The sequence below is a fragment of the Musca vetustissima genome, unplaced genomic scaffold, assembly GCF_032173495.1.
Source record: "Musca vetustissima isolate MV318-11 ecotype Yass unplaced genomic scaffold, APGP_CSIRO_Mvet_v1 utg13279, whole genome shotgun sequence".
In the NCBI taxonomy this organism is placed as follows: Eukaryota; Metazoa; Arthropoda; class Insecta; order Diptera; family Muscidae; genus Musca; species Musca vetustissima.
Window position 1 is genome coordinate 33358 of NW_026880990.1, and position 129247 is coordinate 162604.

At 33.6% G+C, this 129247-nt stretch overlaps 2 protein-coding genes across 2 annotated transcripts; both read left to right on the forward strand.

The window, feature by feature from the left end:
- The first annotated feature begins 49324 nt into the window (after positions 1 to 49324).
- On the forward strand, positions 49325 to 109434 carry LOC133327018 (homeotic protein labial-like). Its single transcript, XM_061535613.1, has 4 exons — positions 49325 to 49525; positions 49601 to 50714; positions 106469 to 106827; positions 109081 to 109434. The coding sequence occupies exons 1-4, from the start codon at positions 49325 to 49327 to the stop codon at positions 109432 to 109434; spliced, it is 2028 nt and encodes a 675-aa protein (XP_061391597.1).
- Positions 109435 to 116220: 6786 nt separating this feature from the next.
- LOC133327024 (dnaJ-like protein 60) lies at positions 116221 to 119618 on the forward strand. The gene is made up of 4 exons (XM_061535619.1): positions 116221 to 116334; positions 116402 to 116584; positions 119249 to 119397; positions 119462 to 119618. The coding sequence occupies exons 1-4, from the start codon at positions 116227 to 116229 to the stop codon at positions 119616 to 119618; spliced, it is 597 nt and encodes a 198-aa protein (XP_061391603.1). The 5' UTR covers positions 116221 to 116226.
- Positions 119619 to 129247: the final 9629 nt, after the last annotated feature.

Genomic DNA, 129247 nt, shown 5'->3' on the forward strand with positions numbered 1-129247 from the left:
AATAAATCGATTATGTTTTATCATCCAAACAAATGTAATAATTCGTTTGAATGAAAATTGTTTAATGGAATGGCTTAAAAGGGGAAAATCCAAAGGTGTAATAAACATTCCGGAATTAAGGGAACCCCACCCATTCTCGATTTTAATTTTTCAAGATTTTCAATGGGCTGGTAAATCAATACCAATGCTTGTTAAGCTTTGTAACTTTGCACATATATATTTGAAGATTTAAAAGAGAAGAAAAATAATTTACAAAAAATTTTTGTTATTGTTTTGTTGTTGTTTTTTGTAATTAAAGAAAAGTTTTTTGTAATTAAAGAAAAGTACGCGTTGAAAGTTTGAGAAGCCCTTCAGCCGTCACTTGATCCTGACACAATAAATCTGCTATATCTTCAAGAGTTCTTGAGATTTTCACGTGTTCTTCAGAGTTGTCCAATACACAATTGTGGTCACATAAATAAAAAATATAGATCTTGACTAGTTTGGATTATTTTTAAATATTTTGTATTTCGAATCTCTTTTATATGCTGTACTAAAGAGATTAAGTGTGCAGATAGAAATTATTGAAAGAATTTTGTTCGTACATAACGGTTTTTATGAAAATAAATTAAAATTTGAAGTTTACTCGTAATTAAAACATCTTGCGATTTTTTACTTTACCGTTGTTTCTGAGTCCATTCATGCATGTCCGTCCGTCCGTCTGTCCATGTTAAATTGTAAACAAAGTACAGGTCGCATGTATGATTCGAATTGGATGAAATTTGCACAGCTCATTTATTTGACCCAAGGACGAACCGCATCGAAATTGGGAGAAATCGGTTCAGATTGAAAATTTAAAATCGAGAATATGTAAGGTTCCCTTAAATTGATTTACATAAATCTGTCCCATTGTACGCAAACGACTCTGCCCGAATAAAATGAAATTTAGCATACGTTGCAGAAAGGCATGTGCATGAATTGATGTTAGTCGGTTCCCTTATAGATAAAGATAACATATTTAAGTCTGTTCATACATATGTAGAATATACTCATAGTGGTGAAGTGTTTGAATTGAGTTATTTTCATTATACCCTTCACCAAACTGTGTTACAGGGTATTATGTCTTTGTGCATATGTTTGTAACAGGCAAAACGAAACGAGATAGACACATGGTTCCTTTTGAGAATAAGCATAGAATCACTTTTTAAGTCTGTCCGTCCGTCCATGTATTTTTGTCAACAAAGTACAGGACGCATTTGTGATCGGATTTGGATGAAATTTGGCACAGTTCACTTATTTGGTCCAAGGACGAACCCTATTGAAATTGGGAAAAATCGGCTCAGATTCCCATATATATTTTCGTCCGATTTAATTTAAATGATGCACCAAAGCCCTATATGTCCTTCGATTTGCACGAAATTTGGCATAGTATTCTGAATTAAGCCTAGAACAATGTGTGGTAAATTTCCTGAAAATCGGTTCAGATTTAAATATAGCTCCCATATATATATCCTTCGATTTGCACGAAATTTGGCATAGCGTACTGAATTAAGTATAGAACGATGTGTGTAAAATTTCGTGAAAATTGGTTCAGATTTAGATATAGCTCCCATATATATTTTCGTCCGATTTTAGGTAAATAGTGCACCAAAGTCCCTATATATCCTTCGATTTGCACGAAATTTGGTACTAAATAGTATTCGTGAAAATGAGATAGATATAGCTCCCATAAATATTTTCGTCGGATTTTTTGTACATGGTGCACCAAAGTCCCTATATATCCTTCGATTTGCACGAAATTTGGTATAGCGCACTGAATTGAGTCTAGAACGATGTGTGTTAAATTTCGTGAAAATCGGTTCAGATTTAGATAAAGCCCCCATATATATATTTTCACCCGATTTTATTTATATCCTTCGATTTCCACGAATTATGGATTTATAAGTTAAAGAAGAACTCAAAATGTGGCGAATGCAAAAAACATACTGAAATAATTGTAACCTAACATGTGACAAGTTTAGATGAAATCGGTTTAGATTTCGATATTTTGCTTTAAATGTATTTACATAATTTTGTCCCATTGTAAGAAACAACCCTATATCTGACCAAAATTTAGTATAGGTTTCAGAATGACATGTTTAATTTCATGTTAATTGTCCTTCAAAAATGCGACGTCTGTTAGGATTCCATCTGTTGGATATACCCAAAGTGGTGAAGGGTATCATATAGTCGGCCCCGTCCGACTTTACTACTTTCCATACTGGTTTTAATTATAGCCGTCCCGACCGGGCCCCCGGTTTCTTGTATCGCATATTCAGATTTAGCAAAAGGCGTTTTTAGCAAAGTCGGCATCTTATTTTCAAATAGAGGAGAGTGCGGGAAAGGCAACCACCAAGTCCCACAAAAAAAGGAGTACCATAAAGATGCGATGATGAGGACTCAGAACTTTATATGGAGAATGAAAGATTTCTTCAAAACGTATAGATCATGTTACGGACAAACAAGCTTCAGATATATTGAAAGAACAACTTATACAGTTTACGTGACCATTGAGACAATTTTATTGTGTGAAAGGGAAGACATCGCCTTGAGGGGAAGAAAAGCCTCCTGACGTAAACATAGACAATGTTTGGAGAGTACACACAAAAATGGAACACACCCGAGTTCCAGAATACAGAACGAGTTGATAGAACTAATTGGAGAATACATCCAGAAGTGTATTGTTGAAGAAGTGAAAAGTGATGTATTCTTTTCGGTTTTAGCGGATGAAACTATATATCTATAAGATTTTTGACAAGGTACCTAAAAGGACAAAGATTGTTTCCTTTGCTACGTGGAATTAGAAGGATTAAGAGAAAAAGAATTTTCGACCGTCATAATAAACACAGTAATCAATTTGGGTTTGGGTTTGGATCCAAAATTTTTGTAAGGTCAAGTATATGACGGCGATTCTAACATGTCAGGCAATTATAATGAAGTGCAGACCATTATTAAATCAAAATTAATTTCTGCAGTATACAAACCAATGCTTGTTAAGGTTTGTAACTTTGCACATATATATTTGAAGATTTAAAAAAGAAGAAAAATAATTTACAAAAAATATTTGTTGTTGTTTTTTGTGATCAAAGAAAAGTCCTTATTTTTGATGGCGGGCATGATAACTCCTCACTGGAACATCGGAATCCGAATATTCCAACGGTGTTAGAAAGAGTACATGTCTGGCTCTCGTATGAACTAGGATTATTGACTTCGCTCTAAAATTAACAAAATGGCGGACCTTTGAAAATTTTTTTTTGGAAAATCACCGATTTTTTACCAAAAACCAAGTTAAAAAATAAGGATGATCTTCACCGATTGGCTTTATCCTAGTTCATACGATAGCTATACACTCACATAGAAACGTGTAAAAATTTGGAATCGATTGGGTTATTAGTTTTTAAGTTATCGTGCCCGCCATTGATAGAATGATATTTGCTAAGTTTCGTGAAAATCGGTTCAGATTTAGATATAGCACCTATATATATTTTGGTCCAACATTATGTAAATTGTTCACCAAACTCCTAATGTTTGTCCGATTGACACGAAATTTTTGCACAACGTATCAGTAGAATGACGTTATTGCGTTTTGTAAAAATTGGTGCAGATTCAGATAGCTGCCATATATATTTCGAAAGAATTTCAGATTGAGATAAAATATTGAACAGTGCTTTAAATCGATTTACATCAATTTGTCACATTATACGCAAACGACTCTAAATGTGTCCGAATGAAATTTAGCATAGGTTCCAGAAAGCCATGATTATGATATGATGTTAGTCGGTTCACTTATCGGTAATTTGAGGATTTTAAACAAGTTTTCCAAAGAAATGTCTATACTATATTAGGTAGGAATATTGGTCCACCGATTTTCGATATTTTAAGGATTACGGTCAAATTTTTAGCCGAATTGGCTATATGTTGATATGTCGGACTATTCTTAGGTAGCAAACTCCCCAAAATTTATTTTCATTGGGGGCTACCCATAATATACCTTTTTATATCCTGCTCAACTATATTATAAGGTATTATAGCTTTGTATGGCCCCAAGAGTTTTTAACGTCGCGAAATATTGATCCTGGACCGTATATAACTCACATATACAATATAGTGTCAAATCGAATGATCTTGGTGTCCAGTTGATATTGCTACGCGTTCAGAAAATGCATATTGCAATGAACTCAAAATCGCTCGAGTGGTGTGGCATGTGGCTATGTCTTGTTAAAACCAAGTCTTAATCTTCAATAACAGGTACAAAAGTCGATTATCGTTCCGAATTAGCGGTGACTGTCGTCCCATCTTCGTTTTCAAAAAAGTAATGTCCTTCGTACCAAAGAGCAGTGACTTTTCCCGGATGTAATGGCCTATTATTAATTACATCATCGTTTCATCGCCTGTTGTTTAAGCACGCATTCCACGTATCTACGACGTTGTTAATCATCAGCTGGTTTCAGTTTTTGTGTCAGCTGGACTTAATATGAATATAGACATAGTTCACATAGTTCACTGAAATTGGAAAAAATCGGTTCAGATTTAGATACAGCTCCCATATATAGTTTTGTCCGATTTTATGTAAATGGTGACCAAAGTCCCTATATACCTCTCGATTTGCACGAAATTTGGCATAGAGTACTGAATTAGGTCCACAATGATGTGTGCTAAGTTTCGAAAAAATCGATTCAGATTTAGATATAGCTCCCATATATAGTTTGTCCGATTTAATATAAATGGTGCACCAAAGTCCCTATATATCATTCGATTTGAACGAAATTTGACATAGCGTACTGAAATGAGTCTCGAATGATGTGTGTTATGTTATCCTGAACATCGGTTCAGATTTAACAAAAGTTCCCATATATATTTTCGACCAATTTAATGTAAATGGTGTACAAAATTCCCTATATATATTTCGATTTGCAAGATTTTTGGCATAGCGTACTAAGATAGGTCTAAAATGATGTGTGATAGGTTTGGTGAAAAACGGTTTAGATTTAGATATAGCTCATCCGATTTAATGTAAATGGTGCACCGAAGTCCCAATATATCTTTCGATTTGCACGAAATTTGGCACAGCGTACTGAATTGAGACTACAATGATGCATGTTAGGTTTCGTGAAAATCGGTTCTGATTTAGACATAGCTGCCACATATATATTTTCGTCCGATTTAATGTTAATGGTGTTCCAAAGTCCCTATGTATCCTTGAATTTGCACTAAATTTAGCAGAACATACTCAATTGACTCTAGAATGATGTGTGTTATGTTTTGTGAAAATCGGTTCGGATTTAGATATATCTCTAATATATATGTTCGTCCGATTTTATGTAAATTGTATACCAAAGCCTCTATATATCTTTCGATTTGCACGAAATTTGTCATGGCGTTCTGAACTAAGTCTAGAATGATGTGTGTAAAGTTTTGAAGTAAATCGGTTCAGATATTTATATAGCTCCCATATATATTTTCCTCCAATTTGAAGTAAATGAGGAACCAAGTATCCAAAATAAGGCCGTTATTGAAAACGTATTGAAATTAGTATAGCCTAACCTGTGACAAGTTTCGTTGAAATCGGTTCAGATTTGGATATTGCTTTTATTTATATTTTCGTCCGATTAAAAGTAAATGGTGCACTCAACTCCTCATGTTTGTCAGATTGACACGAAATTTGGCACAACGTACAAAATTGAGCAAATAATTAGACACTTGAGTTATATATATATATATTTTCGTCCGACTTGATTGGGCTCCAAATAGTCAACGGTATTCGTTTCATATTTGCTTTAAATCGAAGTACATAATTTTATCCCATTGCAACAAATGCCTCTATATCGGTCCAAATGAAAAAATTGTATAGGTTGAAGAATGACATGTTAATGTTAAGGTTAACAAGGTTAACATTAGAATATTTGAGTTCATGCACATTTATGCTAATGGTCCTTATGTTACATCTGTTGAATATACCCCAAGTGGTGAAGGGTATTATAAAGTCGGACCCGTCTGACTTTACTACTTTACTGGTTTTATTGTGAAATTTACCAATGACTCCTCTTGGATATACTATCAATTTATCGTGTCTATGCCCTTCAGAATTAAATATATATGTCAAAGAATACACATTTTGTAATTTTTCACACAAAAGTGTGGGTCCATTTGACCCGCTAAATATTGACCGATCTTTATCAAAGCATGCATGCTTATTCTTTGGCCCGATCCCCTTCTCCATGCAAAAATTGGCGATGTTTTGGCCATAATTGGGGCCTCTGGAGCGACCAGAAAATCAGACAAAAATAAAGTTTTTTGTCCATTTCATCACCAAAATATTAACAGATCTGTCTTCATTGGCCAGAACCCATCCTACATGCAAAATTTCGTAAAGATTGGTCCATAACTGTGGCCTGTATCGTGTTTACAAATTATAATGGACAGACGGTCGGACGGACACACATGCCTAGATCGATTCAGCTGTTCGAGATATGACGATCGGTATACTTAAAGGTGGGTCTAGGACTAATATTTCGCGGCGTTACAAACTCTTGGGGCTGCACAAAGCTATAATACCTTGACAACATAGTTGTGTAGGGTATAAACATTCTTTTTCATCTTTCAGATACCTAAACCAGTAAAGAAAGTAGTAAAGTCGGGCTGGGCCCACTATATGATGCCCATCACCACTTTGGGTATATTCTACATATGTATCCGAAAAGACTAGAATTAATTTAATACGGGACTTTGGTGCACCATTTACCTAAAATCAAGCGAAACTATATAATAAATCTGAACCGATTTTCACGAAACATAGCACACATCATTCTAGACTTAATTCAGTGGGCTATACCAAATTTCGTGCAAATCGAAAGACGAATCGGACGAAAATATATATGGGAGCTATATCAAAATCTGAACCGATTTTCACGAAACTTAGCACACATTATTCTAGACCTAATTCAGTAGACTATACCAAATTTCGTGCAAATCGAAAGATTTATAGAGACTTTGGTACATCATTTACCTAAAATCGAGCGATACTATATGTGGGAGCTATATCTAAATCTGAACCGATTTTCACAAAACTTGGCACAAGTCATTCTAGACCTAATTCAATACGCTATGCCAAAATTCGTGCAAATCAAATCATTTTCAATGACTTTGGTGCACCATTTACCTAAAATCGGCCGAAACTATATATGGGAGCTATATCTAAATCTGAACCGATTTTCACGAAACTTGGCATACATCATTCTAGACCTAATTCAGTAGGTTATACCGAAAGATATATAGGGACTTTGGTACACCATTTACCTTAAATCGGACGAAAATATATATGGGAGCTATATCTAATTCTGAACCGATTTTCTCCCCTTTCAATAGGGTTCATCCTTGGGCCAAATAAGTGATCTGTGCCAAATTTCATCCAAATCGGATCATAAATGCGACCTGTACTTTGTTTACAATTTAACATCAACAGACGGACGGACAGACATGCATAAATCGACTCAGAAAGTGATTCTATGCATATTCTCACAAGGAACCATGGGTCTATCTCGATTCCTTTTGTCTGTTACAAACATATGCACAAAGACATAATACCCTGTACCACAGTGTGGTGAAGGGTATAAAAAATAAGCTGCTGATTGGTAGTAATATTTATGTTGACTCCATTATTAACTCTCTTAATGGCCGTTAATAATACCCAAGACGTGTTTACAATAATGAGCGATAAATGGTAGCAATGTATATGGATTTCGTTACCAATAAATGCTTTACAGCGCTCCGAAAAAAACGATGTTTTCAGTTAAATGGAAGTAATTCCTTTATTTCGATGTAAGTGTTTAGTTTAAATAATTTGCAATCATTATTTAAATTAAAGGTGATGAACAACAACACGTTTCATAAAATATAGTTTAGATGCTATTTTACTTTTAATATAGATTAGAAAAAATGCTGAAATTGTCAATATATTAAATCCAGAGAAAAACGAAAATTGTATTTTCTTTAACATCTGTAAACTGCTTAAATACAGGTTACATTTTTTTATTATAAACTAAAAATTGCATTTTGAACCAAAATGTGCATAATTGCGTGGCCTGTGTATCAAGTTACCAGACAATGGTTGCACCAAACCTTTAAGTGATTAATTGAATCATTACATACCTGCTCTTTTTATGTTTTGTAAAATCGCATACAGACATCAAAATTATACGCTTATCAAATACAATTATACACAGACTGTAGTGAAGTACTTTAAAATGCATAATGCCTTAATTTTCTTTTGTATCCCATACTAATGTCCTTGATGATGATTTGGCATTAAAAAAAGCTGCAAATAAACCGCAACAGTTTTGTTGATATTTCAAGGATAACAAAAGGTAAAGTTTAAATTTCAATCATGAACATAAATAATAAAAAGTAAAATCCTTCCAATGTGTTCATTCCAAATTTCTTTAAAAAATCGGAACATTTATATGGAAACAATATCATTGTAAATTATTTATAATCGTAGAAAATTTAATACAATATTACAGCGTTTAGGATGGAAAACAAGGATGGGGAAATTAGCATGGTTAATTCAACACTATTTCTGGGGAGAAGTATTTTTATTATCATGAATGTTAAATTACCTCATAAAATATGAAAAAAGCATGGTCAAATTTGAGATAGTGTGGTATTTTGGCTACAGCCATGTCATGACTTGTTATATCTACCTACATATAAGTGTTTCCCTAAATGTAGACTTAAACCAGTGAGCGAGCAGAATAGTCGGACGGGGCCGACCATATGATACCCTACACAACTTCCATGAAAATCTAACTTTGTGTGGTTCTATATTCTGAGCTTGGGCAATTTTTCGCAATATTTTTACTCTTTTGACCGACTAGAGGTCAACAAATATTAGTAATATTCAGTACAGCACTTCTAATTACTTGTCCAGATTCCTTTCAGCGTGGGTTGTGTTGTGATGTTCGACTTTCAATGTGGCCTTTAGATCGACTCGAAAAAAACACAAAAAAATAATTTTTCGGTCCACTTCATCCCAAAATTATTATTTGATCATCAACGAAAATTATAGGCGTTGTACTTGACCATAACTGGAACCTCATGGAACATTTCAAAGCCATCAGCGCTATATTTCCGCCCTCTTGTGTGGTAATGACCAAACTCCTTGGTTTTGAAAAATATGTCATTTATTTTTGTTTTGAATCAAAAAATATTTGTATACATAAACAAATAATATATTATATATTAATTTGTAAGCACCTGCAAATATTTACGTGTAACTCCCACATCCGAGTACATACGACAATATAATTGGTATCAATTTAAAGGTCAACCACTCCTCTTGGATATACTATCAACTTCTCGGCTCTGTGTCCTTCAGGAGTAAATATATACGCTATAGAATACAATTTTTTTCATTTTTCACACAAAAGTCAGGGTCCATTTTACCCTCTAATTATTGACCGATCTTTATCAAAACAGACATGCTTATTCTTTGGCCCAATCCCCTTATCCATGTAAAAATTCGAGATGTTTGATCAATAATTGCGGCCTCTGGAGCGACCAGAAAAACCGACAAAAATTCAGTATTTGGTCCATTTCATCCCCTAAATATTAACCGATCTTTACCAAAAAAATAGGGGTCTTCATTGGGCCGAACCCTACATCCTACATGCAAAATTTCATGAAGATTGGTCTATAACTGTGGCCTGTGGTGTTTTCAAATTATAATGGACAGACGGGCGACACACATGTCTAGATCGACTCAGCTAGTCGAGGTATGACGATCGGTATACTAAAAGGTGGGTCTAGGACCAATATTTCTCGGCGTTACAAACTCTTGGGGCTGCACAAAGCTATAATACCCTGACAACATAGTTGTGTAGGGTATAAAAAAAATGTGCACAACCGAATTTGCTGTGATTTGATATTTTGGCATATTATTGGGTAACAAAGCTGTCAAACATTAATTTTTTTATATTTTGTCCCGGTCTCTTTTTCCACCGGTTTTTTCGGTGTAAGACCATATATATTTATCAAAGATACAAACTTTAAGTCCATCATATTTGTAAGTCACCATATCCCGACTATCCGAATCAATCTAGCTATGTGTGCCCGTGCTGTGATTCCAGTAGCTTTAAAGTCCACAAGTTTAAAACAGCATTTTAATGATGATCGATCAAAAAATAGTGGATCAAATGGACCAAGTATTTTGAGTAAAAAACTTCTAAATGTTCTTTATTTTATTTTCTTGGGGTTCTCATATTTCGCGAAAATTTGGCAAGATGCAGACATTAATTCTGCAGAAAATTAAAGTCCAGTGATAATTATTTATGGTATAATATGGTCACACCTGAGCGACTATATTGTTTTGCTTACTGCTTGACTCTATTTTGTAATGTTAGACCTACCCATATTAAAAAGTGATTAACTGAGATATGGAACAAGAGAAGAAAACCAACAAGTAGGGGAGACTGGGGCACCTTCGGCATCGGGGCACCTTCGGCAATCGCGTTTTCGATATGAAGCTCTCACCGTACATGACTAGTTTCGATACATAGGTATCGAATATCGAAATAAATAACTGACACAAAGTTTGAAATTTCTAGCTAATAAACTTATTTAGATATATGGGTTTTTGTATTTTTATAGATGTTTCTGTAATATTTCAATTACATTTCGTAAGTATTTCGTGTATAAAACTTTTTAAATTTTTAAGACAATATTATTATAGAAATATTTAAAAATATAATGATTTTACAAAACTGATCAAAAAAATAAAAAAAAACTATAAAAACTACATTCGTACATTCGGTACATTCGGCCATATACAGATTGTGCAATATTATTTCCTTAAAATGTTTTTGAGTTTGTCTTTAAAACTAATCCTTTAATATGGCTCGAAATTGCATATATAAGATCAAACGTGCTTGTATTGACGAAAGTGCGACAGAAAACCACTATTTCTGATGGTATGTGCGACCTTGAGATGTAAACATCCGCCGCTAGAAAATAAAGCCCTATAATTCAAACATTGTGTGGCGTATTAAAGCCATATAGAGCCTTTAGAGGATCAGAATTTTAACCAGACTGATAGCGATGACAATTACCCGGCTATGACTATGGTGCCGAATGTGCCCCATCAAATGCCGAAGCTACCCCGGGTTGGGGCATATTCGGCGAATTTGACTTTTTTTACAAAACTGTACAATTTTTTAACTAATACTATTTTTTTATATCTTTTTGGTACTATTTTTTATAATTAAGTGTCCGAGGACAATAATAAGCCATAAAGTTGTTATATATGTTGAATAAGTACTGAGATATAGAGCTCTAAAAAAAGTGCCGAAGGTGCCCCAGTCTCCCCTACAGGGTATTATGTCCTTGTGCGTATGTTTGTAATAGGAAAAAATGAATAGAGATATTTAAATGGACAACGAAAATGTTGGCAATGATATTAATTTTGTAAACAAAAAAGTTAAAAAAATCAATACTATAGAAAATAAAAAAAAAAAAACCCAAAAGCCTTTAAAATGTTGGATTTTTTAGTTTGGTTAACCGAACACTTTTTACTTTATTTTGTTTAGCAAAAATAATAAAAATTAAAATTACTTTAAGGTATCTAATTTTTAAAAATGTTTGTATCAATTTGTGACTTTTTGCAATTTTTGTCAAATTTCAAAATTTGGCAATTTTTATATCTTCCACCATATAATGGGGACTATATTAAATTTATCATTCCGGCAGTAATTTCATACTTTGGAATCTCTATGGAAAGCATATCACCCCACCAAAAATTATTAATATTGGTCCATGATTCGGGTTAGCTCCCAAATAACACTACCCTCCGTTATTCCATATTTTAGAGACATACACTTGTGGCCAAAATAATATTCTATGGAAAACTCAGTTGACCCAATTTTTGCTTCATCAAAACTAAACCAAATTTTTGGATTTTTTCTACAAATAACAATAACAATGATACGGCAGCACACCTACGAGGCATTGAATTAATAAAATGCTCAATTTGATCCTTGGGGATACTATTCCTTGCATTCTGAACCTGTGGGCAGAGGCTATGTCTGTTTGTTTGTGAAACTCTTTTGAGTTTGCTATCCATGATACTCCAAATATTTTTCTATAGGGCAAACATCTGATGATGATGTGTTGCACATTGGAAAACCCTGATTTTTGACTTCCACAAAAAAAATCATTGACATTTTTTTGGAATATGTTTGAAGGTTATTGTCAAGCTGAAACACACAAACAAGCGGAACATTCTTCAGCCAGGAGAACCAAGCGTTTTTCAACAGACTTGCATACACAATACGATCCATTACTTCATAAATATCGTAAATATATCGAACTCCAAAAAAAGAATAACAGCCCAATAACAGATCCTCCTCCATGTTTCCCAGTACCCTTGCAATACTGTGGCAGGAGCATTTCATTTTCGGACTTCCTCACAGTTTTCTTTATTTCTTTATGTATTTCTCCACCCAGTCGAATTCTAATTATAAAGAGCTTTAGGTCTCCAGGTATGGAGACCTGCTCCATAACTCGTCCACACTCTTGAGGTTATATCCAACCGTCTCAAAATTACGTTGAACTCTTTAATGGGTATTTTTTACTACAATAAGAATTTGTTGATTATTACGAACTGATGTTCTTTTGCAGCCTTCCTCTGTGCTGAACTGTCGCTACTGATATAGTTGCATAAATTCAACCTATAATTCGATAAATCACTGACTTATTCATGGAGTATTTCTCCGAAATAATTTTCACAATCACCGGTAATTAGCTGTTTTATCGGAGTACTGTATTTGTTTCTAGTCATGTTATTGTAATAAAATCGATTTAAAAATGGTCTATAAGAATCGGAATATGTGTAGGAACCAAACCATTGTAATTATAACTTTAAAAATATCTAAAATTTCAGAGCTCGTCTGTTCATACCCTTCACCACACTGTGATACAGGGTAATATGGCTTTGTGCATATGTTTGTAACAGCAAATAGAAACGAGATAGATCCATTGTTCCTTTTAAGAATATGCATAAAATCATTTTCTGAGTCCATTTAGCATGTCAGTCTGTCCATGTTAAATTGTAAACAACGTACAGGTTGCATTTATAATCCTAATTGGATGATATTTGGCACAGCTCAATTATTTGGCCCAGGGACGAACCCTATTGAAATTGGGAAAAATCGGTTCAGATTTAGATATAGCTCCCATATATATTTTCGTCCGATTTTATGTAAATGGTGCACCAAAGTCCTGTATATCTTTCGATTTGCACGAAATTTGGCTCAGCGTACTGAAAAAAGTCTAGAATGACGTGTGTCAAGTTTCTTGAAAATCGGTTCAGATTTGGATATAACTCCCATATATATTGTCGTCCGATTTAAGGTAAATGGTGTACCAAAGCCCCTAGAATGCGTGTGTTAAGTTTCGTGAAAATCGGTTCTGAGTTATATATATAGAGTTATATATATATATAGCTCACATATATATTTTTGTCCGATTTAATGTAAATGACATACCAAAGTCCCTACATACCTTTCGATTTGCACGAAATTTGGCATATCTAACTGAACTTAGTCTAGAACATAGTGTGTTAAATTTCGTGAAAATCGGTTCATATTTATATATAGCTCCCATATATATTTTCGTCCGATTTTATGTAATTAATGCACCAAAGTCCCTATATATCCTTCGATTTGCACGAAATTTGGCATAACGTGTTGAATTGAGTCCAGAATGATATATGGTAAGTTTCGGAAAAATTGGTTCAGATTTCGATGTAGCTCCCACATATATATTCGTCCGATTTTACCTAAATGGTGCACCAAACTCCCAATGTTTGTCCGATTAACATGAAATTTTGCGCATTTTCGACAGCACAGGAACGTTTTGTTTTATATATGTAATTTCCGACCATATTAAATGATTAAGGAAATAATCATTTTAAGGAAATAATATAGGACTATCTGTATACGACCGAATGTGCAACACTTTAAAATGCCGAATCTACCCTAAGGTACTTTCTGTAGTTGTTTTCCATTTTTTCTAGCAATCTTTAAAAAACATTATATTTTTATATATTGTATTATAATTTGAAAAGTTTTATACACGATTTACTTACTTATGGAAATGTTACTAAAACATCTCTAACCAGTAAGGAAAGTAGTAAAGTCGGACGGGGCCGACTATATGATACCCTTCACCACTATGGGTATATTAAACAGGACTATTTACATGAAATTGGATGAAATAAAATATGTGATATTTATCTAAATGTGAATCTACCATGTCATTCGTTAGTTACAATGGGACAAAGGTATGTAAATCGACTTCAAACAAATATAAATAGGTCATCCGTTGGGCTATGTCTGTACTTCTAGAAAACGCAACTACGTAATTCTATGCTCAATTTTGTACGTTGTGCAAAATTTGATGTCAATCTGACTAACATGAGGAGTTTGATGCCCAATTTACTTGAAATCGGTCGGAAATATATATGGAAGCTCTATCCAAATATTAAGCGGTTTCAAACAAACTTGTCACAGGTTAGGTTATACTAATTTCAGAACGTTTTGTTCCTATCAGCCTATTGGTTCCTTGGTGCGTCAATTACTTAAAATCAATCTATAATAAAAAGGGAGCTATATCTAAATCTGGACCGATTTTTACGAAACAAGGCAGGCATCACTTTAGGCTCAATTCAGTACGTTATGCCAAATTTCATGCAAATCGAAAGATATATAGCGACTTTGGTGCACCATTTAGATGAAATCGGACGAAACTATATATGGGAGCTATATAGAATCTGGAACAATTTTCTCGAAACTTGGCAGACATCACTCTAGGCTCAATTCAGTACGTTATGCCAAATTTCGTGCAAATCGAAGGATATATAGGGACTTTGGTGCACCATTTACATAAAATCGGACGAAACTATATATGGGAGCTATATCTAAATCAGGATCGATTTTCTCGAAACTTGGCAGACATCATTCTAGGCTCATTTCAGTACGTTATGCCAAATTTCGTGCAAATCGAATGATACATAGGGACTTTGGTGCACCATTTACATAAAATCTGACGAAACTATATATGGGAGCTATATCTAAATCAGGATCGATTTTCACGAAACTTGGCAGACATCATTCTAGGCTCAATTCAGTACGTTATGCCAAATTTCGTGCAAATCGAACGATATATAGGGACTTTGGGGCACCATTTACATGAAATCGGACGAAACTATATATGGGAGCTATATCTAAATCTGGACCGATTTTCTCGAAACTTGGCAGACATCACTCTAGGCTTAATTCAATATGTTATGCCAAATTTCGTGCAAATCGAAAGATATATAGGAACTTTGGTGCACCATTTACATGAAATCGGACGAAACTATATATGGGAGCTATATCTAAATCTGGACCGATTTTCACGAAACTTGGCAGACATCATTCTAGACCTAAATGATTAGCCTGTACCAAATTTCGTGCAAATCGAAAGATATATAGGAACCGTTGACATTAAATTGGTTAAATATATATATATGGCAGCTATATCTAAATCTGAACCGATTTTTCCCAATTTCAATAGGGTTCGTCCTTGGGCCGAATAAGTGACTTGTGCCAAATTTCATCCAAATCGGATCATAAATGCGACCTGTACTTTGTTTACAATTTAACATCTACAGACGGACGGACAGACGGACGGACGGACATGCATAAATCGACTCAGAAAGTGATTCTATGCATGTTCTCAAAAGGAACCATGTGTCTATCTCGTTTCCTTTTGCCTGTTACAAACATATGCACAAAGACAAAAATGCAGAAAACCATGTATTTCAATAAGCCTATTAGCTAGAGATTTCATACTTTGCGACAGTTATTTATTTTGATACTCGATATACATGTATCGAAGCTAGTGATGTTCAATGAGATTTTTCGAATTCGAAATCGACATTGCCGAATGTGCCTCGATGCCGAAGAATCTCCCGTCTCTCCTACCTCCCACATGTATTTCAAACACCCAAAGTTTTTTCCGATCGCGATATTTTGGAAATTGAACCTACAATGAATTTGTTTCTGTTTTTTTCAATCCGATTTCATGCATATTTTTTTTTTTTAATTAAAACAATGTTTTCGATTTTTGTAGGAATATTTTTATTGCATTCCTTTCACAACACAAAATTTGTACATAAATAACTGCGAATAGCGAAGGAATGTTGTTTATTATCACAATTAAACTTTAATACCTTTCACATTAATCCTTCTCATATGTTCGGCGCTTTATCAGTAACACAATCTAAAGGTGATTTGTTTAATAATCAGTAGCCAATATGAGGTCGTAACAGTCATTATGACTTTATGGTATGTTTATTCAATGTCCGATAAAAATATGGTAATAAATTGTCAAAATCCCCAAAAACAATAAACTTTAAATTCAATTCCAAAAATGTTTTTTTTTTTATTTATAGAGTCACAATTACATCAAAAAGTGCATGTATTTAATGATAATGAACATAAGAGACATGATGGTGAGGTGTTGCAATAGCGGGAGTATGATGATGTACCACAGCCGTAGCAGGAGCATGGTGGACCACAGCGGCACGAACAACGGCTGGAGCGTGATGATGGACTACAGCAGGGGTATGATGATGTGTTGTTGTAATAACAGTGGGAGTCGATTTAAGAACTGTGGTAGCTGGAGCCGCATGAACAATATGATGATGTGTTGATGGTGTCAAATGGACAACAGGAGCTGGGGCATGATATATTGCGGGTTGATGGACAACGGTGGTACGTAAATAGCCAGGGGTTTGCACCAAGGGTTTCTGTACCACGGGTTTCTGCACCAAAGGTTTGGCAGGGACCACAGGCTTTACAAGGTTTTCCTTAACTTCTGCTGCTGGTTTTTCAATCGATTGTTTGGTATAGGTTTCGGCATCATCCAAACGTTCACGACGTACGGTGGCTCTGAAACCACTGTCTCCATTTACCGAATAGTCCACAATACGTTTATAGCCATCAGCATCGTTGAGGGTATACTGGCCTTGTACACTATCACCATCACGATTTTCTAGTTGGGTCTTAACATCACCCGATTCTTTATCGTCAACACTGTAGGAGAATTCATAATTTGCATGAGGATCGTTTTGTTCGAAATTCTCCGGCAAAAGACCAGCAGAGACGAAGGCAATGCTGGCGAGCAAAATTACGAATTTGAACTGCATTTTTTTGGATTTGAAGAAAATTAAATTCTTAAACTTCGGGATAAGTTGTGTTGTTAACTGTGCAAATGTTGCAAGGAAACTGATGTCTTCTTCCTTATTTCGCAACTTATTTATATCAATGGATGATACAGCATATTTGCTACACGCATAAATATCCTCCACATACCAACCACATAGTAAATTTACACTCTCAAAAAATTGCACGACATGATAACCCTCAGCAGCATAAATTCGAATCGAATCTGTCGCACCATCAATGATCAATGACCCAGTGCCCCTGTTGACACTCAACGAGAGCACACACACGCACATCGTTCAGGAACAAAACAAACAGGTACTTCGGATTTTTTTATAAGACAAGGTCATGATATTCCCACTCAAGGGTTTACCGTAAATGCACCATGACAGGCACAAATCATTATCATTGCCCAAAAGAAGAGGAAGAAGCAACTTGACCGACCTTAAGAGCTGCATGCAATGCATTTTGTCTGACTAGCCGTCAATGGCCGTTCGGTCGTCTGAATGATTGTGGTGTTTACATCTGCCGGCCATGCGGCCAAATAACTGCAAATCTTCTTTATCGCCAAAATATTCCTTTGCTGGAAGACCAGTTTCTTTCACCGCTAATGAAATGCATAATGATGCTCTTGTTTCAATTTGAGGTTAACTCAATTAGAATTTGGCCCATGAAACTGCATTATCGTGGATTTTAAAGTGGAATATCGTGCTGATCATTGTTGCTGCTACATGGTAGTTGAATGTAAATTTATTACATTTATGATATGAAAATTTGTTGCATATTTTGGTTAGTTTCCATTCCACTGTTATATACGAAGTTGTTATACTTTGTGCCTAAAAGTATGCTACACTATTTCTCGTAAATTAAATAGAGCGTTGCCAATTGATGGAATGATTATTATACATACTTGTAGTACACTAAACAGAAATACCCAAAACTGTTATACTGATTTGACATATTTAATGATAGTCCATCATCTTAACATTTTCATAAGGAAGGGTACAAACATTTAATACCGGACTTTTTTGCTGGATCATTAAATTGGTGAACTGATCTAATGTAACTATGAACGTTATCTCTTAGTGGATGTTTTCGAATACAAATGATTTCATAATTCATAATGCCTCTCTCATAGAAGTCCTGCTCTCTATTTGCAAAAAAAAAAAAAAAAAACAAAAAAACTCTAGTAGTCCATTTTCACAATCCTCCCTAGATGCAAATTTGTATACCCTTCACCACACTGTGGTACAGGGTATTATGTCTTTGTGTATATGTTTGTAACAGGCAAAAATAATCCGTCCGTCTGTTGGTGTTAAATTGTAAACAAAGAACAGGTCGCATTTATGATCCGATTAGGTTGAAATTTGGCATAGGTCACGTATTTGGCCAAAGGACAAACCCTATTGAAATTGGGAAAAATCGGTTCAGATTTAGATATAGTTCCCATATATATTTTCGTCCGATTAAGGGTAAATGGTGCACCAAAGTCCCTATATATCTTTCGATTTGCACGAAATTTGGCACAGCGTAATGAATAAGGTCTAGAATGATTTGTGCGAAAATCGGTTCAGATTTAGATATAGCTCCCATATATATCTTCGTCCGATTTAAGGTGAATTGTGTACCAAAGTCCCTATATATCATTCGATTTGCACGAAATTGGGCACAGCGTACTAAATTAAGTCTAGAATGATGTGTGCAAAGTTTCGTGAAAATCGGTTCAGATTAAATATAGCTCCCATATATAGCTTCGCCCCATTTTAGATAAATAGTCTACTAAAGTCCATGGAAATCTTTTGATTTGCACGAATTTTGGCATAGCGTACTGAATTAAGTCTAGAATAATGTGTGCAAAGATTCGTGACAATATGTTCAGATTTAGATATAGCTATATATATTTTCGTCTGATTTTAGGTAAATGGTGCAGCGAAGACCCTATATATCTTTCATTTTGCCCGAAATTTGGCATAGCGTACTGAATTGCGTCTATAATAATGTGTGCTAAGTTTCATGAAAATCGGTTCAGATTTAGATATGGCTCCCATATATAGTTTCACCCGATTTTAGGTAATTGGTGCACCAAAGTCCCTGGAAATATTTTAATATATATAGTTTCATCCGATTTTAGGTAATTGGTGCACCCAGGAAATTTTTTAATTTGCACGAATTTTGGCATAGCGTACTGAACTAAGTCTAGAATGATGTGTGCAAAGTTTCGCGAAAATCGGTTCAGATTTAGATATAGCTCCCATATGTATTTTCATCCGATTTTAAGTAATTCGTGCTAGAATGACGTGTACTAAGTTTCGTGAAAATCGGTTCAGATTTAGATATAGCTCCCATATATATTTTCGTCCGATTTTATGTAATTGGTGCACCAAAGACCCTATATACCTATATAGATTATACACAAAGTGGTGAAGGCTATCATATAGTCCGCCCAGTCCGACTTTATTACTTTCCTTGCTGGTTTTATTAATAAAGAAATTTTGCAATTCAAGAAAAAGATTATAATCGCTTCGTGCCAAGTCCGGACTGTATGGCGGAAGCATTAAAACTTCCCAACCAAGCTCCCGAAGTTTCTGGCGAGTTACTGTAGATGTGCGGGGCCAATTCTGGCAGTTTCTGAACCCTTTGCTATGTTCAAAGGGTTCAGTTATTGACAGTAGAGATCAGAATTTAGCCTTTGGAATGGAAGCAACTTTGGAAGCAACTTATAATAAATAATCCCCTTCCAGTCCCACAAAAGTTTGAAAATACATTTAACACAAAACTTGTTTTATTTTGTTTTTCTTTCTCTTTTTGGTTTTTCTCCCCCTCATCGGTATCACGCCAACAAATGGTACACCAAAGAATCCTGAGTCTGCCCGTTTGATATGCAATTTTTCATTGATTTCAGAATTGTATGTGTATGGATTTTTTAATTTTTTCAGATATCTATGTAGATCACACATTTAATTTCCGTCGATTTCACCTCAATGGTCCTCCAAACATGCTGTGGATTTTCTATCTAAATGATATTGTATATATTAACATCTCTTTTACCCAAAGTGGTGAAGGGTATCATATAGTAGGCCCCGTCCAACTTTTGAACTTTCCTTACTGGTTCAAATATAAGTTATGTTCATAAAAATATGCAATTTTGACTTTAACTTCGTGTAAACCGTGCTCACAATATTATAAAATTTTATTGGTATAAAGCTCAAAGTCTGCAGATTTCAAATATGTATATAACGTTTCATCGGCTCCCATAGTGTGTCTGTATGAACTATCGATTTTTTTATAATTTAATGTTCACTACATAAAGACCGCAAACTTGACAAACGAAATGTGGATTTTCCACAATATAGGCACCAACAATTAAAAAAAAAAATTTTTCAACACCGAATCACTATAAATTGAATGAATTAATAGAACACAAAAATCATTCAAGTTGACAACAAATGTTAACACCTTTAAAATAGAAACACACACTTATTTACAACAATATTTTTATCTCAACATTTCACATATTTGCTACGTTTCTTTATTCACACGTCTGTCAAAGAGAGATTTTATTATTTACCAAAAGATTTCAATTCCATTCAAAAAGCAAACAACTGATGTTCCAAGGAAGGACGCAGTCAAACTCGTAGCTATTGTAATCCCATGTAATTCAAATAGTTTTGCTAGCTGTCAACAACATTTTAACACATTCAGTTTTTTTTCGTAGATGCTCCCACCATAGCATTGCAGTGTCGAAATCCTTTGGAATCCACGTTTGAGTGCGAGTGAGTTAGAGAAACAGTGGTGTGTACAACCAATTGAAGGGGAAATGGAATGCGGGCCTGCCATTGGCTGATTTCATTTGTTGCAAAATGTGACTGTGTGTGTATATGGTGTATTCACTTACTCTTTCTCGTTACAGGGTCTGTGTATGGGAATGAATGGCTGAGTTAGAGGAGTGCTAGGTTGAAATGGGAATTATTTTTACCTGAGTTGTGGATTTCAAACACGTTTTGCAAATGTTATTTTCAAATAGAAATTAAATAACTAAAACATAGCACAGTATTTCTATTTATAAATATTTCTATTTATAAATAAATGAGAATGTTGACTGCAGATTAGTGTTTAGATTGTTACAAATACAAAACTAATTTGAAATTGTTCAAATACTAAAAGGTATTTTTACATCTGTCTTTAAACACTTGGCTTTGACGCAGAAATGAAATACCTTAAAATTCATCTTTAATTAACACTGCACATTGTTTAGGTCTATATTAAAATAAAATAAATCATTTTCTGAAATTTATATTTGTATTGGGTTACTAAACAACTGCAAAATATATATTTTAATCATATTATTTTATTTTATAAAATAGCCATTTAAGAGGTCAACGAAATTGGTGAGAGATATAATCTCAAGAACAGAGCGTGGACGAGCTATGGTCGCAAGTTTTCATGACCGGAAACCATCAAGAAAACCCTTTTATTTCTGAAAGAAATCGGAAAGTCAAATTTGGCTTTCCCTCATATTAATTGGAATCCGACTCAGTGGAGAAATATTATGCTCTCGGTTGAATAAAAGTTTAATATTAAAAACTCAGATACAAAAAAAAAATCCGCAGGAAAGTAAAAAAATAAAGGCTTAAGGGAACCCCACCCATTCTCGATTTTAATTTCTCAAGATTTTCAATGGGCTGGTAAATCAATACCAATGCTTGATTTTGCACATATATATTTGAAGATTTTAAAGAGAAGAAAAATAATTTACAAAAAATATTGTTATTGTTTTGCTGTTATTGGTGATTAAAGAGAAGTCCTTATTTTTGATGGCGGGCATGATAACTCCTCACTGGAACATCGGAATCCGAAAATTCCAAAGGTGTTAGAAAGAGTACATGTCTGGCTCTCGTATGAACTAGGATTATTGACTTCGCTCTAAAATTAACAAAATGGCGGACCTTTGAAAAAATATTTTTGGAAAATCGCCGATTTTTGACCAAAAACCAAGTTAAAAAATAAGGAAGATCTTCACCGATTGGCTTTATCCTAGTTCATACGATAGCAGCACACTCACAGAGAAACGTGTAAAAAATTGAAATCGATTGGGTTATTAGTTTTTGAGTTATCGTGCCCGCCATTCGCAAAAGAGAAAAACGCGTTTAAAGTTTGAGAAGCCCTTTAGCCGTCACTTGATGCTGACACAATAAATCGGATATATTTTCAAGAGTTCTTGAGATTTTCACTTGAAATTTTGTAGGGACATTCTTGAATTAGTGTAGAATCGAATTAAAAAAAATTTGACCCCGAGAATGGGAGGGGGTCCCCTTAAGCCACAGTATTGCAAGGTTACTGGGAAACATGGAACATCACCGAAAGATGTCAAAAATTGGTTACGAAAGTCAAAAATCAGTGCGTAATAATGGCCATTACAATATTCAGATCTTTACCCAATAGAAAAAACTCTTCCCAAAGGTTCAGGATGCGAGTAATAGTATATCCAAGGATCATAATTGAGCGTCTTATAGATTCAATGCCTCGTAGGTGTGCTGCTGTAATCAAAAACCAGTAAGACAAGTTTAAAAGTCGGACGGGGCCGACTATTATAAATTCGGACGAAACAATGCATGGGAGCTATATCTAAATCTGAACCGATTTTAACAGTCTGGACATAATTCAGTACGCTGTGCAAAATTTTGTCCCAATCGATCAAATATTGACGAAATTATATTTGGAAGCTATATCTAAATCCGAACCGATTTTAACAAAAATTCGCATACTTCAGCCTGGACATAATTTTTCCAATCCGACAAATATTGGAAGTTTGGTGCACTATTTTAATAAAATCGGTCAAAACTATATATATGGAAACTAGATCTAAATCTGAACCGATTTTAACAAAACTTTGCATACATCAGTCTGGACATAATTCAGTACGCTGTGCAAAATTTTCAACCTAGATCTAATTCAGTACTCTGTGCAAAATTTTGTCTCAATCGAACAAATATTGGCAGTATGGTGCCCCATTTACATAAAATCGGTCGAAACTATATATGGGAGCTATATCTAAATCTGAACCGATTCCAACAAAACTTGGCATATATCGATCTAGATCTAGTTCAGTAGTATTTGTAAAATGTTCTCTCAATCGGACCAATATTGGGAGTTTGGTGCACCATTTACATAAAATCGGACGAAACTATATATGGAAGCTATAGCGAAATCTGAACCGATTGCAACAAAATTTCGCATACGTCAACCTAAAAGTCAGTAATCTGTGCCAAATTTTGTCTCAATCGGAAAAATATTGGCAGTATGATGCCCCATTTACATAAAATCGGACGAAACTATACATGCGAGCTATATCTAAATCTGAACCGATTCCATCAAAACATCGCATATGTCAATCTATACATAATTCAGTACTCTGTGTAAAATTTTGTCTCAATCGGACCAATATTGGGAGTTTGGTGCACTATTTACCTAAAATCGGACGAAACTATATATGGGAGCTACTATATCTAAAGTGGCATGTCTACATGGACGGACAGACGAACATACATAAATCGACTCGGAAAGTAATTCTATGCATATTCTCAAAAGAAACCATGTGTCTATTTCGTTTCCTTTTGCCTGTCACAAACATATGCACAAGGACATAATACCCTGTACCACAATGTGGTGAAGGGTAACATTAGCTACAGACCAAACAACTTTGGGAGTGTACTTCAACCATTTCCGATCCGAAGGGGTCGATCTGGTAAAAAAATAAAGGCTCCATTTGATGCAATCAGTGGACTTTACGCGGTGGGGCTTGAACCACGCCCTATAAATAATAATAAAATAAATAATATTGAAGAATTGTATTGTGTAAATAAAATATCCTATCGTGTAGAAGAAGTAATTATTCAGCAAGATGGTATGCAAATCATACTCTAAAAAACATAAAAATTTTAAATGAACAGCTTGGTGATCAACATTTTTTATAGCACATCGAAATTGAATATCCCATATATTGGCCCAATCGGGCAAATTTTTATATTTTACTGTTGCTATGTTTGTAAACATAATTTCTGCAACCCTCTACAGGTACAACACATTTATTTATTTATTTAGTATTTAACATTATCTTTAAATATTAGTTGTTATAGAAACCCGAACAAAACATTCTTAGATAATATGTTTTGCCAAATATCCATCTTTATGAAATAATTCGCTATTTCATCAAATGTTATCGACAACAAAATTGATAATAACAAATTCATCAAATTGCGGCTTTTCTAGTTGCCGCCGACGTAGTAATTAATATAAAAATGTCCAGATACACAGAAGCGATAACTAAGCAAGCAACCAACCCGCCAGTCAACATATTCGCCAATTTCAGTTGACACCGAAGGGCGTCTGTCGATAACTTTCGACGGCATGTTTCGTCTCCCGCATAATGCGTAACCCACCCAGCACCAACAACAACAAGATAATAATTAACCCAATTGCTGGTGGCAAAGCCACAGTCGCCAGCAGTTGACCAGAGTTGTCGCCGTCGCGTTAACGCCGCCATCCCGTCAACAGTGTTAAAATTTTTAAAGGTGAAAGGCGACATCATTCTAACTGGATCAATTGAATAAAAGTCAATCATATTGCTGCTGCTGCCGTTATTCGCTTTTTTGTCTCGTCCAAAAAAGTAAAGTGACATGGTCATATGAAATCCAAAAGAAAATGACAACAGCTACAACTTCTGTAGACAATGATCAATTTGTTACCAAAAAAAAGAACGCCCAACACAACAAAATAACAAAGCCAAAGCCCCACCACTCATAACAACACCAAAATGACCACGAAAATTTTAAATGAAAAACAAATGTAACAGCAAATTAAAAGAAACAAAAACAAAAATTGTTTTTATACGACAGTCTGTCTATATGGCTGGTTGGTTGGCTTCGCTGGCTGGCAGGCAAACGTTTTGCCGCTGACATAACGAGGCGCCACGTACTCGAATCCATCAATTACCCTTACCCGTGCTAACTGCTAACCAAAATTACCATCGTAAGTCATCAAAATGTAACACAAAACGCACACATACTCACTTACACTCACCCGCCCGAACATAGCTGGCTGGTGTTGATGAGGGCCAGCGAAGCCAGCCAGCCAGTCCCAGTTGTCAATTTTGTTGGAATGATGGCATGGTCCCCACCACTTGAAAATCTTTTGTCAAGGTATTGTCTGCCACACAGCTTGTCACTCAATCAATAGGCAAATTTCTTTTAAAGGAAATTGAAGGTTTTGAGAAGGGAAGGCTCAAAACAAAACTTGTCACAAAAAAGTCAACTGAAAATAATAACAACAAATTCCCCCCCAATTGTTATTGTTGGTGTCTTATATTGGTCTAAAGTATTCTAATACCCCATTATTTACATGTATTTTTTTTTTTTCTTGGTAGCTCGCAACTACCAATCTGGTTGATAGATAGTGGGCCAAGCCGTCTAGCAGACACTCAGTCACATAGCCACTCGTCAATATCTGCAATGAAAGTAACCATTAGGCGTCACAGTTGTAATCTCTGATACATTGACGCCCCATTAGCGCCGCGACATTTAGTCAAATACGAATACATCAAAGTAATTGTTAGCCGATACCTGCTAGCTAGGGAACATTTATGTTCAGTATTCAGAACGAAAAATAGGAAAATATGGATGTTGCGTATTGTATTACAGTGTTGACACACACAAATAATTACAGTATCCGTTACACAGGGCTGACATTTTTTGCATCGGTTTAATTATACCCTCCGCCTTAAGGTATTCACCGGTGATCCCATAAAGTACATTTGCTGCAAGACACAGTTATGCACCAATCTTCACGGCATTTTGCATGTGAGACGTGTATAGCCAAAATTTGCAATTTACATTTATTTAGGCCTATAAAACAACGGACCAAAAACTGGGTAGATCGGACCAAGATTTGATATACCTCCCATACAAAAGGTCTTGAAAAATCCGATTTTTTGACTATAAAATTGTTTTTATTAACACAAATTCCATCCATAATAGGTTTTGCAATTTAGTTGTCGGTCCATGATACAGGTACCAAAAGTCCCTAAAAAAGTAACTTTGTGTACTATAAAATCGTTATATTTAGCTAAATTAAGTATAGTAGTCTTCCCAAATGAACGATTTAGTATCATCCATGTTATAATTTCGGGCCTTAACTTTATGGCTGTTTAAGGATATTACAAGGTCGGATTGTAATATAAAATACTAAATAAAATCCTTATTTGACTCGGCTTTAACAAAAGTTCGGGCTGCTACTAATTATTTTGTGGCATGACTTGTTTGCATCTTATGAAAGTCGCTCAAAAGGTATTGCATATCCAATGTCAAGAATATTTTTCTGTATGAACTTTCCACAAAGGTAATTCATGTGCGACCTCTAAATTTAGATTATAATATTACGTCTTATGTATTATGTTCTGTATGAACTTTCTACAAAGGTAATTCATGTGCGACCTCTAAATTTAGATTATAATATTATGTCTCAAATAATCTGATAAATAAGTATAATCTTCAAATTGACTGAAAATTTATTTAAACGCTAAATTTTAAAACCAATTCTCCCATAACTCCGCATCGAATAACCTTTTTACCACGTAATTGCAAATTTTATGCAAAATATTGTATGATTACTATGTTCTGAATCCATCCTGTCCTTCCTATTTGGCCCTCAATAACTTATTTAATTGTATACATAACATATTGGACCATTCGCTTCTAACCATTTCATGAATATGCCATATTTTTTATAAGGTGGTCACCAAAAAAGTTAAATAACTCTTAGGACCGCAGGACTCCGCAGCTAATTTTAGTTATTCCTTTAATGACACACTTTTCACCACTCAAATAAAAAAAAATAGGGCTAAACTTTTTTTCTGCTCCACTAATTTCAATATTTGTTTTACAAATTTGATTAACTAAGTACTACAAGTGTGGACGACTGTATACAGCATATAATATATCTATATACATACAAACTACAGCGAATCCTAGTTTTTAACATCCACAGCAACCAATATAACCACTCAAATATTTAAGCATCAGAAAAACACACCCATTTTTCGAAAATATGTTAAAAAATCAGTTTATAAATAATTATCAAATTTGAACCTTTGTAGAGGCAAAACTACTCGACATATCGATATAAAATTTCATATTTATTCTAATTGGAGTGTTTTCTATCATACCTCATCAAAAAATTTGTCCTCCGAGGTACTTGGTTTTTTGGCCGCGGTCGTGACACTGTACGATGTATTGATCCTAGACTCATCTTTTTAGTATACCGTTCGTCATATCTCGTTCGTCTGTCCATTATAATTTTTATACCTGATGCAAGCCATAGTTATGGGCCAATATTCACGTAATTTTGCATGTAAGACGGGTTATGGACAATATGACAGCTATTGTATTTTGATATTGTCAGAGGATATTTAGGGTATGAAATGGACCAAAAACATAATTTGTGTGGGTTTTTATTTTCAAGTCGCTCTTAGACTACAATAATAAACCGAACGTCACAACACATCACAAGGGGAAGGGAATCTGATCAACTTATTAGAAAAGCTATTTTCAGCGGGTCAAACCAACCATTGCATTTTATCTCTATACCGTCCTGTCCTAGGAACCCCCAGCGTTTGGAAGTGGAACCAGCTCACTGACGGTGCCACTTCGGTGTAAACTCAGTCTGTGGGCCGTAGTTCATGTCAGTGAATTAGACCTTCCAAGGGTGGACAAAAAACCAAAATTCTATTGCCAGCCCAACATAATATGACACAAACTAAGATTGGCTCTATGAGAGAAAAATCCACCACTCCATGGTATTCCATGCAAAATTTCATGGCGATTGGTCCATTCTGTTATTATGCCACGATATATTTTTTCGTGCTCGAAGAAGTTAAGCCAAAATTATTATTTTTGGATTTCGTCATTCCGACAATATTGCTTTAATTCCTGATTTTTAAATCTGTGCCAAATTTCAATTCGCCATAAATCAAGGTTTTGACCTAAGGCATGATGATTTTTTTCTATAACTCTTAAGGTTCATGAAGAAAAAGATTGTCATTCAGTGTTGTCGAATACCTCCAGGTTTGCGGAGGTCTATGGAATTACACAAGATTTATTTTTTTATTGGGCGGTATCAAAGATTATTAGAACGATGGCTCCCATCTTCGGACATGATTTGATTTGGTAAAAGTATTTCAAGTTTCGATGAAAGTGGGGATAGTCCGCTCATCTTCATCTTCACACATGATCTAAATTTGGAATAAATATTACGATGTTCAACGTTTGAACGAAATCGGTTACTCCTTTCGAGAGTTATCAATTCATAACATTTCTGTTGTAAATCGAGAATGTAATTGGAAATTTACAACATTTAATTTGTAATTTTAAACTTTTCACATTAAATTCAAAAAATCCATTTGAAATTAAGATTACGATATAGCTCCCAATATAGTTTCGTACGATTTTAGATAAATTGTGCACCAAACTCGCAATATTTGTCCGATTGGGACAAGATTTTGCACAGCGTACTGAATTAGGTCCAACTTGATGTCTGCGAAGTTTTGTTGATTTTATGTAAATGGTGCACCAAGCTCCCAATATTTGTCCGATTAAGTCAAGATTTTGCACATCGTACTGAATTAAGTCCTGATCGATATCTGTGCAGTTTCTTTTAAATCGGTTTAGATTTAAATATAGCTCCCATATATAGTTTCGTCCGATTTTAGGTAAATGGTGCACCAAACTTCCAAAATTTTTCAGCTTGAGACAACATTTTGCACAGGGTACTAGATTAGATCCAGTTTGAAGTGTGCGAAGTTTTGTGGAAATCGGTTAAGATTTAGATATAGATCCCATATGCACCAAATTCGCTATTTTTGTGCGATTGACACAAAATTTTGGACATCGTAGAGAATAAGGTCCAGCTTGATGAACATGAAGTTTTGTTAAAATTGGTACAGATTTACATACCACATACATGATTTTGCTCGATTTCATACAAATGGTACACAAAAGAATTTCCGAATGGTATGTGAATTGTTTTTTATAGGTTCAAATATCTATGTAGATCACACATTTAGTTTCAATTTCAATGGTCCTCTTAAGATTATATGTATGTTCTATTGTATATATTATCATCTCTTGTATGTATCCAAAGTGTGAAGGGTACCGTATAGTCGGCCCCGTCCGTCTTTTGAACTATCCTTACTGGTTTTTTCATATGATTAGCAATATTTTTAGTTTTTAAATTATATGAATATAAGTTTAATCGTTTGATCTCTGGTAAATTTGTTCTTCTGAATTCCTAATGTAGTCTCCAAGGGCTTTCAATCCAGACCATGTGCTTAATCATAACATGTTGATCTAACACTGTTTCAATATTGCATTTTTATATGCGACATGCACAATTCTAATATTTCCCATGCCAATCGTTTGAATTTCTTATCACTGAGAAATTGATTTGTAATATCTAGTGCAGCGACAGTAGCCGTAGTCAGCGCCTGCCGATAAACATCAAAGAAATTCCGTAAACAGAGAGATTACAATCTAATCCCATTTGTGGTGTATATTTGCGCATTTATATGTACTGAATGGTAATTCCAACGATGATAATATCGCGTTGCAATACAGGGTAACTAAAATTATTGTCTCGTTATCTACGTGTGCTCGAATTACACCGTAATTAGTTTAATTATTAACACATGTAGGGAAATCCGTTAGTACAACTAATGTGTAACTATTTTTAGTAGATTGTGATTAAAAAAAACGTGAGCTGTAGGATAATTTGGTAGTTTTCATTAAGATTGGTATGTATGTATAAGGAAAAACGTCGTTAAGGTCCGCTGAAGTTTTTTATACCTGTCCCTTCGAGATTCTAATATCAGAATCATTTCGGTTGGAAGATGTGCATAGGGTCATATATATCTTATTTTTAAACTCTATACAACTATGTTGTCAGGGTATTATAGCTTTGCATGTAGGATGGGTTCTGGCCAATGAAGACCCTTATTGTTTTTGGAAAATATCGGTTAATATTTAAGCGATAAAATGGAACAAATACTTATTTTTTTTTTTGGGCTTTCTGGTCGCTCCAGAGGGCGCAGTTATAGCCCAAACACCGCGAATTTTAGCATGGAGAAGGGAATCGGGCCATAGAATAAGCATGCTTGATTTGATAAAGATCGGTCAATATTTAGCGGGTCAAATGGACCCTGACTTTTGTGTGAAAATTAAAATAAAACCAGTGAGCGGAGCAGTATAGTCGGACGGGGCCGACCATATGATACCCTACACAACTACCACGAAAAGCACACTTTCGGCGGTTCTATATTCTGAGCCTAAGCAATATTTCGTGATATTTGCACCCTTTTTACCGATTTTAGATCAACAACTCCATATTTGCATATTTTCCAAAATATTTTGTATTGAAGTGAATTTTTACACCATAAAATAAAAAATTGGTCACTTTAGGTTTTGGTTGATTTGACTCTCGGAAAATCGACCGATCAACATCTAAACAGCCGCTGTAAGTATTTGATCAGATTCCCTTCACCTTGTAAAATATGTGATGTTCTGCATATAATAATTGACTCTAGAGCGACTAGAAAATCTGACAAAATTAAAGTTTTTGGTTCATTGCACCCCCTGAATGAAATCTCAACTTCACCGAAAACTATAGGCGTCGTCCTTGACCATAATCGGAAGTTCATGTACAATTTCAAAGCTATCAGTGCGACATTTCCGTCCTCTAATGGAGTAATAGTAAAAATATGCACATAGTCACCTTTACTTAATTACGTATAACTCCCGCATCGGGTTACATACAGCCATATAATTGGTATCAATTTGAAGATCAACAACTCATCTTGGACAAAATATCAACATCTCGAGTATATGTCCTTCAGGAGCAAGTATATACGCCCCAGAATAAAAATTTTGTAATTTTTCACACAAAAGTCAGGGCCCATTTGACCCGCTAAATATTGACCGATCTTTATCAAAACATGCATGCTTATTCTCTGGCCCGATCCCCTTCTCCATGCAAAAATTCGCGGTGTTTGCGCCATAATTGCGGCCTCTGGAGCGACCAGAAAAACCGACAAAAATTCAGTATTTGGTCCATTTCATCCCCTAAATATTAACCGATCTTTCTCAAAAACAATAGGGGTCTTCATTGGCCAGAACCCATCCTACATGCAAAATTTCGTGAAGATTGGTACATAACTGTGGCCTGTATCGTGTTTACAAATTATAATGGACAGACGGACGGACGGACGGACACACATGTCTAGATCGATTCAGCTAGTCGAGATATGACGATCGGTATACTTAAAGGTGGGTCTAGGACCAATATTTCGCGGCGTTACTAACATTTGGGGCTGCACAAAGCTATAATACCCTGACAACATAGTTGTGTAGGGTATAATGAAAAATGACAAAATGTGTATTCTATAGCGTATTTGTTTACCCCTGAATAACAAAGACCCGAGAAGTTGATAGCATATCTAAGAGGAGTGGTTGACCTTTAAATTGATACTAATTATATGGTCGTAAGTACTCAGATGTGGGAGTTACACTTAAATATTTACAGGTGCTTACGTACTGAGATATTATTTAGTAACATATTACCACAATAGAGGGCGGAAATATAGTGCTGATCGCTTTGAAATGTTCAATGAAGATCCAGGTATTGTCAAGGATATCGGCTATAATTTTTGTTGATGATCAGATACACATTGTGGGATGAAGTGGACCGAAAACTTAATTTGTTATGTTTTTTCGAGTCGATCTATAGGACACAATTGTAATCCGAACATTACAACACAATCCTCGGTGAAGGAAATCTGGACAAGTAATTAGAAGGGCTGTATTCAAAATTGGAAACATTCGGAAAATATGTCAGTGTAAGGAAGATGTGCTGTTGATCTCTAATTGGGCAAGAGGGTGCAACTATCATGAAATATTGGCCAGGCTCAGAATAATGAAAAACTAAAATAGCAAACTGGAGTCAACTTGGTTTAAAATTTTGGCGGAAAACTCAAAATGCAGAAATTAGCGGAACGATTTCACACCCAATAATAAAATATCAATAATAAAATATGGAAAAAAGTGCTTAGCATTCTCTCTAATGTTCCTGCAAAATCCCCATAATTTTATTAAGGTATACAAGTCCTTTAAATTCGTTGAAAAATATTTGTCCCTCCTAACAGGAACAGTTCAATGCATGTTTATATCTTTGTAGCTTTACATTACGAAAATATAACACAAAAAGGACGAAAAAAAATACATTCTAACATACAAATGTACTTTCCTAGTTTGGTGCTATTTGGTTTTGTTATTCGTATATTATGGACAACAAACATTTAGGGTAAAAATTATGGATTGTATTTTAATTAAATTATCATTTCATTTTATCAACATCTGAACATCTAACACGAAGGCTCACGCCACAACTGGGGAATAGACACACAAATGGAAATGTGACCGACCGGTTACAACGTAAATTCAATAAGGCGAAATACAACCAAAGGAGAGGAGAGGGAAGGCATTGTCCATAGCGCTATTTGCGAAAGGGAATAGGAAAAATTGTTGTAAATATCAAACTTTGAACCTTTCAACACCGATAAGAGGGGAGGAAAGATATACATATTTCATTACTTGGCCAATGAATTTTGAGAACATTTGTATTGAGACTAGAATTGTTATTTGAAAACCAGTGAGTGGAGTAGTATAGTCGGATGGGGCCGACCATATGATACCCTACACAAGTTAAGTTTTTTGTCCACTTCATCCCGAAATTATTATCTGATCATCGCCGAAAATCATAGGCGTTGTCCTTGAGCATAATTGGAATCTCATGGAAAACCTCAAAGTGATCAGCGCTATATATCCCCCCTCTAGTTTGGTAATGGGTTACTAAATAATGTCTGAATACGTAAGCACCTGTAAATATTTAAGTGTAACTCCCACATCTGAGAACATACGACCATATAATTGATATAAATTTAAAGGTCAACCACTCCTCTTGAACATACTATCAACCTGTCGGGTCTAGGTCCTTCAGGGGCAAATATATACGCCATAGAATACAAATTTTGCTATTTTTCACACAAAAGTCGGGGTCAATTTGACCCGCTAAATATTGACCAATTATTATCCAAACAGGCATGCTTATTCTTTGGACCGATCCCCTTTTTCATACAAAAATTCGCGGTGTTTGGGCCATAATTGCGGTCTCTGCAACGAACAGAAAACCCGACAAATGTAAAGTTTTTGGTCCATTTCATCCCTTAAATATTAGCCGATCTTTTCCCAAAACAATAGGGGTCTTCAATGGCCAGAACCCATTCTACATGCGTGAAGATTGGTCCATAACTGTGACCTGTATCGTGTTTACAATTTATAATGGACAGACGGAAAGACGGACGGACCCACATGTTTAGATCGATTCAGCTAGTCGAGATATGGCGATCGGTATACTTAAAGGTGGGTCTAGGACCAATATTTCGAGGCGTTACAAACTCTTGGGGCTGCACAAAGCTATAATACCCTGACAACATAGTTGTGTAGGTTATAAATAGTATGTTAATTTAAAGCAAAAAGTAGAATATTGATATATAATGCCATGTTACGCTTCTAAATATTAGGTTGGGAAAAAGATCCATTCATTATGAAAATGTCGATAAAATAGGAGAAATGATCGAAGTTGACAGCCATGTTAGCATTCTTAACCATAAAACAGTTTTAAACCATTTAAACAAAGATGGATTCAAAAAGAAGCTCGATGTTTGGGCGTCACACCAATTAACAGAAAAAAATAGGATGGATCGAATTTCCATTTGCAAAGCCTTGGGCAAATGGAATGAGGTAGACCCATTTCTTAAACGGATGGTGACTGGAGATAAGAAATGGGTAACATACGATAACCCTGTGCGAAAACGATCGTGGCAAAGGGCGGTGGAGCACCTCAAACGTGAGGCAAACCAGGTCTAACGGCCAGAAAAGTTCTGCTATGTATTTGGTGTGAAAATTGTGAAAATCGACTACTAGAGTTTTTTGAAAATAGAGAACGGAACTTCCACGAGAGAATTATAATGGCAACAAATCATACAACAAAACGGTGCATATTTGGTCCAAATCGGACATTCCGAAGCATCTTAAACAAAGTCCTATATATTATATAAAAAGAATGGATTTCTTTTTCCCCAATGAAACGAGACAGATGGTTCCTTTAAGAATATTGCATGAAATTTGGCCCAAGGACGAACCCTATTGAAATTGGAGAAAATCGGTTCAGATGTATTTATATAACTTCTATATATATTTTCGTCCGATTTTATTTAAACGATGCACCATACTCCCAATATTTGGAGGTGACTGAAACCAAACATGGATCGATATATCCCATTTTCAATACCAAACATCAAAGTGTTGCAAATAAAATAATATTATAATTTAAATATACACTGCATTTTAAAGTGGAGAGTATAAAAATGAGTTCAAGTTTGCACATTTGTAGTCATATCTAGACTAGCTAAATCGATCTAGCGATGCGTGTCCGCCCGTCTGTCCATAATTTTTAAACAAAGTACAGGCCCCAGATATGAACCGATCATCACAAAATTTTGTCTGTTGGTTTGCTTATAGACAAACTGTTGACAGTATATCCATGAAGAGTGGAGGAGTTAAAAAGAGTACTAAGTACATTGAGATATCGTTCATTTGCTAAAGGACCTATATAGACAAGTATCCGCAAAAAATGAGTTTACCCTCCAATATCGCAAATTGTAGTGGTACTAGAAATATTCCGCATGTTTGGGTGATTCAGCAGTAAACTCCATAAAACATACACCAAAACATGTCAAAGATCGGTTGCTGGAGCCAAAATCAAAGTTTTATAATGACCAACACAATCATCAGATCTTTAGCCTATATACAAATATTGGGAGTAGCAAAATTAAAAGATTTTCACAAACAAACAGACATAAACTATTTCAAAAGGTTCAGGATGGAAGGATCAAATGGAACATTTTATTATTTCTATGCCTCGTAGGTAATGGAAAAAATGGATATTCTGTCGATTACTAGCAAAATTTGCTTATTTATGAGAAAAAAATAAAAAGGTGTTTTAGTTTGATCATGCAAAAATTGGGTCAAATTAGTTTTCCATAGAATTATTTTTATTTCAAAAAGACATACCCGAAATATGGAATAATGGGGGGTATACCGAAATTGATAATTCTTGGTAGGAAGATTTTTACAAAAAAGTTGCTTTAGATTCGAACAATGAAAAATTGGGTCAAATTAGTTTTCTATAGAATAATTTTTATTTCATAAAAACGTGCCCGAAATATCGAATAATGGGGGCTAACCGAGGTCCTCGTTTCGGTTTTTTTGGTAGGAAGATGTTTACACAATTAACAATTATGGCCAAAGTGGGATTACCGTTATCACGCTATAACATTTTCAGCTCGCCTATAAATACTCCCTTCAGGCTCACATCAGATCGTCGTTAAAAGCTCCCTTCAGCTCGTCTATAAAGATCCTCCCACCAGGCTCGTCGATAAATACTCCCTTCAGCTCATTTATTAATAATACATCTCTTCACCAGCTCAATACCCAATATCCTAGGAGTAGTAGCAATGTATGTTCATAAATTTTAGAAATATTTTTTCATCAGCATATATTCAATATTGCATGCAAATCTGAACATAAAAATTTTTGTATTATAGTTGGATAACGCACAGTTTGAAATTCGCTCGAAAAAGTACTAGCTTCGATTGACACAAATTTTAAAAAATACTTTTGCAATGCTTCAAATTTTTTCGACACTAACAAAATACTTCCTCTAAGCCAGAAATTATCTGCGATTTTTATGTTTTATGCACGTTATTTTTTTAATTCTGAATCATTGCAATTTTTCACATAGTACAATAGTCTTTAAACTGGGCGCAACTATTACATATGACTCATCCTGCAGCAATGTAGGATATTAGCTAACACCCAACAAAACATCCATAATATCGTACAATTCCATTTCCCATTTTTATCTGTACAGCTTTCAAAATGAATCAAGTATCCGGTGCTACAAATACAATAGATGAATAAAAGAATGGACGAAAGAAAAGAAGAAAAAAAGGACCAGAACAACAATAACACCCAATAACGTCGTGTTACTATTAATTGGTGCTGTCCAAAAATGTAATAGATCACCATGGCACACACACTCACTTTTACAATAGACTCTGTTCTGTTGTGTACGTGTGTGTATTTTCAATATCCTCCCCAAAAAAGGAATGCAAAAAAAAAACAACAACAAATAAATCCGACAATAGCAAAAATGTCTAATATTTAATGGAAATGTTATAATCGGACTAAAGGAGAGGAAGAGGACAACAACAACAAAAATGAAAATAAATAAGATGTCCAGCTATCCCTGCAAATTTGTGTTGTTAACTCCATTGGACCGAAGGTCCATATGTGTTCAAATACAATTATTGGTTTATGTATTCGAAAAAAAGGATATGGACAATAACAACTAAAGAGGAAAATGAAGAAAGGAAGTGTGATATAAGAGGGGGATGCTTTCAGTAACTAAAGGTATGGTCAACTGCCAAATGTAGTTTCTTTTTTTTTTTTGACATGTCAATCAAAAAATTAGTTTTTTTTTTGTTTTACTGAAAAAGGGCGAAAAATATGAAGATATAATGGAATATATACGGATTGTTTTTAAGTAAATATATACACGAAAAATACGTTCATAGATATTTGTAATAGGAAGTACTTTTTTTTGCGTATACACATTTCTCATTTAATTTATATATCTATAAGTATATATGTATTTTTGTTGCTTTTATAGCAGTGGTCGAGTTTAAAGACAACTGTCAATTAAATGACATCTTTATGTTGCAACTGCACCTACTTGCTGCAAATTCCTTTAGAAAATAATCTTTAAATGTCATTCTGCACTGTGTTTAAAATAGGGTTAGATTTTATGACAACCTGGAGACCTGTGTCTTCAAATCATATAGAAATACATAGTGGAATTTTTATTGCCTCTGTTCCATTTAGTCTACTAAATCTCCTCTCTAAAGATTCATTACGTATCATCTATAATGGCCTCCATGAAGACTCAATCCAGCTAATCTACAAAAACTTACACCTCTCTTGTAAAGCCTCCCTCCAACTCGAATATAAGGACTTTCTTCGACTTGTCAATAAATTGTCCTTCCCGCCCACAAAAAACTTGATCCAACTTGCCTATAAAGGGATCTTGCTGTAAAAACTTACTTCACCTGGTCTATAAAAACTTCCTATCTGTAGCACGTGTACAAAGAATCGGTCCACCTTGTCTAAAAAGATTCCATCCAACTCTACAAAGACTTCCTGCAGGTCGTTTATAAAGACCTCCACTTCATCTCGTATGTAAAGGTCCTATTCTCCTCGATATAAAGACTGCATTGAGCAAAGACTCTCACTAAATCACCTATAAAGGCTCCTTTCACTCACATGTAAAAGCGCCTTTCACTCGCGTGTAAAGGCTCAGTTCACTCGCCGGTAAAGGATCCTTTCACTCGCCTGTAAAGGCTTCCTTCAGTTCGTTTATAAAGACTGCCTTGAGCTCGTCTATAAAGACTCCCTTCAGCTCGTCTATAAAGACTCCCTTCAGCTCGTCTATAAAGACTCCCTTCAGCTCGTCCATAAAGACTCCCTTCAGCTCGTCTATAAAGACTCCCTTCAGCTCGTCCATAAAGACTCCCATCAGCTCTTCGATAAAGGCTCCCTTCAGCTCTTCGATAAAGACTCCCTTCAGCTCTTCGATAAAGACTCCCTTCAGCTCGTCGATAAAGGCTCCCTTCAGCTCTTCGATAAAAACTCCCTTCAGCTCGTCGATAAAAACTCCCTTCAGCTCCTCTATAAAGACTCCCTTCAGCTCGTCTATAAAGTCTCCCTTCAGCTCTTCGATAAAAACCCCTTCAGTTCGTCGATAAAAACTCCCTTCAGCTCCTCTATAAAGACTCCCTTCAGCTCGTCTATAAAGACTCCCTTCAGCTCGTCTATAAAGACTCCCTTCAGCTCGTCTATAAAGACTCCATTCAGCTCGTCTATAAATACTCGTCTATAAAGACTCCATTCAGCTCGTCTATAAAGACTGCCTTCAGCTCGTCTATAAAGACTCCCTTTAGCTCGTCTATAAAGACTCGTCTATAAAGACTCCCTTCAGCTGGCCTATAAAGACTCCCTTCAGCTCCTCTATAAAGACTCCCTACAGCTCCCTGGCCTATAAAGGCTTCCTTCAGCTCCCTGGCCTATATAGGCTCCCTTCAGACCCCTGACCTATAAAGGCTCCCTTCAGCTACCTGGCCTATATAGGCTCCCTTCAGCTCGCCTGTAAAGGCGAAGACTATTTCCAACTATTCTACAACTGATTCCTTCCTGCTAATCTCTTATAACCACTGTTCCATATTGATGCCATTCCAAGTCAAATCCCCATAGACAGCAGCCCACATTGTCTGCATTTTTGTTTCTCAATAAAAAACAAAATCATGTCCCCATGCTCAATAACCATAATCAGCCATTATTACCCTATGCATTTTCTTCTTTGACAGACGGTGGACATATATACATGCAATGATGGAAACATAACCAGAACAGAGGACCAAACAGCAGTCATCCAACCAGCCATCCAGCAACAGCAAACAAAGCTGTCACATGAATAACCAGCATGTGACAGGACAACAATATAAGGTAGTTTCAAGGTGTACCTGCCTTCTTACAGATATCTGCGAAATGTTGGTTAGTTTGTTCGTTGTCTTTTTTTCCATTTGTTTGTAAATATCCGCTGGGAATTATCGATTCAAAAGAATTCGTGACCGCAAAATGCAAAACAGATATCCATCCACTACCTACATACGTACCTGTGCACTCAATGGCAAACAGAAACATAGTTGGACAGACAAGTTAGCAATAAGTAAGTATTAAGATACCATGGGAGCTACTCTGTGGCTGGGAGATAGATTTGTAACCTGCAAATTCCATTGCCCAGCATATTCCTTTATTGACTTGTCCTACTCAAGTGGGCGTAACTCGTGAAAAGTCGAAAAATAGAGAAAACAAACACAGCAGAGAGCATGCAAACCACGTTGTTTTTGTTGTTAATTTTTTTTTTTTTGCAATTTACATTGAAATTGATATGTTTTTGTAGCAAGATGTTAAGTTTTTGTTTTTTTTTTTTTTTGACAAATTTCAATAAATTTCACAGATACATTGAAATTGATATGCAATGGATTGGGTGTCCATAAATATCATGATCTAAGTCAACAGAAGCGGAAGTCCAAAATTTGGATTTTAAGGTTTTTTCAACAATGGGTCTGAAATATAGGCCGGGACTTTAATATGGGGACTATGTTCATGCTCTGAAAAAGTAATGTTTCAAATTATTCAGGTTGTGACATGGAACATTAAACGGCACACTTGTATTGGGGTTGTTTTACAACATTAACATATACTTAATAATTGGAATAAGGGAAAAAATTATAGTCACATCCGTGAAAATTATATTATATTATATTATATTATATTATATTATATTATATTATATTATATTATATTATATTATATTATATTATATTATATTATATTATATTATATTATATTATATTATATTATATTATATTATATTATATTATATTATATTATATTATATTATATTATATTATATTATATTATATTATATTATATTATATTATATTATATTATATTATATTATATTATATTATATTATATTATATTATATTATATTATATTATATTATATTATATTATATTATATTATATTATATTATATTATATTATATTATATTATATTATATTATATTATATTATATTATATTATATTATATTATATTATATTATATTATATTATATTATATTATATTATATTATATTATATTATATTATATTATATTATATTATATTATATTATATTATATTATATTATATTAAATTATATTATATTATATTATATTATATTATATTATATTATATTATATTATATTATATTATATTATATTATATTATATTATATTATATTATATTATATTATATTATATTATATTATATTATATTATATTATATTATATTATATTATATTATATTATATTATATTATATTATATTATATTATATTATATTATATTATATTATATTATATTATATTATATTATATTATATTATATTATATTATATTATATTATATTATATTATATTTTATTATATTATATTATATTATATTATATTATATTATATTATATTATATTATATTATATTATATTATATTATATTATATTATATTTATATATATTTATATTATATTATATTATTATATTATATTATATTATATTATATTATATTATATTATATTATATTATATTATATTATATTATATTATATTATATTATATTATATTATATTATATTATATTATATTATATTATATTATATTATATTATATTATATTATATTATATTATATTATATTATATTATATTATATTATATTATATTATATTATATTATATTATATTATATTATATTATATTATATTATATTATATTATATTATATTATATTATATTATATTATATTATATTATATTATATTATATTATATTATATTATATTATATTATATTATATTATATTATATTATATTATATTATATTATATTATATTATATTATATTATATTATATTATATTATATTATATTATATTATATTATATTATATTATATTATATTATATTATATTATATTATATTATATTATACCATATTATATTATATTATATTATATTATACCATATTATATTATATATTATATTATATTATATTATATTATATTATATTATATTATATATTATATAATATAATATAATATATTATATTATATTATATTATATTATATTATATTATATTATATTATATTATATTATATTATATTATATTATATTATATTATATTATATTATATTATATTATATTATATTATATTATATTATATTATATTATATTATATTATATTATATTATATTATATTATATTATATTATATTATATTATATTATATTATATTATATTATATTATATTATATTATATTATATTATATTATATTATATTATATTATATTATATTATATTATATTATATTATATTATATTATATTATATTATATTATATTATATTATATTATATTATATTATATTATATTATATTATATATTATATTATATTATATTATATTATATTATATTATATTATATTATATTTATATATTATATTATATTATATTATATTATATTATATTATATTATATTATATTATATTATATTATATTATATTATATTATATTATATTATATTATATTATATTATATTATATTATATTATATTATATTATATTATATTATATTATATTATATTATATTATATTATATTATATTATATTATATTATATTATATTATATTATATTATATTATATTATATTATATTATATTATATATATTATATTATATTATATTATATTATATTATATTATATTATATTATATTATATTATATTATATTATATTATATTATATTATATTATATTATATTATATTATATTATATTATATTATATTATATTATATTATATTATATTATATTATATTATATTATATTATATTATATTATATTATATTATATTATATTATATTATATTATATTATATTATATTATATTATATTATATTATATTATATTATATTATATTATATTATATTATATTATATTATATTATATTATATTATATTATATTATATTATATTATATTATATTATATTATATTATATTATATTATATTATATTATATTATATTATATTATATTATATTATATTATATTATATTATATTATATTATATTATATTATATTATATTATATTATATTATATTATATTATATATTATATTATATTATATTATATTATATTATATTATATTATATTATATTATATTATATTATATTATATTATATTATGTTATATTATATTATATATATTATATATTATATTATATATATGTTATATTAAATTATATTATATTATATTTTATTATATTATGTTATATTATATTATTATATTATATTATATTATATTATATTATATTATATTATATTATATTATATTATATTATATTATATTATATTATATTATATTATATTATATTATATTATATTATATTATATTATATTATATTATATTATATTATATTATATTATATTATATTATATTATATTATATTATATTATATTATATTATATTATATTATATTATATTATATTATATTATATTATATTATATTATATTATATTATATTATATTATATTATATTATATTATATTATATTATATTATATTATATTATATTATATTATATTATATTATATTATATTATATTATATTATATTATATTATATTATATTATATTATATTATATTATATTATATTATATTATATTATATTATATTATATTATATTATATTATATTATATTATATTATATTATATTATATTATATTATATTATATTATATTATATTATATTATATTATATTATATTATATTATATTATATTATATTATATTATATTATATTATATTATATTATATTATATTATATTATATTATATTATATTATATTATATTATATTATATTATATTATATTATATTATATTATATTATATTATATTATATTATATTATATTATATTATATTATATTATATTATATTATATTATATTATATTATATTATATTATATTATATTATATTATATTATATTATATTATATTATATTATATTATATTATATTATATTATATTATATTATATTATATTATATTATATTATATTATATTATATTATATTATATTATATTATATTATATTATATTATATTATATTATATTATATTATATTATATTATATTATATTATATTATATTATATTATATTATATTATATTATATTATATTATATTATATTATATTATATTATATTATATTATATTATATTATATTATATATTTCAAAGCTCTAGCTAAAATATTGAGAGCAGACGGACGGACAGGGCTAAATTGATATAAAATGCTATTCTGATATAAAATGTTATTCTGATATAAAATGTTATGGGGTCTCAGGTGACAAATATTGTAAGGCGTGTGCATCATGATTTAGCTCATTCCGATGAAAATATTGTTACTGTAGGTGAAAGTGTTGCCGAAGACCCGAATGTGTTCACGCAAACACTAAAATCACCTGACCATTCCTTCACAACTTCGTGGATACGTGGAATGGGTGATTGGACAATTTTTGCGAACAAAATTTACTTCATCGATAAAGCGCCTAACTAAATCGGTGGGTATGTTCATAAAAAAATCAGTACGTTGTGCAAAATTTGTGTCAATTTGGCGTAAAATCGGAGATTAACTACAGTTCATTATACAAAATTGTGTGACAATCGGATACACAAGTGCACAATATACATAAAATCGGAAGAAAATATATATGGGAGCTATATATAAATCTGGACAGATTTTCAGGAAACTTAATACACATCATTCTAGACCTAATTCAGTACGCTGTGCCAAATTTCGTGCAAATCAACAGATATATAGGGACTTTGGTGCACCACTTACGAAAATCTATATATGGGAGCTATACACCTCATTCTAGACTTAATTCAGTAAGCTGTGCCAAATTTTGTGCAAATCGAAAGATTAATAGGGACTTTGGTACACCATTTACATTAAATCGGACGAAAATATATATGGGAGCTATATCTAAATCTGGACCGATTTTCAGGAAACTTAATACACATCATTCTAGATCTAATTTAATACGCTGTGCCAAATTTCGTGCAAATCGAAGGATATATAGGGACTTTAGTACACCATTTACATAAAATTGGACTAAAATATATATGGGAGCTATATCTAAATCTGAACCCATTTTTTCCAATTTCAATAGGGCTCATCCCTGGGTCAAATAAGTGACATATGCCATAAATCGACTCAGAAAGTGATTCTATGCATATTCTCAAAAGGAACCATGTGTCTATCTCGTTTCTTTTTGCCTGTTACAAACATATGCACAATGCTATAATACCCTGTACCACAGTGTGGTGAAGGGTATAAAAAGAGAGGCCATTAAATCCCGAAAAATTCCATTTTTGACGCGCTCTTTGGTCCGAAGCTGTGATTGGACTTTACTTCTCCTACCACAAATAGCGTGGTTATGCAGACAAACCGTCAACTCTTGAGCCAATTAAAAACCAACATTCGGCAAGTTATGACTCAAATACTCGTACCTCTAAAAAAAGTGGTCGGAAATTACCACAAATAAATCAATACTTGCAATAGTTCGGCTGAAGGTCACTTAAATAATGTTTTGCTTCACAATTAATGTCGACGTTTCAACTTTACAATAAACAAGCTAAAATGCTATTTAGTTCTGGCAAAAAATCTCCAAAATACGAATATTTTGTGATTAAAACAGTCAAACTTCGCTAAATCGACATCGAATTTTATTTGGATCAAGAATATATACTTTATGGAGCCTCCTTATGACGGAGGGTATAATTTCCAATAGCTAATTTTTTTAAACGGATTTTAAGATAATAAATTGGTTGGGGAACTTTTGGATAAACACGTTATAACATTCATAATTAAAAACGACCTGCTTATAACGATGTTACTCAAAGATTGGCCGATAATTATAATTATTGGCAAAAATGTTTGAATTCAATGTGGAAAAATTTCTCAATTACTCAAAATAACAAAATTTAAATGTGTATCATTATATGGTTCATGTACCGATATCAAATTAAAGCCAATTGGATTGAAAAGCGTGCTTAAATACCCCCAGAATACCGAATGTCCTTTTATCTGTCCTTTTGGCTGATTTGACCGCTCATCATTTAAAAATCAGACCGCCTTCACCGTGTAATGTTCTGCATATAATAATGATCTATAGAGCGACTAGAAAATCGGACACAAAATAATGTTTTCGGTTTATGGCACACTCTAAATATCGTATCAACATCACCGAATATTATAATTGTCGTCCTTAACAATGCCGGAACTTCATGTACAATTTTAAAGCGATTAGCGCGACCTTTCCGACCTCTAGAGGGGTAGTAGTAATACTAAACAATACCATAACATAACACACCTTTCAATATTTACGTATACTGTTATGCTTATTATTTGGCCCAATTTCTTTCCTGGCGTTAAATGGAAATGAACCATTTCATCGCCTAGATATTTATCGATCATTACCAAAACAATGAGGTCTCCTTTGCCCAGAACCCGTCCTACATGCAAAATTTCGTGACGGTTGATCCATAATAGTGGCGTGTATCGTGTTTTCAAACTATAATGGGCAGACTGATGACGATCGGTTTACTTAAAGATAGGACTAGGACCAATATTTCGTGACATTACAAACTCCTGGGGCTGCACAAAACAATAATTCCATGACAGCATAGTTGTGTAGGGAATAAATACAGTGAGTGTAATAAGTATTTTGCCTCAATAAAAATTTGAAAAAATTCCAATATATACGCCTAACGCCAGCAAACTAAAGATGTAAAATGAATTATGTGTGATGGAATATGTTTGTGGACATATTTAGATCGTATTTCTGCAAGAATCATTGCGATAGACCTATTGGTCTCGAAGATATCGGCCGAAATCTATAACAACCCAAAAATGTTTATCACAAAAAAGTATTTTGCTTTTTAATATTATTTTAGAAAAAATATTACATAAAACACGTTTGGTCCTTTTATAGTTGCAATTGCGGTTAACCACATACTATAAGCGGTTTGTCGATGATTCCAATACATCACGGCATTTTTTCGTAGATATTTTCTCACATTTACATTCAATACATTATCCATCAGTATTTCATTTAATATTTGGTATTTTCTCGTCCTAATCTTAAGATAAGAGTATTAAACATAGTCATTGCGGCTTCAAAACATCCCAAATATGTTTAGAATAATAAAAAAGAGGGTTTGCAAAATATAACGCGAGGACAGAACCTTAAAAACTATTAAAACCAAAATCCGACAAACAAATTATTGAAAAAAAAATCGCGAAACCCAATTTTTTTGACTTTGAAATTTGTATGGTCCAGTAATATTGATCTAGGAACCAATATATGCAATGGAAATACCAATAAGGAGGTCAGATTCAAAGATATGAACAGTTCTAAAGCAATAGTAATAAAAAACAATACATGAAGTTGGGAGAAAACATCATTATTCGTCAAATCATATTGTCTTTTGAAAAACTGTGGTTGCTGGTGGCGAATACGCATTCTATATTTTATCTCCGATTAACACCATCAGTTGCGAATAAAATGCAGTAGGGAATAAACGGTTCGATCTATTTATTTTCGAAATAAGATGTATTTCTATTGCCAGAAAACCGTCCATATTTTTGAATCTGACCTCCTTATTGCTATTTTCATAGTATATTTTGGTTCCTAGATCAGTAATAATGAACCATAAAGTTTTCGAAGTTAGAAAAATGGGGTTTCGCGATATTTTTTAAATAATTTATTTGTCGGATTTTGGTTTTAATAGTTTTTAAGGTCCTGTCCTCGCGATATATTTTGTAAAACCTCCTTTTTATTATTCTTAACATATTTGGGATGTTTTGAAGCCGCGACGACTATATTTAATACTCTGATTTTTAAATGTTGGACGAGAAATTACGAAATATTAAATGAAATATTGCTGGAGAATGTATTGAACGTAAATGTGAGAAAATACTCGCGAAAAAATGCCGTGGTTTATTGGAATCGTTGCCAAATCACTTATAGTATGTCGTTACCCGCAATGGTAACTATAAAAAGACCAAACGTGTTCTATGTTACAATTTTTTCTAAAATAATAATAAAAAGCAAAATACTTTTTTGTGATAAAAATTTTTGGATTGTTATATATTTCGGCCGATATCTTCGAGATCAATAGGTCTTACGCTGTGATTCTTGCAGAAATACGATCTAAATATGTCCACAAACATACTCCATCATACATAATTCATTTTACATCTTTAGTTTGCTGGCTTTAGGCGTATATATTGGAATTTTTTCAAATTTTTATTGAGGCAAAATACTTATTACACTCACTGTATCTATTTTACCGAATGTGCTCTATATGTTTTCAATTTCTCATGCCTTAGAGTGTGAAAAGATATTCATCTAAATTTCTTACTCAACATGAAGTCTGATATAGCGAACAATTCTGCAGCATTAACTCAAAAATCTGGAATTTTGATTTATATCGGCCTTGCTTTAAATGAGCGATATGAGGGATATCCTGAAAAATGTGCCAATATTGATCTTTTTTGTTGGAAAGATGTTCTACCCAATGAGAAAAAAAGCTCTATCGTCATTTCAACAGGCGGACATAGATATAGAATTTTTTTGGATCAAAATGTGTTGCAAACGGAATGACATATGTGTATAATAATTCTTGGTGAACGGTAAACAAATAACAAAAATCGAAAAGAAAGTAGTTACTCTTAAATAACTTTAACAATTTGTAACTATATTCCCTCTACTGTAAAGCCACTCTTGCTTGCCTTCCAACTACATAAAAAAATCTGTCACATTTTATATGAAGAAAAAAAACACACACACATCGACATAACGATACATGTTGCAATTTTATGCTACTGCATTAAAAAAAGATTTAACGTCAGCATTCAAAACATAACAAACAAACCATGAACACCGCCACCATCCAGGAAAGAACTACTACCTCTGTAAAAAAAATACTACTATCTACTGTTGTCATGCCGCTATGACAAACCAAAAATCGAATAAAAATTAAACAAAATCTGGTGGTAGTAAGTGCCACAAAGCTTGAAGCACTTATAATGAAGCTAATACACACACAAAATTTGTAAATCATGCGGAGGTACGACGCCAAAAAACAAAAATAAAATTCGCAATAAACTTATCATACGGCGCTAAAATGAAGAAGAAATAATGGCGTCTGTAAATGACATGTATAGGCAGAGAGGCGGAGTTATGTGAGAAGCAATAAATTGCGAACACCATCATACCATACGAGGAACAGCAACAAATGTGAATGGGTGGTGTATGGCATTAGAATGGTGGTAGTGTTGTTTTTGTCGCTGTTCTTGTTTGCTCGTGAGTGGGTTTGTTTCATGTGTTGTTAAGGTGTGAATGAAATAGCATGCATTGTAGTGTTTGTTTATCTACTACATTCGTCTGTTCAGTCAGTCACTCGTATCGGTTGCGTTTCAATGATTATGAATCAGTTGTGAATTGCCCTCACGCGGGACGACAAACCTGAGTTGTTAAATGTGCGCACGTCGAAATTTTCCAAATAGAAACGATCTTCATTCATTCGTTTTTCCGTTAGAAAAATAAAACAAATAGACAATTATTCAGCGGGGTTTTGAATGGTTTACATTACGTTTATATGGAATGGAAAGAAATTTTAAATTTGTTACAATCAATTGCGGATTAATTCGGAAATCGTTGAAGACACCATAAATCGCCTAATAAGCGACGGAGTTGAATTTTAATTTTGCAAAACTGAAACAAAATCAAAAATTTTGTAACTAAAAACTTGTGGATATTTTGGTTACAAAAGTATAAGGCCTATAATAGTATATACACACAAAAACAAAACAAACAAAAAAATATGTGCCAATTATAAAGTGAAAAAAAATTCTCCAATCAAAGTGAAATAAAAAATACAATCAAAATACAACAACAACAAATCAAACTCCTCGGAAAGAAAAACAAAAACAAAGTGTTAATCAAAAAAGTTAAAGCAATAACAATCAAAAGTGATCGTCTGATAAGTGACTCCCCACTCACACCTGTAATACGCAACAAAGAAGCCGTAAAAAGCTCTCTCCCCGTCACTCTCTCCTCTTGGTTGTTTAGCAAACATGATGGACGTAACCAGCATGTACGGCAATCATCATCCTCATCACACCAACACCTATCATGCAGCTGGAGCTGTGGCTCCTGATATGACCACTGTGGCTGCTGCAGCCGCCGCTAATGGCTATACGAATGCCTATTTTCCCAATACCACGGTTATGGGTGGTCATGCTGGCATGATGCATCCTCATCATCAACAGCCACATGCCCTGAACAGTGGTTATATATCTTATGATGGCAGCTCTCCAAATTATTATCAGCAGCAGCAACAACAACAACAGCACCATCAAACACAACAACAAACTCCACCACTGCATCAACAACATGGCCAACCATCACAATTAACCCCACCACCCAGTCAACCGTCCGCTGGCCATCACAGCCAAGCTTCTTCTTTGTATGCCAGCCACTCGCACTCGCATCTCTTTAGCCCCACTGCTGCAGAATATGGCATTACCACATCGAATACCTTAAATGCCGCCACACCCACTCATCCCTCCACCCATGCCAGTCAATCGCCCTCGGAAGCCGTCTATTATGATAATGATTCGGTACATGCCTACTATGCCACAGTACCACCGGCCAGTACAAATTCTCCCATTACTCCGGCCAATACCACCGGTGCTACACAGCCTGCACAAAATGTTAGCAACGATCCACCAATTATCAGCTCGGAGAATGGTCTCAGCTATACCAATTTGGATTGCCTTTATAATCAAAATTCACCCCATCAACAGGTCAACTATATGGCGGCAGAGGAAAAATATGCCTCAGTTTTACATTCCCAATATAGTCTGGATGATAATCTGATGCATATGAATAGCCAACAAACAGCCTCCAACGCAGTCAATCAACAACATTCTCCCCAGCTATGGCATCATCCACATCAGCATCCCATGGCGGCTGGTGGTTATGGTCATGGTTTGGATGCAAATGGTTTGCCCTTAGATAGCTATCAAATGCATTCACATTTACATGGCCACAATATGGCAGGACAACAACATTTATCCTCCGCATCTGCAACAGCTTCTCACCATCATATGGCTGGCCAATTGGCTGCTGGTGGTATGGTCAACCATCAAACAGGACTAATGCAACAACATGCATCACCAAATAGCATTGGCTCCAACGCTTGTATGGCCAATAATTCACGTAACCAACATGTGGTATCTCCCGGTGGAACAACCAGCACCACATCAACAGCTTCAACAAATACCTCTGCTTCATCATCGTCGTCATCAACAGCATCAGCAGCGTCTTCATCATCAACAGCATCATCGGCGAATGGTTCCGCCAATAGTTCGGCGGCCGGACAAGCCAAATCACCAAATCAAACGGGAAATTTACCCACCTACAAATGGATGCAATTGAAACGGAATGTACCCAAACCACAAGGTAAGTTCCAAGAGATAATTTTTTATGAAACTATGGAATTTAATTACTGTATAAAATCGAAGAGCTATGATATACAAAAATATATCAAAACATCAAAATTTATCATAATGAGTCGAACTTGAGTTTACGTTCCACGAAAGGTTTTTATCTTCATACAGAAACGCACCATTCCGAGTGCTGTGACAAGTATATTTTGTTTGATCCAATTTTGAGTTTTTGCAATGATCAAAGATGAGAATGATCACATTTTGAAGATCTGCATATTCTACTTATTGGGGTCTACCTTACAATGTCTTCTTTTATTGTCCTATAAAATTTTCACGAGGACTATGGAACTATAACTTAAACGGATGTCTTCCTTTAGAACGAGCTAAGGCTCCTATATATTCTTAATCCAAGGAGTAGAAGCCTTTCTCGTTACCTCGATATAATTTATTTCCATGCCATTAGCTCCAATAACCAGACCATTATCCCTTCCTTCGGGATAGAATTCAGTTTCAAAGTATTGTAAATATATACTTTATCAGGAACGGCAGACGGAGCTATGAAGTTGATGTGGATTTGGATACGAATAATTTTATGTCCGATAATTTTTTCCAATAATATTCGTTAAACCACTTCGAACAAAAATACTACATTACAATCACTGGCTAAAATATTCAGAGTTGCATTGTTTCGAAAAATAAAATTAATTCAAAAGAATCAATCCCCAAAAGGAACGATCGGTTCCGAATCTTTCTTTCATCTACACTTTTTTGCTACAGTCATTCATTTTCACTGTCATTCACGTAGATCTTTCAGTTTCTCCCCGTTATCGACCATTAGTTCGTTGTCGTGTACCAATTAACGATTCAACTAACAGGAACTATGGAACTGATAGAGTGGCCTAGTTTCTTTTTTGAAATTTTAGGAACAATCTTGTCTCATTCTACAAATCATTTCCTAAAATTGGGATAAAGAAATATTGAATTGCGGTTACATGATTTAATAGTTAGAGCTATGTCGTTCCGAAATGAACTAGTCTAAAGCAACTATTCCGCAAAAGGAATGCTCAGAACTAGGTCCATTCGGCCACCTCGTCCCTTTTTCCAATAATTCATTTTTCACTATTTCACCAGTGTTCTATTTCTTCCAATCGTTCATTTAGGTATTTCTGTTTATTGGTCGAATAACTATGGAAAAAACGAAATGAACTAGTTCCTTTTGCCAAGCAAACCGAACAGGAATGGTGATTGCCTTGCTCTGTAAATATTTGTATAAAATCTTTCTGAAAATTGTTCGGTTCTGTAACCAAAACAACTATTCAGCGAAAAAAATGATCAGAACTAGGTTCGGAGAATTCGGTAACCTCGTTCCTTTTTTGCAATAATTCATTTTTTCACTCTTTCATCAGAGTTATTTTTCTTCCAATCGTTCATTTAGACCTTTCTGTTTATTGGTTGAATAAACAGACGTATACAAATGAACTACGGAACGAACGGAATGAACTAGTTCCTTTTGCGAACCGAAGCAGGAATGACGATTGCCTTGATCTATAAATATTTGCGTAAAATCTTACCGAAAATTGTCCGATTCTGTAAATAACTGGACATTAGAAATACTAAATGAAATATTTAAAGTGGAATTGTTCCGAAAAGAACTAGTTCCAAAGAACTTTTCCGCATAAGGAACGAACGTACTAGGTTCAATCATTAATTTTTATTCTCGTTCACCTGAGTTATTTTTATTCCAATTGTTCATTAAAATATTCAAATTTTTGGATTGAATTTACTGACGTGTATACATGAACGATGGAACTGAAAAGGACAATCGAGTTAATCGATGAAACTAGTTCCCTTTGTGGAGCGAACCGTTAAATATTGAACCACTTTAGGAAGAAGATTTCCTAATTCTACAAATATTATAATAAAGTCTAAAAATATCATATATGAAAGAATACTGTTATGTGACCCAAAATTTAAAATTTTCAGTTTAGAGTTTTGGTTCAGAGCAAGCGTTTTATGTCAGCTTTTCAGTTTCAGTTTTTCCAGTGCTTAAAACACTTCTAAAATTCACTTTTTCGTATAGCTAAGTACCAGAAAAACTAAATTGCAGCCATGACTTGGATCGTTCCAAAAGAAGCTGGTGTAATGTAACTATTTCGCAAACTGCACGAACGGTTCTAGGCACCGGACGTAGAACCGATATAGTTCCCTTTGTGTCAATCACTTTTGTTCTGGATCACTTTATTCTGCAAAAGAACGATGGGTACTAGGTCAGATTATTTTATTCATCTAGTTCATTTTATTTCAGTCCATTATTTCTACTCATATCTAGATCTTCCTGTTCATTGGCCGATTTAAGTAATGTGGAACCGTGACCGGAAGTAACAATCGAACTAAATGAGCTATATTTCGGTCGTATGGACTCTTGAGGGCGCTTCCCTTGAGATTTATGGTTTATTTTTCAAAGTCACGCACAAGATTCGAACCAGTTATGACCTTCAGAAGCAATTTCTTTGCCGCATGTTTTATGCCTAAAACATCCATAAAAATTATTTGGTATGAGCCGATATTGATTCGACGTTTATAGCCCCTAATCCGTTTAAAAATGCGACCTTTTTATCTATCAAATATTAATATGCAAAAATCGAACATACTAAATTCATGAAATAGGTTCAGGTCCAAAAATATTGAAAGTTTATATTGACATTTTTATTTTTTTAATATAATATGCTATACTTTTTAGTACAATTATTCACCAATTAAGAGACTTTCTAATTGACTTTTTCTAGAAGGGAAATAGAGAAGATCGAATTGATCTTCTACCTTCAATAAATTACGAACAGGTTCCTTCGTAATTCCAAAGCAAATAACACATACATAAACAAATTATACAAACTTATCAAATTTTTCCAGCTTACAGCGCAATACAAAATTCTTCTTTATCTGGGAGTGCATCTGGTGACGGTTCTCCAAATGCCAGAGACATATTTATATCTACACAAGGCCTGCTGTGTATTAATATTATCCTGCCAATGTCGATCTTTTTCTTCTGTTTCACGTTTGTCATGTCGTAACTGAAAAGTGTCATTACTACATTACTCCCATATCAAAAAAGAAAAAGAAGGAGGAGAAGAAGAAAATAAAACAGAGATGTCATCCTACTGATATTTCAATATTCTTCTTCTTTGGCAAATGTCATCCAGCAGGCAGTTAACCAGTCAGCCAACCAACCAAACAGACGCCATCGTCAATGAATGAAAAACAGCAAAAACAACAACAAAGGCAATAAGTATTGAATTTATACTGTTGTTGTTGTGGTTGGGTTTTCTTATTCATCTCTTTTTTTTGAGATTGGAATTAACCATTGTAGTCATTTACATTTTTTTTATTTAATTTTTGTTGTTGTTGTAGTTCTTGTTGCCGTGGCTATAAACCGAAATCCATGAGTCAAACAAGCCAAGTCAAACAAAACAAATAAACAATTTAAAAATTGTTACTGATCTGGAAGTCAAGTTGGCTGTCAGAAAAAATTATTATTGAAATGCCAACACAATACAACAAAAACCAACAACAACAACCAAAAAATGCTACAACATCAGAAGCAGCATTTGGTGGAGAGTATGTAAATGAATAACTTACTACTCTTGAAGCTGAATGCCAGCCACTCAGTCCGTTCGCTGTTCTGGGGGCTACATTCACATTGCCTTGCCATTTTTTTATAATTTTTACAACGTTCGACGGATTGTCCGTCCATGGCAAGATCGTGCGTATAACCACTTACAGATTATGCGTAAGACTAATTATTTCAAGTACAGTGGGACAAAACTAAAACTGTTATAATATTTATAAACTAGTAATATAAAAAAACGGATTTGTGTTGGACGAAATGTGTTCTCCCCAAGAACATTGACTTTAATGGGGATCTTGGAGCCCCATATAGAATTTTTGGTTTTGTAATGCGGTGTGTTCATACCTCTTAGCTTAGGATTTTGAAAAGTCATTACCACTGTATTTGATGAGAGAGGGAGACTTTTTATGTTCTCCCTAGCCATTGATGAAGTCAGTCATTTTCAAATTTGAACATCGATGGTCTTGGTAATACAACATTCTTATTTTTTTCGTATTGTTTTCAATTTTTTTTCTTTTTATTTTCGCTCGTTTGGTGTCTGGCTGTGCACATGCTTGTACGCTTCATCTGTCATGTCATTGCCCATTTGGATACAAATGATGAAAAGAAGCTATAGTATTGAAAATTGTTGGTTGTAGTCGATTTTTTGTTGTTGATGTTGTTGTAATTCTCAAGCCACAGTTGTAGCATTGAGTAGTGTTTTGCGATCAAGTTTTGAATTAAAAGCAGGAAAAGAAGTTTTGAAATAATCAGTTATCATGATCGCATCACAATGTGGTAGCATTGGAGAATATGTATTGGCATGCGTGTTCGATTATTACAGCCCCAGTAAAATGTTTTCGAATCAGCTGCAGCAGAAGCAATGCGGCTTGGTTAATATAAGACAGCAAACACTGGCAATGAAATGGCCAGGACAGTGGGTAAGAAAGATCCTTATACAGTCCTTCAAAAAAAGGAAAATAAGGTTCTCTATAAGAAGAGAATCGAAGAAATTAAATCTACTGTATGTAGGTGATGGCTTTCACAGAATTTCTATGAAAATAACCTTGAGACTACTATAAGATAACCTCCTGGTCATATATATGGAGACCACTTAATAGACTAAACGAGAACCTCCTGGTCTTCTCAACGGGGACCGCCTGTGCTGGTCTTTTATATGAAAATCTCCAGGTCTTTCATAAGAAGTCATCCTGATCTGCTATAAGAATATCTACAGGGCTACTTACTATTGGAAAACCACTCTCTCTTCTTCAGATAATCTTCGAGATTCTTCAGATAATCTCTATAAGAAGTCCTTCAGATTATATTTTGAAAATATTTATGAATACCTACTTCAAGTAATCTATTCATCGTATTCTGGTCTTCTAAATGAAGCGCATTCTGACATATACAGTCTTTTACATGCTGATCTCCTGGTCATCTATACGAAAATCTTCTGGTTTTCAATATGGGAAGACCTGGGTTATATGGGAAGACCTTCTGATGACCTAAGTGGAAACCTCTTGATTATATATACGAAAACCTCTTATATACGGGGACCGCCTATTTTGGTCTTTTATATTAAGACCTCCTTGTCTTGTTTAAGGAGTCCTCCTAATCTTCAATGGAAAGATTCCCTGGTCTTCTATGGGAAGTTCTCCTTTGGTGTATAGACAGACCTCCAGCACGTTTTTTAAAGGAAGACCACCTGCACTTCGTCTTGTACAGGAAGACCCCTTGTTCTTCTGTTCTTCTATAGGAAGACCTCTTATTCTTCTATAGGAAGACCTCTTGTTCATCCAAAGGAAGACCTCCTTTTTCTACAGGAAGTCTTTCTATTCTCTTGAAGGAAGACCTCCTGATCTTTTAAAGGAGGGTCTGCTAGTCTCCTTAAGCAAGGCCTTCAATGCGAAGTACTCCCGATCTTCAATGGGGAAATTTCCTGGTATTTTATGGAAAGATCTTCGATTCTTTTAAGGAAAGACTTCCTCCACGTCTTTAACCGAAATACCAGCTGGACTTCAAAAAGAGGACCCCCTCGTCTTATAAAGATCTCTTGTTCTTCTGAAAAAGAAGAATTTCAGTTCTTTTATAGAAAGTTCTCTTTCTCTTTTCAAGGAAAACGTTCTGCTTTTCTAAAAGAAGACCTCCTGGTCTTCTAAATGAGGTGCTGCCAGCATTTAGACCTACATAGGTTTTTTGCTCTTTGCTCTTATACGAAGACATCAATAGGAAAATCTCGTAACCCTCTATACGTTTATCTCTTGGAAAGAAGACCTTCTTCTCCTTTTAATTTCCTTAAGAAAGAAGAGGGGAGATATCTAATAGATCGTTTATAGACGAAAAACATCCGATAGGTATTCTATGGGCTGAAGCCTTCCGAAAGATCCTTTTCAGAAGAAGCCTTTCGAAATATCGTTTTCCAAAGAAATTCGACAGACCTTCTATGGATAAGATATTTGATATGTCTTCTTTAGGCAGAAAACATTCGAAAAGTCTTCCATAGACCCCCGACATTTAAAATTCTTCAGGTCTTCTATGGAGTAAATATTTCCGAAACGTCTTCTACAGATTATAGATTTCCGAAAGGTATTCTGAGAATGTCTTCTGGACTTTTATAAAATACTTCCAATAGGTAATTTATAGCCATAAGACCTCCAACAAAAAAATATCCGCAAGGTCGTTTATAGACAGGAATCATTTGCCAGGAATACACGACTTTCGACAAATATTTTATAGAGGCAATCGATCAGACAGGTTTTGTGTAGGCATCCGATATGATACCTTCTTCAGGTATTCTATGTAATACGCCAGGACTTCTATAGGTCAAAGTTTTGTGATAAGGTTTTACCTTTTTAAAATCTTCTAAAGAGGATATGCTCCCGCATTTTATCAACAAAAAACTTCCTACAGATCAGCTATTGGTAGATGTCTGCCATCAGCCTTTCTATGTACATAAAAAGGCTTGCAGATCTTCAATATACAGAAGACATCTGACAAGTATTTTCTAGACATAATACCTCTATGAACTAAAGACCCGCTGTTGGTCTTCTATGACCGAATTCCTCTTTCAGGACTTATAAAAACAAAGGATATCTTGCAGTTCTTCTATAAACAGTAGGCCAAAATCAGATCTTCCACAGGCAGAAAACTTCAGATAGTCTTCTGATATACATGAGACCTTCTCCAGATTATCTATGGGCGGAAGAAGTCCTGCTGATCCTATATGAACAAAGAACTTCATGCAGGTCTTCTATGGATGACATTTTTCATCCTACATAAATAAAAGACATATTGCTGTTCTCCTATAGAGGGTACATTATGATTGAAAACTTCGGATATTTTTAAACATAACAACTTTTTCAGTTCTTCTGAGGAGTCCTAAAAAGAGGGATTTTCCAAGCCTGCTGCTCCTTATTTGTAAGGATATTTGTCTTACGCCTTATTTCCCTCCCAATACGAACGATTTTTTAATCCAATTTTTTGTAAAAAAAAATATTTCAGTCACTGTTCGTTTGCGTTTTTATTCACTTTATACTCACTCACTACTGGCAACAAAATTCCGGTGATAACCGGCAGCAGGAACACGAATACGCATATTTGTAAGTATGTGTTGATGTGTGTATGTATAGTATAGTAAATGAGTTCTGCAGTTAATAAACAATATCTGGTAATTAATTAAACTTGGAGCCAATGGTAACAACAACAACAAAATATGACAACCAGGCCTCCGAGTTATCAATACCTCTTATAACCCCCTTACTACTATCTTCGGAAAGTCATAAGCTAGTGAATTTTTATCGATATGCAAATGGAATTTGTACCGAATATTCTATACATTTTTTTGTCGTCATGCAAACAACTATGAAAATGCCAAATGGAATGTCATAGTCATAGAGATCCAAACACTAAAATATTGAATGAAGTAATAATTTACAAATGTCAAACCAATGCGAAAAAAATCGGAAATATTTGCAAATAATAAAAAAAACCCAAGAATACAAATCAATAGCAAGTGTTATCTATGAAAAAAATTATTATTGTTTTTTTTTTTTGCAAATTAAAGATTTCTATCACAATTCCAGTAAAAACCCCGAGTATTTCTTTATTGGCGTTTTATTTTTAGCGAGGTAATAATTTAGTGGTTAAAATAAAAGAGACACCAACACACACTCACTATTGACTCCGGTGCACAGAAGACCTGACATTCCGGCTGCCACTTGACAAGTGACAACTTTGACTGCATGGGAGGATGGATTGACAAACTTATCTGGGCTGAGAAGAGTTTTTTTTTTTTGCTTGGCAAAAAATGCGTACTGCAGAATGACAATATTTTTTTTCGCATATGAAATATGCAAAACATTCTGTAGCAAAAATGTGAAAAATGATGGTTCAGCGAAAGATCACTTGATTTTCGTTTGTTTTGAAAATATGACATGTCATATGGTAGAGCTGTCAGATGTCGGATCGGCCAGGGTTGCCAGGGGTGACTTAGAAATTGCCCAATATTAAGATAAATTTTATCATTCTACTATACATTTCAAATAGATTAAAATAAAAATATGTCATTATATATTACGACGGCTATAATATATATAATAGTTTGAAATATTTTATCATAAACGTAGTCATTACCGTTTGACTTGAAACTTGACTTGACCATTATGTTTATTTCTGGACTGGGCTTCACTAAGTCTTGCCGGACCCATATGATATTTCCATCGGAAAGTTTAAAAATTTTTAGCACATACGTACTCAGTACGGTTTGACGTACCATAATGTGTTGTGTTGTTTTTAGTGACTTCAAATAGAAAATTACCGGAAAAATTGGAATTAACTCGTGAATATTTTCGTGCGATCATTTTTCATTGCTTTCGAAGTGTGTTATCACATGAGGAATGAATCGATGAAATTAAATATTTTTGTATGGCGAAGTAGCACATCCCTATAGTGGTTATATGAGCTGAGTTAAAAATAGCTCATTGACGAAGGTAGTCAAGACACGGCCGTTGAGACACTGATAATGCAAGATCGTCATCAAACAAAGGATGAGATAGGCTCATCCTTTGGCAGTTCGTAAACAATAAATTTTCTTCTTGATCGCATGCCGTTGCACCATCTAAATCTGAACCGATTTGAACGAATGTCACTATTATGAAAACCATTCGAAGAAGTTGATCAGATAGCCTTCCCCACGAAATGCTTATGATGTGAAGGCGTCTTGAGCGATTAGAATACCATACTAAAATAAAGTTTTCGGTCCATTTCATCAACGAATAATCAAGTGATCATCATCATCAAAATTATAGTCGTCGTCCTTGACAATAAGCGGAACTTCACGCAAATTTTCTAGCGATCAAATTTCTGTGTAACAAATTTTGTAATTTTTCACACAAAAGTCTTGGTTTACACATGTTGCTTCTTCTTTGGTCAAATCCCCTTCCCCATTTCAAAATTTCGTAATATTCGAGTCATAATAGTGGCCTCTTGAGCGATCAGAAACACAAACAAAAATAAAGTGTTTGGACCATTTCATCCCCAAAATATTAACCGATTATTACGAAAAGCGTGTTTAAAAATTGTAATGAATAGACGGACGAACATACATGTCTAGTAATAATACGGCCTGGTAGTGTGAGATGGATATGTAGGACGATTTTTAAGGAATATTTTTCTCACAGGAACCTATTAGCCAACTTGTATCCTTGTCGCCTAAAAATACCTATAAAAATGTATACTGCCTAATGTTGGTTAAAAAATTTTAAATATAGATTTCTCCCACAAAGTTTAATGATACGGCCAGGTTGAGTGAGAAGGAATCGTAGATCCATCCTTAAGGAATGCGTTTCTCACAGGAACCTATTATCCAAATTGCATCCTTGTCGTCTAAAAGATGGTCAAGATAATTTATACTGCTTAAAGTTTTATTTAAAAAATGCTATTCAATTTTTTTCTGATATGGAATTCTACCAACAAATCTTAATGATACGGTCTGGTAATGTGAGAGAGAAACGTAGGACGATTCTTAAGAAATATTTTTCTCACAGTAACCTATTACCCATCTTATATCCTTGTCGCCTAAAAATAACCATGAAAATGTATACTGCTGATGGTTAAAAAAATGTAGTCAATTTTTTCGGAGAATCTCATATAGATTTCTACCATAAATTTTAATGACACGGCCTAACAGTGTGAAAAGGAAACGTAGGGTGATCCTTAAGGAATGTTTTCCTCTCAAGAATTTATTATCCAACTTGTATATACGTGACCAAAAATAATCCTTTAATATTTCAATACATTTATATTGCTGAGAAAAGATATTTATCACCATTAAGCGACATATCGGCATCGGTTCCCCTTTAATTATTGCATTTACGTCTTTGGGTTATGAGGAGAGGGAAAAGTACACCTCCTTCCTTCTCCTCTCATTCCGCCTGATTTACTGGAACCTTCAAAACCACATTTTCACAATGCCTATTTTAAAATCTAGACTTTTAAAATCTCTAATATTTATAGGCCGCAATAATTTATACACATTTTGCAAATATAAATTTTTTAAACGTTAATTTTTTAAAACCAGTTTTCAGATGAACCCCCCAACTGAGGTCATTCTAGCAAATGTTCATAGATCATCGTCAACAACAAAATTTATAACATAGTGACAAATTCCGATTGGAAACGATTAGTTATATTGACTAGTTTTTTTGCACAACGGTACAACATATAATCATTTTCAGAACAATGTATACAGCAAATTCCCCCCTTATGGCATCTCTGTCGTTCTTCCCACAAATCGTAACATTTGAAAAAAAAAATGTTTACTCGTGCAGTTTTTTTCGTTGATATGCAAATATTTTGTTTAGGTGACATACCCTCAGTTGGTTGTCTGTCTGCCTGCCAGGCTGGCTAAGCTGAAATATCTTGTATGTCAATCAAAAAATATTTTAGACATTTACGTTTCCCTCCCCTCACTCACAAGTGATTTTAAACAGCATCTTCATTTATCGTTGATGTTATTGCCTTGTGGCACTTTTGTTAGGCATTCATTCTCATGAAGAAGCAACAACAACACAAATATATGACAGAATTTAAAAATTTGAAAAAATACGGCAGTGACAAACATATAGCCAATTTTCAATTATGTTTCGTCGATTTCTTTTTTTGTTGTCGTCGTATTTTGGTTGTTTGGTAGTAAAGGTTTTGATTAACTAAGTGACGATATAAAGTTTGTCTTGTGTGTTTTTTTTTTCAAAATCTTATGATAATTAAATAATTAGCTAAACTGGTATTTAGGGGATTTCAAAAAAAAAAAAAAAAAATGGGGAGTGAAAAGTTCAAACTGAAAATTATGTGGATTTTTATACCCTACACAACTAAGTTGTGTGGCTCAAAGAGATTTTAAGGCATCAGGCCAACGAATAAACACCAGAGTTTTCATAATAATCAGTCAATATTTAGTGGTTCAAATGACCCTAGGGAAAAAATAATTCATTCAAGAATGTGCAAATATCGGGAATTATTACATAGGCTCTAAATACGAATCTTACCCAATGAGGTAAAGGGTATCATTTAGTCCTCCCCATCCGACTTTTAAAATGTCTTTGCTGGTTTTAATTTGAAAATTAGCTCATAGCATTTTTCATTTTTACCGTCGGATTTTTTCCAACCATCAAAATGGAATCAAACTCTTAAAAAAAAAATAACAACATTAAAAGGAGACAACAATAATTTCAATGTCTACATTTTTTAGTAAGTGTTGAATGGATGATAAGAATAAAAAATCTACTTGACGCCAATGGTATTAGAGTGGACACATTAGTGTAAAACATTTTGAAAATAAATTGAAATTCATTTTATTATCAAAAACGAAATATTCGGCAGTTGACCATTGGACTTTATCGCAAACGAAAAATTACCAACAAAATTTGTTACTGGAATATAACAACAAAAAATCTAAAGTTAAAAGAAAATATTTTCCCAAAAAACTTACACACTTCTTTCTATATTTCAACCAACCAAAAAAAATAAAAAAAAAAAAAAAAAAAAAAAAAAAAAAAAATTACAGACAAAAACCCTTCATGACGCAATGTGCCACTGTGTGTCTCGTTGATATATATATATATCAAATTGTGATTAAGGTATTATATTAATAACATTATTATTGATTTCATTCGAACTTATTACGGCTACTAATAATTATTAATTAATTGAGTTTTTGTTAAGTTTATATCCGCCGCCAAATGATATATACACATCTATATTGAGGAACAAAAAAAAATAATGTAAGAAATAAAATATTACTTCAATTAATTTTTGAACAAATGTCTTATCAGCAGCAGTAGCTAATCTAACGTTCATTGACTCCTTCGGAGTAACAAAAAAAACAAATGTTTTGTCAATTTCAAATGACATTTTTGATATATTACAAGGGTTAATGCAGTCTCTGCCAGGGATGATTTTTTATTAAAAGCCTAAAATAAAAAAAAAACTATATTATTTATAAAATGTACATAAAATTTGGGATGCTTTATTTATTATTATAAATATTTTCGTTGGAAAATTATAAATATTATTATTCGTTGGGCGCCACACTTATAATGCATGCTAAGTATTGCCTGGCGCTATCTGTCATATCCATTGGAAAGTTTGGCATTTTTGTTTAACATAAATGTACCCAGTTTAGCTTAACGAACCACCATGTGTTGTGTTTTTACAAAAACAATCGATAGCAGAACTCCAAAAGCCATTTATAATATTCTCACAGGTGGTGAATCATGGATCCATAAGCGTGGATTTATATTTATCGGGATCGGGATCGGTGTTGAGAGTTTCTCTCTCTCTCTCAGTGGTAAATTGTAAATTGTGTTGGAAAACATTACCGCAGGTAGGAACAAAAAAGTACGAAAAGGTACCAAAATTTTCCTTCAAATGATAATAAATCATAATTATCGAGAAATATTGGCCAGTTATTTGCATTAATAATATATGTTATAATTTAAGCGTATATATAATATATGTTATAATTTAAGCGTAAATATTCACGAATAATAAAAAAATCTAATGTTTGTTTTGGTACGTTTATGTCAATCGTACCTTTTGTGAACAAAAAGTACGCTTGTTATAAAATTAAAAATAGCGCATCTCTAACTACTCTCTCAAGAGAGAGAAACTCTAAACACCGATCCCGATCCCGACAAATATAAAACCACGCTAAGTATGAACCCGAAACCAAACACTTATCGACCGTGTTTAGCGATACGTAGTCGAGCGAAAAAGTCGACTTTTTGACTTTTCGATTTTTTACTCTGGCCAAAAAGTCGATTTTTAAACTATTCGATTTTTCCCTTCGACTAAAAAGTCGACTTTTCGATCTTTCGATTTTGTCAAACCTGTTCAAAGTCCAATTTCGATTTTTATCGCCTAAAGCAAAATCGACTAAAAATGTGATTTCATCAAAGATCAAAAGTCGACTTTTTGACTTTTCAATACAAAAAGTCGATTAGTCGAAACTCGATTTTCTTATCCCTAACAGTGTGGGTAACAACAAGTTTAAGTTTACAATCGATTATATGGGACTTCGAAGAGAAGTCAATTCCAAAAAAAGTTGTTGTAGAAGCCCTTTTGAATGATCGGTAAGCCCTTCATTTGGCAAATTTTCCGCATGAACAACGTAGGAGGGCCAATTCAGGAAAATGGGAAAGCGAAGAAAATAAGGCTACCCAGACATATCGACCGTGTTGACCTTCGAATATGAGATCCATGAAATGCGGCTTCTGGAAAAATTAATTTAAATTAATTAAATGTCTATTTGTTCTTATTTAGAAATAGTTACCCCTGTATGATCTATTTTTAGGTATCTCGAAATACCACATTACAGCCAGTCCGGGTGAAGCAATACGTCTAAAATTGGCCCATAAGTTTTTTTAGGCGATATTTTAATCTTGTAGAAGTCGAAAGTTGAAATTACGTTCAATGCTGTTAGGACTATTTAAAATGGATGGGAAGCTATGTAAAAGCTTTACATTTACCCCGAAACTACAGCCACTTCGATATTAAGATAAAGCGAGGACCTTTACAATATCTATAATAGGGCGGATTCAATGTATATAGGATATGTGATGGACGTTCGTTCCTCTTGGAACCCAAAATTTCAATTGGAAAAAAGGTCCTCTAAAACACCTGAAATGAGTCAGGACTTTTATATCTGGGCTAAATTGAAAAGTCAAATTACAGCTGGTTCGATAGGAAAATACCTACAGAATCTTTAGAATATTTAAAAAAAGGGACAAACCTTTCACAGATCTACATTGTAAGTTGATCGCCATGAGGAAATTTACTATTCGAGAACCAATGACCACTTTGGTAAGAAAATTGGAAAGAATCCCTTTTTAATAGGACAAGATGGCCTTTATATGTAGGCTATTTTACATAGAGTACTCGAACTAGCCATTTCGGTTGGAAAAAAGGAGTTAAAGTCCTTTGCAATACCTAAAAATAAGCGGGAGTTTTATATGTGAGCTACGCCCTAAATAAGGAAGTATATTGGCCCTTTCAGAACCCGAAATGTTAAATTATGGACACTTCAGTTGGAAAATAATCATAGATGGTCTTATAAATAACTATAATTGGGAGAGACTTTTAGGCAATGCCAAATCATAAATTTGTAGTGAAAATTTTTGGCGAGGTCTTAAACCCCGAAATGTAAAATTACCGCCTTTCACATCTTCTCGCCATAAACATATTCTCGGTAGTATGAGAGTTCTACGAGGGCAGCTTTGTTAAATCAGTGGCCTCTGAAGCCAGCTATTGTGCAACGGATGCTTCTGTGTCCGGCAGTCTCATAGCAATGATCGACTGAAGCCAATCACAGATATCTTTATTAACAGTAACGCAGTTTTGTAGTAATGGTTTCGGAGGCCAGCTACTTCGGCCCTTCTATATCCTCTGAAGGCATGGCTGTTAGATCAGCGGTCCCTGCGGCAAGCGCTTGTGGTATGCCATAACCCTCCGAATTGACGTCAGTCGTGTCAGTCGTTCCATTTTCATTTTCGAAGAAGTGACACATGTTTGATATATTTTATTTGACACTTATATCTAAATAATTTGGAAAATACATATGTGAATTTTATAACACAACGCTATAGCAGAGGTCAGTAACAGTGGCTAAAATAAAGAAAAAATGGTATGCAAAACTAACCATAATCGTGTGAGTGGACATACGGCGGTTGTTAGTGAAAATTTTGGGTTAGGTTCTAAAACCCGAAATGTAAAATTACTGCCACATCCATTGAAAAATGAGGCGGATATTTTCGAAATACTTATAACGGAGCGGAAAGTCAAAATATTCATCTATATATAATTTTTTCTTCTCCGAATTATACCTATTCATAGTCATTTCGACTGGATCGTTTAAAATAGAGTGTGACCTTCATATGTGGTCTACGCCTAAACAGATTAATATATATATATATATATATATGAACAATTTTCTAGGAGAATATGTTTCCCCCTTTCAGAAAATTCAAATAAAATCTTCAATACAGCGTCAATGAAGCTGGGTTGGAACTGTTTTATAAAGTGGATCGATACGACATTTTAAATCGCTTTAGCCGAAGGGAAAATATAAAAAATGTTCCTATAGAAAAAAAACATTAAATTCGGCATTCAAAAAACAGCAACAACCTTATAACCAGTATCTATATTTCTACATACACTGGGGGGTATACGACCACCCCCATACCATTGCAGACATTCAAAAACAACAATTAAATCTTTTTGTCATTATTACGAGTATTAACGAAAGCTTGCAACTTGACATTATAAATCAATTGAATGAAAAAAAAAACAAAACAATGATCGGTTCATCAAAGCAACCGCAAGACAGACATGACATTAAAGGTAGTAGCCCTCCAGAATAGGGCTAATAGTGTCTACGATCGGATAGCGGGTGAGCTGCCGTATTTTTTGTGATTATTTTTTGTTAAAAAGACACAGACACGGTTTGAGATTGTGTCACCATAGTAGCCGTTGTAGTTGTTGTTTTTTTGTTATTGTAATTTTGTGTTTTGTTTAATAACACACATTGTCACACCGCTGACGCGTAATTTACCACTGTTGGTGCACTTAAATGTGACACTGCCTGCCACCAGATTTGTGATTTGTGGCGGCGATCAACATTCACCGATAAACGAAACAAAACCACATTAACAAGAACAACAAACATTCATTTGTGGTTTTGGTTTGGTTTGAAAATGATACAACACAAAAAAGTAATTGTTCATTACAACACCTGAATTGTCAAAAGACAGGGCAGCGGGTTAGCTAACTTTGCTAACTGGCTTTTGTATTACTATAGCCGGCGGCAAGGCAGGCTGGGTCACTTTGAATTTGACACTCGATACTTTTTTTGTTTCTTTTTTCAGACAATTGTTGTCGATGTTAAATGATTTGGCTTATTTTTTTGGCTTGCTTGGTGGGTTATATCAAAACGATCCCTCAAAAAAAAAAAAACAACAAATATTTGACCATTTACAAAATGTTTTGTTAAATGTTCTTGCCTGTTTTGGAGAGTGGGGGTTTGAAATGAGAAAGAAAAAATATTTAAAATGTTTTTCTTGTTAACCATACATATGAAATGAAACAAAACAATACTCAACCATAGAAAATTGTTTGTTGATTATTTCGTATTGCTCCCTTTTCAGACGGTGTGACTTGGAGTTCAGGTGAGGTGATAAATAAATTAACCTACAATATTGGTCCAGGGTAAATTTTTCAAATTTTCAGCATATGTTCATACGCAATCTTCACTGGCAGGCTCCGAGCGCTATGATTAGGCAATTCCCTAATGGTGAAGAATAATTTTCTTCACTGCAAGCACGAAGATCGCCATTCACATCTCCTCGATGGTATGTGGGTTCTACGAGGGCAGCTTTGTTAGATTATTGCCCCTTGAAGCCAGCTACTGAACAACGGATTCCTCTGTGTCCGGCGGTGTCATAGCCAACTACTTAATCGCAGATATCTTTCAGAACATTTTTTTTTGTAGTAATGGTTTCAGAGGCCAGTTACTTCGGTCCTTCTATGTCCTCCGAGGCCATCGCTGTTAGATCAGAGGTCCCTGCAGCAAGCGCTATTGTGTCCTCATACTTCATAGCAATAATCGTCTCTAATTGTACAGCAGATTCTTCTGGGTTCGGCTATTTCATCGAAGATGTGAGCTACTACGGCTCGGGGACTATGAAGCCAGTATATTCTTCTTCGTTATGGCTTATGATACCACTAACGCTAAACATTGGCCTCTTTGGTCGGATATAGCAATCGTCTAAAACAGAATCTTCTGTGTTCGACAATCTCATTGTAGAGGCCCTTAATTACATTTACTTCATCGCAGAATTCTCATAGGGGAGCTACTGCAACACAGTGGCATATGTGACCAGCATCTCCATTAACACATATTGGGCGGTACCTCAGAATTAACTTGATGAATGATAGTTTTTAAGGACTCAAGTGTTACAAGTTTCCCTACATAAGCATATACTTTCGTGCAGACCCATAAAAAAGTCTGATGGTGTCATATCGCATGATCTTGGTGGACAGTTGATATCGACACGACAAGAAATAACACCGCCAGGAAATGTATCATGCAATAAAGCCATTTTCGCTAGAATTGTGTAACGGTGCCATTCGTTCCATTGTCATTTTGATATTTATATCGAAATAATTTGGAAAATACATATGCGAATTTTATAACATAAAGCAGAGGTCAATAACAGTGTATAAAATAATGAAACAATGGAATGCAAACTAAGAACCAAATGTGGTGAAAACAAAACACTGCCGAGCAATTAGTTCTGGTGGGTTTTTTTTATCTTATGGGAAATACATTTGCTTTTGGCAAAAAAGGGTATTTTCAGCTTTTCGAAGACCAGCTCATTGTGGAATACTATATTTACAGTAGTTTTAACTTACCTGCACAAAGAACACTTGCAAGTATTTCAGTGCAGGAAAGTCAAAAGTGCAGATATCTTAAATTTCTTACCCGCCACAACCTGCATGTAAGTGAAATCACTGCATAAAAATGGGACAATGTTAAGTGTTCTGAAATATGCGGTCAACGCTAAGTAGCTTGTAATGAAACTGAAGGACTATTGACATCGATAGTGTCAATAATTGAGAAATGGAATATATGGTTGTGTTTGATTGCGATGGTTTGACTTTGATATTCTCTGTGTACCCTTAAACTAAATACTGGAAAGGGAATCTGAGAAAAAGTACCAAAGAGGTCTAATTTGGGCAGCTAAATCCAAAGTGCAGCTAAGTGCAAGGCAGCTAAATCTAAAATACTGTAAATATTAGTTTGGAAAAAAGAAATCCATCGTCGAAAATGTCGAGGTTGATCGGCATGTTAGCAGTCGTACCTTCGCCTAGAAGCTAAAAATCGACCATAACTCTGTTTTAAAACATTTACACAAGGCTGGATTCAAAAAGAAGCTCGATGTTTGGGTGCCACACCAATTAACAGAAAAAAATTGGATGGATCGAAATTCCATCTGCGAAGCCTTGGCCAAACAGAATGAGATTGACCAATTTCTAACGTATGCTGACTGGAGATAAGAAAGAGATCACATACGATAACCCTGTGCGAAAACGATCGTGGTCAAAGACCGGTAAGCACCTCAAACGCTGGCCAAACCAGGACTAACGGCAGGAAGGTTCTGCTATGCATTTGGTGGGACTGGAAGGGGATTATTTACTATTAGTTCCTTCAATATGGCCAAACTTTAAATTCTGATCTCTACTGTCAACAACTGGACCGTTTGAAAATAGCAATTCTTAAATTCTTTCTACACATAAATAAATTATTTGACTTTTTAATTTTTTGTTTAGAACAATTTTATATTTGTTTATTTAAAGTATTATTTTTATATTGCTTTTGATATTCTTTTATAGAAAAATTATATTTTTTCCAAAAAGTTTTCGAGTTTTATGTTTTTTTTATAAATTTGCATTAATTTTTATACAACAAAAAATTGGAATATCCCACATTGTGACATTTCTTATAGGGGAAGGCCACAATATATATGAATATGATATCATTTTTTGGCGAGTTCAAAGTGTCAACTCATCGTTACGCTTGAAAAGCATTTTTGCATTAAATAAGTTATATCACCAAAAAATTTGAGTAAATAAAAGATAAGATATCGAGAATGAAAGAGAGAGAGAGGGAGAAAAGTAAATTAAACCTTCAAAACCACTTTGGAAACCCATGTCCATTGTGTAGAGTGTCTAAAAGTAAATAGTCCATATTGCAATTTATTTCTTCCCTTCAACTGAGATATCTAATATTACATAATATCGACTAACATCCCCCGAAACAAAAAAAAAACCTGAAATTGATATTTGGCACACAGTTGGCCTTGTGCCACGTTTTTTCGCCCCTTCGCATAATATTTACTTTGACGGCATGCGAGAGCCTTGTGTTTGTTCAACTGAGTAATATCCTTTAGTTGAATGAACATTTTTTTTGTTCACTTTTGGGATATAGTGTTAATGCAGATATTGAAATGTTTGTATTGGCTAAATGTTATGCTATCGATATGAGGTGGTTATCGAATTTCATTTGATCTGTAAATGTGGCAAATAAGTTTTTTTCCTTTGAGGGATATCTCTTGGGAAGTAAAATAGTTCAATATGAAAATATCCTCTATGACGACTGACATTTTTCTATGGGCCAATAAAAGATTAAACATTTTTTTCTCAGGAAACTAAATAGTTATCACAATGAATTTGTTTGTCGAAATGGAAAATATCCTCTATGAATACTGGAATCTTTCTATGGGTCAATATGAGGTTAACCATTTTATTTTTCAGTACAATACTGACCATATTTTTTCTATTATTTCTTCATGTATTTCTAACACATATACACACACATTGTCAGAATTGTTTGCCTCTTTTTTTACACTATATCACTGTTTTTTTTTTTTCGATAAAAATATCTACACATTTTGTTGTTGTTCTTCGTTTTTTTACCCGCACTAATTAATTATTGATTATTTGACATGAACAAAAGTCTGGGGGCTTTTTTCTTTCTTCACGACTCATAAATCTTTTTCATGAGAACAAAAATAGGAGGTGTGTGCTATTTTTTTTTTTTTTTTGAAAAATCATAATGAAATGTTTAAATTTTAGCAAAACAGAAACAAATCATATTTGGCGCCACATAATCTATCAAAGCTTGAAAACATTTCATTTTTGTAAAAATTTAATAATAATAGAAAAAAATTATTTGGAATTTTGTTATCAAAAAAAAATGACCATAACAAATTTTGGAGTTTTTTTCAAATTTAGATTGTTTGGTCAGTATCGAAGATAATGTTTGGCTAGTCGCATAAAAACACTAAAATACTAAATTTTTACTAATTAATCAGAGTCATACTAAAAATAAATTCTAAAAATGTTATTTTTAAATATTTTACAACAACAATTGCAATGCGATAATCGAAAGTTTTTTTTAAATGGAAATTTATTTTTAGAATGTTTTAGTTTTTTGTCAATTTTTTCCCATTGGCACATAGATAATATTTATATAAGGCTTGTGAACCCGACAAAATTTCGTCTGGAAATCAGTGTTCATATTTCGACTTGGCTTACTCTAACCAGCAAGGAAAGTTGTAAAGTCGGACTGGGCCGACTATATGATACCCTTCACCACTTTGGGTATATTGTACATATGTATCCTAACAATTGCATGTCTATGTTCCCCCTTTTAAGTACGCTATGCCACCACTCATCATTCTAGACTCCATTTAGAACTCTAAGCCAAATTTTGTGCAATTCGAAGCATATTAAAGGACTTTGATGCACTATTTACCTAAAATCGGACGAAAATATATATGGGAGCTATATCTAAATCTGAACCGATTTTCACAAAATTTAACACACATCGCTCTAGACTTAATTCAGTACGCTATACCAAATTTCGTATGGACTTTGGTACACAATTTACCTTAAATCGGACGAAAATATATATGGGAGCTATATCCAAATCTGAACCGATTTTCACCAAACTTAACACACATCATTCTAGACCTAATTCATTACAATGTGCCAAATTGCGTGCAAATCGAACGATATATAGTTACTTTGGTACACAATTTACCTTAAATCGGACGAAAATATATATGGGAGCTATATCCAAATTTGAACCGATTTTCAGGAAACTTGACACACATCGTTCTAGACTTAATTCAGTACGTTATGCCAAATTTCGTGCAAATTTAAGTATATATAGAAACCATTTACCTTAAATCAGACGAAAATATATATGGGAGCTATATCCAAATCTGAACCGATTTTTACCAAACTTAACACACATCATTCTAGACCTAATTCATTACGATGTGCCAAATTTCGTGCAAATCGAACGATATATAGGTACTTTGGTACACAATTTGCCTTAAATCGGACGAAAATATATTTGGGAGCTATATCCAAATCTGAGCCGATTTTCACGAAACTTTGCACACATCATTCTAGACCTAATTCATTACGCTGTACCAAATTTCGTGCAAATCGAAAGATATATAGGGACCGTTTACATTAAATCGGACGAAAATATATATGGATCTATATCTAAATCTGAACCGATTTTTCCCAAATTCAATAGGGTTCGTCCTTGGGCCGATTATGTGACCTATGCCAAATTTCATCCAATTTGTATTATAAATGCGACCTGTACTTTTTTTACAATTTGACATCCAAAGACAGACGGACGGACATACATAAATCGATTCAGAAAGTGATTCTATGCATATTCTCAAAAGGAACCATGTGTCTTTCTCGTTTCCTTTTGCCTGTTACAAACATATGCACAAAGACATAATACCCTGTACCACAGAGTGGTGAAGGGTATAATAACGTAAATGGTGCACCAATCAATCAAGGATTGTCGGATTGAGACAATTTTTTTCTTAGAGTACCAGAATGACTTAGAATGACGTATTTTAAATTTTTTCCGATAGCTGTTGAAATTCAGATATAGATCCCAAATATATTTTCGGCAGGTTTCATCTAACGTACCAAATTGTCTTAGAAAGACGTATCCAAATCTCTTTAGATTCAGATATAGACCCCAATAATATCTTCTACCGATTTCATCTAAATGGCGCCTCAAATATCGAATGTTGGTCTGATATGTAAAATTGTCTTACCTATTTCAAATACCCTTTATACTAAAATGCCATAAAAATTCCTTACCTTTTCTTTTGTAATTTCCTCTTTTACGACGAGTGTAATTTTGTTTTCCTCCAACGAAATTTAATAACTCAATATTTGGTGTTAATTTATAGCCTTTCCGTTTTCGTTTATGTGACAATTGTATGGCCCAAAACCAAATGATAAACTTGTTATTAGCAACTATTTATTGTTATTTTTATGTGATGGTGGTGATGATGATGATGATGACGGTGGCAATAATAACAGTTCAGACAAAGGCCAATAGATTGGAAGACACGCAAACCTTGCGGCGCTAAATGGTTTGGTGATTTCGAAGAAAACACAGCTAATCAACAAACTCAAAAAACGCCACACACAAAATACTTGGTGAATAAAATAAATTAAAAAAAAACTGAACAGAGAAATAAAAAACGCAATACAGGTCACAACAAATTAAACAATGGAATATTCTTTAATAACACATAACTACAACAAAACAATAGAGGGAAATGGAGCTTGCCACTCAACCACACACAAAAACACGTTGTGCCATAGCTGCAATGCCTTTCTATTTTCCATGTCTGTCTGTCTTTCGAAAAAAAGGTCACTCTCAACATCACAGAGACACCAAGTCTAAACTGTCAGTCAGTCATTTAGTTAGCCAGCTAGCCAGGTTAACATTTACTTAACCAAGCATTTATACAAGTGTTTGAAAGGATCCTCCCCTAAGCGCCAATAGCTGAAACTACTAGCCATCCAACTAGTTCGTTCATTTTTTTCTTGGTTTATGACCACTTATTGTTTATGACAATGAGTTTTAGGTGGTTGTGTGTGTGTGTTTTTTTTTCAATTCGTCTCAAAATTTATGAATATATTTTAACATTTATTTGATGTGATGTTGTGATATTTTTTGACACTTGCACGCAATGTCACTCAAAAAGAAACACGAACAGCACTGGACTTATTCGACCATACCAAGAATGCATGACATACATAGAGTGGTGGTTTGATTAGAACACCAAAAAAAGAGACGACAAATAAACACGAGAGGGGATTATTTTCAATTAGGGGCCTATTTGGGAAGGTTGTAAACTAAATTTAACTAACTTAAATTTGAAGAAATATGTAAGCTATTAAGATTACAGTATTTTTAAGAATATTGTTGAGAGAGTAAAAAACCGTGAATTAAAATATGTTTTGCAATTTTTATAAGAATATTTTTTAAAATTGATTTTTTAAAACAACATTTTTCCATTAATATCCAAGCTGTCGGCGTAGTTTTTTAAATAATTTTAAGATGCGATATCGTAGCTATAAACGTGAATTTTTAAAGACAATTTTTCGAAGCCATATCCGAGCTTTAAGCGTGGCTTTTGAAAAATAATTTTTTAAAGCCATATGCGAGGTATTAAAATGGATTTTTAAAGTCAAAATTTCGAAGCCACAACCGAGCTATAAGCGTGGATTTTTAAGACAATTTTTCGAAGCCATAACCGAGCTATAAGCGTGGATTTTCAAATATCATTTTTCGAAACCATATCCGAGCTACAATCGAGGATTTTTGAAAACATTTTTGAAGCCATATGCGAGTTATAAGCGTGAACTTTGAAGGCAATTTTTCGAAGTCATATCCGAGCTATAATCGTGGATTTTTTAAAGACAATTTTTCGAAGTCATATCCGCGCTATAAGCGAGGATTTTTAAAGATAATTTTTCGAAACCATATCCGAGCTATAAGCGTGAACTTTTGAAGACAATTTTTCGAAGTCATATCCTAGCTATAAGCGTTGATTTTTAAAGACAACTTTTCGAAGCCATAACCTAGCTATAAGTTTAGATTTTGAAAGACAAATTTTCGAAGCCAAATCCGAGCTATAATCATGGATTTCTAAAGACAATTTTTCGAAGCCATCACCTATCTATAAGTGTAGATTTTGAAAGACAATGTTTTAAAGCCATATCCGAGTTATAAGCGTGAATTTTTGAAGACAATTTTTCGAAGCCATATCCGAGCTAAAAGCGTAAATTTTTAAAGACAACTTTTCGAAGACATAACCTAGCTATTAGTGTGGATTATTATAGACAATTTTTCGAAGCCATATGCGACCTATAAACGTGGATTTCTAAAGACAATTTTCGAAGCCATAACCTATCTATAAGTGTAGATTTTGAAAGACAATTTTTCAAAGCCATATCCAAGTTATAAGCGTGAATTTTTAAAGACAATTTTTCGAAGCCATATCCGAGCTATAAGCGTGGATTTTTAAAGACAACTTTTCGAAGACATAACCTAGCTATTAGTGCGGATTATTATAGACAATTTTTCCAAGCCATATCCGACCTATAAGCGCGGATTTTTAAAGACAATTTTACGAAGCCATATCGCAGCTATAAGCGTAGATTTTTAAGGACACTTTTTCGAACCCATATCCTAGCTATAAGCGTGCAATTTTGAAGAAAAATTTCCCATTCCATATCCGAGGTATAAGTGTGAATCTGAAGGACATTGAGATCTAGGATTAAAAAGCTTTAAAAGGATTTCCAAGATAAAAGGATGTCAGAGCGTGGATTTAAAAAAATAGAAGCATTTTCAGAGCCTTGAAATTCAATATTTCTAAATAATTAAAAAATGAAAGACTTTATGAGCAGATATTTAAAAAATTAACGGAATTTCAGGGCGTGCATTATTACAGAATATTTTTATTTCAATCTGACTACAAATGTATTGGTATTTAATTTGTTCCAAAAAACTGCAGGCAGAAAAAATACATTGACCTTGTAATTATACCAAGGTCCCGACCGATTTTAGGAATTTTATCTTACGCTAGAGGATATACAAAGTTTGACTGGGCCGTACTCAAAGTCGATCTACGTTTCTTTTAACTATTTCCAAAATATTTTAGAATTCCTCTTAAGGATTATTCAAACCTATTTTTTTAATTATCAGAGCATTTTTTAAATTATTTTTTAATTTTCTGAGCACAATTTTTTTTATAAAAAAAAATCTCAGAAAATGTAAGCCGGTGACTGGATCCTTTGGAAGGACTTTTTGTATTTTTGGTCATTTATATGAAAACTCTTTGATATTCTATAAGAAAATCCATATAAAAAATCCTTTGACCCAGAGGAATTTCTATATGAATCTATAGAACTCTTTGGTCTTCTAAATAAATATTAGAAAAATCAAAGGATTTTTTATAGAAAACCAAAGGATTTTTCTTAAGAATACATATTTGAAAGATCTTCTATAAAAATATCCTTTAATATCTCATAAGAAGACCTCTTTCTCAGCTAAAGCAAACCAATTTGGTTATCATGTTTTTTGGTCAGTTTTTTATATGATTAAACTATCCTTTATTAAAGTGAATTTTTCTGGCTCCCTAGAGGCTGCAATTATAATCCGAATATCACGAAATGTTTCACGGAAAAGGATATCAGGTCTAGGAATAAACATGACCATTTTCATGATAAGCGGTCAATATTTAACGGGTCAAATGGACCAAGATTTTTTTATTTTATGATCTAAAAAACTAACTTCTGGTCATATAGAAGTAGACTTTCTTTTGGTTTTTTGATCTTAGCCTTCTCTAAGGAGTCATTTTAGTCGTCTTTAAATATTTTTTTATATTATTGTTTTAGAACCTCAATAAAAAAGTCTTCTACAATAAGTACCTTTGGAATTTCTTAGTAATATTTTTATTGAGCCTTTTTTCTTCCTTCGAAACGAACTTTGGAGGCCCCTTTATGTATTGGGCCTGAAGAAAACCACTCCCTCCCCTTGAATTTATTTCCTTTACATTTAATACCTCGTTAAGATTCAAAGTGTTAATGCCTTGGGCTATAGAAAAGATAAATGCATACCCAAAGACACCATAAACCGCAACAACAAGCAAACAAATTAAATTAATTAATACATTCATATTTGTTTGTCTATCTACGGTTAAAAGTGGTTAAATGAAAGTTCGTTTTTTATATCGAAAATGACCACCATGAATATAACCAACAACAAGAACAACAACAACAGCAGTAATTGAAAATCAGATAAAAATCTATTTTTCATCTATCAAAATGGAGAGAAAAAAGAATGTGGGATTAGAAAATTACACGTCGAGAGAGGTAACTTTTTTTATTTCTAGTTAAATTTTTCAAAAAATCAAAATGTTATACATTGCCAAGCTTCGTTTGGATCTAACCACAAAAAAGGAATCCCCCCCTTAAGCAATTATCACCATGATATTTTTAAGCTACATTGTCTCCTGCATGTCATTTCATTTATTTGAATGATAAGAGAGAAAAAAACACGAACAAAATGCAAACTCAAATTAATAGGAGGAACAGAAAAAAAGGGTATGTGTTGAGTATGTGGGTACAATTTCGAATGTTCGTTGTTTTGGTTTTCAAGAACCTTTTTTCCGTCAACCACAACAGCAACACAATATTAATTACTTGTGACCATTGGAATTTCGTCAAACAGTTTTTTAAAGCTGTTATGTTTTTTGGAATTTGTTGTTTAATTTTTTTTCAACATTAATTTTTTTCTTATCATTTTAAACCGATTTGTAAGCTCTGATAACATGAAATTTGTAACATTAATTGTCACTTAAGTGATTGTTTTGTGAGTCAGTGTGTGAGGGTCTGTGGGGGTGTGGTGGCCTGGGGGTCTCTGAGACATGTTGTATGAAAATTGTTAAATATCAACTACTAATCATGGTTGCGACCTGACGATGAAATAAATTAATGATAGGAATTTCAACACCATTTCTAACTAGGGATATTTACAAAAAATTTGGAGTGGAAATTTAACATCCTAAAAAAACAATTTGAATGAGAACCAGTTCAATTTAAATGATAAAGAATAAAGGATAAAGAATAAGGACACATTTTCCAATTCGAAATTTTAATTTTATGCCAAGCCTTTTATGGGAACATGTCAGTGACTTCTGTAGGAAAAACCTATAAAAATTGTAAAGGACATTTGAAAATCGATCGATAGACCCATGGTTCCTTTTGAGAATATGCGATTTATGAATGTCCGTCTGTCAATGTTAAATTGTAAACAAAGTACAGGTCGCAGTTTTGATCCGAATTGAATGAATTTTGACACAGCTCATTTATTTGGCACAAGGACGAACCCTATTGAAATTGGGAAAAATCGGTTCAGATTTAAATATAACTCCCATATATATTTTCGTCCGATTTAAGCTAAATGGTACACCAATGTTGCTATATATCCTTCGATTTGCAGGAAATTTGACACAGCGTACTGAATTGAGTCTAGAATGGTGAGTCATGAGTTTCGAAAAAAATCGGTTCAGATTTCGATATAGCTCCCATATATATAATTGTCCGATTTTATGTAAATGGTGCACCATTTGCACGAAATTCGGCATAGCGTACTGAATTAAGTGTAGAAAGACGTGTGTTGAATTTCGGGAAAGTCGGTTCAGATTTAGATATAGCTCCCATATATATTTTCGTCCGATTTTAGGTAAATAGAGCACCAAAATCCCTTTATATCCTTCGATTTGCACCAAATTTGACATAGCGTAATGAATTGTGTCCAAAATGATGAGTGCTAAATTTCGGGAAAATCGGTTCAAATTTGGATATAGCTCCCATATATATTTTCGTCCGAATTTATGAAAATGGTGCACCAAAATCCCAATATATCTTTTGATTTGCACGAAATTTGGCATGACGTACTAAATTGAGCCTAGAGTAATGTTTGCCAATTTTCGTGAAAATCGGTCCAGATTTAGATATAGCTCCCTTATATATTATCGATTGCTTTTAAGTAATTGACGCAACAAGGAACCAATATATGGCTGATAGGAACAAAACGTACTGAAATTAGTATAACCTAACCTGTGACAAGTGGTAAGAAATCGGTTCATATTTGGATATAGCTTCCATATATATTTTCGTCTGATTTTAAGTAAATGGTGCATTAAACTCCTTATGTTTTTCAGATTGACATGAAATTTTGCACAACGTACAAAATTTAGAATAGAATAGCGTAACAAACGGATGACATGTTTATGGATTGATCAAAAAACAACAACACATTTACAAAAATTTTTTGTAAATTATTTTAGTTCTCCAAATCAAATATAGTCCTGTTTAATATACCCATAGTGGTGAAGGGATCATATAGCCCTTTGAAAATCTTGAAAAATTAAAAATCTAGAATGGGCGGGGTTCCCTTAATTTTGAAAAATAGTATTCCGTTGGATTTTCTACTTATCTTCTAAAGTACGCCATGCCGCACAAAGTCGAAATCGCTTATAAGGAACCGCGCAAAATTGGACTCTTAAAGAGATGGTCGTTTTAAACGATTTGAAAAAAAATGTCAGGACTTTTGGATACCGAATTTATAACCAATATGTCATTAAAAACGAGGTCTTCATAAACGTTTTCGACTGTACAGACATGTTGTATCAATTTTCACCAAAAACGTTTATCATTTAAACTTCCTTCCCCCCCTCAGAATTCCACAAACGCCATCTACTGTCATTACTCAATTTAAAAATTAATTAACAAAATTCACGATGCCACCAACCACTTTTCCCACCATTCTAATCTGAATGCCAATTTTTTTCTGTGACATTTTTTTCATATCAAATTGAAATGTCAACATTACAAATTTCAAAACGCTTGTTCCTTGAATACTCCTTAGAAGCACTTAATGTCTTATCAAATGTTCAGCATATTTTTCTTCCTCCTACTTTTTTCGCCTTTAGAGTCTTCCATTATTTTGGTATTGCCTGGCAAGCCAATTTTGGTTTGATGCTATTTTTTGCAAATATTTGTATATACGCACAAGGCATTATAAGTATATATGTATGTGTGTGTTTGCGTTTATTTGTGAAAATAAAAATTTGACAATGATGCTAATGTCATCATCAATCTTCGGGCCCAGTCAAAAGAACATAACATAATAAGAACAAGAACAACAGCAGCAGCAACAACAACAACAAAATCGTGGGACAACAACTACAACAGCAGCTGTCACTACTGCATAAAAGAATCAGCGTAAAAACTATGAAAATGACAAATACATACATACCCATATTTATGTATATGTATACAGTTGTATATATAAATATATATATATATATAGATACATACTTATGTGTTAGTAAGACAATAGAGGAGAATTAGTGAGAATCGGTTTAAATTTATATAAAGCTTTTATATATAAAACTCAAACTCTGTCGGATTGTGCGTAATTCGAGCGATTTAATGTAGAGGATTCGGTTATGCGATAGCCATGGCATTTTGTACATACAACCAAACTCAGATAATTATATTTTGTAGGATTGTCGAAGCACTTTTTCCCACTTCGATTGAGAAAGCTGCCTATTCTGGGTTCTGTACGACGGATGACTCTTCAATTCCGCTTTGTGGCCTGTAAAATGCCCCTGGTTTGAGTCGCTGTGTGATGGTCACAATCACCTTTTCTCAATTTTCGTATTTCCTCGAGGACTTCAGGCATGCAAATTGTGGTGTAATGGGTGAGATTAAAAAAACTGCAACAAAGTCATACGCCATCATTTTTAATTTTATTGAATGAAAGCAAAAAATGTCGAAAATAGCATCAAATTTAATAATAAGATTAGATTTGTTCGAATTGGTCACTATTGGCATGAATTATGGCCTTCAAACGGCCAATGAAACCGTCACACGCTGCCCGAATGTTTCTCTGCGGTATTTTGGCCCATTCCCGGCGAAGCGCTGGCTTTAGATGATCGACACTTTGGTATTTTTTAGTGCCAACCTTGCTTTCCAAAATACTCCAGACACAATAGTACAACGGATTGGTATTCAGAGATTTTGGTAACCATTGTGCGCTGGAAATGAAGCAAGGAACCTCATTTTGTAACCATTCTTGGGTGACGCATGCTGAGTGCGATGATGGTGAGTCCTGTTGGAATGTCCAAGGTCTGCAGCCAAAATGTTTCCGTGCCCAAGACTTTAAAACACCCCCAGAATATTTTCGCGATAATATTCGGCATTTATTCTGATGCCAATACGAGCGAAGAGCGACCATCGGCTGTTATGGCGGCCCACACCATCACCATAGCCGGCGCTTGAGTTCTGGTGGCCAACCGAAGGTGCACATTTTCAGCTTACCTCTTTGGCAAGTAAACACGATAATTTTTTTTTACAAACTGCTGGACAACGAATGTTTCCTCATCGGAGAAAGACAAATTCGGCAGTTCACCACTTTCGGCAAAGCGAAGCAACTCTTTAGCTCTTTTGAGTCTGTTTTTTCTGTTGCGGTGTAAGTTCTTGCACCTTTTGGAATTTCAATGGCTTTAGTCCGAGCTCATTTTTCAATATTTGCCGAATGGAATATTGCCATATGTTCAGTTAACGAGCCATTTTCCGGGCTACGCTACCAGTATCACGGTAACGAGCGATGGTACGAGACACAAAAGATTTATTCACATTAAATTCTGGAGTGCTCTAACGATAGCCACTTGTGGGTTTCCAGCCAAATATAAAGAAATCACACTATCACGCTTGAATTCCATCACGAATAACCTTTTTCTGGAAAATTCTCACAAATTCTCGCTTGTGAACAATATAATGAGCTGCCCACTGGAATAAACTTTAAACATTTTCTAATGTAAGTGTCAGGCACGGAGAGTTTGCAATACCACGAAATATTAGTCCGATCGTCAAAACTTGATAATCTGAATAATGTATACTCGAGCAAGACATAGTTCAACCTATCCGATCGTTAACATCTGCATAAAGTAGAAGATATTGCAAAATAGTTCAACTCTCGGAACTTAGCTCTGCATAAAGATGAAGTTGTGGTGTCGAATATCTCAGGAAAGTTCCCGTCTAGGGATACATAGTCGAGCGCAAAAGGCGACTTTTCGATTTTATCAAACCTGTTCAAAATCGATTTTCGGCTTTTACCGACCGATGCCAAATTGAGTAAAAAATTAATTTTTATATAAATTGTTGACAACACATAAAATAAAGTTATGGAATGTGAAATTTTTGGGCAACTTGGGCTTTGGGATAATAAATCAAGTAGTTGTAAAGAAAAAAAGGAATAATGCGAACAATTATTAAAGATCATTTTTGACTTTTCAATATAAAAAATCGATTAGTCGATTTACTTATCCACCTCAACAGCTTAACTCAGTTTTATACTAAACGTTCCAACTACACCTTGACAAAAAACCAAAATCCAATTCCATTTTTAATTGAGCACTATCCCACTGGGCTAGTTTTTTTTTCATACAAACACTTTTAAATGTCATTCGATATTAAATGATTACTTTATTCACCACAAGCCAGCCAGCCAACCAGCGATCACTTAAGATTGAATATAAATAAAAATTCTCATAAACCTCTCAACTATGGAGACGAATAACCCAACCCTAAAACACAACACCACCTCCCATCGAAAACCACCCAAACAACAAATTTCTTTAATAAAGTGCAAAAGCCCAAAAATTAATTGAATTTAAAATTGTGAACAACACACAACAAAGGCAGTTAGCTGTGACAATGCCAAGCAAAGGCAGACAGACAGACAGTTAGGAAAGGCAACATAAGTAGCAGCAGCAGCAGTGGCAGTACATTTTGCGAATGATTTATTAGAAAAGTATTATCTCTTGTAAACATAAAGTCAATTTTCACAAAATACCCAAAGTAATGCCACTTGTGGTCGACAAATAGCAGGCACAGCCCCAGCTAATATACCTCCTGCCATATTTTTCTTTAGCCTGAGAATTCGTACCTTATTTTGTTGTATCGTAAGACTATTGCAAACACAGCCACAACCACATGCTGATTTAGTCATCCACACGAAAAATATATTTAAGAGTGACAAGCAAAGAGCTAATACATTTTTGCCTTTATATTAATTTGTCTAATGAAAATTTGCCATGTCACATAGGCATAGACGTATGTACATAAATACGTACATACGTATGTATATAAGAAATAAGAAAACAAATTAATGTGAAACCCCACCCATTTTTATAGGCATGGACTTTGATATACCAACCGAACGAAAAGGTAATCAGTTAGTAGAAGACAAACGTTCCATTATTAATTTGTTCTTCATCTTACACAGAAATGTTCCCAATGGCCAAATGACAATTGAAATGACATTACTTGATTTTTTTAACAAAAAAATTAGAAGTACACTTGTGTTCCTGGATGTCATTGCAGTTTATTAGTTGACTTGTTACGAGTCAAGTAATCAGTCGGACGACGCCATTTTAAGTACATACAAGATATAATAATATCTGCAATATCCTGTAGATAAAACAGACATAGTCTCTTTTTTTGGACCATTGAGATGGAATCGGAGGAAATTAAAATGAAAAAAATCTCATAAACATACCATTCTGAAATCAATTAAAATTGCATGTAAAACGAACAGACGTGGTCTTTGGTGTACCATTTATATGAAATCGAGCAAAATTAATTCTATCCGTGAGAATGAAATGTAAATCAAAGACACAAACCACATGCATTTTCCAGATGGCCCCCAAAGGGTTAATTGAATTTCGAAATAAAATAAATTTTAAACGATTTAAACGACAAAACTGAAAAATACAATATATTTGAACAAAAAGAAGTTACTTAACGGCCGAACATATGAACCCTGTCTAGAAAACGCCATATTGCGGAAAAACTAAATGGATGCAATATGGAGACAGTTGACATCAGTTTAAAGGTCTCGAGAAGTACTTTCAGAATATATACACTTTATGCCGAAAAAGGAACTTTGGCAGAACGAATTTTCCGATTTCCCTTCCAAGTCTCAGTGACAGTGAGGACCCTGTGTAGAAAATGCCATATGTGCAAAAACTAAAATGGATGCAATATGGAGACCCACATCAGTTGAAAGGTCTCGGGAAGTACTTTCAGAATATATACACTTTATGCCGAAAAATAAACTTTCGCCTAACCGTTTTTTTTTTCGATTTTCCTTGCAAGTCTCAGTGATTTTCCTTGGTTTGTTTCTTCGCTAAGACAATTTACAAATTATCTTAACGGACATTTTAATATCCTCTACAAAATTTCGTGTAAATCGAAAAACGATAGGCTCTTCGGTGTACCATTTACATAAAATCAGACGAAAATATATATAAGACCTATATCTAAATATGAATCGATTTCAACAAATCTTAACACACATCATTCTTGACTCAATTTCATTCGCTATACTAAATTGTATCCCAATCGGACAAAAATTGGGAGTTTGGTGCATCACATAAAATCGAACGAAACTGTATATGGGAGCTATATCAAATTCTGAACCGCTTTCAACAAAACTTCGCATACATAAGTATGGACGTAATTCAGTGCGCTGTGCTAAATTTTGTCTCAATCGGACAAGTATTGGAAGTTTGGTGCATCATTTACATAGAGGGTGGGATACAAAAAAACTTTAACCAACTTCAGACTGCTGTCATTTCTAAGCCTCTCATCCGACAGCTGTTAAAATTATTCCAGTAACAGCTCATAAAATTTTTTACAAACGTACAAAAGCATTTGGTGAGAATTTTCCAGAAAAAAAAGTTATTCGTGATGGAATTCAAGCGTCATAGTGTGATTCCTTTATATTTGGCTGGAAAACCACAAGTGGCTATCGTTAGAGCATTCCAGCATTTAAATTTGAATAAATATTTTGTGTATCGTACCATCACCGTTACCGTGATACTGGTAGCGTAGTCCGACGTCAAGGAAGTGGACGTGAAGAAAACTGCAACATCAACAGAAATGGTTCGAAAAGTAAAGAAGCGACATGATCGAAACCCACGTAGCAGTGGCCAAAAAAATGGCTCGTGAGCTGAACATATCTCAATATTCCATTTGGCAAATATTAAAAATGAGCTCGGGGTAAAGCCATTGAAAATTCAAAAAGTGCAAGAACTTACACTACAACAGAAAGAAAATAGACTCAAAAGAGCTAAAGAGTTGCTTCGCTTGGCCGAAAGTGGTGAACTGCCGAATTTGGTTTTCTCCTATGAAAGAAACAAAATAATCGTGTTTACTTGCCAAAAAGGTCAGCTGAAAATGTGCACCTTCGGTTGGCCACCAGAACTCAATGGTGATGGTGTTGGCCGCCATAACAGGCGATGTTCGCTCTCCGCTCGTATTAATCGACCGTGGCATCAGAATAAATTCCGAATATTATTGCGAAAATATTCCGGAGGGTGTATTTAAGCCTTGGGCACGCAAACATTTTAGCCGTAGGCCTTGGACATTCCAATAGGACTTAGTATCATCGCACTCAGTTCACGCCACCCAATGTTGCAAAATGATGTTCTACCCTTCATTTCCAGCGCACAATAGCCACCAAAATCTCCGGATACCAAACCGTTGGACTATTGTGTCTGGAGAATTTTGGAAAGCAAGGTTGGCACTAAAAAATACCAAAGTGTCGATCACCTCAAGCAAGCTCTTCACCGGGAATGGGCCAAAATACCGCAGAGCAACATTCGGACAGCGTGTGTCCGATTCATTGGCCGTTTGAAGGCCATAACTTGTACCAAAGGTGACCAATTCGAACAAATCTAAACTTACTCTAAAATTTGATGCTATTTCCGACATTGTTTGCTTTCATTCAATAAAATTAAAAAAATAAAATAAAAATTATGGCGTTTGACTTTGTTGCAGTTTTTTTATCTCACCCTGTAGAATCGGACGAAACTATATATGACTACCAAATCTGAACCCAGCATAGAAGTAAAAGGATAAATTGAGTCGTTTATATTGAAAATGATTTAGGGCATTTTAGGTTCTTGGCTTCCTAGAAAAGTTTACAAAACATATTACGTTATATATTCAATCATATTTAATGCCACAAAGCAAGTTAATACCACTTAAAAATATTTTTTTAAAACAAATCAAACCCAAACCTTTAAATATGTCAATATAAGAAAAATATGACTTAAACCACTTTCGAAACAAACGATTCAATTTTAATTCGAAATAAAAAAAATTCAAATATTGGATCTAAATTTTAAAATTTACGCCACGTCGCTGCACATATTTTCACAATCGAATTGATGGGATTTTTCGTGACAAGTTTTGACCGTCTGGAAGAATCGAATATCTCTCCAGCAAACCCATAGCAAATTTTTGTTGTCGAAACCTGGCAAGGTAACAGTAACAACAATTAACGAAAAATTCAAAATCAAAAACCTTTTCAAAAATCATATACATACAGCTTGATTTAATAGCTCAAGCTCACTGCTGAGTTGCTCACATTTTTCCACAAGAATTCCAACAGCATTTTATTTAAAAAAACGTATAAAATTGATATTTAGTAAGCATAGCTAATATATTCTCAAAAAGAGACATACCATTAAGACATTCACATATTATCTCCAAAAGAGACATGCGTTGTGTAACACCTCACATTTTCTCAAATATTGTATTTACTAGGTCATGGCAATTCAAAGGTGCTCAGCTGCAGCAAATAAATTACCTATATTTATAATTCATAAAAATTGAATTTTTAATTGAGACATTACCAAACTCTCCCTACACCAACCCAAAAAAAAAACATGTTGACAGACTTCTCTTTCCATTAAATTGTATAAATTAGACAAAAAACAGCAAATACATGCAAACACGTATATATCACAGAAGTATACAAAAAAAACTTCACACACATACGCATACACACGTTATTATAAGAGGGTAGAAAGATTTCCCTAATACAAAATGTCTACACTTTATAGGCCATTGTTGTTGTAGTTCTCTTCTTTAACAATAGAATTACAAGTAGTTTGTTGTACATCTGCGTTATTTATATATTTCGATATAACTATGTGTATATACACACATACATATTTATATCTATGTATGTATATTTGTATATTGTATTTTATGCATTGAAGTACATATGCGTTGCTCTTTAAATGTGTTAATTCAATGTCAAAAAGGGAAAGAAATGGAAATCTTAATTCGGGTAATACTTTCTGACAACATGACGGATCACCAACGACAGCTAGCTAGCAAAATAAGGCAACAAAATAAACGCATACATTCACTGAATGCCAAAAACATCTACGGTCGGGCACAATAGCAACAACAACAATAAAACGCAAGGCAATGCCATAGAATAACAAAAAAAAAAAATAAAAAAACTTCGAAGTTCCCTAACGAAAAATGCGTTGCTTCGATAATTCGTTTAGAACAGGAATTTGTACGAAGTGAGAAGTTCACTCACTCTCACTGTAAAGAAAAACTAACAAAAAACTAATTTCGAAAATTAGCTTGAAATTTAGAAAAAAAAATCAATAGAACAATAATTTAATGGCAAAATCGGTAGAACAATACTCCAATGTGGGATAAGAAACTGTTGTGGGGAAAGAGCTTGACTTCCCATATTTAATGGAAAATGTGAATATTTATCATCACAAGTTGTTGGATTTCAACATTTCTTCATGAGTTGAATACGACTGTCAAAGCATGTTTCCCACACCCATTGAAACATCTTCAAAATTAAGGATTTCGACGCTTCAACAGCAAATTTGCTGTAAAAATCATTGACTACGAATTTTATCCTTATGATCGGCAATAAAAATAAGTCGTTATGTGCCTAGTCACAGCTGTACGGTGGATGACCCATCTATTCTAATTTCAAATTTGGACCGATCAAAAAGGACGATGAGTAAAAGCTCGCATTATCATGGTGCACATAATCGCTTTTTATTATTCCCTTTTTAACGTTTTCCGAAGAGACCAGGTCCTCGTATACACATAAGGCATATCTTTTGTCAGCCAGCCAGCTATTAATAACGTCCGTGTCTTTATTGACTGGGTCCTTGAAATGCTTGCAACTAATTGAGAATTCCATCGGAAAATCATTCTGACTGATGATTCCCATTTAATCTGAGGCTCGGCAACTCCATGAGTTACTGTTTACGCCAACAGCACTGCTTCGATTTAAGACCTCCAAGATAGAATTCGTTAGGTCATCCTGAACATAGAACATCTACTTTGCAATGTAGTTATGCAAAATTTCATGAAAATATTATGGCCTGAATGTGTGTTTGTGGATATTCTGTATAAAAATCTATGTCGATTTAACCATTTCCGCCTGTCTGTTGAAATAAAGACCAAATTCCAAAATTTAAGAGAGAGCTAAGAAATTTTGCTCATACATTGTTACTAGATCTAGAATATTTGGTATTGAAAATGGGTTCTATCAGTCCACGTTGTACTGTAGCCGACATATAACGGTAGCACCTAATATTCGATATTTTGGGGTTTTGGGCACACTTCTCAATACATCTGAACAATATTGAATCACTTTTTAGGGTACCCCCTATTCCGTATTTTGGGGACATGTCCTTAACCAATTTGTCTGTAATTAAGTATTTTAAATTTTGATTGCGTACAAAGTCCCCGTACTAAGAATTATCAATTTTGGTCCATTTTGTGGGGCAAATGGGCAACATTATAAAGTGGCCACATCAAAATTTCGATATTTTGAGAAGTTTTGGCACTTTTTAGGGTATCCCCTTCTATATTCCCGTAGTCGGGAGGACATTGAGAACTTTTTAACCCAATTTGTCTGTAATTTTGTATTTTGAATTTTAATGGGATAGAAAATTTCCCTGACAAATATTGTCATTATTGGTCAACTTTTTGGTAAGACCCCATTTAATGGTACCTTCTAAAATTTGGTAGTTTGGGGGAGCTTGAGCTCGTTTTCCAATAAAATTGGTCGATTTATGCAGATCCGTCCGTCTGTCTATGTATTATTGTGAGCAAAGTACTGGTCGCATTTATGATCCGTATTGGATGAAATTTGGCAAAAGTCTCTAATTTGGTCCAAGGACGAACCCTGTTGAAATAGGAGAAAATCGGTTCGTATTTAGATATAGCTTCCACATATATTTCGTCCAATATTATCTAAATGGTGCACAAATCTCTTAAGGTTTGTCCAAGTGAGACAAAATTTTCCACAGCATACTAACTTAGGTCCAGGTTGACGAAATTGTTAAAATCGGTTCAGTTTTTGATATAGCTTCCATATATATTTGCCTCCGATTTTATGTAAATGGTGTACCGAAAAGCCTATGTTTGTTCGATTTACACGTAATTTGACAAAGGATATTGAATTGCGTTTATAGTGATGTGTATTAAGGTTGGTAAAAATAGGTTCAGATTTAGATATAGCTGCCATATGTTACTCCGATTTTATGTAAATGTGTATTCATATGTAGATATAACCGCTACATATTTTCGTCTGAGTTCATACAAATTTTGCACCAAATAATAAATCTGTCGAAGATCTAAATACATTTTTAGACAACGCAGTGTGCTGTTGCATATTAAATGTTGTACGCTACGGTTGCTCAATTAGGTCCAGCTCCCATACATAATTTAGCGCTATTTCATAAAAGTGGTACACCAATGAACTCAAGTCTGCCCGATTGATATACAATTTTTCATAGATTTCAGAATTGTATGGGTATGGGTTGATTTAAGTTGGTTGAAATATTTATTTAGATCACATTTTGAATTTGGTTCTATTCCATTCAATGGTCCAATGTCTGTTCTATCTACAAGATATTGTATGAGCATCTCTTATATGCACCCAAGGCGTAGAATTGTATTATATATTCGGCTTCTTCCGACTTTGCTTCTTTACTCATGGGCCTACATACTTACGGGCATTGATGGAAGTAAAATTGCTCGAAAACAATATTCTCATTTTTGGAGAAGTAATCATGATGTGTATGCATACACATACACCAAAACTCAAGCTTCGTTCCAACATCCCTCATTTGAGACTTATGGCGTAATACGCACTACGTACTTATTATTTTTTTTAGGAGATGAAACTAAGGGTTGTTTGCAGCGTAACATCTATGTCTGAGATTTTTATTTTCATATTGTAAATGAAAATGGCGATTATTGTTGCAATAAAAGATTTGGCGCCCAACGCAATTGCCATAACAAATTTCTTTAGCATTTAAGGGGTTGTTATTTCCAATATAACATATTAAAGGGAATTCTTTTTTAAAAGATTCTTTTTTTTTTTTTTTGAAAGTGGTATCTGGATTCTTTATTTTTTGTATAAAAAAGCTATTTTATTAATATATATTTTTTAATATTATAGGGTTGTTTAAAAAATGTATATAAACTTCTATTATATCTCAAAAAAAAAAAAAATAATAATAATAAAAATAATATAAAATATATAGATACAAGAAATAATTGTAATTATATTTTCAAAGCTTGATCACAAATGATCTTATCACAGAACCAACAACAACGACAACAACAAATTCCAGACTTAAGAAATATTCAATTGACAAAAAAAGGAAATCTCCCGAGGAACTCCATATTACATGTCATTATCGGATTCACACATATTTTTCTTTTCCTTCAAATATACAAACAAATATTTCTATCTGTCTGTCCGTGCGTCCATTCTTCCCTTTTGTCTGTCCGTCTGTCTGGTTAACAGTGTCTCTTGGTAGGTAAACATTACAACGATACTGATGATGACAATATTTACCAACTGTCATTGTCCGATGTTGATGTTGTCGTCGTCGGCGGCGGCTATAATACTTTGGTGCCATCATCGAATGCGCTTATGTCTAGGTCATCTCTGGCGACAGTTCTTCTTCTTCACACCACCACCCCCTATTAAAATTGATTGTGTAACACATATCGAACACATTATGTTACAACAATATGTAATCGCAGAAAAATTGAAACCTGAAATCATAATCGCAGTTATCACAACCCACCGTCGCGCTGAAGGTGTAGGTAATTGAATGTTGGGGTAGCCAACATATTTTTTCTATGTTTTTTATTGTTCTTGTTGGTGGAAAACCAAAAACAAATAGTAGACGATAATAGGCTGGCGCTGCATTTACTACAATTATTGACTGCTACCGTTCCGTTAACTAGCAGCTTAACATTACAAGCGTCAAACATTTCAAGATATCAATTGGCGCCATGGGCCTATATTAGCGCCGCCGCCGCCAACTGGCCGCGCCGATTTTGACATGAAATGATATCTTTGGTCGCATAATGCGACACATATCGCGCAGTTTTTTATTTTATTTCTGTTTTTATTATTATTACCTGAAATTTTACACTTATGTATGGGGTATATGAATGTTTTTATGGTACGTAATAGAGATAGGCGCAAAGTGTTTTGCGGTACTAATGAGAATGTTAAGATAATTCTGAGAATGTTTCCTTGGAAGTCTTAAGAAATTAATGTGGATGAATATCAACGGATTTCATTGTTTTTAAATTGTATTTGGATTGAGCATTACAATGTCAGTCTTATGGTTTTGGTATGATCTCAAGGATACAATTTGTTCGGTTCCGGAACCTTCAAGAACAATTTTATTCATAATTGAATCATTTTATTTTTAATCGAATTTTAATTCAAATTTTCCCTTTATAAATTCTGGAAGTTTAATGACATTTTCAGTATGGATTATTCGGGTCTAGGGTTGTTCCGCGCGATACCTACGTTGTGACCTGTCATAAAGGATTGAGCCGATGTGTAAGAGCTCACATTGGCATGGCGCAAAATAATTAGTCTTCCCTCGTGTTCGTTTTTCGAATTTCCTCGAAGACTTCAGACAATCAATTTGTGTTGTACCACTCAGCAACGACCGTCGGCTCATAACCGATTTTGCTGAAGAAACACAGTTTTCTTAGAAGTCATTCTTCCACGGACAACCTTCATTGCGTTTGGACTGTCTTCGAGGACCCGATTGCAAATTCGTTTGGGGTCATGTCTTTTCCAAAATGTCATTGTACTAAACGACACAAATTACCTCCGACCAGGTGACCAGGTGAGGAAATCTGTTTGGCCTTAGAGAAGAAACATAGATCTCGGAATGCAAATAAGATAAAATACAGATTTTGAGAAAGATTTTCGATTAGTGAAATAAAGATGATTAGTTGGGCGCCAGTTGCAGCAACTATTCATTGTTTTCTTTGACATCGAGTTGAAAAGTTTCATCACCACTTTTATAGTTTTCTCCAAGAGAAAAGTATGGTGAGAGGGATAAACATAAACCATCGGATGCTCCATAGAAATAGCCCGTAGGTATCTGGGTAAGATATTTGCCGCGAAATTTTCAAAATTTGCGCCCGATATGGTGACAGTGATACTTGACTGAAGTTAATTTGAATAAAAAGGAGTCATGGAGAATCTCAGAGGAAATGTTCGAACATTTCAGATATTTGAGCTAACAAGTGGCGCCCAATTAATATTTGTTGTGATGTTATTGACAGGGCTTTTTTAGAAAATGATATATACTTCGAAATTTTAACATCAAATTGGTGAAGGGTCGTACTTTTTTTCGAAATGTGATAAAACTAAACGATACAGCTGTTTTTCTTTTTTACAGCCAGGTGCCCAGGAGGAAATCTGGAGGGCAACTTAGTAAAATAGACAAAACGACGATTTTTAAAAAAGATTTTCGATTAGTAAAGTAAAGATGATTGTATTCTTTCTCATCGAGTTGAAAAGTTTCACCACCACTTTTATCGTTTCCTCCATGAGAAAAGTTCGGTGGGAGAGATAAACACAAACCTTCGCTATAAAAAATATAATACATAAAATATAATATTCAATTGGCCTGGATATAAGAGATAGTCTTATGTATGACATAGAAATATCCCGTAGGGAACTGAGTAAAATATTTGTCCAGCATTTTTAAAATTTGGCGACCGATGAGATTCTGGATTGATGTCAATTTTCATTAAAATGAGTCAGGGAGAGTATCAGAGCAAATATTCAAACATTAGAGATTTTTGAGTTAACAAGTGGCGCCCAATTAATCTCTGACGTGATGTATTTGACCGCGTATTTTTTTTTTTTTTTTTGCAATTGCTATATATTAGGTTGGGGAAAAGGAAATTCATAGATTTTTCGTAAAGTTTCGATCAAACAGTTTAAGATTTATGCTCGTTGGAAGGGTGACATTTCGCAGTAAAAAAAATATTTTTTCAGGATAGCACTTCTTTTTCAGAATAGCACTTGGGATGGATGGATTTGATTCCCAAAATTTCGCCAATTGAAAAACAATGCGAACAAATGAGCTGAAGGTTGTAGAGGAGCAAATGGGGAATACTAAATAAAAATTTGTCTGATAATTAGTTATCATTCGGAACAAATGATGTTTCTGCAATACTTGATGTAAAGATTCAACACGCTTATCCAGTGTATTCGCGTCCAATTTAGTCCTGAACTAAAAATATCATTCAACCATCATTAAAATGTAAGACCCCCTTTACTTAAAATCCCGGTACAATTTCCCACCATCTACCACTGTGTCATATCGAACGCCACTCACTTAAACCCACAAGAAAATTACAAAAGAAAAAATAACTGGCGCTATACATTTATCTTTAGTAGATTATAAAATTTGTTTTGTAAGAAAATCCCACAACGCTCTAAGAGGATTGTCTCTTGTGTGTGTTCGCGTCTCATACATTAGCAAATGCATTTTTCTGCTAAATAAATAAAATATTTTTCTATTGAGAGGATTTTCCACAACTCTTGGCGACTCAAACTACCGCCACCATATACTTTACTTAACTTTGACTCAATATTTACTGTCATAATATTTACATTAGCTACTGTGTATTGACATATTTCTGATGACATCAACGCAATCTATGCAACATGCACACATACACATAGTTGCAACGCTGATTGCAACTGATGTCTAGTGTCCGGTTTTAGAGTTTACATTTTATGGTCTTTACGCACAGTCACACATCCACACACAAATATTATAGATATTTTTGTATATTTGTGCAACTGAATGTTAAAGGTGAAATGTTGGGTTTTTGTAAAAAGGTGTTATAAATATGTCGTATACCTTGTAGTAAAACATCAGATACACACTGATTTAAATTTATGACGTTCAATAACAATTGATTTATTAGCTGTGAAAGCTGATTCTTTTTGAAGTAAATACATTTTTAAGATTTATTTGATATTTAAAAAGAAAAAAAAAATAGTTGAAAATTTTAACAAATTTATCTGACACTGAAATCAAAACATAACTTTCAGTAGTTGTTGTTTTTTTTTTACAACTAACAATTCAATTTCTATATTTTTAACACAATAAACTTGAGCCTCACTACTACAGTTATCAGAATCTGAACCCAATTTTCCAATAAAAAATTAATTGGGCTTAAACCACAATGAACCTCACTATATTTTAGATTCCATCAAGATTTTATTTCCGTCGCTCCCCATAACGACGGCGAGATATAGTAACACATAGTTATGCTTGCCAATCCGATTTTCAGCACAACATCAATACAGTGCAATAGTCAAACACATTTTTGTTTGGGCGCCAATCCATGTATAAATCAGCATTTATGTCACTTCTCTCACAAAGTAGATCATGGTGATCCATGTGAGGTCTTCGGGTGTACATAATTTGCTCATTGTAAATATGAATTGGGCGCCATTTGTTACAACAGAATCACTATTGTCTAAAAATGTAAATAATGTGTTCACGGCAATATTCAGTTGTTTCCCCACAATACTCAGTTGAACCACACATCTGCGATTCAGAACTACACTAGATATTAATTGGGCGCCAATTTGTAGGCAGAAATTATAAAAGCTCGGACATTTCGGACAACCTACCCACACATCTGCGATTCTGTACTATACTAAAATGTGATAGAGTCTAGGATATTATTTGGGCGCCACTTTGTAGGCAGAATTTATAAAAGCGCGGACATTTACGATCGCCGTGATTGGGCGCCAATTATCAACATTTGTTCTCCAAGGATCACTAGGTTCTTACAGTTTTGATTCGATAATTACCCAAACAGTTTATGTGGACGCTTTTCGTATTGTTCATTTTTACATACCATAGTCTATATTTTTCTCTCCTCCTACATTTACTCACAAAAAGAGGACATAAAAGGTGAGATGAAACAATTCACTTCAAAGTTAAGGAAAATAATGATTAATTGGGCACCAAATTTCTGTCCTTGCCTATTCAAAATAAATCTGTTTGGCATTCGGAAAGTCTAGATTTCCCTATTGATTGGGCGCCAATTCATAACCTTTTCTATCTGGAGATCATTAGATATTCTATGTTGGTTGTAAGACCAGATATTCATTCCCTTAACGCATCGGGTAGCATTTAGCTTTGCTTCCCGGGGATCTGGTCCTTCTTAATATCGAAGGGAATTTTAAATAATTGGGCGCCAATTGGTAACCGCTAACCTGCATATTTCTCAAAATAAGCTTGAAAAAAGGAAATGAAATCGAAAAATTATTCTTTAACCTTAGACTTCTTTTATATGTATTTCAGAAGTTTTTTGAATATGTTTGTCTTATATTCGGGATGTTGGAAATTTTAACCAACGCATTCACCGAATTCAAATCAGAATTAAAGTAAAATATTTTCAATATTTGCCTTTAATCGATTCGAACATTTCTTCCATCCCATCTTGAATTACTTACATACAATTTAATTGTATTTGACGAACGAGCGATAAAAACTGGAGAATTGGCTAGAAATTATTTTCTTTATACCTACGGATATACCTCGACTATTTTCTCTAGATTTTTATAAACTTGTGCTAACTTTGGACTGTTGCAATTTCTCCTTTATAAATTTGAAAAGTTTCGTCACCAGCCAAATCCTAGGTTCACAAAAGTGAATTATTGTTCATACCGGAATATTGGCTACAAAATAATTTCCTTTTTACCTCCGAACATACCGCAACTATTTTCTCTTGAATTTTATAAAGTGTTCCCAATAAACATTGGACTGTTCTAGAACAATTGCTAATTTATTGACGTTTTGTTGCGTTTTCTCCTTTATAAATTTAAAAAGTTTCTCCATCAGTCAAATCCCTCGTTAACAAAAGTGAATAATTGTTCAAACAGGGATCACTAGTTTTCAGTTTAATTCATAAAACTTTATGGAATGCTCCCGTAAGGCAAGGATCTTATATTGTTTTCTATGATAACAAATTGTCCTTTGCGATATCGAAAAAATAGTACAAACTAGTAGATTCTTGCAGGGCGGAAGCACACCAAGGACTTTGGAAAGATCTCTTTTTTTTTCGTCGTTGTTCCAATGAAAAATTCATAACTTTCTTCAACACAAAATATTTGGATTGAAAGTTACAGAATATTGAATTTAAATGTGTCTTGTGTAATTTTCATGTCGTCTTTCAAGTAGAGTAAGGTCGTTCCGAAACGAACTAGTTCAAAGGAACTATTCCGTAAAAGGAACGGTCAGTACTAGTTCCGGTTCATTTGTTTATCTAGTTGCATTTTTTCAAAGTCGATTTCACTGTTCTAGATGTCTTGCTGGTTTATTGAAGTTATGTTCCTTTATAAAATTGAAATATTTCGCTAATCTCTGTATACGATACCATTAGTCAAATACTGCATTCACAATAGTGAATCATTGTTCATACTGGGCTCATTAATTCTTTTTCGTTTTTGCTTCTATCGCATACGAATAAAATGTTCTTTGCTTTTTCTTTGTCATACATAATTTTTATATCATATCCCAAGAAGAGATGGGCCGTTCCAAAACAAACTAGCTCAATGCAACTATTCCGCAAAAGGACTGGTCAGATCTAGTTCCGGTTCATTCGTTTATGTAGTTGCATTTTCCCCAATATTTCCTTTTTGCTTCCGTTCATCTAACTCCTTTTGAAAGAATCGTTCATTTAGATCTTCTCGTTCATTGCCCAAATTAAATGAAGTGTATCAATGAACGATTGAACTAAAATGAACTATGGAACTAAATGAAAGAATTATGTAATTTGCAGGAGCAAACGGAAAGAGATCGCACTACTTCGTCCAAGTAGAGTTGCCCATGTTTACTTCCAAGGGTTTTGAAACAATATCCCACCTTGTTGAATTGGAAACATTTATAAACATGTCTCAGTTTACTCCACCCTGACAATATTTGCTTTGCTAAGATAAACCCTAGAAATGACAAGCGTTTTATAGAGTTATATTAAAACAAACACACATTCAAGGTAGCTACGAAAAAAAGGTGTTATAAAATATGCCTTGGAAAATATTTACTTCCTGTTGAAAAATCGTTGGAAAAGATTGCATCTGACATAGAAAAGACAAATAATAACAAAAACAACAACATGGATAGGCACATCATGTAAAAACGAATGTGATAAGGAAGGCGCCACAATTTAACGTCACACGAAAAAGGATTAACTAAAGAGTGTGTTTCAAATAAAAATAAAACAAAGAAGAGTAAAAAAACAAAAGACTCAAAGGGGTTGGGGAAGAAAATCCAACCATTGTTGTGGTCTTTTAAAAAATATTGTTAAACAGAATAACAAGATTAATTTGGAAATCCAATGAAATCCCTTAGGAGTTTCAGAACACTTGTTGCTGCTGCTTAAAATTTCAGGTTCAATGAAATGTTTTGAGTTTTACTTAAGCTGGGTATTCGTCGCCAGCTCAGACGATTTTTTTCTTCAACAAAATAATGAACTTGATGGGATGAGAAAAAGTTGTGTGGTTGTTAGAGAGTAAGGGAGAGGGCGATGAGGTAAATAAAAAATTATTATAACAAATCGTGACTAATAAGACGACGGGGAGCCATCATAATCAATGCATTTCTTAAATGAATTGAAATCACAATTGTATGGATGGACATACATACATATGGTAAAAGGGTGTATGTGTGTGCCTTGAATTAAATCCCAAGATTTTTGTTGATTAACTTCAATATCGAATAAACCGAAAGTCATCATTCTGGATGCACTTGGCTTCTTGACAAAAGACCCTGGATATCAATATCATACACACACATGTGTGTATATATGTGTATGTCTGTGACTATGGCTCAATTCGTAAGATAGCTAAGAAATAAAATTCAAATGACAGCTCACAAAACTTTTTTGAAAAGTAATAAAAATGACAGTATAAATGGATTAGCCCATGTTTTCGTCAAGTCATTGTATTGATTCAAAAAATAACCCCTTCCAAACCCCCTCCTCCTCTTCATTAACAACAAAAAGTGAATAAAATAACTTCAACTCATAGCCATGAAAAATTTTGAAATACTATTTTCATTTTATTTGTATTCAAAATCATTCAAAATTCCAACAATTCACCCTTTCTCCCCTCCGAAGTTAAAAGGGTTTCCCTATAGCCTCAATCACTTGTTAGCCGCTTCATAGCGGCTCCGAAATGTGTTGACTTTTGCTAATGAGCCCGAAAAAATACAGATGAAGCTAATTCACATCAAAAAATTATACTAGCTGTCACTCAAATTATTCACACACACAGAGAACATACCGTGAATATCATCGTCATCATACCAGCATGTCACTCACTCACTGCTTCGCTCGTCGTATGGTCAGTGTCTGGCCGGCAAATTAACATCCATCCATTCACTATCATTTTTAGGGATTATGGATTTTGTGTGTTCATGTCCGTCACTTTTGTGTGTCCACCAGCAAGGGAGATGAATTGCAGGGTGACTGACTAACTCCCTTCGATTCCCTTTAGTAAGTAACCCCTTCATTTGGCTAGTGATGACAACATCATTTACGTGAAAGTGAACAAGTGTGACTGATTTTTTCATTGTTAATTTATTATGATTTTTCGTTCGCTCGTTTTCTTTGGTGCATAGTTGTTGTTGCTGTTGTAATTGAAACAAAATTGGATTTACATGTCCAGTTTGAAAACGAAATGGACATATGTTGTAAAATTTCATATAATTCGATTATTATATGCCGATAATTAGTTAATGGAAATTGAAATGTCAAAAATAAGGCCAATTTTGAAATAATTAAAAACGTGGTTAATAAGTTCGGCAGGGTTAAACTATGGGGTGGGCCTTTCATAAATTCCTATAATCGACTAGAATGTTTAAATGAAATCTATTAATATGAAATGAAATCTATTATTAAATCTATTATAAATTGCACCCAGCAAAATACGAAATAATAAGCTATAGATACTCAGGCTAGCGAATTGAGCTAAGACCTTGGCTATACCGAAAATGACACGAAACACTTGAGTGGGATCCATGTAGGAACCACCAAGTTGTTTACCCACCAAGGTCCACAGTAAATTACAGCCACTTCGTAATGTCACTTCATCTGCGCCTAGGAACATCCAAATACCTAAAAAGAGGCTGAATCCTTATATGGGTCTACACCTAGAAATCTACCGATATTTACAATATATGCTAGGAAGATTAATGGGAGCTAAAACTATCAAAGTAGAAACAATTTGGAACTACCCCGAAACGTTGACCAATATTTTTTATTTTTTAGTAGGAAGGTTTGAAAAACGTATCCAATCTCCCGAAAATGAGGAAATTTTGAATTCCCCCTCATGTGGAAGCTACTTGAAAATATACCAATATTTATACATTTTCCAACGAAATTAAAACCACGAATTTGGTATATCATCTGAATCTGAAAATTTCGTCTCAATCGGACAAATATTGTTTTTTTTTGTTGCTATATTTACATTAAATCGGACGAAAATATATACTCAAGCTATATCAAAATCCGGAGTGAATTAAAGAATATTTCCTGACAATCCCTTAAATCGGACGAAAATATATATGAGATCTATATCAAAATCGAATCGAAAAAATCGAGAATCGATTTTTCAACAAATGTTATTAGGATTTCTCCTTAGGTTAAATAAATGAGTTGAGCAATGTTTCGTCTAATTCGGATAATAAATACGATCTGTACTTCGTTTACAATATATTTGGAATCTGCATAAATCGGTTCAGAATTTGATTTTATGATTCTATAAATGTTCCGCAACAGGATCAATCAGCACTAGGTCCGATTGTTCGGTTCATCTAGTTCATTTCGCTGCAGTAGTTCCTCTCGCTCATCTAGTTCCATTTAATCTAATTATTCATCAATATATTCTTGTCCACTCGCCGAATTAACTTACGTGAACCAGTAGATGATTGAACTTAAGGAACTAGATGAATGCCTAAGGCCCCTTACATTCATCATAAATTATCAAAACAAAAAAAACTAACACAATTACATATGCACAATTACGTTCAGAAAGGACCTAGGTCAAAGGAAATATTCTGCAAAAGGAACGATCGGTACTAGGTTGATTTAGTTTACTTCTGCTATAGTAGTTAATTTTTGTTCTGTAAAAAGAACGATCGGTATTCTGCAAAAGGAACGATCGGTACTAGGTTTGATTCCTAGGTTCATTTAGTTTCTTTTGCTGTAGTAGTTAATTTTTGTCCTCGTTCGCCTAGTTCATTCAATCCAATTATTCATTAATGTATTCTCGTTCATGGATCAAATTAACTGACGTGTTGGACAAAAGGGCACTATGGAACTAGATAATTGACTCAGTTCATTTATATTCATCGTACTAGAGTTGGGTCATTTCGGAAGGAGCTAGCTCAAAGAAATAAATGAAGAAGAAGAAGAACTATGGAACTAGATGAATAATCTAGTTTCTTTTTGCAGAGTGATTCAAAAAATATTGAACGCTTTAGAACAAGATTGTGCATACAATAAAAAATGTTTAAAAATTTTGTCCATCGATGTCGACCTGGAATAGATTTAAACAGTGTTGAACAAAAAAGTTCAGTTCATTTATATTCATCGAACCAGAGTTGGATCGCTCCGGATCGAGCTAGCTCAAAGAAAAGAAAGGATCGGTACTAGTTTCGATTCGTTCGTTCATCTAGTTCCTTTTGCTCCAGTAGTCCTTTTTTGCTCTTCTTCATTTGGTTATTCTCGTTCATTGGCAGAATTAATTGACGTGTACCAATGAACGATTGAACTAAAATAAACTATGGAACTATATGAAGTTCCTTTTTCTGACCGATTCGAAAAATCTTGAATCGCTTTAGAACAAAATTGTACATACAATAATAATATGTAAACATGTGCCCCATCGATATCGCCCTGGAACAGAATTAAACAGTTCAGCAGCATTTTCTGGCCACGATTTTTTTCTTTATTTTCTGTAATAAAAAGAAGTCAATATATGTTGGCCGTAAAGGCTATGGCTTGAGATTCACTGTAATACGTTGTTCGAACGGAACAATAGCCGCAAGACCAGTTTTGAAGGAAAACAGGCGACCGTTTGCATCAAATTGCTTCTTCTACAAAAATTTTTGAAATTGATTTTGAAGATCCACGAATTTTTATGTTTCAGGCTTATACGCATAGATCCATGTTCTGTCATCTTGAATCATCTTACATCGGTATTTTAAATACCCAAGGATGTCAAGACGATTTATATTATCAGTTCACGCACGGAATCAATGTTCTGTCGCTCAGCGGGAGTTTCCGGATAACCTTCGTGTTTTTATGAGCGTCGAGCCACAGTTGAATTCATTAGACCAGTTTTTCACAGTTTGGTTCTTCATCGCCATTCACAGATTAAAAGACCATCGATGCGCTCTTGCTTTGGTAATCCACGTCGAAAATATTCTAAAGTTAATTATAGCACCGAGTGTCGTACTATTTCAGAATTTACTTTTTTATATATAGGTCATTCTGACTCCACAAGTATTTTCCGGACTTCCATTCCGATTTTAACTCCTCGTGGACATCTGTTTACCGAACTCTTTCTTATCGTTCATCGTCATTATCGCCGTTATAGCATAAAAAAATTAACTTTAAACTAATTGTCACCATAATCATCAACATCGACTGATGTTATACGAGTATGCTCAAGTATTTATTTACTTTATCAATTGACGGCGAAGAAGTAGAATCAGAAGAAAAACGAAAAAATTCCCTCAGAAGCTAACTGATTACAGCTCAATTGCAATTATTTAATCGGCTGCAAGTTTGTTATTTAAACAGAGCAGAGCTCTGCCACTCACTACAACAATGTTGCCGATGAGAGATTGATGGTGGTGATGGTGTAGTGGCCAGCAGTGGCTACTGGCGCCTGCATAAAAATACGAAAGTGGAGTGGAGAGTGCAATGGAGGATATTGTGTGTGTGGATAGTTATTATTTGTATTGAATTTGTAGTATATGTTGCATTACAAAAAAATATATGGCAAGTAGATAGTTGTTGCATGCCTCCAAATGTTGTTGCTGTTGATGATTGCTATGTCAACACTCTGAATTATTGTTAATTAAGGTTGTCATCAAAATTTCAATATTAATTATTTTTTAGAGAGAGATATATGTATATGAGTGAGTAGGAATTATTAATGTTGCATTTTATTTTTATTCAAAATAGTAGGGCTTAATTACAGTTTGTGTTCTTTTATGAAATACATTTTTATTATTGGGGAAAGATATATATTGCATTGTTCATAAAGGATTGGTTCTTGCCACAGATCCTTATCAGTAGTTTCCTTAGTTTTTTTGTTAGGGGTATTCTGTCCAGAAGTAATACAAATTGAACGAACCTATGGTTTTAGGTATGCCAACGAATCCTCTTACTTGAGAGTCGAAGCTCCTTCCTGATGTCAATAGACATACCGGGTTAAATCGGCATAGAATTTAATTCTGATCAAGAATATATGTGCATATTTTGGAAACGGCGAATGATATAAAAGCTCCCAACCAAACTGCTGTCATTTTCCTCATCTTCTAAAGCAGACCACCCATTAAGTATCAAAAACATGATTTCTTATTTAAATTTGTCGATTCGAAAAATCGACATACCTAATATTGTAGGAATATCATTATACCCACATATATTTATGAACATACCTATATCCCCTATGTCTTTATTAACAACTAAATATAAATGTTTCGAAAAACATTTTTTTCTATGTTCAATGTTTTTTTTCGAATTTTTTGTTTGGTTTTGCTTTCGGTGATGTTTTTCTGACTGGTTTTTGATTGATCATTTCAAATGATTTTTGATTTAATTATGAGCAGAACAGACGACGGCTATTTATGTTGCTCACATGTGTGAGTGGTGTGTGTTGAGGTGGCTGTGTGTATTTTTTTTTTCAAAATTTTTGATTACCCACTTTTTCCCCTACCACCTACCACAAATTTACTGCTTTATGGCATATTTGATTTCGAACGCTTATAAATTTTATTTTTTTAATATTATTGGAACACTTGACATTTAATATGGCGTTATATATGATTTGGTGCTTTTCGACAAAAAAAAAATACAAATCGAAAAATATATATTGCCAACATAACAGACATTTATATGTGAATTTGGGTGTGTATGACTGCCATTGTGTGTATAAATCATAAAAGCCTATTTTATTTACAACAGTAGCTGCAATCGTTTTTTTTTTTCTGTGTTTTGGTTTTGTTGAGTTGTTTTATGATTTTTTATCTGTCCCCTGTAGACGTCAGGTTGACGTTGAAAATCACGTTTGATATTACCAATTTGTTGTTATTATGGCCTAATTATGGATTAGCAGAATTACGGACAGTTTTTGTGTTACAGTTTTGGTTGGAGGTATGTGGTGTAGAAAATTAAATGTTTATTGCATATTTGCAAATCCAAGAAAAAAACAGCACTTCAAAAAATGTTTCTTAAAAAAATACAGGAGACAAAATATTTCGAAAAACAAATGGGGTCCTACAATTTTTCCTAAAACAAATGTATTCTCAAAAAAAAGCTTAAAAAATCGGCGCGTCAAATGGAGCCTTCCAAGTTTCCAATTAGGCCTTAAAATATCCTTACAAATTCATGGGGTCTAAAAAATACAGGTATCAAAAGGGACCTCGAACAATATTTTTTAATAAAAATATATTTTTTTTAATAAAAATATAAGGCACAAATGGGGTCTTAGGAAATATACGTCAAACATCGAAGTTTCCAATGGGGTCTAAAAAATTATTTTTTTTTTAAATACGAAAGCCCCCAAATGTTCTTCAAAAATCTACACCGTAAATGGAACCAAACACTGTTTCTAAATCGCCGCCTCAAATGTGATTTTAAACAATCCCACGCCTCACATGAGGTCTCAAAATATGTTTTTCAAAACTACGCCACCTCCAAAAATATTCTTAAAAAACCCCAGCTTCAACGATGTCTCAAAAATTATTGATTAAGATATCGACGCCTCAAATGGATTTAAAAAAAATATTCTTCAAAAAATCGAGACTTCAAAAGGGACCTCGATCAATACTTTCAAAACATCCAAGCTTCAAATGTCAAGTCTCAAAAATGATTATTAAACCAGTGAGCGGAGCAGTATAGTCGGACGGGACCCACCATACGATACCCTACACAACTACCACGGAACTCTATCTTTCTATGGATGTTTATTTCGAACCTGGCCAATGTTTCGTGATATTTGCTCCCTCTATGTCAAAGCGATCAGTGCTATATTTCCGCCCTCTAGTGTGGCAATGGATTACTAAATAATACCTGAGTAGGTAAGCACCTGTAAATATTTAAGCGTAACTCCCACATCCGAGTACATACGACAATATAATTGGTATCAATTTAAAGGTCAACCACTCCTTTGGGATATGTTATCAACTTTTCGGGTCTATGTCTATCATGGCAAATATATACGCCATAGAATACAAATTTTGTAATTTTCCACACAAAAGTTAGGGCCCATTTGACCCGCTAAATATTGACCGATCTTTATCAAAACAGGTGTGCTTATTCTTTGGCCCGATCCCCTTCTCCATGTAATCCATCGCGAAGTTTGCGCCAAATTGCGGTTCTAGAGCAACCACAAAAACCGACAAAAATTAGGTATTTGGTCCATTTCATCCCTAAACATTAAACGATCTTTACAAAAACAATAGGGTCTTCATTGGACCGAACCCTTCCTACATGCAAAATTTCGTGAAGATTGGTCCATAACTGTGGCCTGTATCGTGTTTACAAATTATAATGGACAGATGGACGGACACACATGTCTAGATCGAGTCAGCTATTCGAGATATGATGATTGGTATACAAAGCTATGATACCCTTAAAAAATTGTTGTGTAGGGTAAACAAATTGGATTTCAAAAAATATTCCTAAAAATCGATGCCTCAAATGGGGTCTTAAAAATATTCGAAAAAAATTCATGTATCCAATGGGGTCTCAAAAACAGTTCCTAAAACTACAATCCTCAAAAATATTGATTAAAAAACGTCGGCAAATAATTAAAAAAAAAGCGACAAGTCAAATGAGGTCTCAAAAATGTTCTTCAAAAAATGCAGACCTCAAAAGGGACCTAAAGCTTCAAAAGACCCAAGCTTCAAATGGGATCTCAGGAAATATTCATTAAAAAAACACATCTGAAAAGTGGGATTTGAAAAAATATCCATAAATATCCAAGGCTTCAAACTTTAAAATATTCCTAAAACAAAAGTGGTCGCAAAAATATTCATAAAAAATGGATGCCTTCAATGGGATCCTCAATGGGGGTTAAAACAGATTAATTAAATCGATGCCTTCAGCAAATACAGGACACAAAATTGACCTCAGCAACTATTCTTGAAATACCATCCCTCAAAAAATAGGCTTAACAAATCCATGCTTCTTTATAAAAGAATTCTAAAAAGATTATTTTTCAAAGACCATCGCAGAGATATTTTTCAAGGACTATCTCAGACATAAGCTGGGATTTTTTTAAGAATACTTTTCCAGGACCGTCACAGAGATAAGAATGGATTTTTTATGAATATTTGTTGTTGATTTTTTTATGAATTTTTATCAAGGACCATCAAAGCTATAATCGTGAATTTTTTTAACCAGGACCATCTCATCAATAATTTATAAAGGATTTCAAATCTATAAGCATGGATTTTTAAATGACTATCACATCTATAATTTTAAATAACATTTTCAATGACCATCACAGCTATAAGCGTGGATTTTTTTAAAAAATATTTTTCAAGGACCATCAATGCTATAAGCGTGGATTTGTTTAAAAAACATTTTTCAAGGACCATCAAAGCTATAAGCGTGGATGTTTTAAAGGACAACGTATTTTTAAATTTAAATTTAAAATATTCTATGTCACGATATCCTTCTTGTACATACCCTACACATTTCCCCAAAACCGAGCTGTTGGTTAACCATGACAAATCACTCCCTAATTCATTAATCCATTTCTACGGAAAAACATAAAATACCAAACACAGATTTTTTTCTGTTCGTAAAAGTCAGTAATACCCCTGTCTTCGGGAAGTAAACGCCCATTTAAAATGAAAATATTAATTTCTTATTAAATTAAATATTTCCAAAACAAACTGTAGTTAATCTCGTTAAAGCCTTTTCTTTCGTGCAAGAAAATCCCCAAAACATCATAGAGAAAAATCAAAAAGTCAAGTCAAAGTCAACTCTAGCTACCTAAATGCCTAACCTACCTGCAAGCATGTAATCACTATTGACCACATAAATTATGAATTTTCATAATCATTAGATTTTAGCCATGGGGTGCATGTCACACCGTGAATAGTTGAAAACCACAAGAAAAATATTTGCCAACTCATGCCAAAACTAGATACATGAAATGTACCTGTGCCAAATAAAAACAAACACACAACAATTTCAAAAAATCATTCAATATCCCGTTGCGCTGTGTGTGTGTGTGCCCATTTGGAAACCCAAAAACAAAACTAACCTCTAATTTTTTTTTTTTTTTTGGAATATCTTTTTTTTCGAAATGTTGGTGTAAGGCATGTGCCCTTCTTTTTTGTTGAGGGTATAAATGTCTCAAAGGAACCCAAGCGGCCGACCGAACAACCGACCGTCCAAAACCACAAGACTAAACAACAAAAATCTCACGCTGATTAACTTTGACAGCGATCATCACTGACAAAATCACTCATAATCTGTTAAACCACAATTCTCTTTTTTTCCTCTTCTTGCATTTTTCGGGATTTGATGGTCCAAAACAATAAATATAGCAGAAACAACAATAACAACATGTCTTTCCAACAACAACAACGACAACAAATTTAAACATCATTTGACTCATCCTAACAAACTTGTCTAATTATCGCATTGTTCTTCGTCTTCTTTTGCAGCACCAAAACTACCTGCCACTTTGCATGATTATCATCACCTGAACGGTGCTGGTCAGACAGCCCTGGATGCAATGTGTCGTAATGCTGCAGCGGCCGGTGGCAATGCTGGCCCAGCCGGACTGGTATTGTCATCACATCAAATGCCTGGACAGCAGACACCAGCCGTTCTACTAAGCGGTAATCATAGTCCAAATAGTTTGGGCATGGCATGCAGCCTAGCGGCAACGAATAATTCCGGTCGCACCAATTTCACCAATAAACAATTGACGGAACTGGAAAAGGAATTCCATTTTAATCGTTATTTGACAAGAGCGCGGCGTATTGAAATTGCCAATACACTGCAGTTGAATGAAACACAGGTAAGAGGGGAAGGAAAAATGAATCATTTTTTCAAATCTTTTTTTTCAAGGGACTTCAGATTTTTAATACTAGTTTTCAAGGATTTTTCAAAGACTATTACAGATAAAAATTCAGAATTATAAGATATATTTTTATCAGAGCTAGGGACTTCAATGGTTATATTTTTAATATTTTTTCATGTTCTATCTGAGCTATAAGCGTGAATTTCTTAAATAATATTTCTCAAGGTATATCCGAGCTATAAGTGTGGATTTTTAAATTGAAAATTGTCAATGACTTTCGGAGCTATAAGTGTAGATTTTTTAAATAATATTTTTCAAGGACTATAGTATCAGAGCTATTGGCTATTAGCTGGATTTCTTAAATAAATGAATATGTTTCAATGGTTATATTGCGGATTTTAAAGAATATTTTTTCATGTTCTATCTGAGCTATAAGCGTGAATTTCTTAAATAATATTTCTCAAGGTATATCCGAGCTATAAGCGTGGATTTCTTAAATAATATTTGCAGGGTATATCCGAGCTATAAGCATGGATTTCTATATTAAAGTTTTTTCAAGGACTCTCGGACCTTTAGTCGTTTGTTTTTTTAAAGAATATTTTTTAAGGACTATCGGAGCATAAATAAGGAGAAGAGAATTTTTTAAAGAATATTTTTCAAGGACTATCATAGCTATAAGCGTGGATTTTTTAACAAATATTTTTCGGGTTGTCCGAGCTATAAGCGTGGATTTCTTAAAGAATATTTTTCAAGGTATATCCGAGCTATAGGCGTGGATTTTTAAATTGATTTTTTCAAGGACTATCGGAGCTATAGGCGTGGATTTTTAAATTATTTTTTTCAAGGACTATCGGAGCTATAGGCCTGGATTTTTAAATTGATTTTTTCAAGGACTATCGGAGCTATAGGCCTAGATTTTTAAATTGATTTTTTCAAGGACTATCGGAGCTATATGCGTGGATTTTTAAATTGATTTTTTCAAGGACTATCGGAGCTATAGGCGTGGATTTTTAAATAGATTTTTTCAAGGACTATTGGATCTATAGCCGTGGATTTTTATACCCTACACATCTGCGTTGTCAGGGTATAAAGCAGCCCCAAGAGTTTGTAACGCCGCGAAATATTGGTCCTAGACGCACCATTAAGTATACCGATCGTCATATCTCGACTAACTGAGTCGATTTAGACATGTGTGTCCCTCCGTCCGTCTGTCCATTATAATTTGTAAACACGATACAGGCCGCTGTTGTGAACCGATCTTCACGAAATTTTTCACGTAGGACGGGTTCTGACCAATGAATATCCCTATTGTTTGGTAAAGATCGGTTAATATTTAGGGGATGAAATAGACCAAAAACTTTATTTTTGTCTGTTTTTCTGGTCCCTCCAGAGACCTTAATTATGGCCCAAATACCGCGAATTTTTACATGGAGAAGGTGCTCGTGTCAAAGAATAAGCATGCCTGTTTTGATAAATATCGGTCAATATTTAGTGGGCCAAATGGACTTTTGTGTGAAAAATTACAAAAATTGTATTGTATGGCGTATATATTTACTCCTGAAGGACATAGGCCCGATAAGTTGATATAATATCCAAGAGGAGTGGTTGACCTTTAAAGTGATACCAATTATATGGTCGTATGCACTCGGATGTGGGAGTTACATTTAGATATTTACAGGTGTTTACGTATTCAGATATTATTTAGTAACCCATTACCACACTAGAGACGGAAATAAAGCGCTGATCCCTTTGAAATGTTCCATGAGGTTACAATTATGATCAAGTACAACGCCTATAATTTCCGATGATGATCATATTATAATATTGGGATGACGTAGACCGATAACTTAATTTTTTGTGTTTTTTGGAGTCGATATGGCCACAATTAAAGCCGAACATCACAACACAACCCATGGTTAAGGGAATCTTGACAAGTATAGAAGGGCTGTACTGAATATTTATAATATTCCGAAAATATGTCAGAGTAAGGAAGAGGTGCTGTTGACCTCTAATCGGGCTAGAGGGTGCAAATACCAGAAATATTGCCCAGGCTCGGAATAAACATCAGTAGAAAGTTAGAGTTCCGCGGTAGTTGTGTAGGGTATCGTATGGTTGGCCCCGTCCGTCTATACTGCTCCGCTCACTGCTTAATTAGCTTTATTTGCAAACATTTTAATGATAATTTTCAAACCTTTTTATATTTGTTATACAAAACTTAATCCCCAAATTTCCCCCTTTATATCATTGCAGGTTAAAATATGGTTCCAAAATCGACGCATGAAACAAAAGAAACGTGTCAAGGAGGGTCTGATACCAGCCGATATTATGGCTCAGCACACTGTCTCCACCACTACCACAGCGACATCGCCACCTGCTAATAACAACAACAACAATAGCAACAACAATGCAAACAATTCCGCCTGCTCTACACCGAATAGCATTATCAACTCGGCTAAAAGTAATGTTAACAGCAAATGTACCAGCAGCAATGTTAGCAACATGAAAACAAATCCATCAACAACAGCATGCAATAACAGTGCCACACTAACAGAATGTCAGCTGGCCATGCAACATAACAGTGACAATAGCAGAGAATCAATGTGAAGGGAAATAAATGAATGTTAGAAAAAGGGGGTGAAGGACTCCCCCTGCCCATATTATGCCATACTTTGCCAAATGACAAATGTTTGAAATTGTTTTGTAATATTTTGTTAAATGAAAGAAACCAACAACAAAAACAAATATTCATTGATTTTAATTTGCTCATTTGGCTGTGATATATTAAAACAAAAAACACAACATAATAAATAAATTAATTAAAATCATATTTAACATATAATCAAATACATAAACAGATATAAAATTTTGTATATAGAATCAAAGGAAATAATCATAAATTTAAGCGTCTAGCAGAGTAATGTGTATTAGTGCAAAATATTATAAAAATAATAATAAATTAATTAAAAATTTTATCAATAAAACAAATAATTAAAAAAATAATCATGTCTAACAACAACAACTCAGGGTTCTCCTTATACTGCATATTTATATAAAAAATTAATACAAATAATAATAGTAAAATATTGAAAAATATTTAATATTAAAATATTTGTTTATTTTTCTTTATAACAATAACACATTAGGGTGGAATGTTACGGCTTCTAGAATTAAAATGCCAGCGGTCGATCCCATTCAAAATTCAACCCATGTGTTATAATTTCTTCTTCACACAACTGAAAATCTATAATTTTTACTTTTCTTTGTAATATGTTTTCTTTTAATATATTTTTAATAACTAATATTTTTGTACATACAATAAAATAGTTAATAATTATAATAAAACACAAATTCTCATATTAATTCAAAATTATTATTAAACAAACAACAAATCATACAACTAAGCCAACTTTCTCGTTATTTCATCAATAGTTAATAAGCGTTTTTATTTTAGATATCAATCAATACAAAATAACAGCAACAACAACAAGAACATATTTTTAAAATAGCACAAAATAAATATTTTAGTAGTTATAGTAAAGCGATTGCAAAACTAGTCCTTATAGATTAATTACCATGAAAATAATATCGATTGTAAATTTCTCCAGTAACCACAAAAACAAAATACGAAATTGGAATAAAGATTATTGTTTAAAAATAAAATGCACTGTTTTTTTATTTTAATATAAAAAATTAAAAAAATATCGAGGATTGTACCAAAGACGAATGGGAATGGGTCTAATAATAAAGCTCTGACCATGAGATGAACATTTAAAATACGTAAAATAGATCATGGCTTCAGGGAAAAACTCATGTTGGGCTACGACCTTGGGCTTACCGCAATTGACGCATTGCATTTGAAAACCAGTAAGGAAAGTAGTAAAGTCGGACGGGGCCGACTATATGATACCCTTCACCACTATGGGTATATTAAACAGGACTATTAAAAATTGGATGAAATAAAATATGTGATATTTATCTAAATATGAATCTACCTAGATCTATCCATAAAGTATGTAAATCGACTTCAAACAAATATAAATAGGTCATATCTGTACTTCTAGAAAACGCAACTACGTAATTCTATGCTCAATTTTGTAAGTTGTGCAAACTTTGATGTCAATCTGACTAACATGAGGAGTTTGATGCCCAATTTACTTGAAATCGGGCGAAAATATATATGGAAGCTCTATCCAAATATTAAGCGATTTCAAACAAACTTGTCACAGGTTAGGTTATACTAATTTCAGAACGTTTTGTTCCTATCAGCCTATTGGATCCTTGGTGCGTCAATCACTTATAATCAATCTATAATAAAAGGGAGCTATATCTAAATCTGGACCGATTTTCAGTACGTTATGCCAAATTTCGTGCAAATCGAAAGATATATAGAGACTTTGGTGAACCATTTACATGAAATCGGACGAAACTATATATGGGAGCTATATAGAAATCTGGACCGGTTTCCTCGAAACTTGGCAGACATTCATTCTAGACTCAATTCAGTACGTTATGCCAAATGTCGTGCAAATAGAAATATATTTAGCGACTTTGGCGCACCATTTACATGAAATCGGACGAAACTATATATGGGAGCTATATCTAAATCTGGACCGATTTTCATGAAAAAAGGCAGACATCACTCTAGGCTCAATTCAGTACGTTATGCCAAATTTCGTGCAAATCGAAAGATATATAGGGACTTTGGTGTACCATTTACATGAAACCGGACGAAACTATACATGGGAGCTATATCTAAATCTGGACCGATTTTCTCGAAACTTGGCAGACATCATTCTAGGCTCAATTCAATACGTTATGCTAAATTTCGTGCAAATCAAAAGATATATAGGGACTTTGGTGCACCATTTACATGAAATCGGACGAAACTATATATGGGAGCTATATCTAAATCTGGACCGATTTTCTCGAAACTTGGCAGACATCATTCTAGGCTCAATTCAGTACGTTATGCCAAATTTCGTGCAAATCGAAAGATATATAGTGACTTTGGTGCATCATTTACATGAAATCGGACGAAACTATATATGGGAGCTACATAGAAATCTGGACCGATTTTCTCGAAACTTGGCAGACATCTTTCTAGGCTCAATTCAGTACGTTATGCCAAATTTCGTGCAAATCGAAAGATATATAGGGACCGTTTACATTAAATCAGTTAAATATATATATGGGAGCTATATCTAAATCTGAACCGATTTTTCCCAATTTCAATAGGGTTCGTCCTTGGGCCAAATAAGTGACCTGTCTCAAATTTCATTCAAATCGGATCATAAATGCGACCTGTACTTTGTTTACAATTTAACATCTACAGACGGACGGACAGACGGACGAACGGACATGCATAAATCGACTCAAAAAGTGATTCTATGCATATTCTCAAAAGGAACCATGTGTCTATCTCGTTTTCTTTTGCCTGTTACAAACTTATGCACAAAGACATAATACCCTGTACCACAGAGTGGTGAAGGGTATAAATATGTTGAAGACACCGAATAGTGGGGTTAATGTTATATAGAGGATAGAATCCCAAAATATAAAAATAACCGCCAATTAGATTGAAAAACGTTCCCACTAAAACTTAGATCATATTGATTTTTTTACGTAGATGAGAACGAAAAATACCAAACTATTAGTTTTGGAAATGGGTTACATCGATCCTCGTTTTGATATAGTTCGCTTATAGTACTTTTGCAACCGAAATAGCTGTAATATAGTTTGCAAGGTTTTGCCTCATTTTCGGTATTTTGAAGGTGTTAGCTTTATTTTCCTGTAATTTTACAATCCGGGATTTTTGAAGGGTGAGAAATATTCTGACAGAAAACATTGAAAGTATTATCCGCATTTTTCATCTGAAGTGGCCTGGTGACCTGCTTTGACCGGGTTTGGCGTTCCTGGTTCTTGGAGACTGACATATGAGATAAAAAACTGCAACAAAGTCAAGCGCCATAATTTTTACCCTTTTTTTAAATTTTATTAAATGAAAGCAAAAATGTCGGAAATATTGTCAAATTTTAGAATAAGTTTAGATTTGTTCGAATTGGTCAACTTTGACACGAATTATGACCTTCAAACGAGCAATGAAACCATCACACGATTGTTGTTTTGCAGTATTTTGACCCATTCCCGGCGAAGCGCTTGCTTGAGGTGATCGACACTTTCGTATTTTTTGGGTTGGCACTAACCTTGTTTTCCAAAATACTCCAGACACAATAGTCCAACGGATTGGTATCAGGAGATGTTGGTGGCAATAATATTCAGCATTTATTTTGATGATATTCGATTAATACGAGCGAAGAGCTACCATCGGCTGTTATGGCGGCCCACACCATCACCATGGCCGGCGCTTGAGTTTTGGTGGTCAACCGAACGTTCACATTTTCAGCTGACCTCTTTGGCAAGTAAAAACGATCATTTTGTTTGTTTACAAACTACAGGACAACGAATTTTTTCTCATCGAAGAAAACCAAATTCGGCAGTTCACCACTTTTGGCCATGCTCTTTAGCTCTTTTCAGTCAATTTTTTTCTGTTCTATCACGAAAAACTTTTTTCTGAAAAATTCTTACCAAAATGCTTTTGTACGCTTGTAAACAATATAATGAGCAGTCACTGAAAAAAATTTTAACAGCTTTCGTACGAGTGGCTTAGAAATGACAGCAGTCTGGAGTTGGTAGCAGTTTTTTCATCTCACCCTGTATATATATTGTACCTACATTGTCGGTATTTTTAAGGTGTTAGCCGTAATTTCACACTATTTGTGACAGGCAAAAGGAAACGAGATAGGCATATGATTCCATTTGAGAATATGCATATAATCACTTTCTAAGTCGATTTATGCATGTCCGCCCATCCGCCTGTCTGTCCATGTTAAATTGTAAACAAAGTACAGGTCGCATTTATGATACGAATTGCATGAAATTTGGCATAGGTCACTTATTTGGCCCAAGGACGAACCTTACTGAAAAATCGGTTCAGATTTAGATATAGCTCCTGTATATATTTTCGTCTGATTTAAAGTAAATGATGTACCAAAGTCCCTATATATCTTTCGATTTGCACGAAATGTTGCATGGGGTACTGAATTAAGTCTAGAATGATGTGTGTTAAGTTTCGTGAAAATCTGTTAAGATTTAGATATAGCTCCCATATATATTTTCCTCCGATTTAATGTAAATGGTGCACTAAAGTCCACATATATCTTTCGATTTGCAAGAAATTTGACATAGCGTACTGATTTAAGTCTAGAATGATGTGTGCTAAGTTTCGGTTCAGATTTAGATATAGATCCTATATATATATTCTCCCGATTTTATGTAAAGACCCAAATTTGTCCGATTGCCACACAATTTTGTACAATGAAATGTATATAAATTTATCTCTGCCAAGTCTCGTGAAATCGGTTCAGATTTAGGTATATCTTCTACACATATATTTTCGTCCGATTTTACAGAAAATTGACATAAAATTTTGTACAACGTACCGAAGTTAATATAACCTAGCATGTGGAATGTTTTGTTAAAATCGGTTAAAATTTAGATAGAGCTACCACATAGGCGAAATGTGGCCGATATGCACAAAAAATACTGAAATTAGTATAACCTAAACTATGACAAGTTTCGATGAAATCGGTTTAGATTTGTATATAGTGCACCAAACTCCTCATGTTTATCAGATATTTATCCAAATAATCAACGGGTGTCCGATTGATATATATGCTTTAAATTGATTTACATAATTTTTCCCATTGTAAGAAGCAACTCCATATCTGACCAAATGAAAAATTTAATAAAGGCTGCAGAATGACATATTCATTTTGCTGGTCCTTCAAAAAGCTACATCGGTTAGGATTCATCTGTTGAATAACCCAAAGTGGTAAAGGATATCATATACATTCCTTACTGGTTTGTCAAATTTATTGTTTGAAGAATAAATAAATAAAACATATTTTTATTCGAATCACATTATTCGATCGGTGAAAAACACATGTCTTTAAAAATTTCCCTCAGAATTGGCATCGTATGTTTGTACAAATATATAAAACCTAACATTATGTTTCATACCCGAGGACAAAATATTTTTCAACATCCAACCATTTATTATTCGGTCTTAAAATCAAATTAATCAATCTCTTATCGGGAGTTATGAACCTTGCTTTGTATGCGGAAAAATATGCCGAACTTTTATAAAAAAAAAGTTAAATGCATAAAGTTTGATGAATTGCTGTCGACTTTGATAAGAGTGTATATTCTCACATAAATCCACAATTGATTTATTGCAAAAGAACATGTGATTTTTTGTTTATACAAAAAAATGAAAAAAGATCGATAAGAATATAGGAATGATTCGGGTTTAAAATCATCTAGATGTTACTAGTTTCCAATCAGTATGATGACAAGAAATCGTTAACGATTTTACACGCAAAAATAATTAAATTAAAAATGTGAGCATGTGTAGTTTTATATACTTTACAATAAAATTATTATTATTAGAAAAAATTGTATTTTAAATTCCCTTTTATTTAGTCAAAAACATCGATAGCCAACAATTTCAATAGCAATTTAAAACACATTCCCAGTGGTAAAGTTGCAATGTTACAATTTTTGTTATCTTGTAATACTTTTCGTGCTATTTATTAATCCGACATTTTCCATACTCGAATTTTATCCATATCTGGGAAAGATATTACGATATACATAGTCTGTTCCCGTACTGCAAGAATCTACTATTTTTTACTCCGATAACACTTTTTTCCTTTATGATATCGAAGAAAATAGTAAAATCGAGTAGATTCTTGCAGTACGGGAACAGACCAACAATGTTTGAATCTTGAGCCACACATTTCGAATATACTCGACATTTTTCTGAAATGGATTGAAACCTTTATTTTTCCTATGAATCTGAATTAATATAGAAGCCTGATTTTTTCTAAATCTCACCCTGTTATTATTCATTTGTTGCAAAAACTACCCTGTTTACATTGGTTAATGAACATGCTAAATGTGAATTTATCGATAGCTCACAATGAATCTATTATCGATAATATAAATACAACTTCTCTTTACAAGGAACTAACTTCAACAAGTTCACGCCATTCCATTCTGTGAATTCAATAACTGAACTATGGCGTTTGTGAACGAAACAGCTGCCACAACACCTGTTACTAACAAGTTGTGTTGTGATTCTGGGTTATCATTTATGTTTTGATTCCAATTCCTTATAATTTCGTAACGCCGATGATTATGAAGACGTTGGCATTGTAATTTCATAAAAAAAAAATAAAAGTACAGCGTAGAACATTGTTTTGTTTTATTATGCAAAACAAAATACAAACAATTATTTGACTCAAAATTCAGCCGTAATTGGGATTTTTGTATTAAATGGATAAGGCCAACGGTGGATCGGAAACATTGTACGATGTTTTGAAAGTACGCAATGATTGCAGTGATAAAGATATCCGTAATGCCTATGTCCAATTATCTAAACAGGTAAGATTAACAAACATAATAAAGTTACGAATGGAATTTAATGAATGGAAAACTCGTCTTACTATAGTATCATCCCGATGCTAAAGGTGGTAGTTCCAAAGACAACAAAGATCACACGGCACATTTCCTGAAAATTTCCGAAGCTTATCAGACCCTAAGTAAACCAAAATTGCGTCGAGAATATGATGAAATATTGAAGGCATCACAAAACACACGAATCATTGAAGTGGGGAAATCCACAAAGACAGTTATCTATAGGTGAGTGAGTCAATTGATTACAATTAGTTTTGAGTGGTTGAATATGTATAAATTAAGGACTTCTCTATTATGACTGTTGGATAGATCTACTTGTGGAACATTGATTGCATATGAAATATAAGGAAGAAAAAGTTCTGCGTAGTACGTAAAACTGTACCATCGAGGGGTTGCCAAAATGTCGTTGTAAACAACCAAATAGAAAACGTGAAACATCGTATGGGGCGAACTTCATCATAATTTGGGCATGCAGAATACGTAAAATCGGTGTGTCCATTATGAGAAAAAATCGACTACTATGGAAAATTAAATAAATACGATAATCATTTGAAAGGACGTATATTAAAATAGCAACAATAATAGCTGTTTGCAAGATTTTAAACAATAATCGATTTCTGGATGATGCTCCTTTAAAAATTCCTTAATTTTTTCCTGATATATGTTGACTATTAAACAAGAAACACTTTAGTGTGGTCACACCGATCTTTCTATACCCTCCAAAATAAAGTAGACATTCCAAATGCCTCAAATCGGCCGACGACGCGGTAACTGGCGACATAAAGTTTTTTATCATCATCCGAGGAAACGAAATACGTTATTAAAGACACAGTTTGGAAAATTCGGATAATACATGTAGCATATCGATTATGCGATAATGCATACCCAATGTGTTTAAAATGTAACTTATACAAATAAGTTTGACAGCCACCAAAAGTGATTGGATCGCCACGGGAACTGTTTTACCGAAGAAAAAGCATGTTACTTCCACAAAAAGGGATGATTCTTCTTCGAGGCCTACAAAATGTAATTCATTCTAATTTTCCGACTATCACTCCTTCTAGTCCTTCAATTCTAACATCGAACCCTCAGAACATTCCATTCAGACGACAGCGTAAAGGGCGGTCTTAGATCATTATTGCAACTAAGATCACAAAATTTATGAAATGAAAACAAGATTCTCATTGCTGCTTTGCAGGAAACGAAATTGACCAGCAGTTGTTCCCTATCCTCCTACTCAACATCATATGGCGAGACAGGTATTCTCTATCCCATGGGATGTTAGTTATACCTTAATATCCCCTCCAGTTCCTCCCCAAAGATTCTGAAATTAAACTTGTCAATTTCTATATTCTCTTGGCGATTTCAAAGCTCATCATGAGTTATGGTTTTCCCAACTTCCTAACGATACTCGCGGTATTCTTATTGTGAACCAGATAGACGAATCATTCCATCAATGACAAATCATCTACCAGAATCACCTATGCCGCTACCTGCTTGTGTCAGAAAGGTTGACCAAATATTCCGTGAAATTCTTCTAAAAGTGGATAACGCTTCATTCTTGCGGTCAGAATTCTTCTAATGAGACCAAATTATTCATCCATGGCCAACATCGTGCCGAAGGCTCCGCTGAGGAGCAAATATTTTGTGAAATTCTTCTAAAAGCGGAAAACGCTTCATTCCTGCGGTCAGAATTCTTCTAATGAGACCAAATTATTCATCCATGTCCTCCAGATTGGCACAGCAAAGCGACCAACATCGTGCCGAAGGCTCCGCTGAGGACAGAATAAAATAGTCCTAAATCATAGGCGCTCAAATAGTTATAACACGTTTACCACTGAAATATAATTTCCAAGCAGCTATTGTCTACAATTAAGAGTCTTTCTGGTTCCAAAAGAAATATAAATCTCCCAGCTAATTCTGCCAATGTCAAAAATTGTGCATTGCAGTTCTGCCGCCATTTCATTGAGCATCCATTTTCGCATTCACTTCCAGCAAGGTAGAATCAATTATCTCCATATCTAAACCAACCAAGGCTTTTATCTAAAATGCATTTCCATGTTCATGTTAAAGATGCTAGGTGCAATAGGGCTGGGTTATCTGACCAAAATCCTCGAATTATCGATTATACAGTTGGTAATTTCTGTTCTTTGAAAATTTTCAAGGATTATTCCAATTCTAAAACCCGATAAATACAACGGTCAAATTTCTCTTCTTTCGCCATTAACCAAGATTTAAGAGTCCCCATTGCTTCCGTCTATGAAACAGCATTTCATTCTTGCTACCCAGCAACATGGTTCCAGGGACATCAACAGCTTTGCAAGAAATTTCACCGAAGATTTCGAATGGCGTAACTCCCTATTCCTCCACCATATGTTTCAGTGATGACTGTACGGTTATTTCGTCCGGCGTTAACATTGACCAACTTCTTCCGGAGCGCAATCTAAGATTATCCACTGCAAAGTCTACTGTGTCACTTCTAAAGGCGAGAAGTCAATTGAGAATTGGACTAGGTATTGACTTCATTCTTTAGTGGCACACAATGGAGATCCTTGCAAACTACTTAAAATAATGCACTCCGAATTACAACCGGGTGTGTCCAGATAACAGGCGTCGATCACCTCCCAGTTTCTTCTGGCATGCTATCTGCCGTGTCATTTCAACCACCATCTACGATTCTTCTCACCTGTGACTTTTGTCGAAATAATTCACGTCGAATATTTCATTATTTCATAAATATTTTAAATTTCTTGGGTTTTTGCTACTTCGAGAATATGTTTACTTGTCATAATACATTGTGTAATCTTTATAGCATTTATTTTCATATTGCCTAACTATTTGAAATCATAATAGTTAATATATGTAATTTGTTTTTGCTTACAGACCATGGGAAATTAAACCAGACTATGATCCAAATCCCGGTCCTTATTATGGTATAAATGGTGTACGTAGAACAACAAACTTTAAAGTAGCAGCTGCAATCATTTTTCTGGGGATAGCTGGTGGTATTTTTGGATTTTTCTCAGTCAGGTAAAAATATTTATTACTATTTTTTATATAAAACTATTATAAAATTTCCTTGAATATTCTTTAGACACTCATTTGCTATTAATCAAGAACGTTTAGATGAAATATCGGCCAAAGCAAGTGCCCACCATCAACGTATACGTACCGAAGTTAACAATTCGACAAGGGAAGAAAACATACGCCGATTTGTGGAACGTGTTGCTGCCGATCAGTCAAGTAGATAATTCTTGGTGCTACAAAAAAACAATTTTTCTACAATGTATCTGAGATAGTTATTAACAATATTGTATTAAATCCAACAGAGTTGGAAACTAAAATAATTGTTGATAGATATCTTTGAATACATTTGTATTTTGTATTATATAATAGTTTAGATCAATTGCAATAGTTTCATTTTTTTTAATTCATGTTGATATTTATGTAAATAATGCATATATTGTATTTAAAACAAAAAATAGAAAAGAGTACAACATGGTTCTCGAAAAAAAGAAAACGTAAATAAAAATAAATAGCAAGAAATCCCTGATTTTGTATTAATTGGTATAACGTTAAACATTAATGTGTTAATGACATTTTTAAATTTACATATCCCTAAAAGTATGCTATAAATATGTGATCCACTTTATTCAAAAATATAGCATGATACATTTCAAATTGAATGTGGAATGTTTAGTAGATTGTTTGTTTCATGACCTGCAAAAATGTACAAATTCCGTCGGAGACCTCTTAAAGTATTTATATTCTTGAGTACTATTAAATATTATGTCGATTTAGTTATGTCCGTTTTTATGTTGAAATCACGATAGAAAAATATAAGGTTTTAGGAACATTATCCAAGTATGTAAGTAAATAAGTAATATTTATTGAGTCTTCTCCTTTTCACTGTAGGTTTACATATAAATCGAATGATTAACATAATTTACTTAGAACTATAGTCGTATTGTTCTAACATACAGCGAGATCATAAAGATGAAAGATATGCTACTTGTGATATATGACAATGAGAAATATAAACAAAATTTAAATAAAATTAACAACAGAAAATGAGGCTTGCTCTCGACCTCAGTATATTACGAACATATCAATGATGTGATAAATTTGATATTAGCAGCCAGGCGTGGATTTTGTATAAAGTTATACCCGTTTGGAATTTCAGGTCCTTCATTTAGAATTCTTATAGATGGCAGGTAGGAAAATTCTTCCCAAGATATGCTTTTCTCCGTTTCGTGGATTTGATTCATCAGGAAGTTTTCATGAAATGCAAGTATTTCGACGAAAATTTTCTGATGTAGTTGTGCATACTCACAAAGTGGAACAACGCGATATGCGTTGTAGATGTGTTGGAGTATTTTTTGTGTTCGTTTATGTAATTTTTATTTACACATTTCCTTAGGATTCTTCTTTCTAAGACTTCCAACTCTTTGACCACTATCGGAGAAATAGAGAACCAGATCGGTAATCCATATAATAAAATTGGTCATATTGCTACTTTATATAGAAGTAGTTTCGTTTTTTGAGGTAGGTGTTTGTTGTTGAGAATATATGAGAATCTTCCTAATACACCATTCGCCTTTTGAATGACGGAACGTGCATGTAAATTAAATTTCATTAGGTTATTAAATTGTATGCCGAGGTACTTAAATTAGGTCTTAAAGGGTATATCCACCCTTCCTAGGACAGCTGCTGCAATTTGCTTTCGGGCTTTACGTGTTTTTGACATTTTCCAGAGGCATTACGTATACAAATAGCTACCGATTTTGCAGCGTTGATTTGTATCTTTCTGGATATCTAACGATATTGCCACAGTGAATACTTTATTCCTTAAGTTAGTAATTATGTATAACATTGTGGAACTTAAGGAGCGCGTGTTGTGTGGAATGTCCTGGTTTACATCCGCATTGATAGTTGGAGATTGGATCAATTGTTAATTCGTTTTCAATTTTTTCTTCTGAATATTTTCTATGCATTATTAGTATTAGAAATAATATTTTTATATCTTTTCAGGTTTAAGCAGCGAAATAAAATACATGATTTTTTATTAATATTAGAAATAATATTTTTAATCTTTTCAGGAGCAGTGAAATGAAATACGTCTGGGTTAATCAAGGCGCCAAAATCGTGTTCCAAAGAATAAATTTGCGATGTTGTAGCATCAACACATGACGTGACCCTCGAATCAAGGTCCTGAACCGGGCGTAAAGGCAATTTCTCTTGAAAATTTGTAGAGTAATATGATTGGAATTTGTTTGCAATTTCAGGATTGTTAGTAATAACATTATTATCATGTATGTGTTATTTGAGCAGTTTCTATGTTTACAATTTCTTTTATAATGATTTTCAAAAGTTGTATTTGTTTAGAAAGGATTGTATATTCTCGACTGATTCTGTTACCTGTACGATGGAATATTTTCTTTAGCTCTTTTTGCCATTGATGCTTCATTTTGAGGAAGTGTTTCGTTCTTTCGGAAACTGGAGGATTTCCATCTTTTAAGGGAATTCCACCCATTATCGATTTTAATTTTTCAAGATTTTCAATGGGCTGGTAAATCAATACCAATGCTTGTTAAGGTTGACCAAAAACCAAAAACCAAGTTAAAAAATAAGGAAGATCTTCACCGACTGGCTTTATCTTAGTTCATACGAAACGTGTAAAAATTTGGAAACGATAGGGTTATTAGTTTTTGAATGATCGTGCCCGCCATTCGCAAATGAGAAAAACGCGTTTAAAGTTTGAGAAGCCATTTAGCCTTCACCTGATGCTGACACAATAAATCGGCTATATTTTCAAGAGTTTTTGAGATTTTCACTTGAAATTTTGTAGGGACATTCTTGAATTAGTGTAGAATCGACCCCGAGAATGGGGGGGTCCCCTTAATACCAATTTTTCCGAATGCGCGTTATGAATACGATTAAATTCGCTATTAAAAATTATAATCGTTGCTTCAATATCGTCGTTCGCCAGGTTTTTGTTTGTCGGGGATATGATTTCTAGTGGCATTGACTGCAAATCTAGGCGAAAATCATTCCAGTTCGTATTTTTGTACGACGTAAAGGATTTTGGTTGCCTTAAAAGTAAGCCGGAAAATTCAGCGAAAGTTTTATGGGGAAATTATCCGAAAAAGAAACATTATCCAACCGAAAGAACTGTAATATGGCATACCAGGTTTCTGGAGGCTGACATACATCTATGCAGAAAATTATTAATAAGTTTAATTTTTTGACATAGCCCCTTATAAAGGTTCGGGCCGGTAAATGATAATTTTGGGCCCGTATGTTGACAGTTTTTGTATTTTAAGGTTTGTAGCCGAATTTTCCAAACGAAAATAATGTAATTTGGTATTATAGGTCAATGTTTGTAAATTCTTACAGAGGTCCCGCTTAAATTTTTGTTATGTCAAAGTTCCTAGAGTGTTTGTAATATGATAGTTAATTTTGTAAGAATATGAACAACTAGACAATTTAGTTGAAGAAATTTGGCATGTAGGGGAGACTGGGGCACATTCGGCACTTTTTTTTTAGAGCTCTATATCTCAGTACTTATTCAACATACATAACAACTTTATGGCTGATTATTTTCCTCTGACACTTAATTATATAAAATAGTACCAAAAAGATATAAAAAAATAGTATTAGTTAACAAATTTTACAGTTTTGTAAAAAAAGTCAAATTAAAAATGTGCCCCAACCCGGGTAGCTTCGGCATTTGATGGGGCACATTCGGCACCATAGTCATAGCCGGGTAATTGTCATCGCTATCAGTCTGGATGATCCTTCTGATCCTCTAAAGGCTCTATTTTGTTTTAGTACGTCACACAATGTTTGAATTATAGGACTTTATATTCTGGCGGGGCACGTTTACATCTCAAGGTCGCACACACCATCAGAAATAGGGGGTTTCTATCGCATTTTCGTCAATTCAAGCACGTTTGATCTTATATATGCAATTTCGAACCATATTAAAGGATTAGTTTTAAAGACAAACTCAAAAACATTTTAACGAAATAATATTGCACAATCTGTATATGGCCGAATGTGCCCCACTTTAAAATGCCGAATGTATCCCGAATGTACTTTTTATAGTTTTTTTTTTTTTCATTTTTTGATGAGTTTTGTAAAAACATTATATTTTTAAATATTTTTATAAAAATATGCATCGTAGTTAACCACTTTTTAATAATATTGTCTTAAAAATGTAAAAAGTTTTATACACGAAATACTTACGAAATGGAATTGAAATATTACAGAAACATCTATAAAAATACAAAAACCCATGTATCTAAATAAGCTTATTAGCTAGAAATTTCAAACTTTGTGTCAGTTATTTATTTCGATATTCGATGCCTATGTATCGAAACTAATGATGTACGGTGAGAGCTTCATATCGAAAACGCGATTGCCGAAGGTGCCCCGATGCCGAAGGTGCCCCAGTCTCCCCTACTACACAACACGGTTGGAGGAAAAAATTAACTTAACCACGTTTTTATAAGGCAAGAAAAAGAATTGCCTCATCAAAATATTGGTTATAGACCACATATTTCTTTTGACCAAACCCGTTCCAACAATTTAGAGTCCACATCGTAATATTTATTCCAAACTTAGATCAAGTTCAAAGGTAGAAGTTGATCCTACTGTTATTTCCCCTACAAAGTTGTGACTTTTAGTTAATTATTGATTTAAAAATTGTAAAAAAACGTGGAGTTTTAGATTTTCCTATTGAGTAAATAAATTTCTGTGCATTAGTGGTGTTTTTAACCAACAGCAGTCTACTTCGATCTTTGGGATGTTTTTCCATATTTTCTGATTTATTAGTCAATATTCCGAAAGACAATGATTTAAAGTAAAAAGGTGACTCATAGCCAGTGTTGCCAATTTACCACTTTTTGTGCTAGATTTAGCACATTCCAAACTCGTTTAGCACAAAAAAAAAATTGAAAAATTGATAGGTGCTAAATATCAATTTTTAGCATTTTTATTTTTTTCTGGAATTAGTTAAAATTTTGGGTATTATTTCGATTTCACATTGACGCTTTAAAATGAAAATTAAAATGTTCCTATGTTTCACGCTATGATTTTGATTTTCCAATGTTAGAAAAGTGCCAGTACATCTGTAAACAAGTAAAAAGTATTAAAGTTCGGTCGGTCCGAACTGTTTGTACCCTGCACCATGTGGAGTGTATTACCATGTTATCAAAAAATGGTCAGGTACTTCATATGCTCAATATAGCATCGCCTGCTAGTAGGCAATTTATTAGGTAGAACGAAAAACAAAATTAAGAGCGATGTAAAATCATGAACCTAAATCGGAAACTTTCTAGAAAGGAGTTTTATATTCATCGGGAATCCGGAATGCCAAATTATAGGCACTTCAGAGTACTGAAAATGGGTCGCGTCCCACTTTATAATGGAGTTATGGAACCTTTATAAGACCACTAATAAACCTTCCAAATAATGAAGGTAGAGCAGTATTTTAATATGAGTACTACGTGCAAACCTTCACCTTGACAATTTTCTGCATATATGTCATTCTCCGAAACCCCACAAAAATCGATATTAATAATTTTTAGTGGGAAAATTTGACACCCCATTAAAATCAAAAGTTTCAAGTTATAGTCAATTTGACGTTCTCCACTTTGATAATTTTTAGTAGGTATTTTTTTCGTTTAAGTGAAGTTTCACTTAAACGATGCAAAATATGTGAATACTTAGTTACTTAGCTGGCTTGTGACAGACCTTTATTTCCATAAGCCGAGCTTAAAACCCAGTAAGGAAAGTAGTAAAGTCGGACGGGGCCGACTATATGATACCCTTCACCACTATGGGTTTATTAAACAGGACTATTAGCATGAAATTGGATGAAATAAAATATGTGTTATTTATCTAAATGTGAATCTACCTAGATCTATCCATAAAGTATGTAAATCGACTTCAAACAAATATAAATAGGTCATCCGTTGGGCTATGTCTGTACTTCTAGAAAACGCAACTATACAATTTTATGCTCAATTTTGTACGATGTGCAAACTTTTATGTCAATCTGACTAACATGTGGAGTTTGATGCCCAATTTACTTGAAATCGGGCGAAAATACATATGGTGCGTCAATTACTTAAAATCAATCTATAATAAAAAGGGCTGTATCTATCTAAACCTGGACCGATTTTCACGAAACTTGGCAGACATCATTCTAGACCTAAATTATTAGGCTGCACCAAATTTCGTGCAAATCGAAAGATATATAGGGACTTTGGGGCACCATTTACATGAAATCGGACGAAACTATATATGGGAGATATATCTAAATCAGGACCGATTTTCATGAAACTTGGCAGACATCATTCTAGGCTCAATTAAGTACGTTATGCCAAATTCGTGCAAATCGAAGGATATATAGGGACTTTGGTGGACCATTTACATGAAATCGGACGAAACTATACATGGGAGCTATATCTAAATCTGGACCGATTTTCTCGAAACTTGGCAGACATCATTCTAGGCTCAATTCAATACGTTATGCTAAATTTCGTGCAAATCGAAAGATATATAGGGACTTTGGTGCACCATTTACATGAAATCGGACGAAACTATATATGGGAGCTATATCTAAATCTGGACCGATTTTCTCGAAACTTGGCAGACATCATTCTAGGCTCAATTCAGTACGTTATGCCAAATTTCGTGCAAATCAAAATATATATAGGGACTTTGGGGCACCATTTACATGAAATCGGACGAAACTATATATGGGAGCTATATCTAAATCTGTACCGATTTTCTCGAAACTTGGCAGACATCATTCTAGACCTAAGTGATTAGGCTGTACCAAATTTCGTGCAAATCGAAAGATATATAGGGACTGTGGGGCACCATTTACATGAAATCGGACGAAACTCTATATGGGAGATATATCTAAATCAGGACCGATTTTCATGAACGTTTTCAGACATCATTCTAGGCTCATTTAAGTACGTTATGCCAAATTTCGTGCAAATCGATATATATATATAGGGACTTTGGTGTACCATTTACATGAAATCGGACGAAACTATATATCGGAGCTATATCTAAATCTGGACCGATTTTCTCGAAAGTTGGCAGACATCATTCTAGTCTCAATTCAGTACGTTATGCCAAATTTCGTGGAAATCGTAAGATATATAGGGACTTTGGGGCACCATTTACATGAAATCGGACGAAACTATATATGGGAGCTATATCTAAATCTGGACCGACTTTTCGAAACTTGGCAGACATCATTCTAGACCTAAATGATTAGGCTGTACCAAATTTCGTGCAAATCGAAAGATATAAAGGGACCGTTTACATTAAATCGGTTAAATATATATATGGGAGCTATATCTAAATCTGAACCGATTTTTCCCAATTTCAATAGGGTTCGTCCTTGGGCCGAATAAGTGACCTATGCCAAATTTCATCCAATTCGGATCATAAATGCGACCTGTACTTTGTTTACAATTTAACATGGACAGACAGACAGACGGACGGACATGCATAAATCGACTTAGAAAGTGATTCTAAGTATATTCTCAAAAGGAACCATGTGTCTATCTCGATTATTTTTGCCTGTTACAAACATATGCACAAAGCCATAATACCCTGTACCACAGTGTGGTGAAGGGTATAAAGATTTCCAGACGCGTCGGTCTTTGGCGTCATTTTTCCATGTTGGGCAATGTTGTCATCCACTTGATCTTTCTATCTAATTCGTGGCTTTACCGTTCTGCGTTAACCATCAGCTGGATCGCTTCTATATGATTTTTAACCTTCATCCAATCTCACAACATTGCCTAGCCAACGTAGCCGCTGCAGCTCGATATGTCTGAATATGGCTCATTCAACGTCGATATGTTATGTTTGCAGCTTTTTGACGTCGAGTTTCGGTGTTACATTAGATCGCATCTTTGTTGCTACATTAAGACGGGTGCGTACCTTGGCTGTCACAAGGTAATGGTCCGAATCGACATTCGCTCCTCGTATCGATCGAACGTCTAAAACACTGGATGAATGCCATCCGTCTATCAAAACATTATCAATTTGATTTCTCGTTGCATGATCAGGAGAAATCCAGGTGGACTTATGTAAATCGAGATGCTTGAATCTGGAGGCTGAATTTTTCGACGGTGGGGACAAAAATATTTTCTCCACCGATTTTTTCATTAAAATCTCCTAGCAGAATTTTAATGTCATGACCAGCGCCGCGCTCATGTTCTGTTTCTATCTTCCCTCGGAGCATGGACGCAAATAAGACTGATGTAGAAGAACTTGTACGGATTATAGCAATTCGCTCATCTAGTGAATCTGGGGAAGAGGTCTTTAATTCTGACGCGGGGTCGTAAACATTGGGGGGTTTGGGTTTATTTTTCGTTGCTTTTTCATAGTATGAGGGGTTTTCCGAGTGTGGGCAACTATATAGTCCCTGGAGGCTATACCTAAAGCAAGAGGAGTTATGCTTAATTGAGGACCGATATAGCTCAACTTCGAACTTAACATTTTTGCATTACAATTCATGCTATGGGGGCTTAAATGCGAGCGATATAGTTCATTATCGAACCTGACATTCTAATTTTTTATCTCGATATCATCAGAAGGTAGAATGATTACAACAGATGGCAGAATCGGCAAAATTGTTTTACAATACCATACTCTCGAGTACAGAATATCCCCCTACTTTGGTGGAATACGACTATATAGGGATAACCCAAAAACGCGGACCAAATTAGATAATTATTTTAATATAAAAAGGGGGTTATATGGGGACTATCCCTACAAGGGGCGAATATTAATAATAATAATTTCGATGAGTTACAAAGATAATGAGGGTATACACACTTTGCCTCATCGAAAAATTGGTTTCTTTTAACTCAAATAAGTTTTAGACAATTTGGAGTTGATTTACAAATGTCTGTCTGGCTGGTGCGCACGATAACTCTGAAGTGCTTAACCGACTTCATACAAACTTTGCACATAATAATATTTCGTCCAAACTTAAATCAAGTTTGAAGATTGGGAATATCGGTCAACTTCTTCTGGTACTTCCCCCACAGTGTAAAGTTTTTTTTTTTTAATATTTTAAGCTAATTAAATGTCCGATTTGATCCAAACTTTGCAAATTCTAATACTTTTACCAAACTTAGATTAACTCCGAAGAGGGGAATCATCTTTCCATTATTTTTGAACCTATGTGCAGAGGCAAATTTCCATCAAGGCTGTGGGAAAATAACTTACCACCAAATCCGAAATAAAATAATATTCCACAAACTGTTGCGATATTTTGGCATTTATTTATGATTTTATTTTTTTTTTAAAGAGACATAATGAAATTATTTATAAAATAATTTTTATATTTGCACTATATAACATTATTATTGTAAATAGTCACAAAAATCTTCAATCATAATCATGTCAAATTACATTTAGAACTATACATATAATAAAAAATACACAGTGGGCATATACATATAACAATTTCAAATAAAAACAAAAAAAAAAAAATAATACAATCAAAGAAAAAATAATCAATTAATAGTTATATGTATTTAAAATCCATAAAATGCAAATCATTGTACATTTTTTCCCATAGGGGAATTTTTTCAATTATTTTGAAATAATAAATATTGCTGATCATCAAATTATTGACTTTTTGTTTTTTAATGACAAACGAAAAAAGTCACAAACAAATAATTTGTAAAAAAATAAAAAAATCTCAACAATTTCAAATAAATAAAATATGGCATACATTTGTTTTGTATTTTAAGTCCCCTGTCAATAAGAAATTTACAACTTAAAATAATAATAATAATTGTAATATTGTATAATTATATATAAATTCCATTTA

Bases quoted from the DNA above. Each gene is read 5' to 3' on its own strand.
- LOC133327018 (XM_061535613.1), top strand. From the start codon at position 49,325: ATGATGGACGTAACCAGCATGTACGGCAATCATCATCCTCATCACACC. The intron at 50,715-106,468 runs GTAAGTTCCAAG...CTTCTTTTGCAG, and splicing joins GAATGTACCCAAACCACAAG to CACCAAAACTACCTGCCACT. The intron at 106,828-109,080 runs GTAAGAGGGGAA...ATATCATTGCAG, and splicing joins TGCAGTTGAATGAAACACAG to GTTAAAATATGGTTCCAAAA.
- LOC133327024 (XM_061535619.1), top strand. From the start codon at position 116,227: ATGGATAAGGCCAACGGTGGATCGGAAACATTGTACGATGTTTTGAAA. The intron at 116,585-119,248 runs ATCTATAGGTGA...GTTTTTGCTTAC, and splicing joins GGAAATCCACAAAGACAGTT to AGACCATGGGAAATTAAACC. The intron at 119,398-119,461 runs GTAAAAATATTT...AATATTCTTTAG, and splicing joins TTTGGATTTTTCTCAGTCAG to ACACTCATTTGCTATTAATC.